The sequence below is a fragment of the Chelmon rostratus genome, chromosome 14 (assembly GCF_017976325.1).
Source record: "Chelmon rostratus isolate fCheRos1 chromosome 14, fCheRos1.pri, whole genome shotgun sequence".
NCBI classification, from domain to species: Eukaryota; Metazoa; Chordata; class Actinopteri; order Chaetodontiformes; family Chaetodontidae; genus Chelmon; species Chelmon rostratus.
In genome coordinates this window covers 20,401,046-20,515,865 of record NC_055671.1, presented here as the reverse complement: position 1 = coordinate 20,515,865, position 114,820 = coordinate 20,401,046, and the positions used below count along the sequence as shown (strand labels likewise).

The 114,820-nt window shown below is 40.5% G+C and overlaps 6 protein-coding genes and 1 long non-coding RNA gene across 11 annotated transcripts; 4 read left to right on the top strand and 3 right to left on the bottom strand.

Moving 5' to 3' along the window:
- The first annotated feature begins 4,525 nt into the window (after positions 1 to 4,525).
- taf9 (TAF9 RNA polymerase II, TATA box binding protein (TBP)-associated factor) lies at positions 4,526 to 12,039 on the top strand. Its single transcript, XM_041951604.1, has 7 exons — positions 4,526 to 4,600; positions 6,017 to 6,098; positions 7,133 to 7,269; positions 7,547 to 7,681; positions 7,766 to 7,847; positions 8,876 to 8,989; positions 10,473 to 12,039. Exons 1-7 carry the CDS (start codon positions 4,565 to 4,567, stop codon positions 10,628 to 10,630), a joined length of 744 nt encoding a protein of 247 aa, XP_041807538.1. The 5' UTR covers positions 4,526 to 4,564; the 3' UTR covers positions 10,631 to 12,039.
- Positions 11,939 to 41,543, bottom strand: arrb2a (arrestin, beta 2a). 2 transcript variants are annotated; one of them, XM_041951598.1, is made up of 16 exons: positions 41,330 to 41,543; positions 28,497 to 28,527; positions 27,753 to 27,813; positions 27,265 to 27,309; positions 25,466 to 25,563; positions 24,837 to 24,935; positions 22,989 to 23,048; positions 22,484 to 22,551; positions 21,345 to 21,480; positions 20,832 to 20,916; positions 19,984 to 20,056; positions 18,881 to 19,018; positions 18,704 to 18,787; positions 17,521 to 17,597; positions 17,224 to 17,278; positions 11,939 to 16,666 (listed from the first exon to the last, which is right to left on the bottom strand). In XM_041951598.1, exons 1-16 carry the CDS (start codon positions 41,350 to 41,352, stop codon positions 16,579 to 16,581), a joined length of 1,221 nt encoding a protein of 406 aa, XP_041807532.1. In that variant the 5' UTR covers positions 41,353 to 41,543; the 3' UTR covers positions 11,939 to 16,578. The 2 variants fall into 2 exon arrangements, with proteins under 2 accessions (XP_041807532.1, XP_041807531.1); XM_041951597.1 differs by having other exon boundaries at positions 11,939 to 16,669; positions 41,330 to 41,542.
- Positions 41,544 to 43,835: 2,292 nt separating this feature from the next.
- Positions 43,836 to 58,941, bottom strand: ap4m1 (adaptor related protein complex 4 subunit mu 1). Of its 4 annotated transcripts, none has more exons than XM_041951587.1 (16): positions 58,646 to 58,941; positions 58,003 to 58,064; positions 57,391 to 57,476; positions 56,923 to 57,029; positions 56,596 to 56,692; positions 56,007 to 56,117; positions 55,014 to 55,091; positions 54,066 to 54,128; positions 53,817 to 53,883; positions 53,481 to 53,534; positions 52,342 to 52,448; positions 50,233 to 50,324; positions 48,966 to 49,010; positions 47,822 to 47,872; positions 45,516 to 45,633; positions 43,836 to 44,733 (listed from the first exon to the last, which is right to left on the bottom strand). In XM_041951587.1, the coding sequence occupies exons 2-16, from the start codon at positions 58,058 to 58,060 to the stop codon at positions 44,542 to 44,544; spliced, it is 1,326 nt and encodes a 441-aa protein (XP_041807521.1). In that variant the 5' UTR covers positions 58,061 to 58,064; positions 58,646 to 58,941; the 3' UTR covers positions 43,836 to 44,541. The 4 variants fall into 4 exon arrangements, with proteins under 4 accessions (XP_041807521.1, XP_041807522.1, XP_041807524.1 ...); XM_041951588.1 differs by having other exon boundaries at positions 58,003 to 58,061; XM_041951590.1 differs by lacking the exons at positions 57,391 to 57,476; positions 58,646 to 58,941 and adding an exon at positions 57,533 to 57,728 and having other exon boundaries at positions 58,003 to 58,032.
- A 284-nt stretch (positions 58,942 to 59,225) lies between these two features.
- rbmx2 (RNA binding motif protein X-linked 2) lies at positions 59,226 to 63,451 on the top strand. The gene is made up of 6 exons (XM_041951599.1): positions 59,226 to 59,287; positions 60,361 to 60,476; positions 60,889 to 60,940; positions 61,078 to 61,207; positions 61,645 to 61,831; positions 62,351 to 63,451. The coding sequence occupies exons 1-6, from the start codon at positions 59,283 to 59,285 to the stop codon at positions 63,010 to 63,012; spliced, it is 1,152 nt and encodes a 383-aa protein (XP_041807533.1). The 5' UTR covers positions 59,226 to 59,282; the 3' UTR covers positions 63,013 to 63,451.
- Positions 63,452 to 63,613: 162 nt separating this feature from the next.
- siah2l (seven in absentia homolog 2 (Drosophila)-like) lies at positions 63,614 to 82,863 on the bottom strand. Its single transcript, XM_041951600.1, has 3 exons — positions 82,347 to 82,863; positions 68,453 to 68,632; positions 63,614 to 68,044 (listed from the first exon to the last, which is right to left on the bottom strand). Exons 1-3 carry the CDS (start codon positions 82,815 to 82,817, stop codon positions 67,673 to 67,675), a joined length of 1,023 nt encoding a protein of 340 aa, XP_041807534.1. The 5' UTR covers positions 82,818 to 82,863; the 3' UTR covers positions 63,614 to 67,672.
- Positions 82,219 to 85,535, top strand: LOC121616819. Its single transcript, XR_006007367.1, has 2 exons — positions 82,219 to 82,275; positions 82,354 to 85,535. It is a non-coding gene; the product is annotated as an uncharacterized LOC121616819 (long non-coding RNA).
- A 3,984-nt stretch (positions 85,536 to 89,519) lies between these two features.
- On the top strand, positions 89,520 to 102,776 carry LOC121616779 (neuronal acetylcholine receptor subunit alpha-9). The gene is made up of 6 exons (XM_041951580.1): positions 89,520 to 89,577; positions 98,882 to 99,027; positions 99,101 to 99,255; positions 99,346 to 99,592; positions 99,677 to 99,962; positions 102,028 to 102,776. Exons 1-6 carry the CDS (start codon positions 89,520 to 89,522, stop codon positions 102,774 to 102,776), a joined length of 1,641 nt encoding a protein of 546 aa, XP_041807514.1.
- Positions 102,777 to 114,820: the final 12,044 nt, after the last annotated feature.

Sequence of the window (114,820 nt, the reverse complement as noted above, 5' to 3'; positions counted from 1 at the left end):
TCCATGTTTAAAAGGTGCTTTACAAATAAATGTGTTTTATTTTTCAAAGTGCAGGAGCATTTAAAACCTCTAAAAAGTTAATGTTTTAGGAAAATCCGTCCCTTTGTCTATATGTTGGTATTTTCTGTTGCTTGCTTGATACCCAAAATTACAGTAATAATGATAATAATGGAAGAAAAAACTTTATTTATAAGGCACTTTAATTATCAGCCAAAATCGCTCAGTCTGTTGTGATCTTCATGTCTAAAAGTAATTATAATTTAAAAAAAAAAGAAATGTTAAACATTGCCATGGTCTGGGATTCTTCTATGTTTAATTTAAAGACATTTTAAGGAAAGAAATAGGTATAAATATTTTATACAATATAAATGGTTTTATGTCATATGTGGTGCACAAATTCCATCTTTATGTGTACTTTAAGAAAAAATATTAAATAAAATAAAGTTTAATCCTTACAGTTTTACAACACAGTTTGTCAAACTTATATATAAAAAAAATATGCGATCCAATGAGGCAAATCAGTCAATTAAAAAATTCCCTGTCAGTCGGCCTGTAATTACAACACACACACACACACACACACACACACACACACACACACAGAGGAAGCAGCGAGGTCACCTGAGGGTCAGCAGCAGCTTCGTCTCCGTTCTGAACTGAAGGTAAAACAGAGGAGGCGTCTGAAGTTATCAGCTCCCTGTTTTTAATTCAATAAAGTAAAACATTCAGGACAGGAAGTGTATGAAAAATTTTAATCTGAAAAGACACTAGTAACTAAAAATATCATACAAATGTAATAGAGTAAAAAAGTAATTGCCTCTGAGATGTGAAACAGAATAATAAAGTAGTGTAAAATTGAAATGAAATAAAAATGAATGTAAAGTACAAGTACTTCAAATTACTACTCAAGTACAGTACTTCCATATTCCACTACTGCTGGAGACTACAAACCATGTTTTGGGGGAGGACTGTGTTATACAGCTCCACTTTGCTCCGCTCGTTGAGAAAGTAACATGAAGTATGAAGTGACAGCAGTGTGTCTGTGTCTCTGATGAACCTCCAGATAATAATCAGCTGAATCTGCAGCTCCCCTCAGCCTAACGGAGCTTTATAATGACTTTCAGCTCATGGTTTATCTCTCCTGGTTCACTCTCAGCGCTAACATCACATCATTTTCAGAGAGAAAGCTGTAAAAAGCCGCTGAACACCTGCTCAGCAGCAACCAGCAGCAAGCACAGTTAGAGACTCGCTGGTGAACATTGTGGCGCATTAATCGGCTGAAGAGCCAGAGATTTCACTCAGGAGTTGTTCGAGACCAAAAAAAAAAAAAAAAAAAAACAGCTAAAAGAGAGTAAATATTTACAGTTATCTTCATCAGGTGACACAAACACGATGAATGATGATGTTGCTCAGTAAAAAGTGGTGAAAGAAGTACACAGATCTTTACAAAAATACAACAGTATAGGACTACTCTTTTACATGTAAAAGTCCTGCATTCAAAATCTTATGTAAGTGAAAGTACAGGTATGAGCATATACTTAAAGTACCTGGAGTTAAAGTACTCATTAGGCAGAATGGCTCATTTTAAAATCATGTATGTATATAACATTTTTGGATTATGATTATTGATGCATTAATTTGTTATTTACTTTAATGTTGCAGCTTGTAAATGTGGAGCTAATTTTAATACCGTTGTATACTGCTGGGTAACTAAAGCTGTCAAATGCAGAGGAGTCCAAGATAATGTAATGAGCACTTATATTTACAGAGCTAAACACTACAATACCCACAAGCCTCAGCTGTTGTTTCTATAGAGAATAATGCCATCATGTCATCATAGTGATTTCATCCCAGAGCCCAAATGTGAAGTGATTACTGATTGCAGAATTTAAACCTCTAGGACTGGATGCTTCTGGCCAAAATGCACCTTGGGAGTTGTAGTTGACTCCTCTCCATCAGTTTTTATGACCAGGTTATGGGCTCCTTGCAGCTTTGACTCTTTAATTAAAACACCTGACATTTTCTAACACTGCTGACTCATCTCTATTTTTTGTACTTCAACCAGGAGAACTTCATGTCCATCCAAGACTTGATGAGAGTGACTGTGAGCTGAATTTCCTTCCAAATGTGGAGCAAATTTTAACAGAATTTGCCGAAGAAAATGCGAATGGTGATTGTTTCCACTGCTGTTGCGAGAATATGAGCTCATTGGTTGATGGCGAGAAACAGCAGGTGGAGATAATTCTCCAGTTGGTGCCTTTAAAAGGACACAACAAGATGACATCATTAAAAGAGCTCCAATCAAAGCTTGAACGATGAAGAACATGATGGGAATCAGACACTTCGGTGAGTTTCATCTGAGGAAGGTTAAATCCTCCTCATCACTCTACACAGATCTGACATTTTCAGCTCTTCGCTGGTGACTTTTAAGTCACATTTTTCATGGACGTCTTAATTTATTCACTGAGTCTGTTTGTGTTTGCTTTCTGTGTTTCCATTCAGATTTTTTAATGTGCAAACAAAGAACACAAAATTCATGTAATATACCACGCATTTATATATTCATATGTAATAGAATATAATGCAGTAAGGCTCTCAGGCAAGCAGTTAGTCAAAATAAAAGCCCTCTGCTACTTTAATGTTTTTATTGAGGCAATAAATGCACATGTTATAAATATTGAGGGGGGTCGGTCCTCTCCATCCATTGCCCCAAGTCTGCACCTATGTGTTGTATAGAAATGCAGCAGTCATCTATAGAGAATAATCAGTCTTCTGCTCTCACCTCACAACTCTGTTTTACCTGCACACTTCTTAAAACCTGCAGTTGTGATATTTGTATCACACACGGTTGCCCAGCTTTGGATTAAATAGATAGATAGATAGATATACTTTATTTATCCCAAGCTGGGAAATTGCAGAAAAAATGACATTAAACAGGTGACGACAGACACAAACAAAAACATTAACATCAACATTAAGTGACATTAATTTTGATGCAGCTCCCGACTGTCTTCCAGTATCTCCAGATCCTCCTACGTGTTCATTTACACAGGCCTACCGTCTTCACATGTGAAGCCACATATGTGGCTGCTGCTTGACGTGCTGTGAGTCAACACTTTTATCAGTAAACTCATCCTGGTCTTTGTCTTTAGACAAAGTCTTTTGGGAACTTTAGTCATCTGGAAACCTGCAGCGGCTCATCTTGTGAAGGTTTCGTTTGCTGAGTTTGCGATAGGACTCGATACTTTTATGACCTCTGAGAAGATTTCTAATCAGCTCAGCTCACAGTTGACTCAATGTGCAGTTTTTTATTTATTTCCCATTGATGTCTTCATCTGCGTTAACTGTTAAAAACACTCTTAACTGTTGCTGGATCTGATCTGATCTGATGAAAAGTGTCACACGAGAATTCCTTAAAAAAAAACCCAACAATAAAAAAGCACTGAATTTTCTGGATATTTGTCCTGTTTTACTTCTTTATGTATAATTATTTGAACTCTTGGTTGAGGACATTTTGTGCAGTCAGGGGCTGTTCAAGGGTCCAGACTTATATAAAGCTATAATGATTCTGAAATGGGCCATTCTGCATAATGAGTACTTTTGGTACTTTAAGTATATTTGATGGTTCAGTAATATTTTGAGTGCAGGACTTGTTACAGAGTATTTCTACACTGTAGTATTTCTACTTTTACTTAAGTAAAAATGGACATGAAATGTTATTCCTGCAGAGTAAGTAAATAAGTTACTTAGCTCATATTGCAATGTATATGTTCTTCACAAAAGAAGTCAGCCAACTGACAGAAGTACACACTTAGGAGGAACAAAAAAACCCTGATCTGAGGACCACTTATATATGATCCAGGGATGCTTTGAAGAGGGAATTACAACTGAGTTAAACAACAAAATAAAAGTGCAAATTGTCATGTCCATCTCAGCTTGAGAAACAATTGAAACACGAACAAATCAAACACTTGTCCAGAGTCAGATGCATTTAACAGAGGTGGAAAGAAAACCCAAGATAAATTACTGGTCTTTGCACTATAGTTGAGTATTTTCTTCTCATGTTACTTTATGCTTCTACTTCACTACATTTTCCACTGAGCAATTAAATATCTCATATTCTTTATTCTTAAAAATCAAAGATCAGAAAAAATTATAAATAAATGAATATTACAAGATGTTAAGGAAAGCGGAAGACCAGAATGAAAGAAAGAAGCTCTCTCACGCAGTTTAATATGTTTTCCTGTAGCGCCCTCTGCAGGCTTTCTGTTGTTAAAGCTTGACATTAAGTGCTTTTTTTGACGATTGACGTTCCTTTCACTAAGGATTCTTTTGTACTTCTGTTTTGAATAGACTTTAAAAATAAGGAATATGAACAGTACCGGTATTTCATATATTATTTTTTTTTTTATTTTCGGTGGTGAGATCTCGGATCTTCTGATAATCTCGCGGTAGTTCACGCCCTGGCCAACAGGCGTCGTTCTACAGCGATCGGTTGTTTTTGAAAGCTGAAACAGTAGAAGAAGACAGAAAGGCGCTTCGAGGAGTAAACGAAAAATTCAAAATGTCTGCTCCCAAAACCATCCCTAAAGATGCTCAGGTAACGTTATTAAATCAGAGTTTTGACAGTTCATTTGTCATTAAGATGCAGTTTGAATTCACCCTGATCGTGGCTTTGTTTAAATGCAACAGTTTGTATATGTTGCTCTGAACCTACAAACGTTAGCTAGCTCGTCAGCTAACATTAGCTCTGGATTACCGTTCACAACACTATCAGTTAGCGTGTTAGCCTAGCCAGTAGCCGGCAGAGAAGTGCTGTTGGGGTGTAAACACGAGTGTCTTCTGCATTTTTTGACAGATTTGCGCAATATGTGTCTCTGACATTGACTAGCCCTTGAATTTATTAACATTAACAACCATGTAAGCTAGCTTTTAGGTAGTGTTTGATACCGAAACACCGTGACCTGACTTAAGAGATAGGACGCTAAATTGTTGGTGTCACGGTAACTGACTCCTCCACATGAGTAATTGCCGCTTTTACTTGTTTTCTCACAGTTTACAGGGTCTTGATATAAAACATGCTGCTGCTCGTCCTGAATTTCATTAAGTGAAGTGTAACACAGTGGTACATACAGGAACGTTACATGGCCAAAAGTATGCGGACTAATTCTGTCTGTCCAGCGCAATGTTACAGCGGTGTATTGGTAAAATCTGGCCACTGTGAGGCTTCTTCCCCTTTCAAAACATCAGTTCTCACACATATATACATTAGTGCTCCTATTTTCGTTATGGATTTATCTGACTATTAGTTCTTTCAATTAATAGCCTAAATGTTTAGTCCATGAAAAGTCAACAGTTAGTGAAAAAAGTCTGAAACCCAAAGATATTTGATGTACAAACATAGAAAAAGAGAATTAATTATTCAATTATCAAGCAAATTGAAATTAAAAACTGACAGTATGACTCACTGAAGTAATGCAGTATTTGTTGGGTTTATAAAATACATAAAACTGCCTGTTACAAGTTCTAACCCTGTAAGGCCCTCTGTTGCAGTTTCTTTCTTTTTTTTTAAAGACCATTTTACATAGTCAATGGGTCCAATTGTTTAACTGTGCAATGCAATATGTTTATAGACCTGGCCATTAGGCCATGAACTCACACAACCTGCAATCTTTGGGGGTATTTGGGCCACACAGGGCCAAAAGCCCATGATGGCATTTGCAAATGGATTGTTTTGTTCAAAACCCTCAAATATTCCATGTACAGTGATATAAATTAGCAGTCCTCACATTTGAGAGGCTGAAACCTGTGAGTGTTTGGCAGTGCTACTTGATAAGCGACTGAAACAAATGATTGAATATCAGAGAATAGCTGCCTTTTAATTTTCCTACCAATCAATCATTTAATCGTTTTTGTTTCATGTGTGAGGACTTATGTTTGATGACGTGAACTCATGTTGTATTTCTTCATCCTATTGTTGTCATGTTGTCTGATGGATCATAACTGTGTGTTGCAGGTGATGATACAGATCCTAAAAGACATGGGCATTACTGAGTATGAGCCCCGAGTCATCAACCAGATGTTAGAGTTCACCTACAGTAAGTTAACAACACTGAATTTATATAATAAACAGATTAACATCATGTTTGTCATGTCTGACTGCTACAGAAGCCTGTAGCGGACTTAAAACTAGATGGCTGCAAATTTAGAGGTAGTACAGTTTTTGTATTCTTAAAGGATCCCTGTTGAGTTTTAGACTTGTACTGGTTTCACATTATTTCACTGATCAACAGGTGGTGTTAACACTTAAAGATACACAGCAATGCACTGACTGCTAGCAAGTAAACATGGATGTAAACAGTATTAATTGTGAAATACTTTGCAAATCTGGTCTGCGGATGTTTTTTGATGCTGGAAATACACTTAACACATTTGTTAGACCTCAAGGAAGTCTTCGTCAAGGTACTGGCATGTATCTGTCATTTAACTCTCTGCAGTTATCGCAGTCCAGCAGTCAATCGTTATGGCCACTTTATCGGCTGAAAGTGGCTGTGCCTCTATCTTGTCTTTCAGTTGTGCAGCTTGTCAACAAGGCTAGTAATTGTACCTGTTGAGGGGATGCGATAGTCTGGTTCAGTGTAATCAGTTCAGTAATTCAGTGTTGGTCCTGTGTTTATGTTGCATTGAAGATGATGTCACAGGAGTTTTATACAGTGTTGACGGTCAGCTATGTTGGGGGGTACAATCTCTTCTTCTCTGCCTTTTTTTTTGTCTTTTTGCCACTTTCCTGCTTATCTAGACGTCTTACCACCATCTGTAGATCAGTGGAACAATGTGAAAGCATGCAAGGGGCAGCATACCTCTATACAAAGATCTGTTTTCACTCTAACATTAAAAGGACTTTTTTTGTTGATGAATGTAAAAAAATGAATCCAGTGTTGTAAAACAAAACAATAAGTCATGAAAACAAAACAGGTCAAATATCTTTAAAAAATCTGTAAAATTCTTTCAAAATATATTAAAAATTTATATAAAAAAAATTTTCATTGTAATAATGAATCAAACACTTATTTTGTTATATGTAAGGATTTTAAGTAGCATCACATAACTCAGCTACTGTTTCTCTCCACAGGATATGTGACAACCATCATCGAGGATGCCAAAATCTACGCCACACACGCCAAGAAGTCCAATGTGGACGCTGATGATATCAAATTGGCCATCCAGTGTCGCATGGACCAGTCGTTCACCTCGCCGCCACCGCGAGACGTAAGCCTTCATGTTACTGTCCTTCTCTCAACTGTTATATGGAGTTGAATCACATCTTTGTATTACGTCCATTCTGACTCATGTCTCTGTTTTTGCCTGAGCAGCTTGTTCTGAAAATGGTTTGTTAACTATTGTTGCTGAAGAACAGACGCGCTCTTTAAACAACAGCACAGATGAATGCTGTGCACATTATTATGCTGTTTGTTTGTTGTTGTTTTTTTTTTTATATATATATTTTCTTTCATAACCTGTATCTCCTGCTCTGCTGTGTGTTCAGTTCCTGTTGGAGGTTGCAAGGCAGAAGAACCAGACTCCTCTGCCACTAATCAAACCATATACCGGACCCCGACTTCCTCCAGACCGCTACTGCCTGACTGCGCCCAACTACAGACTCAAGTCTGTACAGAAGAAGGTAAAACCTTAAACCTTGTCCTCCGGTTTAATTTTCCTTTTAGTCCCCAAAACAACTCTTTGAGGTGTGTATTTGTCCTTCCAGGTGTCGTCATCCGCTGGCAGGATATCGGTGCCTCGCCTCAGTGTCGGCGCTGTCTCCAGCAGACCGAGCACGCCAACCCTTGGTGAGTCTGTCATTTGATGCTACTGTAGAGGACATTACAGACAAGCCCAGGCAGATGGCTAGTGTTACCCAGAATGCATTGCAGCTACAGTGTGTATCCTGACCTTCTCACCTCATTTCATGTCTCGATTCTTACATGTTCGATTAGAGTGCAACAATGCTCAGTACTGTAGTTTGTCAAAAAGGAATTATGGGATGTAGACAATCTAAGGTCACATCAATCATCAACTTAACTTAACTTATTAACTTAAACAATACTGTATTTTTGTGGCCAGTACCATCGAACCATATTTAAGAGTTAAAGTTATTTTTTAAATTGACAGCTGCCTAAATTTTGGATAAGATACCCAAATCTCTTATCGGATCTTTGCTTCATGATTAGAGCAGAATGGAATACAGGGTCCTGTGGTTTCCACAATGCAGAAAACATGGACAGATACATCGAATACGTTGATTGATAGAAAGTTAATCAGCAACTCTAGAAATCCTGCAGGTCAGTCTAGCTGTTAAGCTGAGATTTAAGATGAGCTCAGAGAAAAAAATCCAAAACTCTCAACAACATCACACTAAAGGAACAAGAAAAACACATTTTTGAGTGAAGTGGAACTTAAATTAATGTAAAACCATGAAACACTTGACTTGCAGCTGGTCAGTGTCACATGTCTGTATGTCTCCAATCAACTTTGGATGTGCTCCCTTTTTATATTTTTAAAGAAGTGTCTGTGAAAGTTGTCATGGGAAAGTCACACAATAGAACTATACAACAGTAAAATATCCTGAAAGTAAATATTTAAGACGTTCTCTGTGTTGGGGTCATGATCCGTAGTTTCACTACTACGCCCCTGATTCTGGTTAGACTAGTAGTACTCCAGAAAAACCTCTTTCATATAAACCCGGTGTGTCTCTGTTCATGTCATGGTGTGTTTCTGCTTCACTTAGTCTGAACAGATGTGGCTTTCATCTTTGCTCCCAGTTGGACCAGTTTGTGAGCACTGGCCCAGTGTGTTCTGATCAGTGTTTTCTTCACAGGAACCCCGTCGGTCCAGTCCGTCACCACTAAAGTCGGCGCTCCGGTGTCTCTGACGGGTCAGAGGTTCACCGTGCAGATCCCACCACCCTCTCAGACGGCCACCACCAAAACCAGTAAGGACCTGTTATTTTAAATCTAATGCCAGTTTAATATCAGGGTTCAACCACTGACCAGTAGCAGGTTGTTGACTTCTAGTATGTTACATCTGAAGAAAGCTGATGTTTATTTAATCAGGAATGACTCAGAGATATTAAAAATCTGTCTTTTCTGAAGTGTTTTGGACAAAATCAGCAACAAATACAAAGAGTGACAAAAGACATAAAACACAAAATGTCACAGAAGTAGTAAAAAAAAATCTGAAATAAAAAGGTTCCATCAAAGAAACAACATGTCTAAAACCATAAAAAGACCAGTTTAAAACCAACTGAAGATATTTTAACTATAATAACCTCATCACAGGTTTCTTCTATGTGGCTTTGCTCAGACAACAGTTGGCAATGAAATTATAATTTACTGCAGGCACTTCCCTATTGGAACATAGTATTTATTATTTTGATTTATTGATGTGGCTCTCAAAGATTCCAGTCCTGGTTGATGTGGCGACACCTGTAGTTACTGGTGGGAACATCAGATGTGGTTTAATACTGCAGGCTACAGAATTCTGGGAACAGTGAAACAAACTGTTGACGTATGAATAAACACGTCGGGCAATATTTGGCCTTTCTTGCTGAGAAGTTGTAGGTTTGCAGCTCGTCATCTTACCGCTCACTGTGGCTGCCCGTTCTTCTTCCATTACCCCCTATAACATTTCAAACTTGGCCTTGTTTCACTTTTTTGATGAGCGATAGCAGGAAGTGCTGAGCTCACTGACGAACACACTGCACTTCCTTTGGCCACTTCTTAATAAAAGCCAACTCGTGTTAAATGCTTTTAATGTGAAGCTGCAGCAGAAGGAAATATTCATTTAGTATCAGCAATAACTTGATACAGCATTTTACTGTATTATTTACTGCAATCACATAAATATTGCAATACTTTCATCAGTGGGCCAGATTCAGTCATCATTGTGTTAACACATTCAGTGACTTAACAGACATTTAAATGAAAATATTCTGTAGTCTGTGAACATCTGTAATCAACACACCCAGCACACAAAAAACAACACAAACAGGACCAGACGACCACAATCAACAAACAACTAGTAAAACATCAGATCCTGAAGGTTTAAAACCGCTGAGGAGAATGAACAAATGTCAGGTGGACGAACACACCTGATGTCTGTGCAGATGTTGAACTAAAACAACTAGAGCTTTGAGTCAAATCTTCTTAACAGATTTTAAACTTGATTTTGTCCCCTGCCACAGTATTATGGGGTGTTTTCAGTGTACATATGAGCACGTGAATATTATAAAACAGGCTTAAACAAATGCAAATCTACAGAATCCTGTAAGATTTCACAGCGTGTTTGACAAGAAACTCTGTAAATGAGAACAAAACGGCTGCCAGCCTCCAAAAACATCACGTTCTTCACCTGTTGTGAATATGCACAACAAAACCCGGGAGGTTTAACCCGAGCTGCTCTTCTCGTCCCGACAGCCACGCCGTCCACTCCCGCCGTCTCCAACGTCCTCATCAACCCGTCTCTGATCGGCTCCAAGAACATCCTCATCACCACCAACATGGTGTCGCAGAACTCGGGCGGAGAGTCGCTTAAGAGGAAGCACGAAGACGAAGATGACTATGACGCTTTATGACGGCGCGACTGAAGACGGCTTTTTTTTTTTTTTTAAATCACCTTTTTAATTATCCTTAAAAAATGCAAAAAAAAGACTGTTCTCACCAGAAACTGATCCAGATCACGGCTCATTAAGAACTTGTGATGTTAGTTTTCTAGAATGTTCGTTTAACCAGAGAAGACCCGCTTCACCTTCAGTGATACCCGTTCACGCTGGGAGTCAACCAGTCAGCTGGGTGGTCTCAAATTTGGCTGGTTACAGCTGGACTGCGTGAGGAAACCTGCTGTGATGTTCCGCTGATTTACAATAAACTGCATCAAAATTTAAACTGAGCTGCGTCTGTTCTTAAACTGCTTCGGAGGAATATTCCACCGAACATTTCCACCTCGGAAAATCAACACTAGAACAAGAAAACATTAACGCGCTGTAATTCAGCATATCAGCACTTGAAAGACTAACTTGTATTGATGTACAGGCGCACTCCGGTGCACCGGGACATAACTGTTGAGTGTGGGAAGTACTCAAATCCTTTCATGCTAATACTGCACTGTAAAAATAGTGTTACAAGTAAAATTCCTGCCTTGAAAATGTTCAGTAATAGCATGTAAGCATACATCAGGATGATGTACAAACTATTTAAGAAGTACTCAATGCGGAGAAATGTCCTCTGTGACTGTTATACTACTGTATGTTATTAGAGTATTATTACGCAGACATTGATGTAAAAGCAGGATTTTACTGTCATTCTGACAGCTGTCCTTGTAATTTACTCTTAATTTGCAAAGTAAAAAAAGCTGTTAAATATGAAGTACAAAGTAAAATATTTCTCCCCTCAAATGTTGTGGAGTCGAAGTAACTTCTGCTTTATAAGGTACTCTTTGAAGTCAAGGAGGAAGGAAAGATTTGTCATTATTAGTCTGGAGTGTTGAAACTATGGTGGCCCTGAGAGCTCAACGGATTGCCCCTTTGCAGACACATAAAAGCAAATAACGAAAACTTTAATTAGACAACAGGTGCAGCATTTAGAAAAATATATTTAAAAAAAAGGTTGTGTTTTTATTGTCAATGCACATGTGAACACCCCCTGAGTTACATTTAACCGCTGCTGAACAGCATTTAAGTGACTGCATTTCCACCTGCTGTTGAAATTAGTTGTATTCAACCAGACTTTTGTTTTCCAAAAAAATCTGGTCTAGTTTAACTTTCACCAAATCAATGCTAACTTCAGTTTGACATTTGAGGACAAAAAAAAACAAAAACGTGGCTGAAAAAAATGTCTAAAACATTAATTCATCAACTGCACAAGCACCAGACAGCAGCAGTATCTGTTAGTTCATTTTGCCTTTAATAATAAAAAGAAAACTAAAATAAAAATCTCAAAATAAAAAATACATGGCAAAACAATAGACTCTTAAATGATTATGAGAATAATCATGGTCGCAATGATGATACAGTAGAAGTAATAATAAGTCACCATAATAATAATAATAATAATAATCAGAAGCATAATAATCATAATTCTATCTTTTCTGGTGTTCGTCCCACCAGCAGAAATCACTTCCTGTTTTATAGACATTATGGTAAGCATCGCACAGGCCGGGGCGTGGCACTTGTCAAAATATTTTCACACTTAGCAAAGTTACCCCACATATGCACGACAAAATAAGGACAGAATCACAGCTCGTACGATTCACAGCACTGCTTGGAAAATAAAAATAAAAGTCAAAAAATTAAAAACATGCTGTTTCTTCTTCTTCTTCTTCCCTTCTGGGTGACGGTCGCATCTTCAATGACTGACTGAGCGAAGGGGGAAGGGAGGGTAGTTTTTAGATTTAAAAAAAAAAAAGTTTGTTGATTTGAGTGAAGCCTCGAAACTCAACAAAAAAAAAAACAACAATTTTGAAAAATGGCCAAGCGTCAAAAAAGATCAACATTCTTCTTTTTCTCCCGAAAGAAGCAAAAAAGTAATAACGTCTGCAGTTCTGAGGGTTTGTTTTCCAATGAAAGTGCAGTGCTCTTGTGTCGTGTGAAATGTTGATCTGTGCAGTTTTTGTTTTTTTTTTTTGGGGGGGGGGGGTAAAACTTGTTAAGAGACACATTTTATGGCGACGAACGAACGTTGAAAACTACTTTCAGCCATCTGTTTTTAAGAATGAACACACAGAGAAAAGATCAAGTAGAGGATAATAATACCCGAGCTGCTGAAGTCCTTCACATCATGTCTGAGTCTGAATGAAGAAAACAAAAACGTAAAGAGGGATGATGCTTCAGGAGAAGGGGAGGCAGGAGGGTCATGTGGTGGTTTTGAAGGGAAACACTGGTGCCGTTTGGTTTATTTTAGTCACATCTCTCATGCACTGTTTTCATTGGCTCTGGACGTTTTCATGGCACTTTTCCTCGTGTATGATTTGGTCATTTGTATTTTAACTTTATGTCACACAACATAGACACTGGTGATAAGACTGTAGAATTAGGGCCACGGTGAGAAATAAACTGAGATTTCATTACGATGAAATATTTGAAATGTGTTTTGACAGTTAAGTTATAGTTCTGAGAGCAAAGTCAACTAAAGCCAGTAAAAAGCAGCGGTGTTACGGGAAAGCTGTATTTTTATAAGACAAAAAGTCCTTTAGAGAATAAATTGTAATCTAAGAAATTTTACTCATAATAAAGACTAAATTTTATGAGATTAAAACGTGACGAATGTCAATACAATAATTTATGAAACAAAAAGTCATATTATCGGCATTCAAGTTGTAATTTTACCAGACAAAAAGTCTGAATTTTACAAGAATTTAATTAAACAAAAAACAAGAAACCCTCAACACAAGGTCCAACTTGTTCGTTGTTTCCGAGGCTTTCAAACACATTTCCGTTGCCATGGAGATGGCTTAGTTGTTCTCACATAACCAAAGTATTCCCAATTAGGTCACATGATAACTTCTGCCTGCCAGGCATTATTCAGGGCAGAAAACACGCGAACCGCCTATAATTAGGGACACATTTCAAAGGCAAAATTAATGAATAATTACCACAAAACGATCTCGACATTTGTTTTAAATAGCTAGCATTTAAAAACAGAAGGCTGATGGTAAAACTTGTGCATGTTTTTTTTAATTAAATAGAAGACATTTTTTTCTTGACTAGTCGTTAAAAAAATCCTACAATTAAAATTTAACTCATCAGTAATTAAGACATAAGCACTGTGAATAACGTTATTGCTAACACAAGAACTTACAGCCTATCTATAGGGAACAACGATAGACAATAACAGAGAATCATCGTCCGGACGTACTTATAATTGGCTTTTTTTTTTCTTTTTGTCGACGTACAGTAGGTTCCTTCAATTTACCGAGTAACAAAAGAGTCACAACTGCATCACAGTCTACACTGCAAATTCTGCTTTTAGCCGCAATAATCAAAAAAATAAACAAGGGACTGGCAATAAAAGATATCTTATTGGCAACAGTGAGATCTAGAAGGCACAATGCAGTTTACAGTGGTAACTAAATTACTAAAAGATGCAGCTTGATCCTTCAAAAATAAACACTTAATGTATTTATACATATTTGCTGAAAGTGCATTTGGGTCAATGAGAATTTTAAGCAGAGATGGTGATAAACAAAAGAACAGCAGTATTTCCCTTTAACAAGCTGATGATGACAGTTTGATCCTTTAAGCCAGGTGGGGTCGAGTCACGGACTGTTTCAGCTGACCGCTCTCTCTGATTGGTCTGATTCAGTCTGAATATAAACTCACAGTTTAGCATCGGTTTTAAAGCATTTCACAACTAAAAGAAGTGACGCGAGTGCTGCTCTGTGTTTCAGAAAAGGAAGAGAAGTCCACTTTTACTGTCAGTCAGGTGTAAACAGGACCAAATGAGCAGAAACCAGACCAATTTAAAGCAGATGCAGGTCAAATATCTCAGTCTGCTGAGTGATTCGAGGTCCAACTCAGGCTTAAAGTTTAATCCGAGTTTAAAAAACGATTCCAGCGTGATCAGAGTTTGTGCTCAGTTCGGTTTGGTGTTATTAACAGTTAAACGCTGTTTTTTTTAAAGAGGAGAGGAAGGTGACATCAAAACTGTGTGAGCAAAAAAAAAAAAAGTTTATTTATCTGTAGCCGGTGGACAACTTAAGCTCAAAAACCTGAAACTTCTTCAATAAAGTGAGTGCAAGTGTGCACGATCCTTTGATTCCTTCACAGAAAGATGTGAAAATCACTGAAGAACAAAGAATGAAATATTCTGACGTCTGACTGGAGCTTCTGCTTATCGGTGATCAATTAACTTCCCTGACTGAAGAACAAATCCACAGCTGAACGAGCCGGAGAGGCACCACAACCCCGATTTAAACCTGGTGCAGAAAAGAAAAGTGAAACATATAGAAGTCTGGTGATAGTCTGATAGCTTATTTCTCTGTGCCAAGAAGGTTTATACTGACAAAATGTCCCTTTTAAAAAAAATTTCACACATATTATTACTTCGTTCGGTGAGAAAAGTCACTCGATGGCTTTAGACCCTTCGACCAAAAAATACCTGCATGAAAAGTCTGGTTTAAGAATAAGAATATTTGTGAGCCGTTTTTAAAGATCTTCACTGGGAACCAACAGGTAAAAATCTAAATTTATTCTGGAAATATTTTGAACTTTAATTAATGATTTGTGAGGTTAATAATTTTAACTTGTAAAACATTTTTCTTGAACTTTCTTGACTTTAATGCTCAAATTCAAATGTTATGTTTCCTCACAGTGGTTCTAACGCTCCACATATTACACATCTTCCTGTAAGTCCACTAAAAGCACTATTTCCTCCTCTGTGGGTGAATTTCTTCTTTCAAAAACAAAGTTTGTTTTAGCCTTTTCATGGGATTGCTGACAATAACAAAAATACAGAATAACACCAGACTTATCAGTCTTATTTTATATGCAGGAATTATTTTGGTTAATTTCTATCAAGTCTTGTTCCAAATGGAGAAAAGCTCTTGGCTTTAGATCGCTGCAGCTTCATATACCTGCTTTCAGGTCATTTGTGATTTACACCTTCAGTTGGATCTTTTCATGAAATTTGGTGACAAAAAGCAAAATGCTGAAAACAACCCAACTTATTCTTTAACTTCAGAGTGATGGAAATTGTTCTAAATGAAAGGAAACAACTCCATCAACGCTGGAATGGTTCTTACACAGAAACCGCGAGCGTGACGCGTAACAAATGTTTTACAAAGCGGACGACGGGGTTCAGAGAGTGACGAGAGCAGGAGAGAGTGGATGCTGGTGAAATCGAACTTCAGTCGCCTGTATAAGACTGCTGTGACTGTAACTGTGTGTGTGTGTGTGTGTGTCTCCTCCCCTTGCAGCCACGATGTAAAAAGCATCTACAGTATTTACTTTTAAGAAAAACGGCGATCACCACTCAACACAGATCTCAACTGCTCGTAGAAGATTACTTTTTTCTATGTTTCAAATATATATTCTGTTTGTACAAGACGGTGATCGTCGCCGCGGAAACGGTCGGCATTCAAAGAAAGACTTCAAAGTAAAGGAGGACGAACACTGCGAGTCCTACTACGTATACTTTTTCTGTTTCCGCCGATCAATCATTCCTTCTCATATGTCACCAGCCCCGCCCACACCTGAACGTCCTGACTACACAGAAAGAAACAGCAGATTCAATCCACACCGCCAACATCTGTCCTGCAGCTGCTTAACATTGATAGTTTTTCAACCTTCAGCAAAAAGAGAAACAGAAGACAGATGGAGAAGACGGCGGCAAAAATGGCGGCGGCGTGACAAATGGCTGAAGCAAGAGAGGAAGAACACCACCGATGCCCCTGCGAGGCCTCCGTCCAAACATGCCCTCATCCATCCCCTCCACCGGGGAATGTAACGTGAAGAGTGTAGGAGTGTGTGTGTGTGTGTGTGTTTGTGTGGTGGTTTCGAAGCGAGCGTATGAAGGGATTGGCGAGCTCCTAGCAGTCCTCGTCCTTGTCGTCCACGACGCCTTTGAGCCGCAGGCGGGCGAAGTCCTCGAACACGAAGTCGTCGTCCTGGGAGATGCTGCTGAGAGGACAAAGAGAGACGGTTTATCAATCCATCAAGCTGCTGCAGAGCTACGACCACGACAGACTCGACGTGAAACTGGAACTTCCTGGTTCTGGTCCAAGGTTTTGATCAAGAAACTAAAAAAATAAATATATTTTGATGAAAATACTGGACATATTAAAATGTTGACCTGATGAAGTTATGGGATCATTACAGTTACTACGGTTCATTCTGAGGGAAACAGAAATGTCTGAAAGAAATTTCAAGCCTATTGATTAAAGTTGTTGAGATACTTCAGTCTGGAACAAAGCGACGGACAGTAACGTACTGGTGTCAGTACTGAAACTCAGGTTTCATATTTTCACTGATGTTCACAAGTCCTGCTACTCTAAAACCAAACCCAGTGGATTTAGAACAGATGCTAAATGTTTGTCGGTGAGGACGAGATGTGAACTGTGGCTTTGAAAATCAGGAAAGAAGAACTTTAAGTGTAAAAAAGTAAAATATAAAATTCAAAAAGTTTGCATTTGTCTCCGTTTTAACAAACTCAACAAAAAAGATTTGATACTTACTTTGTGTCGAATTCTATCAAATTGGTATCGATGGGGGGGTCCATCTCTGGCACAGCTGTAACACACACACATACATTAGCATGTCACACCGCTGTTTCCGTGGAAACTGCCTCTTGTCTCCATGGAAATTCAGTGAATGATAAAGGGCAGAGAGCTACATGAAGGCTGAAAAAGCCATGTGTGTTGTCTGATTACACTTCTCTATGGACGATGTGTTTTAGTGACGTAATGTTGTGTATGGCTGAATGTTGGTCACAGATTTGCTGGATATTAAAATGCTGTGTGGTGTGAAGTCACCTGACTGTGGGCGGGACACCGGGGGCTCCACAGGTTTAGGATGCATTAAGATGAAGGGCAGCTCCACCGACACGTCTCTGGAAAAACAACAAACGCGTCAGGAAGTCACACTGATGTCATCAAACACAGAAAGTGAATTCAACACAAATCTGCTGATGTACTGATGAGTTGTTGTGGAAATCTACATTAGATTACATTATCGAGACCCAAACAGGTAAACATGGCAGGAAGTGTTTGTATCGACAGCAGGAGCTGGTCAGAAAACAGGAAAATGTCTTACTAAAATATGATAGAATAGAGCTAAATTTGATTGATCTGATTTAAAGCCAATTTATCTCTTATATTATCAGGTCTCAAGCCAGTTTGAACTGGTTCTTCATTTAAAACCAGTTCAAATTTCTGGTTTAAATCTGTTCAAACAACCCACTTTAATCCAATTTACCTGTAATTTAAAACCATCTGTTGTTATGATCAATAAATAAATTAAACTGCAGGTTTTAAAGCCCTGAACTGGAGCAGATTTGTGTTTTTATGTTTCATGTGTGCTGTTGGCTTCAGATCAGACACATTTACCTCTCCAACATGCCTCGAAGCAGCCTGCAGGGATGAGGGAGGGGGGCAGTGGAGGGGGGAGAGGAGGGGAAGGAGCCACACAAAAAGCCAAGAACACAGAGGGGAGATGACATGAAAAGCAACACGTTCACAACATGTTCACAACCTACAGTGGAAGCAAACACAGTGAGGAGCAGCTACAGCAACAAGCAGACGGTTTCCACGGTAACTGACACTGACAACAGGAAGCAGGAAGCTGAGGCTGAGCTGCACCAACATGGAGACACTGATGGTCAGGATCAGGATTTAGTTAGCCATGAGCTAACAATCAAGTGTGGTGTTATATGATGGGTGGCGTTACCATAGTGCCCTTTATATTACTGCCCATGAGGTCAACATGAGTCGGCAAAAAGATTTTTACCGGAAAAAAAAAAGGATGGACATAAGTATAAAAACACTCCAAACTGCTGTATTGTTAATAAGTGAAGTTAATGTGGGTGCAGCTCAGCCACAAATGATTAGTCAGCTGGAGTCGAGCTCCAGACTCTGCCAACGACATCTACAGGAAACAGTGAGGCTGAGAGGACAGGAAGTGATGTTGTGTGTGTGTGTGTGTGTGTGAGTGTCATACCCTCCACGTGAGACCACCAGCTTGACTTTGACTCTGTAGGACACCAGGATCCCCAGAACCTCCTTGTTGGTGACATCCTTCACACTGAAACACACAACAGAGCGCCGTGGTCACGTGGGTGCACCAACACACCTGTATTACACACCTGTCCTGTGTGTGTGTGTGTGTGTGTGTTACATGGTGGAGGAGGCCAGGTTGGTGTCTTCATGTTTGAGTTTGCCGTCGAGAGCGAGTCCTCTCTTCTCTCTGTTCTTGTCGAGCGTCGGGGTCAGAGTGTACACCTTACAGAAGGTGGAGCTGGATGACACCTGGTCGCTGAGGAGATGACACGCTGCTGTCAATCAAACTGTTCAGGTAAACCCCGCCCACTCACCAGAACTCCACAGCCTGACTTCAGATCAGGAGCATAGTTCTGGATGATAATTTAATGTTTTTAAAAGTTTATCAACTGTAAAATCATATTGTGATGTCGCTGCATCATTGTTTATGTTGCAGCGTACATGAATTTAATTAACCCAGATTATCTCTGATTTAAACCAGTTTATTGCTTAGGCAAAAAGGTTTAAACCAGCATCAGTTGTCATTTAAAAGCAGTTTAAAACATTCTGGTTATGGCCTCTAGTTTAAAACAATGAATTGCTTGTTAAACTGTTTTATACAGTTTAAACCCACTGTGATCCAGCTGATCATTTTACATCAATGTAAACCAGTTTCAATCCACATTAATTCAGTTTTAGTTTATCTCTTGTTTAAACCAGTTTCAAACCAAACAAAACCCACTTTTATCTACATTATCTCTGGTTTAAAGCAATTTGTCTTGAAATACCTACAAACCTGTTTAACAGTGGTTTAAACCAGTTACATCCAGGTTATTTCTGGTTTAAACAAGATTAATTCCATTTAAAACTAACTAATGTCAGGTTTGTCAAATATAATCAAATACAGGAACATAGGGCAGACTGGAAATCAGGCCCGTCTCCATTAAAAGCCTGATTCTCTCTTTAACTCAATTAAATATTAGAGACTGTAGGGTATCTTTTTGTACCAAACTTATTGACAAAGAATCAGAAGAATAATAAAATATACCTGGGGTAACCTTTAAAGAAAAGTTCACTCTTTGTTTAGGTTTTATATGTAGTAGTATTTAGTTTAGCCTTTGTTTTTAATTTCCAAATAATAACTTTGAAGGCAAGCAGGAAGCCAAACTGTCTCTGACCTAAGCTAAAAAATGCCAGAGGAGATTTATACTGGGAGCAGAGAGACATTAAACTGGGACTTACTCTGCCTCCAGCTGAGCCACTGGACATTTATACTGGGCAGTACTGAACAGGCAGATGTCTGCATACTGACGCACTACAGAGAGAGAGAGAGAGAAGGGATGAGAGACAAAGACAGAGAGAAGACAGCAAAATCATCAAGACAAGTTTTGCAACATTGCAACCAAACATCCAGAAATCATCAAGAGAAAACAGAAGCGAGTGCTTGTTTCCATCCACTCCTGATGGAGGTAAACTGCATTCTAATTCTCCAGTCGGTGCCAATAAACCATCGCAGAAGAGCAGGACACAGCGGGACAAAGTCATTAAAAGAGCTCCAGTCAAAGCTCAAACGAAATCAGCATTTCTGTTTCTGTTTCATGTATGAATGTGAGGAAGGTTACAGCCTCCTCATCGCTCCACACAGATCCAGTGTCTTCAGCTCTTCACTGGAAGTGACATTTACAACACATGTTTCATGGATCATGTATCATTTTCTGTTTTTATCCACAGAACATTTACACCTCAGACAAAAGGAAACACTCTGTTACCTCTGCTTTCAAAATAAAAGCACTGACATTGGCATTTTATAACTACCAGATGGATACAAAGAACAGAATGTGGAAAGTGATGAAAGTGATGGGACTTTATAATCAGGCTATTCTGTCCTGTTTGACCTCTGCAAACCATATTTAACAGCATTGTTGTTTGACAAGAGTTTTTAATATGAGACACCTTTCATTTATCTGTCTGTGCATGTATTCACTCCCCTCTCCAGTCTGAACAGCGGATTTATTCTGACCCATGTTTTTGCATCTAAAGTCCAGCAACAACAGATGAGAAAAAGATAAACCCAACAAAGAGAGACGCACCGGAGATCTTGACTCTCTTGACGGTCTTGGTGGAGTTGTTGGTGACGTGAACGTTGACGCTGATGGGCTCTCCGTGGTAATACAGCTGCTCACAATGCACCATGGGAAAAGAAGACGTTTATTGGTGTTGTTGAAGCATCTTGTACAGGATGTGTTTAAAACAGAAAACGTGATCTGAATTCATGTGAGCTGTTTGATGTGTGTGACATTTAATTTCCACACACCAGTGGTGGAAGAAGTACTCAGATTACTTAAGTACAAGTAACAGAATAACTATATAAAATAAAAACTTTTGCATTCAAATACAACTTAAGTTGAAGTACACAATTACTGTCAGCTTCTTGTAGTTAAAGTATAGCAGTGAAAGTACTCGTTCTGCAGTAAAATGCCTCCTGTGACTGATGTGACTGATTGTACTTATTTATTTTCCAACAAAAGAGAAACCAGGCGTCAGGGTGATTTTGTGACGCTGCAGGCAGGTGTGTGTGTATGTGTGTGTGTGTGCGTGCGTACCTCCTTGTCCAGAGAGGCCTCCAGGTGTAGGGATCTGTCAGACATCAGGAAGCTGCGGGTCGTCTCCACCATTGGCTGAGGGCCAGGCTTCTCCGGAGCGTACTGAACCTTCCTGATGACCAGACGCACCGAGTTCCTGCGAACATTTCATACTTCTGTTCAACCTGTCTGACTCCGTCACACGTACAGCACTCAGGATTCTTAACAGCCATGTGTAAAGAAAACACCTCCTGCTCCTGGTATCTTTACCAGCTGTCAGCCTACAAACACATCAGTGTCACTAATCAATGGACATTTAACTCACACATATCTGAAAGCAGTTCTTCATGTACATGTCTACTAAACCAGTCATTTCATTTGTTTAAGCAAATGGCTTTCAGCGAGACACAGAGCTGAGGCAGCCACATGCTCATACCGTCACTGGACTGAGTGACATCCTTCACTAAACATGTGACGATATATTGACAGATTTTTTCTTTACATGAACACATAAAGGAACAATCTTGACACAGATCCATTCGATGCTTATTTTCAAAGCGACATACTGACTGAGCAGGACATTGTGTCAGTGCTCTCTGGTGGACAAACCCTGTAAAGGTGACCTTGTTTCCAAATGAACTCAAACCTAGTTTGTCATTTCTGTACTCAGTTTGTTAAAAAAGTGATGAATGACATTCACAACTGCTCAGACGCCACTGTAATGTCTCCAAATAGCCTGTCTGTTTGACTAACAGTCTAAACCTTAACATATTCAATTTCATTGTCATATTTGAACAAGAAAAACAACAAATTCAGGAGCTGGAACCGGACTGGAACTGAACTGACTGAAGGGATTAATCAATTATGACAATATGTGCCGATTCATGTTCTGTCAATCGCTAATAGTTGCAGCTCTTAACAGAACCTTAAACCTCAGCCAGGATCAGGAAATGGGACAAACATCTTATTTTGTCTACAAAATAAAAGCACTATCCACAATCTGCTGAGGTACTGACTGATCTGAAACCCTCCTGATTGATTTAGAGTCGTTTATGGTCAATCTGAGAATAAAATGAGCGTCATTTCCCTTTACACATTTTAACCCTCTATGGATCCCACAGAAGACCTTCTAAACCTGGTCCCTGCTGGTCTGAACTCACCTCTTGTGAATCTTCTCTTCTATTGACTTGGCACAGAAAGCTCTGATCTCGAAGTCAACACCGCAGGCCTGCAGAGAGACGAGCAGTTCAACGGCACAACCTGCCTTCATTCAGCACAGACCACTAAAGCTGCTTAGATTTAATTCTTCTATTTAAACCTGCTGATATTTGACTTATTCTGCTGAAACACAGAGTCAGGTTTTCTGTTCAGGTGCAGAGTTCAGCACTGCAGAGACACAAAGATACTTTTATAAATCTATGGTTGGAAAGTCCGGCTCTTCAATTATCGCATTCCTCAAATCATGTTTGGATCCATTAGTATGCAAGTGATTTTTAAAAAGTCTTTTATTTAAAGTAAAATCTGCACCAAAAAAAAAAAAAAAAAAAAAAAAACTGAGCTAGAGATTTGGCTCAAAGTGGAAGGAAGTTGCAGTGAGACACAGCACAGTTCATAGTATTTTTGAATGTGTGTGTGTGTGTGTGTGTGCGCGCGCGCGCGCGTTACCTTCCCAGTGTCCTCTGGGCCGGGCTGTAAAGTGACTGAACATGGGAGGTTCTGAGGAATCTGAATCAGCAGAGAAAAACAAAAACAACAGTCAGCGGTTCCACATCTTAATTTGTGAATTTAAAATAAATGTCACAGATTTCATTCATCAGGGTGAACTTTCCCTTCATTTCATGTCTTATGCCACACACAGTGACCACCAGGGGCAGTGTTCACAGAGCCCCCACCTTTACCTTTAAACTCCCATCAGCCACCGGTCATTTGGTAAAACCACACTACAAATATTAAAGAAACCTGTAGCTGTTTGCATTCTCTAATAAAGGCGACGTCTTCTATGAAGCTGTTTCCCCTCCTCACTGTTGGTCTGTAAGTAAAATGTCACTGACCTACGAGAGAACTAATCAACTACAGTCAAGAGATACACATTTACAAATTAAATTGTTTAAAGCTATAAAATATGAAAGAAAAAAAATCTTCCTTTAAAGAGTCAATAACCTGTTTTGTTTTAGTCCATCTGAAGGCAACAGAACAAGCTAAAAACATCTGACACATTACACTCGTTAGCAAACAGTTAAGGAGCAACATGATCGTTCATTGTGGTGTTGGCTGACGTGATCAATGGATCTCTCTTTTAGCTCTGTGTTTGGTCTCTACAGACTCCTGAGGGAAGTTTAAGAAATGTTATATGATGACGCAGCTGTAAAAAAAAGTCCAATGACTCGACTGACCAAGTAAGATTCAGAGCCAGGACTTCTCAACTGATCTGAATCATCTGTGTTTAGAGGACCCCGACTTCCTGAATCTGGTGAAGTCTTGTTTGAAAGGACAGTAGAGATTTAAAGAAGTCTCAGAGGTATGAAGGTAGCGTGACTCTGATTGTTCTACCATCGAGAGGATGACGAGGATTTGGTTTTTCAACCTGCTGCACTCTGCGGTACACAGAGGAGGCATTTTACAGACAATGAAGCTTTCTCCTCCTCTCTACACTACAGCGGATACGACGCTTCTTGAACAGCTTTTTAATCTAATTTTAAGGGGAAAATAATCTTTGGAGGATTTACTCTCTTCACACTGAGCATGGGGAAGCGTTGGGAAAACAGATCCTTCAGGTCCTTTAGAGTTTATAGACGTTTACTTCCAGGACATAAACGTCTGAAAGTCCCTTTGTGCAACCTCCTGTTTGCATCCCACCACGGGAGGAAACAACAACACAGTCATGTGTGGTTGTTTGCATTTACTTCTGAACAACTGAGTTTGAATAAATGCAAAGGAGACAATCTGCTCAGTGTTTGATGGTTATTTAGTGACCACTTTTGACCCAAGAGCAAATGTGCTTCATCACCCCCACGTTAAAAAAAAAAAAAAAAAAAAGCATCCATTCAGGCACAGCTCAGCCCTCGCTGTGGAGACTCGGATGTTTGAGGCCAAATAATGAAAGAATGAAGAGACTGAAGGTCCAGATCACCTCTCTCTATAATCCAGAATCTGCTTTTAGAGCGTAACCATCATGAAACCATAAGAAAACACATCATCAAAGAAAAAACACCCTCTGAACTACAGTACTCAATTACAATGTAGTTCATGTTTCCTCCAATCAAAACGCAGGTTTAGTTCCTGAGTTTCTGTGGTGGAAAAGCCTTCTAATTCTGCTTTAGTATGAAACCACATCGAATCGAACAGGAAATAGAGGTTTATTTCTCTCTATCCACCAACTCCCGTTCACACATGGTCTCTCCTTAATCGCTCTTCCTATTGTTTGGGAGCCGACCGCAGTCAGAAATATCCTCCTCACACCTGGAGAACCTTCTGAAGAGGAAGCAGACATGTTGAACATCGGCAGCCACTCACAGTGAAGTAGAAGGGGTGTGCATGCTGGCCGAGCTTCTTCAGCAGCCGCTCCTGCAGCCGGCTGTTCGGTTTCCGCTCCTCAGGCACCGGAGGGAAGGCCTGAGAGACAGACAGAGACAGACAGAGAGATACACAGACAGACAGACAGACAGAGAGACAGACAGAGAGACATAGAGAGAGAGAGAGAGACAGACAGAGAGAGACAGACAGACAGACAGACAGACAGAGAGAGAGACAGACAGAGAGACATAGAGAGAGAGAGAGAGAGAGACACAGAGAGAGAGAAACAGACAGAGAGACAGAGATACATAGAGAGAGAGACAGACACAGAGAGACAGACAGACAGACAGACACAGAGACAGAGAGAGACAGACAGAGAGAGAGAGACCAAAGTGACACCTTCATTATGTTTGTTTAGTCCAGCAAATACAAAAAACAAATTATTAAAAATACATTGAAATTATTTCAACAATTCTTGAGTCGACTAACCCACTAATTGATTAATTGACTAATCATCTTTGGGCAATTTAAATGATAAAAAAAACATCATATTCTGTAAACGCTGTCTATGTTTTGTAGGTAGAAATCTTCATTTGTGAGTGCAGGTAGGTTGGGGGTGCAGCTCTAACCTGGAAGGTGGAGATGTACAGATCCTTCCTGAAAGACAGACCCAGCACGTCCAGGTCCTCACGACCATATCGGAACGCACAGGTCAGTGTGACGAAGACTACAAGGAGGAGGAGGAGGAGGAGGAGAAACTGGTGAGTAAACTATTGGTTCAAAATGCTACCTGTTATCTTTCGGGAATTCTATTTTAAAATTGGTCACACTTTAAATTTAGGTACACATATTAGTCACTATAGAACACTTGTTAATGCCTTATTCTGTGGGTTCAGTTATCAAGATGGTAATTCATGTCCATTACTTTCTGTCAATAAGCAGTAATTAGGAGGTTATTGAGGGAACGCTCATAATTAATGGCCTCGTAGTTGTAGGATATGGTCATGCAATAATGCAATAAGGCATTAATAAGTGCTTTATAATGACTTATAAAGAGCCAATATGCTACTAATGTGCAGGCTAATAAGCAGCTACTTAATGTTGAATATGTGGACCTTAATATGTTTGCAAAAACTGCTTTGTTCTGCTTTAGCTTCTCTTCTGCCTTTTTTCTTTACTGAACTTACAGCTTATTGCTGCGTTATAACTATTTCTGATCTATAATTTTCACTCATTTGTACTTTATTATGTTTTTTTCTTTTGATCTCAGTTTAGTATATGCTTCGTGGTTGCCTCTGTGCTTTTAAAAAGGTGCTGTATTAATAAAGTTGCCTCGCACGGAGCTGAATGTAAGAACTGAAATCTGTTTTCTCTGATGCACCTGGACTGAATCAAATCCTGATAAATATAAAATGCTGCAGAGACTGGCTGAGTCCAGATGTGCCGACACTGAACACTGGCTGGCTTTAATAAGCAATGCATCATGGGAGAGATTATTATTAAAAGACAATTTGAATTACATGAGAAATGTTGGATAAATTTAAGTTAGACGTGATAAATCTGCATCGTTTAATCGACTGTATAGCATAAGAGATTAGGGCTAATGAATTATTATGTGTTATTTTATCATTATGACAGAGCCAAAAGAAATGTTATTACTTATTTCTCAGCAAACATCATCGGTTTGTTTGTCTAAGTCAATGTTATTCAGGTACAGAAAGACTACGAACATGGTTTAATTGAATCTGAAACCTTTTGAATCCCTTCCTGAATCTTTGTAGGTAGTTTATTTAGTTAAGGGACAAACATACTGTTTTCATTTCCCTCAGTATCAAACCCAAACCACAGAGGTTGGACTGTGCTGAGAGGCTGAAGTCTCTCCTCTGTGTGTTCACTGGCTCATTCTTCATTTCGCTGCTTCACTGGAGGGCTGAGCTACAGCTGCTGAAGTATAAACAACACTGTGGAAACAATATTCATTCTGCCCCAACATTCAGCAAATATTAACCAAATAAACCGCTGATTTCTCTGTTCTCCACGTTAGCTCAGTGTGAAATGGCTGTGGCTTTGCTGCAGGTCAGCGACAGCAACGCAGGCAGCGACGGCTGAGACCAAACAAAGCATTTCTAATGTTTATTTTACAAACACATTAAAATCCACCCTGATATCATCTTTGACTACAGAAAGGGATTAAATGTGATGTCAGGTGACATCTTCAGTGTCAGCGTGTCAGACTGAGGTTAAAGAGACGACATGAGAGAAGCTCTGAATGAAAGATTCAATGCTGGATTCGTTGGCAGCGGTGCTTATTCTGACAACCTGGAGCTGGATCCAAAGTGGAACTGGCTGTCAGACCCCATCCTAGACCTCACAATGACCCTTTTTAAAAACGCTTTGATGTTGAGAGTTCAGGAGGAAGCTGTCCTACCTTTCCTGTCCTTCAGATACTCGGGGTCAACGAGGATCACTCCATCTGTCAGCAGGGAGGAAGGAAGACAAACCGCTGCGTCATCACAAAGTTCATCTGTTTCTGGGTTTTAAAGATCTGATCCTCGAACCACAAACTGTGCAGACGCATTAGCGCCACATGCTAAAGCCTCTCTGACACATCTCTAAATCTCACATCAGCTCGTTTCTACATCATTTTGTAAAACTCCCACTCATGCAGAAGTGAACACATTACTTTCCATGCATAACGCAACCTGTCTGAATGCTACAACATTTACAAAACAGTTCCTGTAAGATGGATTGTTTGAGTTCATTAATATGAAAACAACTGTGTCGTTTATTTCTTAGGTAACATATCAAAGTCCTGGAAAGCAAATGTTGTATTTCCATGACCTTTTCTAGGACTTTCAGAACTTGAAACCTCTTGATAAAAGATTAACATACAAACCTCCAGATGTGCTGACTCACCTACTGGATCCACGTGGTCCAGGTGATCCACAAAGTCTCTCTTTCCCAGGTAAACTGTCACCTGCGAAGACCAACCACAGCATCAGTGTTTATTCATTTATCATCTCCTGTTTTTTTTAATGTGAAAAAGGTCTGTTTGTCAGGATTAAAAAATGACACACGTGACTTTTACTTCTAACCGAGTATTTTCACAGAGCTGCATCTCTACATTTATTTAACCCTCTGAACCCCAAACTTTTTTTTTTTTTACTCACTCTGGCCTCATTTTACACTCCTATAGATAAGTACAGCACAATCCTGGCTAGAAGGAGAAGCTACATTTGGTTATTTTTTGGGACAGAGGCCGTTCGTAGCACCTTATTCATTCAGGAACCATCCAACAGTAATTTCTGTGGTTAAAGTTTCTGACTATGATAAATGGTGTAACGGGCCTTGCATACCCGCTGGCGGGCTGTGCAGTTCAGAGGGTTAAAAGATACGAATACTCCCACCACTGATAATGTCATATATTACCACCACTATCCCTGCATAATGAGCATTTTCACCTTGGATATTTTCAGTACATTTTTCTAACAATACTTCTGTACTTTCACTTCTAATCAAAGCCCTTTTTCATTGCGGTATCACTACTTTTTTTTTTTTTAAGTAAGAGATCTGACTACTGGTCTTTATATTTCAGCACCATTTCCCCGGCTGTGTGTTACAGCATCGGTTGTTGCAGAATAAATAAACCGTCTGACTCACCTTACAATTGGGGCTCGACTTCTTGAAAACTCTGAAGTTGGGAAAGAGGAAGAAGAGGGAGGGAAGACAGAGGAAGAAACACTCATGTTAGTCTTTCATGTTTTTTTTTTTGATCAATCAACAAATAACCAGTTAGAAACACGATGAAGATGTTTCACATCGTTGACAAGTGAAAACATCAATAAAAGTGATCGTGAACTTTCTGTGTGGGTGAGAATATTTTGTCAAAATAATCCGAGGAAACGTCTTTTGTTTCAAACAAGGCCACTGTTTATTTCGGCACAGCAGGAAACTGAGGAGGGAAGTGGTTTGAGAGAAAAACTCAGTCTATATGACCTGGGTTATTATGGGATGTCACCACAGAGCTTTAATGGGGCCAGGTGGAAAGAAATCTGACACCCACCACAAGTGTTTAGGCTGTTTTAGTTGACCAAAAACTACTCAGGACACACTATAAATACTGCAGAAAGTTTTAGGTTCTTGTTTGATGTTGAATCATGTGAAGCTGTGAACAGGTGCTGCGCCCATGCAGCCCTGATCCAGACACCATCACTGAAACTTTTAATAACTTATTGTTAGTAAATGTTCCGCTGTGAGGAAAACATTGGCTGCTAGTCGTAAACCTTTCAAACACTTGATTTTACCCAGACATCTTTACTTTACAGACCCCAGCAGGGTTTTCTTTTTTTTAACTTTTATACTTGTTGTAGCCGCTGTTTGTTAATGGAAACACCGAATCAGTCGATGCATGAAGCTGTTCATCCAAATGTGGCACCAATGCTAAGCAAATTCCAAAAAACTGCCAGAAGAAAATGCAAATTGCTGCTCTTTTCCATTCACTACTGCTGTGTGAATATGAGTTCATCGGCTGATGGTGATAAACAGTAGGCAGAGCTAATTCTGCAGTCGGTGCCATCAAATAACTGGAGGACACAACGAGAGCCAAAGCTCAAATGCTGCAAAACTACGTGGAAAACATGGTGGAAATCACACGACTGTAATAACAGACTACATTTATAGAGCACTTTATCATGATACCTAAAGTGCTTCAGTGAAGGGGGCTTATCATTGCACTGAACTGCATTATGACCAGAAGGAAGACTGCCCCCTACTGGCCCACAACACCACTTCTAGCAGCAACTTAGTTTTTCACGCCAGGGTCTCCCATCCACATACTAGCAAAGCCCATTCCGACTTAGCTTCAGTCATTCCGCAGAACATGTTGGTTTGACTGCTGATGTATTAATGTGAAGAGGGTTACAGTCTCCTCATCGCTCCATGCAGATGTGATGTTTTCAGCTCTTCACTGGAACTGACCCTTCACGGACGTCATCATGTATTCAGCGAGTGCGTTTCTGTTTTTGATCAACGAAACGTTGAAACCTCAAACAACAGGAAACACTTGTCGGGACATTAACAGTTGGTTTTTGCCGTTTCCACTGTTTTTTTTTGTTTTTTAATTGAAATTATGCGTAAAACAGGTGAATGAAAACGTGCTTACTGAGAGAGATCAAAGGGGAGGGACCAAGCTCGTTAAAGACGAGACAAGTACAGCTGGAGCTTTCAATCTCATCTCATGGTCTTCATTACCATACGTACTGTGTTGTTCCTTAAGGTCAAGAATTAACACCCATGCAGCCTACTGAAGAACTGCTGCTGTCAATAAAAAAATCTAAATTCAATTAAAACCCCAGACATTTGATTGTGAAAACTAATATTTCATTGTGTGACGGGGGGTCACACAACGTCAGCTCATCGGTAGAAAGTGAAATGTAGGGCAAGCTGAGATGAGCGGATGAGTTACAACTGTGTGGTAATGAAGCCACAGAGTTCACGACCCAACTCGGCCTCAGAGAGAGTGATCTGCACTGCGAGCAACCAAAATAGTCCCGTTTGGAGATACTTTAGATTTTGGTCCATACACGCCACCAGTGTGAATATTACACAACCTGTATAAAAATTAGGCTATCGAATAACATCAACTATGAATCATTCATTTGCTCTTGCAGCAAATGCTGTAGTTGTCACTCTACCACCAACCTAAATCACTAAGACTTGAACACAGCGTTGATCAAAATAATCAGGATTATTACTTTAGTCACAATCATACGGCCCTGATCAGGTCGATCAGGAGTGCAGTGCAGTGCAAACAAGCCGGAACCTTTGAGGTTCACAGCTTTTGTGTGAAATGGTCACTTCCTCCAACAACCACCATAACACACAAACAGGAAGTAACAAATACAGCGGTTTCTCCTCGTAACATCTCCCGTTCGAAGATGAAGCAGTTAAAAATCATCCGGGGCGTTCGGCAGAAACTCAAACATCTGAGATCCGCTGGAACGAACCGACGCAGACGAACAAGAGCTGGAAACGCTGGCATCTGAGCTGCTGCTGCCGCCGCCGTCACCGTTTTAGCTGCCAGTAAACTGTTTACAACAGAGCAGCAGCTCCAGCTGATGGCTGCTTCCTGTCACAGACGCTGATCCTTTCCACACCGCGGTTATATTTAGATCACTTCAAAGCGCAAATTAAAACTGATTTACAAGTTTTTGTGGCTCCAGTTTTGGCACTGAAGGCTTGTTTACTCCAAATAACACAAAAACACTGTGTAATGAGCTGCAGGACTCGGAGATACACGACATTTAATTCTCCTCTTTTAAAGGATTTCAGATTTGGTCTTGGCTCATTTTCATGGTTGATGAATTTAGATAATTTTCTTGATTGGCTAGTCTGTAAAAAACAAGACAGGAAAATATGTCAGTTTCACAGAGGTGACGTCTTCAAATGTCTTGTTTTGTTTGTTCAGCAGTCCAAAGCCCAAAACAAGTCAGGTTATTGTGATATAAAACAAACAAAAGCAGCAAATCCTCACACTGTAAGTTCACTGTAATTCAATTATTAAAACTGCTGCAAATATTTTTTTTCAGACCATCAACTAATCGACTGATTATCTAAACTCTAATGTCAATGAATTTAGTCGAAAGTGCCGTCATGTTTTTCTTTTTAATGTGACCGTTTCTGAGTCAAGCAGGTTAATGTTCCACTCTGTGACCCTTTACTTATTCATGAAATCCTGATTAACAATTAGTGGATTCACAGAAAATTAACCTGCGACAACTTTCAACTGTTGGTCAGACAAAAGACATTTGAAGATGTAACTTTTTTAGACATTTTATAAACCAAATAAACAACCAGTAATAAAAATATGTGCCAGTTGCAGCCCTAAACTTGATGACTAACATCGGGGAAGCTCAGCTTCTTCCTCCTGACATTTGCAGAAACTAATTTTCAGCCGAGGCGACGGTGTGGCTGTCGGCATCTAACAGAAGCTTTCGAAGATCCATCTGCTGCAGATCAACTACGAAGATGTTTGAAAATGTTCTGCTAAGAATTTCCCATGTTTTTTGTCGATTCTCATTTCTCATTCTGTGGTGGCAGGATCTGGAAACAGCCTGATGTTCAGCAGTAAATCAGGACAATGAGTTACACAGCAGTGTTGTGAGCATCTGCTGCTGGAAATGACACACATGCTGCTGCTGCAATGAAGTGAAACATTCCCAAATACTTGGCTGCACATCATACATCTCCAGTAAACTCAATTGTGTTTGTGTTTAAGGGACACAGAGTGCAGACAGTAATTTCATTTTGTCTTTTTGAGGCCACGGGTCCTATTGTGCACTCGTACTGGTTGTCATTACCTCTTCTGACCAGTGTGACCATTCAAACAAGCATCGTTATGATCATAATACCAGTTGACGAGCATCAAGGCTGCAACTGCCGAACTGCAGCTACTTTGAACGTTTGCTGAAGTTCTCAGACTCACAAACTGCATTTGACTGAAAGAGTGAACAGTTCACAGTGACTGACTGGTTAAACACAAACTTTGCGAGAATGTCAAAAAACAACATTTCTGATTAAGTTTTGCCCTTTGCCTCCGTTTTCGTGCCAGATTGTTCAGTTTTAACGTTTTGACGTCATGTCAGCAGAGACAGTCCAAGATATGCTTGAAGTCATATAGAAACCATGTCTACATTAGAGTTTGTCCACCAGACAAACACTGTCAAATGTCCCACTCAGTCCACGTCTCAATCACTGTTCCTCAAAAACACAACAAAAAAACTTATGTTAAATAATTATGTAAAAAAAAAAAAACAACTACAAGGTTTTAAAAAAATCTGAATGAGTCAGACAGTAGACATAAGCCAATCTTGGAAAAGGGCAACACCCACAACAACATTTCATAGCACCTTACAGCTTGAGTCACAATTACATACTGTCATTATCAATTTACCTGCCAGTTATTGTCTTGTCACAACCCAAAGATTTTCAGTTTAGTGATATTAAATGGAGAAAATCCTTTTTTTTTTTTAATCTTGTCAACTGATTAACAGATAAATAAACTAATCATTTCAGATGCAGCTGCAAATTAAGATGTTAATGTAAAATCCAACACAGCGTAAACTAAAAAAGAGATCAAACTTCACCAGACCTGAGCCAAGAAGACTCGGGATGTGAACCTGTGAGCCTGGTCCAAACAGACCAGGCTGAAACGTGACGTTCTGTTTTCAATCTCTCACTCCTGCGTGAGCGTCAGATGTTTATCTCTGCAGACAAACTGCCTCCGTTACATCCAATTTCCCCTACGTGAGTGTGATGTGAGGTTGAACCGGCTGCCGTGGGAATAAACTCTGTAAGAAAACAGCCGGCTGCATGTAAACACACTTTAATGTTCGGCTGACTGCTTCCAAAACTTTCCGGCTGATCCACCTGCAGCAGGCCGGTCTGCAGGGACGGGAGCTCAGATAAACAGGCTGAGGAGACTCCCGTCCCCCTGTGACTGCAGACTGCATCACCTGAACATGAAGCGATGCTTCATGCCTGGACAAGAACTGGGAGTTTAAATGGGATCCTTTTAACTGCTGTATATGCAGCTGTGGACTCTGTGTGTGGTGATGAATGGTGATCTGTATGTGGTAACGAGTTGGTTTTCTACAAATAATTCTTTGTTCATTCATTCAGCCCTTTATTCTTCAAATGGTTTGAATAGTTTGGGGTTCAGTGGTGAGATTTATTGTCCCATAATGGCATGAAGCGGTTTCAAAAAATGTTCCAGAGGTTGGAGCAAACAAATAATTGGATTTCTGTTGGTACAAAAATAGCAGCTTTAAAAGACGATCACTAACTGAAAGGAGTGTGTAATGAATTTAGAATTTTCAAATAGTCATTAAACTAGCTTAAACAAAAACAGTTTATGCGACTATCGTCTTGTCCTACAAAATAGACTTCCCTCGTTTTTAAGTTGTGAGTGTGAAGAATACCTGCATGTTACTGCAGCCACCGTGAAGCACATGCTACAGGCAGTGAGTTAACAGTCAGTGTGAAAGTTCAGGCTGCAGCCTAATAGTGTTGGAAGGTTGTGTGTTCACTGTTGCAGAGGAAATAAAGTTCCTGTTTACAAACACCACAACTTCTTGTTACCAGCTACAAGCCTGAATAAATTAGTCTAAAGAAACCAGAACGTTCCCAACTAAGGTAAAACAAGTAAAGCCAGCTGCAAGTCACCAACAACTATGCATTGCCATGTCAATTGAGACTGTGTCTTCGAAGAATGGGCGAAAAGTCCCCAGCGAATACTGAATGATATTTTCGCTTGAAATGCCCATCAGTACTAATTAACTATAATTAGCTGTAATCTCTGCAACCTAAAACCTTCTACATCGTTCGGTTCCTATTTCCATTGTTATGAATGACAATGTGATTTTAAATGAGGTTTTCTTAATTCTGGTTCAAAAACCTGGAAGTTCTCTAACACAAAAAACAGACGCCAACTGCATCTTTTAGTTCTTTTAGTGTAAAACGAGATACCAATGAACGTTTGTAGTGGATCATTCAACATCGGGGAACTTTATATCTTCAGTCACAAACTGGAGCTGAAAGACCAAACGATGGATCCTATACTGAACATAAACCGTGCAGACTGCCTGTATACTACCAGCAGATCAAAGGACAGGAAGTGTCCTCTGAACACTGAGGAAACTGTCTTTCCTCTGGTTCAGAGTTCAACGAGTTGCTCAGACACATTTCAGCAGGACAGTTCATCATGCTGATTCAGGTGGTTCAAGACCAAACTAACCTAAAAACACAGCTGTTCATTAGCCAAACAACAACCACAGTGAGCTTCACACTCTGTGACTCAGAGAAACACAGGCTCTCTGACGCTCGCTTTATTTCCTGAGTCTGAATTCTAGTTGAAGGCACTTCCTCATCATCACTGGACTGGTTCCTCACTACACTTCCTCTGCACGAACACACTGCAGCACCCATCGTCACACTTCAGTCTGCTGAGTTGCTGCATACAAACACTTGTCACCCACTCTTCTATTCTAGGTGTGCCTTTAAGCGCTATCATTAATAGTTAAACAGTTAAAACACACTGTCAGCTAACACGTCCGAAGTTCCTTCTCTGCAATTCAAATGCAACAAAAGTGGAAAAATGGAAACTTTATCCATTTAACGCAGACCAGAAAATTCCATTTCCTCATAACACAGGTCTTATTTTGGTCGTTCTGCCCATCCTTCCTGTCCGTACTGATGACATTTAACTCACTTGCTTATGTTTAAAGATACGCAGACATAATGACACAGGGCATTGCAACAGAAGTTTCAACAACATGAACTTAACCACTCATGTGGAGGATAGAACAAAGGTGAATGTATTACTTTTTGGTTACAACCATCTGTCACGTTACAAACCTGCTGATCTGAAACAGGAAGCTGCTCTGCAATATTTCAACTGTTGTTGCCAATGTACTCATCAACTACAGGCCAATATTCATCAGTAAGATATAGGAAAAGATAGTTTCAGTGCTGGTTAACTCTTTTCTTAAAGATAATAACATCCTGGAGCACTTTGAGTCAGACCTCAGACTAAATTCTGATGAGAATAAGGTCTCAGTTCCTGTTTGACCTCAATGCAGCATTTGATAGGAGTGACCATGACATCTTGATCTGCTGTATTGAAAAGGTGGTTGGTTATTCTGACTGTGTGTAAACTGGTGTAAAACATACCCCAAAGGGAGAAAGTTTTACGTCAGTCTTAGAGATCTTGCATCTGAAAAACATGACATCTGTTTTGGGGTTGCACAAGGGAGCTGCATTGGTCCACCACTGTTCTCATTATATATGCTGTCAGCATGCCATTAGTGGCAACACTATATCTATACCATATCCATAGATATGAAACACACACTACTTGCCTTCAAGAACTGCTGCTGGTCTATTGGAGGTTTGCAGCAACAGCCAAAAGAAAATCCGGTATGCAGCCTTTGTCAATTACGCCCCAAAGCTCTGGAACACACTACCTATAGATAACAAAGCTCACTGAATAATTTAAAGAAAATAATAAAAACAAATATCTTATTTTATCCTCTAGCTAGCGATTATTTTCTTTGAACATTGTGTCCCACTGCTGTACTTCCTTTAAAATGTTGTCTTTACTTGATTTTATGCATTCTATGTACTCTGTTTTAACTGTATTTTATAACTATTTTTCAGGGAGTTTTATTTTCAAACTTGCATTATGCATTCCCTTTATAAAAAACTGTGGTGTGTGTGTTTTTTAACCCCCACGGCAGGACAACAGGGTGTATTTTTCCGGGGCAGCTTTGGGCTCTGCCCAACAGATAATACCCACAGTGAGGTTAAACCTGTGGAAAACCCTGAGGTAAGCTGAAACAGGCTTATTTCAGTTAATAATTACTGATGGTGAATCTGTCCGGTGGGAAATTGGGAGGCTCTGTTATGCTTGTTTAAACCAGAGGTGCCAATTGGTGTGGAGATGTTTGATGCATGTATTTCATCCTTATTTTAATCTTATTTTTACTGTTATTATCAAGTAGGCTTTATTCTCCATCTTATTTTACATAGACTTCCAGTGTAATTTCTTTGTTGTAAAGCACTTTAAGCTGCATTTGTATGAAAGGTGCAATACAAATAGTGTTATTTTTATTATTATTAGTAGTAGTATTGGTATTATTACTATTATTATTAGTAGTAGTAGTAGTTGTTGTTGTAGTATTATCAAAAGGAACACCCTTTTTCTACTCATTCAATTTCGAATCGATTAGAGACATTCCCAAACATTCAAACCCCAAGTAGCAACTAGGAGTGAGCAATATGGCTAAAATCCTCTATCATGGCCTATGTCATTTTATAATCACATTAATGACATATATCACCATACAGTAATTGTTATGAAAAATTAATCGAGAAATGATTTAACATAAAGGTACCATTCTTCATCATATTTGATTATTTTCTCTAATTTTCTGGTTTAGGCGATAGGTGGCACCTGGCTACAACACGCAGGAGGACTCATGATCACTGCTTTGGGGTCGATATCAGCACTAAATGTATTTGAATGTATCTCTAAAGTCAACAAAAGCATAGAAAGCAATTTACAGGCAAGCAAAAGAGAGTATGAAGCAGCTATACACCGTGCAATGTCATCAACGCCCACTCGCTCGCTGTGTAGCAGGGTAACACTGAATAAACAGTGATTGACAGTGTGCAAAATACGGCTTAAAAAATAGCTCCCATGGTGGAAACTGTATTGCCAAACACATTTCTACCTCACACGGGATACCGTCATACTGCCAAGCCCAAGTAGAAACTCCTCTACAACTTGTGACACTGTTCTTCCATATAACCTGAACTTTTAAGAACCTGAGGCTTTGCTGCAAGGTTCTTTGTGTCTCCACTGTACACAAAGGACTTTTCAGATAGACATTAATATTAAAAACATGACTACGTCAACGTAATGGTCTCCAGCTGTGGGAAAAAATGTTTACACGTAAATTAACAGTACACAGCTGGGGCAGGTGTTGTGTCTGTTTCCTCTTGCATTAACCTTAATCCTTCACTGAGCTGAAACTGACTGAGCTTTAATCATACTTATATTAGAAAGAAAAACACAAATCAAGCTAATGTGGTGTGATTCTCTCGTTCTCATAAGATCTGAGGTATGTCTAAATTTGAAGTCTATGATCTGATACAAAAAATAAGCAAATACATTGGTAATGATATGATGAGTGCCAAACCCCAGAGTGTAATCTCCACCAACTTTGATGGGGGCCTAAACATGGTGGTCCAACAAAGATATGAGTTTTGTACACCCCAAGCTGTCATCATCACATTACTTGTTTTATCTGACCAACAGTGAACGGAAACCAAAAATACTCAGTTTAAAGTCACTTAAGAGAAAAAAAAAAAAACAGCTAGTCCTCACAACTGAGAAGCTGGAACTCGGCAATGACCTAGGCCCTTTCCCTCGGGTTAGGGTTAGAATGGCTGCATATATTTTTCTGTGGATCAGCTAATCAATTAGCCGATTTATCATTTCATCTCTACCAACAATGTGTTGTGATGTCATAATCGGCTGCACTGTCACCACTCGACAGTACCTGGACCATCCTGAGCAAAACCCAAATGTAGCGCCAGAACTTCGTCCACAAAGTGGGCAGACAGCAGTGGAAACAGGAGTAGATCCCATCATAACTGACAGACGTTATATTATGTTAAGGTTAAAACTGCAAAAACTGTTTTTTAGCCACTTGGGGGCAGCAGAAACAAGCTGTACACAACTTTGACATACTACCACCTTTTAAGTTTTTACAGTGTTATTTACCCAGCCAGCAGACAGAGGGCAACACTAGCGCTTATCAAAGTCTCCCTTTAAACAGTGTTTTTGGTTTCCACCACATCCTAGAATTTTTCAAGCAAATATGGCAAACATTTGAATGGACCCAGGACTTCAAATGTGAAAATGTGTTTCTTTTCCTGCTCTTACCTTACATTTCTTTTTAACAAGACAAGACATACAGCATGACAACACTTTGCCTAGTTTACAATGATAAACTCAAGATCAAAATCAAATCAAAATCAAGAAAATAAACAGATTGTGACAATAATTAAAATAAACATCTATCTGCTTAATTCCACAGCTAGTGTCTAACTGCGTCTGTCTGCTGTTTGTGATTGAGCAGATAGTTTACAGTGGATTTTTACAGCTTTTTCTCTGAAAATGATGCCACGAGAGCATTCGGAGTGAACCTGAACTAGGGCCTAATGAAATCCATTTTAATTCTTCCAGATTCCCTTTGACTTTTTCCCCAATTTGCTTTTTGTTTGTTGAGGCGATGAGTGATCAACTAAGTAAAGTGATGATGGCAACCCTCTTATGATGACATCAATAAACATGATGACAGACATTCAAAGGTTTATTCGAAAACCTCAAAAAAGCAAAAACAAAACATTTGGTAGTCATAGAATTTCCCTCAGAAATTTGGTGTCGTACACGTGAAAATCTGCATTAAATGGAACTCAACTGAAGTAAAGTAACTGCTGATAGTTGTTGTTTTAACAGTGAGACGTGGTGCGTTATGAGTTCGTTCAGTCAGGGTGACAGATAATCACCAAACTGTCAAAGCAGTTACACTCAAAATTCAGCCTGACAGCAGCAGGTCAACATTCTTATAATCCACAGCTGAGTGTGAAGCAACACAGTTCCTGTATGATAATGCGTATATATGCTGAGGAGAGATATCAGCCGTCACTTTAACAGACGTCACTGTTAATGTTAGTCTTTCCTCCTGCCCGTTTCCTCCCCTCCCAGTTTCCCACCTGTTTCCTAACAGGAAGTGACTGGGAGTTGAGTGCAGAGAGAGTGGCAGGAAAGTTAACAGAGAAGTGGGCAGAGCTGGGATTAAATGTATGCGACTGTTACAGATGAAGAGGCCCGATCATACATTTAAAGCAAAAAGCCAATCCTAAAAAATTAAAGAAGAGGAAAGATGTTCAGTGTTTCATAAAAAGCAGCTACAGATGCAACATGTGCACAAAATGAGCGAACAACAGTCGCATTTCACTGTAGGCACCTTCCCCAGTGTTACGGCCCCTGCCGTAAATAGTTTGATTGTTTTTCTGTGGCAGAGTGACTATGAACCTTTGGTGGGACTCAATGAAATATCCACCGCAGGGGACAGGGTCTCAATTGAGTTCTGGGGACCACATAGTCCCTGTTTGGGGGGTTATTAGTTTCAAAATGGACCAGACTCTTGGGGGAGAATATTTCTCATTGGTCGAGTACTAGTAGCACCATTCTTTAAAATCTGCAGCTGCAAAACCAGTTTGTTTTTGTTCATTGTGTTTCAATACATCAACATGGAGTTTCAGAAGAAAGCAAAAAACAGACAGACATTCCCTCGAAAAATGACATGTAAAAACAGCTGTTGGTTTTGCATACTCCTTCAGAATAATTTGCCTTATCTTAGTGGGTGCTTAGACGGCAGTGGTATCTAATAGTTGCAGATACATTGGGTGGAAGGGCAGCTATAAAGGAATTTATGCATATATGAGCTGTAAAATGACCAATCTTTTGTCTATACAACAAACATGCAGGATATAAACACCCTCAGATTAAGATGAGAGTCAGCACTTAACCCTCGCAGTCATCATTTAAGTAAAATCTCTGTGCAGGAGTACTAACACATCTGTAAACCACTGTTGAAAAAGCAGGTGAAAAAGCAGCTTTTCAGCTGCAATAAACATAAAAGGATATGTGAACAATGTCTGAGTTTAACAGAAATTAAAGCAAGATTTGAAAACCTCGTGTTTGTTTTTCGGTGTTGTAGATTTAAAATCGGTGATCTGAAAGCAGGAGCTCTAATACTTCTCAAATTCTGCAGATACTCTGGATTAAGAGTAAAGACAAAACGCATAACTGTGCTAACACAATTAACAGAAAGTCTACAGAAAAGAAAAAGTATCTTGGTTCGTAAAGAAGGCTCAATATTAGCAGTCGGGATGCACATATTCAAGAGCGTCAATACAGCATCTTCAGCTGTCAATAACAAACCGAGCTAGAGGCGTTTCCACTGTTTACCTGCTCACTTTGGCTATTATGCAGTATCTAAAGCAAATGTCGTTCATTCTCATGAGTAAACATGAACTACATCTCATAGAGAAGTCTTCAAACTCGGCATAAAACATTTAAAGCTAATTAGCATAAGCCTGCGGTACCCTCATACCTGAAATTAGCTTCTATTAGTAGCAGGCTAACCCAGATAGCCTATCAGTATGCGCGACCGAACCAAACTCCATTCGAAAATATTTTAATTTCATACGTTCCTTGTGTAGTCAATGGAATAAAACACACCTCTGCGTGCTATGCATCATTTCAGTCTTCCGTTAAAATCGGCATTGGCATCATCCACCAAGCAGCCCTTTAATTCAGTAAACTCTTGCATTTATCTATTACATTTCTATTGGTCGATTCCGCCCACTACGGCCGTATTTTGTTAGAAAAGCACCGTGGGAATTCCTTTCTACAACACTAAAATCCACTTCATATTTAACCAAGTGCTGCAGCATGTGTTACGTGTGCACTGGATTAAACAGTCGGTGTGAATGATTTGTCAGTTGTTTGGATTTTTATTTAATACGTACGTTAGCGAGATATTGAGATTTGACAGATTTCTGATCGGCGGCTGGAACACCGTCCTGTCCACTGGAGACGTATCACGGCTAGCTAACCCCACCCTGCTGTGCTAACTTCGCCTCCTACGAACGAGGTCATCGTACTAGAGGTTCAAACACGAATCAGTGGAAAGCTCAGTGATATTTGTCCCCGTTTTTCTTATAAAGCAGGGAAATCTCTGCTGCATGGGCTCGGAAAAACTACCCCGCTCGGGCCAGCAGCAGCTCGGCTAACGTTAGCAAAGTGCGTGAGAACGGATGCTAACTAGCTGATAGCCGTTGTAGCTTAGCCGTCCTACCTGGTGCCCGCCTTGTCCCCCATCTCCTCGGCAGGCGGACGGCAGCAAGATCCCAACAAAATGAGCCCGGAATCGGCGGTGTCTTGATTTTAGAAGATGTGTATTTCTTCAGGAAGCTCCGTTCACCCGTCCATCCACATCGGCGCAGAGCTAACTAGTTAGTATGCTAATTTGATTTAGCGCCGCCTCGGCTTCTCTGGCTTCCGCAAAAGCAGGATCTCCGTGTGTGCGTGTGTGTGACTGTGTGTGTGTGTGTTGTGCAGAGGCTGCAGATCACGTTGCGCAACGCAGAAATATGACAACAAGAAGCATTAGGCCGAAATGTTAAAAAGACAAAGGATGATTAATTGTTGAGGAAGAGTGACTCTGGATCTGACATGCTGATGGTTCATTGCAACCAAACATGACCGCTTCAGACCGCGCACACGTCTGTTTTACACCTGTCTTTGAAAACAATCAACTTTTACAGTTTAATTTGGAAATATAATGACTTTCTCCCACCTCATGCAATCATGCACATAAATACGTGTTATATTTCACAGATTTCCCCTGAAGTTCAGTTATTGCAACTCATGTTACCTGCATGATTGTATTATTATTACTATTTTTACTGTTATTATTAGACTTTCATCCTGTTTTATGTTTTAAGTTAAATTATGTACGTCATCCTGTTTTTTCCTTTTTGCCTGACCCGGTATTTTATCTCTAAAGTCACTATCCAGTGTTTTGTTTTTGCCCCAAACATAAGAACAACAAAGAATATTGAGATAATATTTGCAGCCCTATCTATATAATTCACCAGCTAGTCTATGTGTCTCTCTGCAGCAGAGCAAGTGTGAGGACTGACCTCACTCTTAGGTCTGTATGCAAATAGCTTAGCATAAAGACTGGAAACAGGGAGAAACAGCTAGCCTGTCTCTGTCCAAAAAAAAAATAATAATAATAATACAGAATCCACCTACCAACAGCTCTAAACATGTGATATCTCCTGTTTGCTTAATCCGTACAGAAATATTTGCATACAAATGACAATATTTGCTGAGAATTATGTAATAGATTATTTATTGTCAGTGATGGGAAGTACATTTACTCAAGTACTGTAGTAAAGTGCAATGTTGAGGTACTTGTACTTGTTTGCACTCAAGTATTTCCATGTTCTGCTACTTAATACTTCTACTCCACTACATTAGTAACTTCACTTTCCAGATTCAGATTAATACAAAATATAAATAGGATGAATTATGATATTATTATATCAGTAAGACGTTAATGATCCCCAGGGGGGAATTCACAAGCAGTATAGAAAGTAATATATTTGTGGTGTGTGTGTTTGTATATCCACTTGGAGCGATGGAAGAAGTACTCAGATCATATTCTTAAATAAAAGTACTAATACTACACCACAGCATAGATAAACTCCATTACGAGTAAGTCCTGCATTCAAAACTTACAAAGTACAAAAGCATCAGCATCAAAATATACTTTAAGTACCAAGAGCAAAAGTACTCATTATTCAAAATGGTCCATCTCAGAATAATATATTATTGCATTATAATTATTGTTGCACTAATGTGTTCATCGTTTTAATGCTGTATCTGGTGAATGTGGCGCTCATTTTAATTACTTTATATACTGCTGGCTTGCGACACCCAACCCCCCACCCATCTCATCTTAATCTATAATATTACATCAGAATTTATTTGGTGATTGTGCAACAAGTCAACCACATCCAACAAATGCACCATTTCCTCTCATTCGATAAAAACTACAGTGAGCAGCTATTTTACAATATAACTGAGTCTTCTTTTTTTTTAAATTTGTTTTTGAGGTTTTCCGTCTTCAGTAGGAACCAAAGGGCTTGGAGTTCAGAGCCACAGACTATTCAAAGTAGTTTGAATTGAATCCAAAATACCGTGACTGAGCATTTCTAAACAGTGTATGCAGGGCTGACCAGACTCCTGTCAGGGGTGTAGTGTGTTTGTATAACGTCTTGATTCTCTTCCAGGATATTTTCCTTTTGCTGCATCCTGTCACTGCAAACTGCTGCAGACTCGCATCAGCTCCCTCGCAGGGATCAGGAAAAGGTTCATCTTCACTCTCTCCCATCAGAGGACAAGAAGGTTCACGGTTTTCAAAATCATTTTACTACATGTTCTTTTACTTGACCTATATTGCTTTTAAAAAAGGTCAAAAGGTGCTTTACAAAGGTTAAAAACCACACAATGAACCACAGAGAGTGAAGATTTACCAGACAGAAGTCTAAAAACAGAAGTGAAACGGGTCACTGGGCAAAAATCATTGTATTCAATTAGCAAAATCCAAATCTTCTCACCAGCTTCTAAGGTGAATTTCTGCTTTTGAAACTTCCTGTTGATTCAACTGATTATGTTTGATACTTCCGCACGGAAGGTGTGGGACAATAAATGTTCAAGCTCAGCTTTTAAAAATAGAACTGAACCCTGAGTAAAAACACAAACACACTGAATACAAGGTCGTATATGGATGAAACACGACTTCACATTTATTTACGGACAGTGTGCGTGCATGAGGAGATACAGAAGAACATGTATGACTAATGTGTCTTATGATTAGCGGTAGAGCTGTGTTGGATAACGTTTTAGGATTTCTGAATTTAAAGAGTATTTTCTCAGTACACCTCAAGTGTCATTCATTACACTCTTAAATGATTATGATGACAGTTTTTCTTATTATCAACAAATCTCATGTTCAGACTCAAACCAACAGTGAATGTATCCTGTGTGTGTCAGAACCTGATATATGCTCTCTCTCTGTGCTGTTGAGCTCCATTGTTGGGTTTGGAACTACACATGAGATTTGTAGAAATTAAGAGAATTACAGAATATCACAGACTGATCAATTCACTAAAAGTAAAAACAGCAACAGTACACTGACACTGGCTGTATCTTGTCGAACACTTCTTCACTCTACATTGATTTGAATTAAAGTCCAGTTTTTAAAACAGGAATAAATATGTAACTGACTGAAAAATTGAAAAAATAATATACAACACAGATTAAATCTTCTGACGCCAACATACAGTATACGCATTTTATTTTGAAAAAACAAAACAAAAAAACTTTGTTTAATTTAACTTGTCCAGGAAGTTTCATCAGTCTAATCATCTTGCTGCATCATCATGAAACTGATGATGGTGATTAATCAGGCTGTAAGCAGAAATACTGTAAGTGAGTTCAAATCCGGATGGTGTAGGAGTCAGAGTGGGTGACGTATCGTACCCAGCGCTGCGACGGGCCGGGCTGGACGGGCGACAGGCGGAGGAAGCGGATCTGCAGCCCTGTGATGGTGAGCTTAGGAAGCTCGAAGCTAAGGCCAACTGGACCAACCTCCAGCATGGAGGCCGAGCTGAGGCCGGGGACCTCCAGCTGAAAGCAGGGGCACACAGGAAGAGGGTTTGGATTACATCTTAGAAATCAATAATTACAAGTTTATGTTTACTCTGTGCGGTTTACACACAACTGACTGGTGTTGTACAGAGAACAATCTGCTTCACCAGGAACAACTCAACCTGCTCCATCATGATTAACATTAACAAGACAGCTGCATGTTTTTGTTTCCTTTGTTTTCCAAACTGCCCTGTTTGTGAAAGATTGTGATTTATCGTTGCAGCTATAAAACATATTTATATTGTATTGTAATATGTACATAGTTGAATATACATGATACTAAAACAAAATGCTGTTGAATTAAAGCAAGACTAGGACCCTCCAGTCAGGATGACAGCTCTGTGAGACTGCACTTAGACACAGTGGTGCTTTGAGCTAAATGCTAACATCAGCATGCTGGATGCTAAGCAACGTTCACCATCTTTGTATAGCGTGTTAGCATGCTAACATTAGCTAATTAGCAGTAAACAGAAAGTACAGCTGAGGCTGATGGGTGTGTATGGTTAGGTTTCGGGTTAGTTTTTTTTTAACCCTAACCCTAAACCAAAGTATTCAACTTCAAATGTTGACCTGATGATGGCGCTAGATGTTATTACTATTCACCCTGAGGGAAACATGATTGATGTATGAACCACATTTCATCACAATCCATCCAAAAGTTGTTGCCATGTTTCTGTCTGGACCAAAGTGGTGGACAGGCTGACTGACCGCTGCTAGCATGGCTAAATATGGACTTCTTGTTTTGGTGTGTGTGTGGTCACCTTGAACAGAGCAGAGAGTTGTGTTCCTCCAGGGAAACGAGGGATCAGCCAGTCGACAGCTCTGCTCTGCAGCTTCAGCTCTGCGCTCTGATCCGGACTGCTGAGCTCCTGTGACAAACTGAACCCCCAACACACACAACAGTTCACCTGTTTCATTTCTCCACATAACACCGTCACGGTGAAACTTCATTTTCATCAACATTAGGAACTACAGGTGACCCCTGAGAAGGTCAGAGGTCACTGAGGTTCAGGTGATGCTGCAGTGGTGGGCTGGAGGTAAAGCAGCGAGGCAGAAAAGGCTTTCAGAGGTGATTTGATGGATAATCCTGCCAAATGCTTTCAGATGATGTAACTTTGTCATTTTCCACAACACTGGTCCGATCCACAACAAAAATGAGCTAGAGAGGGGTTTTCAGTCAGGATTGGATGGCGCATTCATGTGCAACACAGTTTAATACCTGTTGCTAAAGTCTGTTGCAGCAGCTGTGCGTGAACGCAGCGTCGTCGGATGAAAAACTTGAATCCGCCTCAACTTCTTTGCAACGTCGTCTGGCAAGATGCCACATTCCTGGTAGATGACTTTGTAATGAGAACGCTGTCTTTCTACCGGTAACCTCACGATCAAGTCGATTAAAGATAAAACAATTGCCCCCTTGATAACTCTCCAGTGTTGTGTAGTCTTGTCTCTCAGTATCACAAACCTGTTCTTCAGTTACTCAACCTGGACTTCCTGGATTGTATATCATTGTCTCACCACACATTAAGTGACACCAGCACAGTTGTAACAGAGATATGCAAATAGCAGCTCACAGGCTAAATCTGGCCTTCCAACAAAATATCTGGCCCCCTGATGAAAGATGAAGTCTTAACTTTTCATGGTTTATACCAAAGCTTCAATATGATTCTTCATATATCTACAATGTTCATACAAAGCTCATGTAAATCCCCCTAACTGATCTTGAAACTGTATTCTGTATACATTACTTACATTTTACACCGTGTCCCAACTGTTTTGGAATCGGGTTATACAATAAGCTGTAATTAACTGGAAGTACAATTATGTCTAAGCTCCATTCAAACTGTGTTTCTGTCTGTAGCGGAGATGGGAGGTGACTTTCACATTGTCCGCTCTGGTCAGTGATTTTAATCCTGTCCGGAGCTCTTATGTGGGTCAGTTTTTACCCCAGTAATAATTACTGACACAATGAGCTCCTGTTTCCCTGTGAACTGGATGCTCCTCGTCATTTAAATCCCATCCTTGTATATTAAAGTGGATTTTTTTTCAGTTTGTCCCTCTACTATATTTGTTTTCTAACCTGCTCGGTGTGAAAATGAACTTTTGTATGAAAATAGAGGAAATGTTTTTGCTTATCTGATAGATGGAAACTAACAGGAACATATAGGCCAATACAGGAAGCAACACGACAGCAGAAAAAATGAAGGCCATCGAAAACAAAGCTGTCACAGAGGCTGTAAACGTAAGTCAAACTTGTGATGGATCATTTTAAATGTTGTCATACTGTAGTCAAACATGCAGCCATTAACCTGGATTTATTGTGATTACATCAGATGACATTACGACAGTAAAATAACAACTTTGTCGGCCGGCTGTCAACAACAACGTCTGTTCAATGTTGTTGCCGTTCTGTATAAAATGCATGAGCGTGGAATTGGGGGGGCACTATGGTCTGAAGGTCTTCTGAACTGAACTGCCTCACGGGCCTCACTGAGCAGCTCATATCATCATTTCAGATTTCTAACCTCTGAACAACATTTTGAAAAGTAGTTTTTGGACAAAACAGGGTTACGGTTCTTAAATTCAGCTAAATTAATGTGGCTGTGCTCTAACTTAGATCTCAAATTAGTCTACTGCTGCAACAATATTAAAGCTACAGCACCTGGCCACCCACCCATTATTGATTTACATTTTCATAACTTTAAATAACAAATCAGGAGACCTTCCTTATGCTCATCTGTGATGCTTCCTACTTTGTTAATGTTGTTCCCTATTTAAAAACAAAGCTAACCACAGACACAGTTTTAAACATTTGATTTCTTCACACAGATGAAGAAATCTGCAGATTTCTTGTGTCTGGACTGAACTTTTCTCTGTTTGTTCTCAGGCTAGACTGAATCACAAACACAAAGAAACAACAATAACAACACAGGAGTCATATTCAAATACAGACTAAACAGACTGTGAGAGCGCGTCAGGCTGCACCTGCAGGTTTTCTGACATCCAGAATCATTTCCATAACAAACATCAGTTTTGGGAGCACAGCTACATTTGAATGGGAGCGTCTCACCTCACAGAGCCTTTAGGAACAGGGATGGTGGCGCAGACGTTGATGGCAGCACTGCAAAAACAATGACATCATCATCATCATCATCATATACTAATCCTCAATATGTTTATTATCTTCGCCGGGCGTAAGCCAGGAGGGGATCATGCGTTTGATCGTGTGTGTGTGTGTGTAGGGTTTAATCCCAGGAGACAGGAAAAACTTCTTTTTTTCATATTTAGAGTACCGGTATATTGGAATATATTTAGAAAACTTAAAACATATGCAACATCAGTGTGTGTTGTAATTAACGTATTTAACAGTATGGAAGGAGTATAGAAGGAGCAGCCTATGAACACTAACAGAATATGGAATCTTTGAAAATGCCAAATTCCTCGCTTTAACAAATTTTGTTTATGCAATGAAGAATTGTCAGATATCACTTCCATTGGGCTGTTTTACCAGACAGATCACATTTCATTTTCCTTGCAGCTAGAGTGAAGTTTGAGCTGCATGTGAGTTTATATTACATTCATTCTAATGTTAACAGAAATGGCATCCTTTTGCCTTAATAATTTCAAATAAAAAATTACACTAAAGTGCTCAGGTTGGGAGCACACAGGTTTATGCTTATATTTCTCCTTGTTACATTTGGCGTTGCTTAAAATGACCGATGCGTTGTGACTGTAGCTGAAATACTTTAAAAACAAGTGCAGTTCACAGGATTCCCACAATAGAAAATGTTTTATTTGGGGAAAAATATAAATCCATAGTGTGTGTCTACTGCTTGTACTTTAAGTACATGAAGCTGAAACTACTTGTGCATTTTTTCTGCTGGTACTGTAACTACACAATGCTGATACTGCTCCTTTAAAACAAGGTAAAGCTGCTCTGTGAACAGATACAGTTGTCCTTCCTCTTCTTCTTCTTCTGTTGGATTTCTGACAGAATAGCTGCTCAAGGCATGTTTGTCCATGTTATTGCCAACAGAACTCAGGGACCTGAATTATTAAAGCACACCTGCTTTAATAATTTACCATCTCTTGGTTGATCGAAAGACATGTTTGTCTTTTCTAAATCATTTACAGTTGGATAGTAGAGGGGATTGATGTTTGGTTTATGCAGCTCGTTGAGATACTTTAATATGGAGAATGAAATAAAAACTGACCTCTTTGGCGGCAGATCACAGCGGAGCTTCAGGTACATCAGCAGCCTGCCGAGGAAAAACATCAAGTGTGAGTTTTCACCTCGATTTAAGAACAAAACACGTATGTCTCTAAGCCACAATCAGAGTGAGGAGACACACACACACAGAATTAAGATCCTTTACTTGTGTAAAAGTAGTGTGGAAATACATCATTACAAGTATAGTTGGCAAAGTACACTTAAAGTACAGTATTAAAACTAAATTAGCAAGTATTTTGTTATGGAAACAAACAGCCCCTGTGATTGTTATATTAGTAAATTATATTACTGGATTATTGTTACTGGTGAACTAATGTGGAAGTTGTATTTTAATGTTGTCGTAGCTGCTTGTATAGAAAGCATGTATTTTAAAACTATTTAGTTTATAGTAAATTCATATTAAACACATATCAATATATCCATTGGGGAAATGTAACCAAATACATTTACCCAAGTACTTTACTGAAGTACAGTTTTGAAGTACTTTTACTTAAAAACTTACTAAAAACTAAGACGCTCACCGTTTAACATGTTATACCTCAATAGTTTAATCTGTACAAAAAGTGCAAAAATGAGGCAATATTTGTCTGACTATTTCTTGATCAGGACCAGGAATCTCCACTGGTTGCCTAGCAACTGGCAGGGGCCAAGAAATAATAACCCCATCAAATCGGCAAATCAGTGAACTTTAGAGCTGCTGCTTTGAATTGAGCTAGGCTAGCCGTTCCCCTCTGTTTCTAGTCTTTATGCTAAGCTAACTGGCCGCTATGTGTAGCTTTATACATATTTAATGGGCAGATATGAGTGGTATCAACCTTCTCATCTAAAGCTGTGCAAGAAGTGAGTACAGTAAGTGTATTTCCCAAAATGTCAAACTATTGTTAGAACTACAAAAATAACACCCAGGTTGTGATAAACTGATATTAAATGATGTGTTAAGGAGGCGTGGGTTGTCAAGTGTTGAAGCTGTCGTGTTTCCTGTTTTCTAGCAGGTTTCTCCCTCTGTGACTGTTAAATACCAGTTTTAAAATAGCTCTCGACAAATCACTCCTGGATTCTGAAGAACTCACGACAAAATTTGATGTCCACTTGTTGCTGTTTTAAAACGCTGACACATTTTCACAGCACATCATCTGTGTTTGGCCAGTTGTGCAAAAGAAGAAAAGCACACAGAAAGGAGGAGTGTGTGGCCAGCAGCTGTCGACATACTGGACTGTGGGAACTGTGGGACTGGGCTGAGGGATTCTTACCTTCCTCCGCTGTCTCTCTCGATGGTTGGGAAGAGACGGAAAGGAGGAGCTGAGGGCAGATCATCGCTCAGCTGGTACTGCATCACTGTTTGCTGCAACAGGAGGAAGATCAAGAGATTAAGAAGATGAAGAGGAGAAGAGAGAACCATTGATCTGTGAGCAGACAGCAGATAAAATAATAAAAGAAAAGAAAAAAACAGAGGAATGAAAGAAAGCTGGATTTTAGTTTAGTGGTAAAATAGTTGATAATGAATAGTGAGTGTGTCTGCCAGTCTTTTAATGTTGTAGGTTTTGTATCTAAAGAATCTACAACAGGGTTCAGAGAAGCAGCTGAAGAGGTTCTTAAAGACCATCCAGAAAAATAAATTAGCAAAACAGACTTCCTTTGATTTTTTTAATCTATCTTTAATCTCTTTAATAGAGATTGTTATTATTTCATGTCAATTAATTAGAATGCTGTAATTTGAAATGATAATCTTGTAACTTTACTGTTTTCTGTGCGAAGTTAAGTGCAAACATCACAGATGATATCATTTTATTTCGATGTGGACTCCAGAAAGACACCATGTTCGTGTTAGCTCCTTTTCAAGTCTAATGCACTCTGAACAGGTCGCCAGTTCACCACAGGGCCGACACAGAGACAAACAGACATTCACGCTCACATTCACACCTACAGGCAATTCATAGTCACCAATAACCTGCATATCTTTGCACTGCGGGAGGAAGCCTGAGCAACCGGAGGAAACCCACAAAGACACGGTTGGTTCTGAGCCACAACCTATAATACTTTTAGATTTATTATTTTATTTATTTATCTTTCACTTTCTACGGGATACTTTTGTTACTGCTTTTCATGTCCTTTCTTAAAGCACTTTTATTATATATATTAACTATGTTAAGAAAACGGTATGAAGATAAAGTTTTTTTTATGATTGATATCCATACTTATCCATGTATTATTCTTAATCCCACCTACAAAATTCTGATAGGCCGTCAATGAGCACAACACTGACCGCTCAACAAATTATAGAAGTTGGCAGTGACATAAAACCAGGCTATGACAGTCTAGCTGTTTGGTATTTAGTCACATGGAGGGTGAGGCCTTTGACTGTGAACTGTTTGCCTTGTTGTCATATTTCTCTGACTGATTAATGTGACAACAAACTGGCAACGTGGAAGTATAACCAGCCCGTCATGCCTCTGGGGACAATAAAGATTTATTGAATTGATGACCTGACATTAACCGTGAACACAACACACTGTAGCCTTCTTCTCTTTGACATGTGAGATCTGACAGAGTGTCCCTGACACACCAACAAGGAGAGTTTGACTGCAGCAAAATAACTTGTTCACTGTGATGGATGTGTTGTAAGTCCATTTTCACACAAATAAAATGTACAAATATCTAACAGGAAGGAAAGTAATCAGTCCAAACTGAATGGGATTATGTTTATTTGTGTAAGTGATTTGTAATTAATGAGCTGAAACATTTTGAGCGTGCATTATGCTGCTTTAAGGCAGGAAGCTGTACAAGAGGCTTAAATATTTAAGCTCTGCAGCAGGAAAACAAAATATATAGTTATGTAAGCTGTTTACTGTTGAGCATTTTATTTTGTAAGATTTGTGACTTTAGACACCCCAGGGTCATTCACACTTGATTTATTAGGTATAACTAGCTAAAACTAATGTAGTCTAATACAACAATGTGTTTCTAATATTTTGTCCACCCTCATTGATTTAAATAAGGCTACAAACAATCCTTGTATCTGCATTTTGACTGAACATAAAGTCTACTACAAGTTAGTCTGACAGGTTAAATCCAGATGTGGACATCAGTGGAGGCTGGACTATGACTGGACTTCATAATTACACGCTCCTCAAACTTCTGGCAACATCACATCTCTTTAACTTGTAACTTACAACCACATAATTTTACACTTCTTTTTCTTTTTAATTTAAACTTACGTTTTCACTTTTCTTTCTTTCTTTGTACCACGTGGGTTGTTTGTGTCTATTTATCTAATTAGCGAAAGCTTTAACGAGTTAAAAACAGCAGTCCAAACCAATAAACATACAGCCAATGACATATGAGTAGAGTATAGAGCGCACCTCTCCCTGGCTGGGACAGAGTCGGAGGATCCGGTGGCTGTCGAACTCGTCCAGTCGGACCGCCTGGTGGAAGCTGCACTCATCAACGCGAACAGCAGCTCCGTAACCTGAAGACGCAAAAACGCTGCTGGTCAGAAACTCATTTCCATTACAACCTCCCAATAAAAACAGACTCCAGAACAGAAACAGGTGCATCATGTGAAACTTAACATGACTGCTCTATACACATCACAACAACACACACTGAACACAAAATATTTCAAAAATAAATCAGTTATAAAGGTAATAAAACCATCATCCATGATCGTGGTCATTAGTCTACAGAGTACGTGCAGCCAAGAATAATAAGACTTTTAAATTCACCCTGACATAATGTAATGAAACACCAAAATAAAGCCACAAAGTGACTGTTTGTCGCTGATGTGACAGAGCTGTCAACTGCCATGAATAACAACAGGAGGAAATTAAATATTGGAGGAAATGAAGTCCACCTGTTTTTAATAAAGCTGAGGAGATGAAAGAAAAAAAGCAGTGTTTGTGTTACTTTCTGACTCCATTTTCGTTTAATACATCTGGATAAAAAGCAAACTTTAACCAGGTCACAGGTTTAAGCTTCTTGTGCAATTGACTGGGGGGTGCCCTGGAAGGAAACTGTCACGTCCCTGCTTCGACCTCTGCTGCAAAAAAATTATTTTCATCATGGAAATATTCTGTCTCATTAATCAGCAACAAATCTTTTGTTTGGATGTGTAAGCCCAGCAGCATGTAACTGCTGTATAGAATAACCTACACATCATGTCCCAGGAGATCTGCAACAGCGGAAATTAAAGGATGTAAGCATAAACATAACATATAAATATAATATAATATATACCAGTTCATGTAAGTTTAAACAGTGATTTAGTTCATAAAACAAATAGTGTGTAATGCAACAGCACACACATGTTCACTGTGGCTGAAAATTCAATAATAACCTCAAAATATAATTTTTTTTTTTATGCTTGGCTGAGGTGAAGTTGGTGTGTGAATAAAATGATGACGTACATGAAGCATTTGACCTTAATGGATGGAGGCAGGAAGTTTGACCTAAATCTGACTCTGACTGTGTGTGTGTCTGTGTGCTCGTGTGTGTGTTTTACCTCTGAGCTGTGACTTGCCGATGCTGAATTCTTCATTCAGACCGATCCGCATTTCTGTTAAACAAAGACAGCATGTTAGATTTCAGACACTTATAAACGTAAAAAATTCACAAATGTGACGTAAAGCATAAAGTTCATAGAATTCAGACACTCAAACAAGATGGCAAAGAGTAAATGTTGTGCACTTTGTGGTAAATAGTCTGACAATCTCTGACTGGACATTTCTTGTTTCTTCTGTCAGCTCAGTGTCTCAATGTTTCTGCGGATGATTCAACACGGACAGTTTCATGGCCACTTGCATCCTCGAGTGTTGACCCCTTTTAAGCTGAAACTCACCTGAGCAGCTCGGCATGTAGCACTTGACTCTGATCTCTCCCTCGACGTCGGCCTTCATCAAAACTCCCTGGAGCATAAAGCATCATCATCACCCAGCAGAGAGAATCCAGGTTACTGAGTTTAAACCGGTTTAGGCAGCAGGACGGTATAAAAACCCTCAAGACATTTTAATACTTTTAAGGAGTGTGGATTTTGATGATTATGTTTTAGACTGACTACTGCTGCTGTTCCACTGATACTGTTACTCACGTTGGAGCCGATGACGACCGACATCCTCTCAATCACGTCCACAAATATCTCACTCTTCCCTCCCTGCAAAAACACACACATGTATGGGAAATGTGAGGTCTGTTCAGTTAGTTTCAGAAGGTCTCCAGTCGAGCTGGGACCCGACTATTTACTGGACCACGTCATTCACATTCAGGCTGAAATCTTCCAACATTTTGTTTTCTCAAACTTGCAGATCTCCAGGTTTGTGTTTTGTCATTCCTTCTTTGGTTTGAATTGATGGGATTATTATATCCTGTTTGCTCTTCTCTCTGTTCTACAAACGTCTAGAATAATGTCTGAAGTGCCATAATGATTGCACATTTCAACAGATTAAAAACAATATTCTTGAATATAAAGTCCTACAACTTCTCCATTTTCTACATTTACTTCCAAACAGTTCAACGGCCTTAAACAGCTTCTGTCTCTGGTTTATTCATATTCATGTGTATGTTTCTAAAAGACAAAATTATACTCTTGGAAAATGACCAACAACTAACAATGCCAGAAATTCAGACTTCCTCACAGACTTGATGGACTTCCCTGTCTGAAAAATGCCAACATGTTTCCTGAGGAACTCTTGTGCTGCTATTTAAAAAGTAGAGTGAGTTGGAAAATAAAGATTTAAAGGACCAGTGTTTTGGATTCAGGGAACATAATATTCATAGTTATGTTCCAATTAGTGCATAATCACCTAAAAATAGTAATGGTTGGGTTTTTGCAACCTTAGAATGAACTCACATTTTCATATCTACAGAGATAGCAGGTCCTCTTCCACAGAGTTAGCCGCCTCGCTACTTGATGCCACTAAATCCTCCACACTAGATCTTTAACTGTATGACAGCGGTGGGTTTTCCACTGCTCTGTCTGTACTGTGTGTCACAGTCTCATCATGTTCAGCTTCAGGACTACAGCTGTGATGTTATGTACCTGCTCTCTGCTGGACTGGATGGGTCTAGTTGCTGCAGAACTTGGAGCCACTTTACTCTGTTGTGTCTCCGCTCCAAACTGCAGCAAAATAACAACAGAGACAGACATTTAATCAAACACATTCAAATCAATTTTATTTACATTATCTTGCACATTTTAACAATATTTGGTAACACTTAACTTTAGGTCCCCCTATGTAGCATTTCCAAGCATTATAAATCACTGATTAAAGGATAACTTTCGTTTTTTACAACCTGGACCTTCTTTGTAGCATTAAATACTACAGCTAAACTAGCAGATTATGCGTAATATAGAGGCTGCGCATGGATGCCCCGAGTACTCGCATTACACGGATATACGCGCCGCTCCTCTGGGGCTAATTTCTTCAAAGCGACTCCAAATGCCACCAAAGTTGTCTGGGTGAGTAAATGGGCGTATTTAATGCTACAAAAAAGGTCCAGGTTGGAAAAAACGAAAGTCATCCTTTAAATCGATGTTAATAAGAGCTGAACAATGGATTGAAATATTAGCAAAATTACAATATGGCCAAGTGCAATGTCCAAATTGTGCAAGCAGCTATTTATTGATAAAGGTATCATCATGCATGTGGACACCCAGAGGTAGAAGCCCACAGGATAATGAATGATATTATAGTCAAACATAGCAGTAATAACACAAAATATGTTTTATAGTTATAATTTTTGACAAATGCATTACATCACAAGCATTTTAAATATCCTAATGGCTGCATAAAACTACAAATGCTTTGACTGTTTATAGAGTCTGTGATGTAGGTTGGCACTGAAAACAAGCAGAAATCGTAGGAAAAGAGTTTTCTCCTTATGAAGCCAGAAAGAAACTCACAAAACTTATTTCAGATTTGTTTCTCATCAAAGAGATCAAACTCTTGTGCTTCAAAAGTCCGGCCAATCAAACCTCAGCAACCTCTGACCTCAAGTCTAATGGTGTGACGTGTTGTTGGCGTTAACATACCAAGCCAACGTTACTGAGGTCAAACAGGCTGAACGGTCTGGAGGAGACAGCTTCAGTCTGGATGAAGTTTTTCAAGACGTCAGAGGACGTCGTCTGGATGTAACCATAGTCCTGGCAGACAGATAAAGAGACAGGCAGACAGACAGACAGAGGGAGAGTAATTTTCTGGTTTATAGGGTTATTCCTTCTCAACTTTCATGGGTGTAAAATTACAATTACAAACTATACATAGCTGTTAAAGCTCACTTACACTTTCTGCATTTCTGCACTATTATCTGCATTTTGAATTTTACCACTGTTAATAGATCAAACCACAACTGTGAGAAAACTGAAACACATCATTATAATTCCTACTTTGAGGTTTGGTAAAACAGAAATATCACACTCTGTTCGAAGAGTCGTCCTTCGTGCTGAAAGTCACTGTTTGATGCTTAATTAGTTAATTAGCTATCAGTGTCTTTACTCCTTAATTCACTTTCAGCATGAATCTGAGATGTTTGATGAACACAGGCACAGATGGTGGTTCGGGGCTGCACATTAAGCCCCACTCTAGCTTGCAAGGAGCAGCCCTCAAGGGAAGGAGACTCACCACGACCTCATCCAGCAGCTCATAGATGAGCGCAAAGTTCATCTGCACCGACTTCTCTGACAGGCTGCCACAGTAATCTTTAACCAGAGCTGTTAACCTGAGAACAGACAGACACGCACACAAATGCAGTTGTGATCAGGACTTTCTTCTTTAAAAAGTATTTTTAACCTTGTGTTGTCTCTTTTTAATTCAAATAGTTTTATACTTTCATTTATCTAAATGTTTGCATTCCAGCTTTCTTACAACTTCCAATAAGTCATGTGGTTAATGCTGTTATTGGAGACCTATTGTAAAAAAAAAACAAACCAACAAAAAAAACCCACATACCTGTTGAGGAACTCGATGATGGTGAAGGGGGAAGCAGCAGCTGTTGTCGTGGCGACCCAGTACAGGCCTCCTTGTCTGACATGGACAAAGTGAAGATCTTTGTGACTCTGCAGAACAAAAAATACAGAATTGATGTTGCATTTAATGTCCACAATGGAAAATATCTCCTGACACTGTTGATGATCATGCTGTTTATTATTATCATTTTTATTATTAATGTGAAGAGTTGCTTCAGTTCTCTGTGTGAATGGTTTGCCTTCAAATCAGTCCAGATTTTGTGAAAAAATTATACATTTTTTTATTTTTATTTTTCAAATAAAAGATGGACACATGATCCTAACATAAGGAACATGTTTGTAAAGGTTTGAGAGTGAAGCTGCAGGTGGAGTGGAGGCCTCAAAATCAAATACTGTCCCTTTAAAAGGCCTCACAACACTTTAAAAAGCATACAGACAGGCACAATGTTACCATGACGACTGGAGGCTGGTCTCCGGTCAGTGCTGTGACCTTCTCGTAGAAAATACTGACAACGTCACTTCCTGCTTCTCCGCGGACTGACAACGAGGTTAAGGACAAAACAAACACAGCAAACAGAAAGTAGAACAAGTACCTTCATTACTGATTCATGCATGTTGCTCAGCTGCCACCTCCACACAAGCTGATGCAATGCAGGATTTCTTCCACGCAGCATGACTGATTTTGGTATCGATGTCGTTTTGCCAAACAATGTCAGCATGAGAACTGGAGCAACTGTTCACGATATTCATAATCAGACTGTTATGTAGGAGTGGTTTCACCTTTCTTGGCTTTCTTGGCTCAGGATATAATATCAGGTGAAATGTAGTAACATAGTATGACATATCTAGTATAGTGCAGCAATATATAATATATCATACAGACTAGTTTGAATATAGCATAACATAAAATACATATGAAATGTAGTATAATATATAATAAAATATGATAAATAGTATATGTAGCTGGCATAAAAGGGAAAGGAAGGTACCAATCTGGAGGCAAAAACAAATACACATTTTTCATTTGGCCTCAGTTATTTTAGTTGCGGGACAAGAAGGATACAGTCTTTGTAGATGAGGTGGTCGCCCTTTGAGGACAGGATGAAGACCTGAGAGATCATACTGCTGAGAGACAGACAGACGGAGATAGAACTAAATCAACTACTGCTCAGACTTATCAGTATGGTTATTTTCTTCAATACACAACATCAAAAATACTTAACATTATCAACATCAAAAATACATTAGCTCCCTCTGCCGGTAGTATTTGATTTGATATTAATTTGGCAAAACATTAGTTTGCCTTCTTATTAAATGTCTATAATGCGCACCTTCACTGTGGACTTGTGCTGTGCACTGTGTGCCTGAGAAGTTAGCTAAAACCAGTCAGTAACACAGGCATGTACCGTTTGTTTGGGGGAATAGCTCTCACCAAACTCCACTTAATATTCGACCAATTTAAACTAATTATGTCAAGCAAAGTCTGATTTATCTTATAGCGAATTTATCATAAATACGAAAATGAGAGGAATTATGTAACTTGTTTCTAACATGTACATGAGGTTTGATAACAAGTAACTTAAAAGTTGGCGTTGAATTAACTGAAATTGTTAGCTTGGTGAGTCCATTTCAAAACTACAAGCATGCGAAAAGTTGCCATTGACACAGCTCTGAGTAGCTATAACTCCAGATACCGATTTACTTACCCCGCAGCAGGCTCGTGGTGAAACACAGGTAAAAAAGAAGAAAATTACAGAATACTTGAACTATCTGTTACTAAGCCATGACTGGCTATGAAAGCAAATTTACTTGCTACTGCTAACGGTAGACCGACAACCGGCTATCGCAGCATACTTAAACTTCTAATAATTCGTATGAGAGGAGTCCATGATAAAATGCTCAGCGCTGATGTATTCCCACAGATAAAACTGCTAAGAGCATAAAAGGCTCGACTGGAATCTAACTTAAACGTGGTTAGTTATGTTATTAGCTGCCTGCATCTTAACTGACAGACTACTGTTTACAAACCGGGTCAGAAGATGTCGAATAGCGTCACAGCGCTACCTGCTGTACGGGCGGGAAATGTTAATATTTAACAGAATAAACGCTGAGTCCAATCATAAATTTTCGTATAAATAACTATGTTGGACTTCTGATAATATGCAGTTTTACAAACCGTCTGAACGATAATGTTTTAAGTATTTAACCACACAAACATAGCTTGTAGTCAAGTCATCCAAACAACAGGTGGCAGCATAGTCGGGAAATCATCCGGAAGTGGCTCAAGTCAGCAAAGTAGATTTCTTCAACCAAATCATTAGTGTCTGTCCTGTCGACTTCACCATGAAGTGAGTACAAATTTGATATTACAACAGTTATTTGCGTTTTTACTGTTACCTTAATTCATACTGCCGCGGCAGCTATCCTCTGATGTACACTAACCCGCTAGCCAGTGCTAACAGCTATCTAACTATCACAAGCTTAGAAACATCACCCATACATTGTATTTGCTGCTAAAAATCTAATAAACTAACGATTTCCCTTTAATTTGTCTGTGAACACACTTAATCAAGCAACATCTAGCGTCATAATAAACCACGTTAAGCAGTTTTTGGATTCGGCACAAACCAAGCACATTCGTATTTCAGTTGAATCATAGTTTTGTTGTGTGTTTCGCGTCTGCTGTTATGGCGCCCCACGGCCAGGTTTGGAGCATCGTTTTTCTTTCAATTACTAGAGGTCGCTTGATTTGCCGAGTTCAAGAGTGGAGCCCAAACTTTCACGTTATGTCTTCATTTATCTCTCACACACGTATTTTGCTGTTAGGTGAGAAACAGAAAATTGAATGTAGTTTGAATGGAGTCTGGCGTGAAGCTTTCCCCATACATAGAATAACTAGAGGCTTCCCATCACTTGGTTGTGTGTTGAGAGTGCACATTGGGCACAAAAGTAAGCACATTGCCGTCACACATCACGTATAGACACACAACTATGCAGTTATTGTGTTGTGGCTCAGCCCGTGAAGGTTTAGACTTCTGTCCTGTCCAGGATGAACCTGGTCCACCTCCCTAAATGATCGTAAATCGAGCCTCACAGCAAGAACTGGTGTGTACCAGCTTCTCATCAGTTTGAACAATTCAGAGTTTATCACCAGGCACCTGGCTTCAAATGACAGATAAAAGTGGTGAATTTAAGTGGTGATCAGGGACAAGTTTCATGAAACCTGAGAATGCAGTCGGTGACATGACATTTCACGTCAACACATGATGAACAGATGGCAGACAGTATTTCATGTTAATGGAAAATACCAAATAATAACTTCCACATTACACCTGGTGTTAAATAACAGCTGATAACATGTTTTAAACAGCTCTGAAACACAACAGTTGTATTTAGAAGTAATTTTTTTCTCTGTTTTCAGTCCACTAACGAAGGTGAAGTTGATCAATGAACTGAACGAACGTGAGGCCGACCTCGGGGTGAATGAGTCTGTTTCCTGGCACACTGAGTACAAAGATAGCGCCTGGATATTTATCGGTAAGATGTAACCTCACATCTGGATCCTGCGTGTTGTCTTTGTCTGAGCTCCAGCTCTCAGATCTGTAGTCACTGAGTGCTTGAATACAGGGGTTGGTTGCATGATTTCTACTGATCGTCATCAAAATTGGAATTATATATCTTAGAGTTCTAACGGGGGACACTGAGATAAACGAGTAAATAGATGTGATGTTTGATTACAATTATAATTTGTAACTTTTACCCTCAGAAATTTGAGAATGAAAAATATTTTACTGGAAATCAACATGTCTCTTTCATACCTGAGGAAGAAGTGCACCCACTGGATGATAATATTTTCCATTATTAATATTAGGTAGAAAGGAAGGTTTATATAGAGAGAATGAACAGTGCTGTGCTTCTGCCTGATCAGCTGGTGTTTTGTTTCCTGCAGGAGGGTTTCCATACGAGCTGACTGAAGGGGACATCATCTGCGTCTTCTCTCAGTACGTTTCCTGCAGCCTTTATTTCAGTCAACTAGCACACACCTGCAATGTTACGGCCTTTTTCTCCTCCCTCGCTAAAACAGCCATGGTCAGAGAATGTGCAAATTCACTTTCCTTTTCTCCCAAAAACCTGTCAGGTATGGAGAGATCGTTAACATCAACCTGGTGCGTGACAAGAAGACAGGGAAGTCCAAAGGTTTCTGCTTCATCTGCTACGAGGACCAGAGGAGCACCATCCTGGCTGTGGACAACTTCAATGGCATCAAGGTGGCACAGCTATTACATTAACATGCTCCATCTTGTTTAACCTGTAGAGCTTTGGTTAGCCTGGACAGAGCCAGGTTAGCTGTTTCCCCCATTTCCAGTCTTTATGCTCAGCTAAGCAGCTGCTGGCTGCAGTTTCATATTTAGTGTACAGGCATCAGAGTGGAATCAAGCTGAACATCTAACTCTCAAGAAAGCAAATGATTGGCTCTTCTAGCTCGTTCAGTGTTGAACCGTAACAGTTAGTCCTGAGGACGAAGAGCAGAGCAGTTTACACATTTAGCTGGATGTATTTCTATAAATAAAGTTATTCTAATGAAAGAAGGGCTTTCAGCTCGTTAACCCACGGGGGGTTAAAGAGGTTCAGACAGGAGCAGCGATGTCTGTCTGTGTTGTTGCTCTCATCGGCTAAATTGAGTCTGTGCTGTGCTTGCTGTCAGATTAAAGGTCGGACCCTTCGCGTGGATCACGTTAAAGACTACCGCCCCCCCAAAGACACAGAAGACATTGATGATGTAACCAAACAACTGAGGGAGGATGGCTGCGCTCCCAAAGTCCAGGAGCCCTCTTCCTCCTCCTCAGAGGAAGACGAGCAGTACACAATCCCTGTGAAGAAGGCCAAAAAAGGTGAGGTCACTTCCTGTTGTCTTAAATTTAATCCTTCTGCTCTGCCCTCTATAGGCAGACTGCAGTAACTACAGCAGCAGTGAATTCCCTAGTGAGTGCTCAATGTCAAACTGTAAAACCGATCGAAATGTGGAAGGACTTCATTTGATGTTTTTTTAAGCAAATTATTGCATAATTGCAAATGCATATCATTACTATTCAGATAAACTGCAGTATCACCACATGAACACCAGCATGTGTTCTGTCAGCTAAAGTACACAGCCAAAGTACAGATACTGTGTTTTCCGCTTTGTTTTGTAGTTACTGCAAATTTAAAAAGCTGTTTTCACTGAAATTGCACATTTATATAATGTAATATTTTTTCTATGGTAGCATGGATGTCAAAGTCATATCCCTGTTAAAATTCAATTGTTAACAAATATATAGTTACTGCATTTTGTCTTTGTTGCCATTTCTGTGTCAATTACATGAGTCGTTTGGCAAAGATTTCATTTCTCGTTTTGCTGCTTCCTGCCTCAGACAAGAAAGAGAAAAAGAAAAAGAAGAAAGAGAAGAAGGAGAAGAAGAAGGCTGAGAAAGAGAAAGAGAGGGGGAGCAGGGCACTGCACTCGTCCTCTTCCTCACCTCCCTTTCTTCCTCCTGCCATGAGAGTCAAAGAGGAAAAGGAGGACTCAGCCTATGAAAAGTACAACCAGAGGGTGGCGCCACCAGGAGAACAGAACGGGCAGAGAGCAAGGGAGAACGAGAGACTCCGTGGGGAAGAGGAGAGGAGAAGGGAGACAGACAGGGAGAGAGAGGAAGATAGGAGGAGGAATCGTGAGAGAGAAGGGGACAGGAGGAGAGAGCCTGAATTTGATAGAAAAAGAGAGTTTGATCGGGACAGAGACAGTGATAGAAGAAGAGAGACGGACAGGGAGAGAGACAGTGATAGAAGAAGAGAGACGGACAGGGAGAGAGATGGTGAGAGAAGACGAGAAACTGACCGGGACAGAGACAACGATAGAAGAAGAGAGACAGACAGAGACAATGATAGAAGAAGAGAGACAGACAGGGAGAGAGACAATGATAGGAGGAGAGAGACAGACAGAGATAGAGATGGTGAGAGAAGAAGAGAAACTGACCGTGACAGAGACAACGATAGAAGAAGAGACACAGACAGAGAACGTCCCCGTAAACACTGAAACCATCTGCGGTAATCTGATGATAAAGCTGTTGGATGATGTAAAAACATGTAAATGTAAAACGCGTTGCATCATTTTCCAGAGTGTTTGTTTATGACAGAGCATTGAAAGTCTAAAGTCATGCTGGCGCCATCTAGAGGCTGCAGTCTTCATTACACAATACACTGAGCAGCACTGGGTGAAAGGCTCCAGAGAGTCCAGTTCTCAGATGTAAAACGTAACATTGCTGGATTCATAAAGCTGGTAAAGTGATGCCTTCTCTCATTCAGACTTTCATGTTCCCTGCGGCTTCATTCACAGATCGCCGGGTTTCTTCAGTTCACCTAGTTCAGTAGAAAAGTGTCAATCAAATTGAGCAGGAAATCACCTAAATACCACGTTCCCATCCTCCTTAAATGTATTGTTTGAATGATTTTTGTAATAAAACAAAGAAATGTCTTCACCTGTGGTATCTGTTTTGTTTTTGTTTTCACTGGAAACAGCCGGTTAGCTTAGCATGAATACCCAAAACAGCTTGAACATCCAGCAATCAGCACCTCTACAGTTGACTGATTAACACTTAGGAAAAGAAGTAAACCTCAGGATGACACAGGGAAACAAACTGCACCCATTTATTATAGAAACATCACAGAATTGAGCAGAACACTGAGAACAAAGAGAGGTTGAATCAAAACAACATCCTCATTTCACAGTCAGATGATGGAAAGATGATACCAGTCGCTATTTAACTCTTAATTTCAGCAGATTTGTCCTTATTGTCCTGCTGCCGTGACAGAAACTCCCATAACAGAGCTGGTGATCTTCACATATTAATTAGGAAAAACAATTAGATTTTTTTAAGCCAACATCTCAGTGCTTTTATACATAAAATTTGGTATCACTGTATTTTACAGGGTTTTTTTTTCTTTCAGCTTGGTGGACAGCTCTAAATCCTACAGTGCCCATGAGCTTCAGATGCAGTTGCTATGAAGATATTAGCCACTAAATTAATCCAAACTGCCGAATGTACTATCAGGTTTCTACAATGTGTAACTTTTAGCTTCGGCTCACAGTTTGCAGCACATTTAACAGAATGTGACGCTCTGCGGTTGGATTTTGTTGCTTAAATGCACTCTGGGAGCTGTGGTAAACTTCTCTCCTTCAGTTTTTATGTCCACAGGCTTCTTGTACCTTTGAGTTTTTGATCAAAGAACGTGATATTTTCTCTCACACCTCTTACTTCACTACTCTATGAACAAGTATTCCTCCAGTTTTTGGAAAAGGGAACAGTGGCACATGCTCTCAGTCCCTGGTTTTCTTTTCTTGTCTCTCTTGTATCAGTATATGTTGAGGTGTGACAGTTCAGTGAACTACAGCAGCAGAACAGGAGAATCAGGAACAAATGTCAGAAACAGCTTAGAAAAGTTACTTTCAAAATCTCTGCACAGCTGAACAAACGCTAACACAAATACATCAAAATTAGCACGAGGAATAAATGCAGCAGTCTTTTGTTTTTAGAAAATATATTGTCATTATAACTTCATTTACAATATTTTCAAACATTTCGTAGAAAGTCAGCGGGTTGTAAAGTGGAAGTGATTATCAGAGAGCAGCGTTTCCTCTGTGTTTATTATTCAGTGGTGAAGCTAACAGTGTGTGTTCACACTGCCGTAACGAAACTCCACCAATCAGATTTCGGTACACCTTTTTCCACAAGACAATGTTTACATCCAAAAACACCCTGAAAATGAAAATAAAGCATTTCAGATCATGAAGAAACGTACTTTAATTAATCATGAAATAAAAATGTAGCTTAAAGTTTTCTGATGCAGCAAAAAGTCCTCCCCCACAGTTCACAACAGCAGTATTAAATCAGAGAAAGTTATCAATAAAGACTAGTGAATAAGTTAATTTTTGTCATGTGAAAATTGTTCCATGATGGTAAAAGCTGTTTTCATTAATATTATGTTGCTTGTTAACGATCTAGCTAGCTAATTAACATCTTGGCTAAGATACATCAGCTTGGTAGATAATGTTTGTTTTCCAGCTAAATAATTAGCATATTGGCTAACGTACATTAGCTAGCTAGATAATGTTTGCTTTCTACATAACTGACTAACATCATGGGTAAGACACATTAGCTTGCAAGATAACGTTCACTTTCTAGCTAACTAATAAGCTTCTTAGCTAAGAAATATTAGCTTGCTAGATAATGTTTGTTTTCTAGCTTAACCAAATTAAAATCTTGGTTACGATACATTTGCTTGTTAGAGAATATTTGTTTTTGAGCTATCTAACTAGCATCTTGGCTAGGCTGCATTAGCTTGCTAGATAACCAGGGCTGCCAACTTTTTAATTTAGTTTGGTCAGATTCAGATTCATCACTTAAGCCATCATAAGCCATCTGCGACATTACTCACCACAGGACTCAACTTACTAAATATAATTAAGGCTTAAAAAATAGAAAAGTGAGTTATATAACAATCCCCCTCACGCAGCTGTCATGAACAGGGAAATTAGTTAGAGACCAAAACCTTTTTTTTTTTGTACCAGGCTGTCAACATGTTTATTTCTACAGTAAAGTTGGACATTTTATGGGGGTCTGTGGGGACTGACTGGCTTTTGGCTCCAGCCTGAAGTGGTCATTTGAGGGACTGCAGTTTTTGACACTTCCCTGCTGGCTTTGTTTTTCAGCCCTGGAGGTTGCTGCCGGACTGTGCTGCTGCCAGAAGAGCCGCTGACTGAGACACTCCGAGCTCTTTTCTCTTTCCATCTGATGGGCTGAATAACTCGCTGCTGCACGATGCTGCTGTCAGTGTCTTTTTTTTGCGACGTTATCAGTTATGAATTTGTTTTTCACAGCGTGTGAAAAGTGTCAGTTGTTAAGTCTCACAGTCTGACCGCTGGCAGCCCCGTAGAGAACGTCTCTTGTCTTGCTTACTAATTAACATCTTGGCTACGGTTAATTAGCTTGCTAGTTTATGTTGACAACAGGGGGAAGCAAAAGAAAATGTTTGTTTCCATCAACTATAGAAATATTCTCAGAATTATATAATCTACCTGCTCCATATGGTACCGTTTACTTTTCTCTAACAATGAAGACCCACTGGATGAGAACAAATCAACTCGGCCACTTTGACAACATCTCCAAGCAAGTGAGCAGTTTGCTCGTTAGCAAACTTTGTGTAAAGAAGTAAAATACATGTACGACTATTTCCAACAATTTACACAACTTTAAGCCAAGCAGCTTTCAGTTTTTGTATCTTTAATCTTGGAGCTGTCGATGCCTTTTTGAAATGGATCTGATTTTTTGTCATTTAAACTTCATGTCGTCTCCATCAGGGGCGGAGGAGGTTTTTTCTCACCAAACAAAAACAGAGGAAACGCTACCGAGGTCTGAGGGGTTTGCGGTTCAGTTACAGACGTGTCTGTGGTCAGAGGTATCTGGTGAAGTTGGTTTCTTCCTGGTCAGGTGCTACAAAGATTTAAAGACAAGGAATGTTGAGAATTTTTTTCTTTTTTTTTTACCCACAGTGTCACATGAGCTTTGAGCTAAATAAAGATAATAACGTCTGACCATCGCATCACTGTGGCTTCAAACAAGCAGTTTTTTGAAAATACGTTTTTCTTGTATCAGTTCTGCAAAACAGTCTTGGTTGCATTTCCCTGGGCAGGTTTTCAGTGAAAAAATATCAGGTGAAGCACATCAGCACCACGACTCCCTCAGAAAGAGCTTGAGCAGGAAGAAGAGGTTGGCGGTAGAAAAGTAAGGCGCTGGCGGCTAAACAGACTGCAGGAAGAGGGATCGGAGGATTATTCCTCCATTTCACTGCTTTTATCTGAGATTAAAGAAGGTCTGAGGATTAACTGGATTCCACAGCTCAGCCAGTTCCCACAGAGGTCGTGCACTGACCTCAAAAATGTCTGCAGTGAACTGAAGTGCGCAGTCACAACCCTGCTAGATGCAGTCAGTCACTGTCCATAGATAAACTGCTGCAGGGATTTGAACCAGCAACCTTCCACTTAGACTCACACAGCCCACTGCTCCGTTCATTAAAGCACAAAGTTATTGAACAGGTGCATCATATATATCACAATATTGTGAACACGTCGGGCCGACAGGAGGTCTGATGAACCTGACAGAGGCTCGTGGGGCTGCTTTGGTAAGGAATTAGTTTCCTCACATGAGACCAGAATCCTTCCTGCTTAGGAAGGACTCATAAACTCAAGACAGCTCTGTCTCTGTCCAGTCCAGATGGACAGGCTGCGGCCGGAGCAGCAGGTCCGGTGAAGATCCTCTTCACTGGTGGAGATTCTTCCACTTTTCCTCTGGCACCCAATCGAGGGACAGAGGGACGACCTCATCAAATTTCAAACACAGACATCACACAGGTGGAGCTGGCCTTCTGTTGCTGCTGTTGAGTTGTATGAGAAGTTGTATCTCAGCATTTAAAACTGCTTAAAATGTTGTGTTTTTCCTCACAAAGGACTCCAGCGGCTCAGCCAGATGTACCACCAACACCGCAGGACATTTACAGCGCAGGAGTCCCTGTAACCACAGAACAGACAGAAGGTGAACTCAACACCTCTCTGGCTCCCAAACTGATCCTACATTGTGTCTCTGTGGTGATGTCCATCTTCTGTGTAGGACTGTGACTGCCGTTCACGCTGCTCCGCTCCCTCAGCACATGGAGATGGTGACGTTGATCCCCAGGTTGCCGTTGTCTGCAAACAGATGGGCGATGGAGGTGTCGAACACCAGGCAGTCGCTGTTCATGATGGCGGCCGCCACCCCGTCGTGGATGGAACGCGGCGTGGCCTCCCAGGTGAGCCGTCGTCGGTTACCATTGAGTTCCAGTCGATAGGCGAAGTTCTCGGCCTGCTTGCGGGTGCCGATGAGCAGTACAACAGCAAAGAACTGCTGGTGGCCTTCATACTTCTCCTGCTTTTCCAGGACCAGCATGAAGTGGTGGCTAAAACACGACTGCATCATCACCCAGTCCACGGCGCCTGGCAGGTTGATGTCTGTCGCCAGGAAGACGATGTCCTCCCCCTGCAGAGAAAGAAGAGATATTACAGCTTATACATTCCTGACCTCTTCCAAAGAAATCCTCAGCTCTCGTTTTCTGTGCGTCTTAGCTGGCTTGGTGCAACAGTTTGAACCCCTCATGTATGTTTACAATCAATATGAGAAAAATATCTCCATGAATATCATGATTTCAACCCATCACCCAGACCTGCACATAACCAAACATTTGGTTTCTACAACAACAATTCCTTTATGTGGTGAGCTGTAATTTTGGCATAAATGCATTAGTCATATAGAGCTATTAAAATAAGCTATGATAGCAGCTCTGTGAGGCTGTACTTTGATCTAATGCTAACATAAGCATGCTAATATGCTCACAATGACAATACAACTGATCACCCAGTGATGTAAACTGAAGGTTCTGGTGCTGACCTGCAGCGTGGTGATGGACTTGTGTGCGTGCATCAGGTGAGGCATGACGGCCTCCAGCGAGCCGTGCCATTTGCAGGTGGCGCCGGGACACGGACAGGTGTACGGCCTGAACTCGCACACCTCCTCGTGATCGGGCTTCTCGCTGTGGTGAAGAGTCAGCAGACAGCCGGCCGACGAGTACTGTGGGGAGGACACAGATTTGGGACTGCGCATTAGAGACATGTTCCGCTGAAAAACCTTCCTGCTGAATGGCAGCAGAGAACTGACACATTTTAAAACAACTAAACCGTAATTTATTCATTCTGACTGCATAATAAACAGAATGCTACGTGTTAATCCTTCAAAAATATTTTTTTTTCCAAAAATCAAAGATCCATAATTTTGCTTCTGGTAGCAGTTATTTGTCAGCATGAAAGCAGAAACATGAAGCTGGATGAATAATAACAAGACATCTGGTAAATTTGTCATTCTGAACAAATTAACATATTACTAATGAAGGCTTTATTTAATGAACTCCTTCCGTTTGGATAAAACATTCAAGAAAAGAAAAGCATCTGAACTCTCTAATCTATGCAATAATCATTTACTGATGTGAGCTTTCAGTCAGGGATTACCTTCAAGCATCAACAGGAAACAAGTAAAACAGAAAAAAGAAACAGACAGGGCCGGGCGATGATGTATCAATATTATAGACAATGATTTCCCAATTATTACACGCACACACACTGAACCAAACCTCAGAATGTCCACAAAGTCCTTATATGGTGATGTCTATTGGAAGATCGTTAATAAATGCATGAATAATAAAAAAATATATATGAAAATAAGACTGTGAATCTACAACCAAGCAGCTCTGTGAGGCTGCACATTAACCCAGCAGTGCTTTGATCTACATGCTTACAATGACCATGCTAACATGATGTTTAACAGGGTTAATGTTTACCATGTTGACCATCTTAGTTTAGCGTGTTAGCATGCTAACAATTGCCAATTAGAACCAAACAAAGCACAGCTGAGGCTGATGGGAATGCCATTCGTTTTGCAGGTATTTAAACCAAAGTATTGGACACATTACAATGTTGACCTGATGATGGCGCTCGATGAATGAAGTCAGGACGATCACTGAATTTATTACAATTCATCCTGAAGGGAACAGGAATAGCTGAACCACAGTCCATCCAGTAGTTGATGAGCTATTTCAGCCTGGACCAAAGTGCTGGAACACCTGGCTGATACAACCATGAATAGAGCCAGATGCTAGCATGGCTAACAATATGCAACAACATGAATGCCTGAATTTCCTAATAACTTGAGGATGCAGTCAGTTCAACTTCTTTAACGCTCTTCCGATGATGTTCTAGTTGTTGGGTATTACTCAGACACTGCAGGTCTGACTGAGGAGTGAACCTGTTCTGCATCTGTGTGGAGGCGGACGGGTGTGTGAGGATGGGAGGAAGATCAAGACGACAGGAAATCAACGACACCAGCTTGGAATAGTTCTAATCACAAAAACAAAAACCATCTGTCCTGCTACAGTGACAGACTCCAGAGAAACATAAACTCTGTCCATCTTGTACTTTACGTTATTTTTCTTTCTGAATATTTCTTTCGAAAGTCTCCAGCAGCAGAGCACGATTATTTCCTCCCAATATTTAGCAGATTCTTTGACCTTGTCACAGCAGATATTTTGACTGACCATGGCAGGAAAAACACAAGCAGAACAAACAACAACGGCTCCGTTGCAGCAGTTAATGTTATTAGCAGCACTTGTGTTTGACAAGTCAAAATGGCCCTCCCTCCATTTTGAAACCCCTTAAACCATCCATGAGATAAAATTCTAGGTTTTTTTTTTTTTTATGGCCATCCAATGTTCTGTTTGTGGGAACAATTATTTATGTTTTTCCACAAATGACACATTAGATCCACATTTTCAAAATATACCCTTTTACATACAAACTGATTCAGTCCACTGCGCTCTGTACGCGCTCTGTACGAGCTGCTGCCTGCAGCTATGAGGAATGACAGCCTGTGTGTTAAATTTAGTCCTCATTTAAATGATCCAGATGGGGCTGCCATATAAATAAAGCCTCAGAGTGTTTCTATTCTGGTCATTCAGGAGCAGATTACAATGCGCTCGCTGCAGCTTTCTCCTCAAATTTTCTGAGATCCTGAAGGTCACAGTGATGGGATTCTCCCTCCCTCCCTCCCCCCCTCCCTCCTCTTTCATCTCGAACAACACAGCACCTATAGATAGACCAGGAGCCTATAGCAGCGTATGGGGGGGGGGGGGGGGCACTGATGAGGACGGTAAACGAGGTATGAAATCAGCGAGACGACGAGGAGCTCAGGAAGAGAGAGGGGGACTCTGGGGAGGCAGGCGGCGCCGTTAGTGATGCTGTTTGAACATCTGAACACGATTCAGCGCACAGAGAGAGCATCCATAAACATGAGGGGGGGGGGGGGGGGGGGGGGGGGGCAGAGAGAGAGAGAGAGAGAGAGAGAGAGAGAGAGAGAGAGAGAGAGAGAGAATACATGTCGAAATCTCGGTTTCACTTTAGCTGCTGTATTAAGTCTTCGGCAGACAACATCAGCGTGTCCACTGATTGGTCACTAGACGGTAAATTTTCTCTGCAGACTGACTGTGATTGGACCAGAGAGTAAAACAATAAAACTGAAATCATCATCAAAATATAAAGAACAAAAAAAAAAATCCCAAACAGAAACTATTCTTGACAAAGTGTTGATAATATTTTATCCTTTAACATTATATTACATTTATTTTAAGGCTGCGACTCACAAACGTTTTTATTATTTATCTGCAATTATTATCTTTATTATTGGTCAATTGTTTGGAATTTGCACCATTTGTTGTTGTTTCTGATGTTTCATAAACCAGTTTCCCGAGTCCAAGGCAACGTCTTTAATTTTAGGTCCAAAAGCCAATTCCACTGCAAACTCTATGATGGAAAGCTCCAACACAGCTACTTAATGAAGGGTGGGCTTTTGTAAATGTAAACATTCAGTTTACAACGCAAATCCTCATGTTTTGGACATTTCTGATCCAAAAATTACGTCAACCGATGAAGTGGATGCTGGAGTTCACACCACAGCTTCAACAGTGGCGAGCAATATCACTCACAGAGCAGTTTCATGAATGATTGACAACCTGACAGCCAATCAAAATCCATCTGAATTTACAGGGCTTCACACACTGGAGAGACTCATTACTCAGGTTCAAAGAAAAGGGCATCCCTGTTTGGGATTATTATTAGGGGCTATTTCCACAACTGATTCACCTAACAATTGCTTTCTTACACTTCTGTCTAAAAAATGTCAGAAAACATTGAAAAATGTCTGTCATGGTTGACATCTTGATGGCACAGGTGACACGTGAAAACCCCAAATTGATCAAATTACTGTCACATGAGATTAAGTGAAAATTACAAGAAAACTCAAAATAATTGTGTGTCGGTCGACTCAAACATTTTATCTGTAAATCTTAACTCTGCAGACACACAGTCCTGCCTCCACACAGGTGAAACTCTCTGAATGTGAACACGCTCGGTTAATAAAAAAGGATTTAACAGCATTTGGCTGAGGCTCAATCAGGAGAGTCGCAGTGACAGACAGTCGGTCGCTGTTCCTGTTGCTCTGCTGGGTGTTGAACGTCTCAAACGGTGAGACAAGTGGACTCACTTCAGGAGGGTGAAGTGCAGGATTTGGCCTTGTGTTTCGTGGATAAAACGCCTCCACGTGTGCAGGATGAAACGGGAACAGGCAGTGGGAGGATGATGGATGGCGGACGCTTCCATCTATTCATGAATATATAATTCTAACCTCTTTCTCTGGTTTTGTTTGGTGGTGACACATTTCTTATTTACAGCAGCAGAGCGGCTGCCCCAGAATCTGTCGGCAGAAGAGAAAACAGCAACACGACCTGGTGCGAGGGCAGGAAACCTGACATGAAGCCAGACCAGATCCAGACAATATCAGAGATGCACACATTAACGTACAGTTGAAATCCCAACTATTCAACACCCTGCAAGATTTCCACTGATGTGAATTAAACTGACATAAAAACATAAACTAGGCATTGTTGAATAGTAAGCTCGAATCTGTCCTGTATTATATCGTAATGAAGTTTCTGTGCTGCCTCACTTTCTTTAAATTTCACCAAATATTTCCAATGGAATCCATTCAAGGACTTTCCAGGTACGTTTCCTGAAGCAATGTTTGCTGGACTTGGACGTTTGCTCGGGATCACTGTCTTGCTGGGAAGTCCAAGTGATTACCAACCTTCAGTTTAAACACTGAGGGCATGACATTCTTCTTCAACATGGCCTCCATGATGCAACTCATCCGGAAAAAAAAAAACCTCACAACAGACAACTCTCGAGGTTTCCATGTATGAAGTCTTTGCTTTCAGTGTTCAGTGATATTTCAGTTCCTGCAGGTCTTCTGATTCCCCTCTGCGACATTTTGTTCGCTGGGCTCATAAATAAAACAACTCAGAGATGTGGCACAGAGGCAGACTAAAACTCCTTCATAAAAAATGCTTTTATAATAACATTTAAGAAGTACTGTAGTATTATACCTGGTGTGTTCATGCTGACATCATTGCACTGCTTTGATCTATTGATAACTGGAGTAATGATTAGAATAATCTATTTGTCATGTGCTAAAAACAGAGGAAAGTGACACAGCAGGCGGTTCGGTGTTCGTCTCATTAAATATTCATCATCTGCAGGTCAGAACGCAGCGGCAGCTTCCTGAAAACAGCTGCAGGCTGGAAAACAGACGGATTCATTTCGACCAAAGTGCTGCTTGTTTTCTCGGTTTAAAGCGATGACAGAAAAACTCTTTCCCCAGTGAAAAAGATTTTTTTTTTTTAAATGACACTCATTCAATAAAATGAACCCTAACTGTTGAAGCTAAATAGAAAATGAGGAGAAAAAAGAGTGAGAATTTCAGTCACGGTTCCTAATTAAACATCTGTTTTATCCGTGTTAAACAACTATAAGCCAAAAAAATGTCTAATTCATCTTCACACCAACAAACGGAGAGCAGAACATCATCTTTAGAAGATAAATACTCTTTTGTTTACACATTTTTTAAAGATGGTTGCCACTGTTATTAGTCTTAAAGTCAAACCAGGTAAATGGAATTTTACCTAAAATCAGCTTTGTTTTTTTTTAAATGTTCAAATGCAAAGCCTGCTACAGCGCTACAAACCACACACACACACACACACGTAAAGAGCTGTAGTTACATTTTGTTAATTTCATTATTAGGACACTCATAAGTGAGCTAAGAGCACACTTTCTAATGGTATGAGCTGGACTGCACCCTCACTGGTGGAGCAGTGAATCGTATATAAATTCACTTAATGGTAGGTGAGGACTGGTCTAGGTGACTAGGTGTGTGAGACCTTGACAGTTAGGACATTTTTCCAGTCATCAATTCCTCAAAGCATGTTTTGGGTTTAGCATTTAGGGTTAGAATTACAGTTTAACCGATTATAAATTCATATAAATAATGAATTGAGTGACTCACCCAGAGATTATCACTAACTATTTTTACCCTCTTTTAGCTCCTAGTTTTGGTTTAGCAGGACATTTCCTGTCTGCTTCAGTCTCAGCAGTTTTCATCAAGCAAGCTGTGCAGTTCCGGCTCAGCAGCAATGTTCTGTTTGTCTGTTTTCTCCACAAAGACATTTCAGTGTCAAACTGTGATGAAGAATGTAAATGGCATTTCATCACAGCTGCTTGTCTATGTGAACATGTCAATGAGGTTCCTCACCTGTGAAGAACTGAAGGCGTGTGAAGCTGTTTAAACCATCAATTAATCAAAAAAATAAGATGAAGAATAAATTTGTTTTTTATAGAACAGTGACCTAGATGCATATTAAGTGAGGTATTTAAGTGTAAAAATAAACTTGTCAATCCTCTCTGTAATGGAGACGCTGTTTCTAAATAACCTCAAACACACATGTGGCCAAGTGGTCGGAATACACTCACATTAACTGATCCACTACATCCTCCTCCATTAAAAACAATAGTAAGCACATGCAGTAACTTTAACCAAAGGTGGAACAGCTGCACGACGGATGACAAATCCCAAACACCTTTAACCAGCGTGAAATATGAAATACTGTATGAATTATCAAACTGAGCCACATTCTCCCCCTCAGTCCTCCTGATTCTGTACCCATCAGTTCCACCTCAGCTGAAAAACCAACACAGCAAGAAAAACACGCTGCAGAGCCTCAGCCTGCATCACCTCGATCAATACCAATCAGGCTAAAAGCACTGTGTGTGTGTGTGTGTGTGTGTGTGTGGTGAGACAGGTTGGTAAATGGGTTAGGGGTAAAAAGATTCCCTGCATCAAGCTTCAATTCAGGGCAGTTTAGGGCATTTCACTGGCAGGAAATCAGTCTAGTCAGTTAGTTTTGGATCAATAATGAAATCAGATTAATTTAAAACAGATGAAGTCAGCTCATCGATACGTAACAGGACAAACAGTGCTTGCTAATGTCCCCGAGAGCCTGCAGTGTTTATTGTGTGTGAAAATAAACAAAATGTGGTGATTTAGCTGCTCTTATGAGACATTTGGACAGAAAATATCTGCTGCAGGGGCTGCGTGCTGCTTCAGGTCCCACTGAGACATGAAATAGGCACCAGAACCAGATCAGAACTGAAATAAGTGGATTGGCACATCCCTGCTGGGAAGTACAGCTTGCATGACAGAGCCGTGAATTTTAAGGTTTATTAAATGCCAAAACACTGCACAGAGCTTTCTAATGCTCTGAGACAGAATGATACGAGTCTGGAAAATCAATTATTTTACCTTTTGTTGCAACAACTGGAGGTAACAAGTAGGAATACAGCATTAATGTTACACCAACCAGGAGCGTGTGCTCTATTTGGATTATTACACACTGCAGCGGCATCCAGCACTTTTCAGACTGCTGCATATCTCTTCAGTGAACATCAGGTTTGGTGTCAGTGTTCAGAGTAAAAGAGGAACAGCCTCTCTCGTGAGCTGCCATTTCAAACTGACGTAGTTTACTAACTCAATGACAAATTCATCAAAGAACCACAGAGACCAGCAGCTACAGGACAGGCTGATGTTTCCAGGACGGATCTCCATTTGGTCCAGGACTCACCTGACTACCAGGCAGTGGTTTGGTGCGGCCAACGGGTCGACTGGCCCTGCCCCTGACCTCTGACCCCTGCTGCTGCTGTTGTCCAGTGTTAGCAGTTAGCCCTGTGGCGCTAGTCGAACCAACTCCATGGTGGCGGTGCCAGCCCAGCAGGCAGCGCCACTGAGCCAGCTCCCTGAGGAGAGGCAAGCAGGAGGCCGGACACAGCATCGAACACACACGCAGGCACACAGCTGACACACACCCACACACACACACAAACACACCTTGATTACTTTTAGACAGCAGTTACCAAACTTTCAGCCCAACAGTCCAGAAACCTCAGCCAGCAGATAACAGATATCCCTGCCAGATAAAACAGAACAACCAGCAAACTCTTCACACTCCCACAGAGCAGCAGAGAAGGCAACAGATCCCACACAAAGACCCTGATCCAGAATCCTGGAACGAGACCGAAATCTTCGGAAATCTTGTTTGGATTTTGTAATTAATGTTTAAAACAACACTTAGATTTAAGGTTTGGGCACAACATCCTAAAGCCCACAGCATGCTTTCAAATGTCTCATTTTGTCACCTGGGTGCATGATTATTTTTATCATCAATACTCAAAAAGGAGAGGAGCCATCAAAGCAGCTTCTTCTGCTGTTCAGAGGAAGAGTACCAGCCTTGAAGTCGACTAACACCCAAAGCAGCTGCTGCAGTCTGTATTAAAAGGTGCAACATTTAATTTGAACAATAAAATGTCTCTATAAAGTTTATGGACTCAAGAATACACGTCTTTTCATTTTCTCTCACTGTAAAACAGGCAAAATTATACATCTTGGTTCAAAGTCCAAACAGCCAGAGCTACATGTTGGTTAGCAGGTAGCGTATTCAGTCCTTCATTGCTTCACTGTCCTAAAGTTAGAGGCTCGGAATTTAAAGTTACATTTCTGAAGTTATTTGTCCCTCCCCGCTCGCTGTACTTTAACCAGACAGACAGCAGCCGGTCGGCAGCTGTTCAGACAGACTGCACAGCCACGTGGAGATCATATAGCAGAGAGATTAAAACGACTGGCTGCACGTTGGACCAGGTTTGGTTTCTGCAAGAACACACGAAAATCAGAGGATTCACCTCAGAAACAAATCCTTTATTTACACTCAGACGGTTCATGACGTCCAAGGCTGAGTTTAGTCTGAGCTGTCAGATCAAATCAGGATCAAAACTAGACCTGGGCCCTATAGTTCTGAAGTACCTCTAAATAAATGTTGCAAATTAAAATAGGACTTTAAGCAACTTGCCTCAGCTGCATGAAATATCTGATCAGCATGTCGAACCACATTGGTTCACTGTGCTGCATCTTGCATATAATGTGTATGTTTATGTGCATAATCTGTAGGCTGTGAAAATGGTGTCTTCTACTTTATGACCCCTACAGGCGTACAAATAAATAGAGATATTCTGGATCTGACCACACACTCATGTCAGGTTTCAGTACTTTACAAAACACATTTCAGTCGGCACCATAACAGTGTTAAGGTTCATCATTCAGCCCTAACAAAGCTGTAGTACTGTTAACTGGAGCTTAATGATAAACTGAACTATTAGTTTATCTTCTGAAGAGGCATCAGCAACAATTTTGATTTATCGAGAAAAACAGCAGCTGTTCTCTACTTCTATTGAGGATTTGGTGCCTGTCTCTGTTTGGACAGAACGAGATGTGAAGGCATCACCTTGGACTCTTGGGAAAACACTTTGGTTGTCATTTCCTGACATTTTTGAGACTAAAATTAATCAATTTGTCAAAAGTAACCATGATCTCTCCAGCGATGAAAATACTACTTGCGGCCCCAATTCATTAATCCAGAAAATAACTGGCAGATTAATCAATAAAGATGATCACTGTAAATTATCAGAGCCATCAATTCTATCAATTCACAAAAAATAAATCAACAATTATAATAATCAATTGTTTCAGTCCAGTCAAGATACCACAATATCAGCTGGCTGCAGTTTGGTCCAACAACAACTGAACAATTAATCAAAACTAGAGCCAATTGATGATCAATCAGCACAGGAATTCTTAGTTAAACACACACACACACACACACACGTACCAGATTCTGTTGGTGAATCTAAACAGACGCAGCAGTAATGCAGCTGAACCTCGCTCGCCCGCTCTCTCTCCTACTGCAGCAGAAGAAGAAAAAAAACAACTGTTTTCTTCTTCTGTGGTGAAAAAGTGAGGCTCTGAAAACACCCAAACACCCACAGTGACTGTCACACAGGCGCAGAGCCAAAACACAAATGCCGATACACACACACACACACTCAGCTGTGTGGCGTTTGTCCGTCCATCGACCGGCAGTGAATACCAGCGGCACACACACACACACAGACACTCTCCCTCTTTATGCTTATAGTAAATGTCTCTCGACCTCTCTCTTCCTCTCAGACTGAGCGGCAGAGAAACATTCACCCTCCAACCGACCACACAGCACCGTCACGAGACACAGAGACACACACACACACAGAGACACACACACACAGAGACACACAGAGACACACACACACAGAGACACACACAGTGGGGGCGGGGAGAAAGAAAGCTGAGAGAGAGAGAATAAAAGGAGAGTATCGCTCAGCAGAGTGCGATCCTCCTCCTCCTCCTCCTCCTCCTCCCAGCATCTGTCAACACCACCCCCCAACACACACACACACACACACACACACACACACACACACACACACACACACACACACACACACACACACACACACACACACACACACACACACACATATATACATTCTCCTCCTTCCTTTCAACTCTGCAGTGTGTTTCCATCACATGTTGTACCTGTAGGTAAATGTGTGATTGGGTTTCAGTCACACTCGCTTTTTAAAAATTTCTCCTCTTGCCCCAGAATTCCCTGCTCCTCTGACCTTTCTCCTCTTCTTCTTCTATAATAACACACTCTGAGGTCACGTCATGTTAATGTGGCGACACTGAAAAACATGTTCTTCTGTTCCCTCCGCTGAAACTGAGCTTTTTAAGAACGTGTCATGTGAAAACCACATGATGACCTGTGGTGTGATTTACACCCAACGTCTATTGATTTATTAATGAACTGGTTAGATCATCTGGAACAGTTCACATTAACAAACCAGACTGATGTTTGTTCTGTATCTAATTTTCGGATAGATTAAAAAACTACGCTATTATTCTGATTCTAGATAATGTTATGCCTGGGCTGAAGACAGGACAAGACACAAAACCTGAGTCTGTAAAAAACCTGCAGCCTCTCTAAGAGTCCAAAGGCTTTAAGCAACTATCAATTGGTCTAGTTTAACAGTATGTGAAGTTATTCTAATGACTTTTGTAGTCTGTATATGCTGGTCAATAGAGAGGAGGTCTCGCTGTAATGTTGTATTGGTGAATCTCTAGCGATATTTATATGATGATACAATAAATATTCTGATTTAGAGTCTGTGAATCTAATATTACTGTAACTCGGTCCTGCTTACTCATGTGCAACACTGTCCACAAAAGTCTGACACAGCCACAGACAGATACAAATCATCTCATGGTCATCATATGTCATCATATTACCAGACAGTAAAAGCTTTCACCAAATCTGGTGAATCTCTGCCCCAAGGCCACGGTGTGAAAAACAAAACAGATCCCCGCCCACACTGTTTGACAGGTGCAGAACTCCAGAGATTAGCTCTTAGCAACAAAGATGAAGAAAAAAATAACAGGAAATGCCAACTGTTCACTGTCTACAGAAGCTCAGAGCCAGCTCTCAGACACCTGTCCTGTAGCTGCAATGCATTCTGGTCTACTGAGGCTACTGCTCCTCACTCTGGTCTCAAACCTGCTCATATGATTATAGAAACTGTTCAGCTGATATAATGTACAGTCAAATGGAGGTAAACAGCAGGTGGAGCAAATTCTCCAGTTGGCGGCAGACGTTATTAAAAGAGCTTCAGTCAAAGCTGAACTGATGGAAAACATGATGGAAATCAGATATTTCTGTTAGTCTCAGGTATTAATGTGAGGAAGGTTACAGTCTCCTCATCACTCCGCTGAAATAGACGTTTTGTGGATGTCGTAATTTACTGTATTCACTCAGAATATCAAAAATATGAAACATTCTCTTGTTCCAGCTTCTCTAATTTGAGGATTTGTGGCTTTCCTTTGTATTTACTAACACAGTAAACTGAAAATCTTTGTGTTTTGGACATTGAAAAGAATGATAAGCTATGTTTCTAATAATGATTCGAGAATTTGAAATTATGGGATACTATATCATAATTACAAGTTAAGTCTCGTTGCTTTCGTGAATGGGACTTTTCCCACGAAAGACAGTAGGTGTTAGAGTTGAAAAACAGATTTAACCTTACATTTAACCAATGAGCCACCATGAAGCTGTAGCGGTCTAACAATGATAAAGATGGCGGAAAGCAGCTAACCCAAAATCCAGCCTTCATAAAGTCCTTCCAACAACATCAGAGCATGATGTCACTGCTTCTAGCTCGCCTAGCATCGCCTGCGTTTGGCCTGACAGAAAACAAAAACAGATCAAATAGCTGAATGGAGTAAAGGCAGAGGATCAGGAGGGAAGACAGCCACTCTAAGGAACGGCCTGTTTCATTCAATTACACGCTGATGGAGAATTTAGCAAGCACTCAAGAGTCAGATTTATCACATCAATGGCCGACATGATGGAGAGTGTAGGGCTGAAATCAATATCAGGATATTAAAAGGAACAACTTTCTAGTATCGGAAAATATCACAGTATTGCAAACGTGCACAAAACAAAAAAAAACATCAAACTACAGCTGCAACGATTTTAACGATTAGTCTGCCCACAGAAAAATCAACTGGAAGTATTTTCATAACTGATGAATCTGTAGCCAGGTTCATCCATTAGTAAACAAACACACACACAGCTGCAGGTAGGCGGTGAATGTGTGCATGAATGCAGATGAGATTCTCCGGGTTTGAAATGGAAATGAAGTAAAGGAAGAGCAGCTCATCTCTATCGACAACATGTTAATGGTGGTAGTCTTTAATATAAAGTCAGAAACAAACAATGTGAAGTCAAACAGAAACTGAAGCACAATCTGATCCGGTTTTCTCTAAAAACTCCAGAATGTCGTCGTCTTGATTTAATGTGAAAAAATTATTTTACATCACTAATGGGGTCACGTTTTGTTCAGGTTTGTCAAAACAAACAGTGGGGTTTCACTGCACACCTGAACCTGCATGACATCTGAGTACAGCTGAAATTTCAACAAACATCAAAAGAAAAGTGCTGCATCACACAACAATAAGATGACTTTAACAAAACAATCCCATAAATTCTTCAAATTCTTCAGCAAGTCTCAAGTCTCCGAGCTGATTTTCTTAAAAATAAAATGATATTTATATCATAATTTGTGTATAAACCAAACACGTAGGAACAGTATTAAGGGATTAAATTAAATATGCTATAACTGATGTACAAACATTAGTTTCAGCACCCTGCTCTGTATTTTTCTTTCAGTCCTCCTCCTCCTCAGCTTTCAGTTGACCTCAGTAAGGCAATTCAACTTTAATGCGTCTGATATGGAATCAGAGCTGATTGTGACAGCCAGCTGCATCACTGCACCTCCAACTGCCCGACTACCTGTTTACCTGTTTGCCTGTCAGCTGGACGCGATGACGGACACGGACAAAAGTATGTGGACACCTGAACATTACAGCAATTGTGATAGTTGAACATGTCTTTCCAAACCTGTTCTGTGAGCCACTTTTGATCCACATGACATGATGTTTGCATGGAAGATAACCAGCTTGTCCATCTATTCATACTGATGATGGTTATGCATCAAACTCTCAACTAATTATAAGATGGATTTATTTAACAATGCAATCCAGCATTAAGAACTTGTGTCTGACATTAAAAATATGCACTTCACGTCTTTGGTAGCCCTCCAGCTGCCATAGGAAACTGCCTTAAAAAGGCCCTGAACCATACAGTCGCAGCTGGTAAGACACCAGTACAAGTCTCTGTGTTATTGGTAACCATGAACAGTTCAGTCTCACAGAAAAACCAACATGCACACCTTCCAAATGCCAGCAAAGTGCTTCAAGGAAACTAATTGGGTAATCCAAACCAGATCAGGAGGAAGGTCTTAGAAAAAAAACCAAAACACCTGTAGACTCAAAAAACCATTAACATTTAAAAGACATGTGAGTGTTTGCTTACATGAGGCCTGGAGAGCCATGTTCCAGCCTTAACTGTGTCTGTGTGATCAGACAGAGAGAGCTTCCACAGACTAACACAAGTTATTTTTCTCTGCTTAACATTATGCCCCTCGCACTTACATCAACAGCTAAAAAACGCCACCTAAAAAACACCACCTCAGTTTGGATGAAGCCTGTGACCGTCAGGAAGAAACGCGTGTGCAGCGTCTCTGTGCGCAGCAGCAGAGCATGCTCGTTGGAGACACTTATTCTCCAACGAGCTCTTATTAGACTCTTATTAGACGCAGCAGCGGCGCGGCAGCGGAGCCAAACTCAGGATTTGTTTTGGTTCTGGTGGCGCCCCCGTGACGTCACAGGACACGCGCACACCCTGCGCCAGTTAGCAGTTTGCGGAATGAGGAAGTTGTGTGGAAAAGTGGACAGAAGTGAGTACTTAGGTTGAGTTTGTGACGGCCAACTGTTAGCAGGTGACCAGGTGTGTCCGTGTGTCTTTTACCTTGCAGGGGAACGGCAGTGTGGAGGCCACCTTCTCCATGGCCAGGTTCCGGATGCTGGGGGTGAGAGGGCCTCGGCAGGTCGGACAGCAGCTCAGCTTTTGGCGGCACGGGTTGCAGACCAGGTGACCCGCCTGGCACTGCAGGATGGGCGGCAGGACATAGTCGAAGCATACCGGGCACTCGAACAGCGCCGTGAGCTCCGGGGACTGCCCAGGCAGACCGGCCGAGGCTAGGGACACAGCGGTGGAAGGGGTAGCAGACCCCGACCCGACCACGGAGCACACGCCGGCGGCTGCTGCCGCAGCCGCGGCCGCCGCAGCGGCAGCGGCACCTCCCGATCCACCGTGCTTTCCTCCGCCAGCTTTACCGGCCCCGAGTCCTCCACCTCCGGCTCCAGCTGAGGACGGACGGCTCATGGCTTCCAGCTGCGGTCCGTTTCCTGTGAACTGCCTAGCGAGCGGTAACGTCATCTACTGTTTACTACAGGACGTCGCTCCAGGCCCCCGGAGACACAACATGGCGGCTGCCAATTTGTATCGCCTGCCGGCCGCTATCATTGGGCGCAGCACGATGACTGACAGGGCGCTCAGCCAATCAGAGAGTTGAGTCGTGTCATTATGTAATGTTTGGCAGCAAAGTGAAAGAGAGGTAAAAAATAAAATAAAAAAACGACGTTCGGTCAGCAGCACGAGAAGAAGACAGCAACGCTTCAGTAATTATGAATGAATATTTATACTTTTGCAAATATTCAGAATTTTGCACACACAAAAACAACCGTCTCAAATACCGGTAGTGTTACTGCTTTTGGCACAATCTACACACCATGTACTACACAGAATATGGAGAGTATAAAGTAACACTCTGAGGTACTTTTACCTCTCTTTAATTTTGCATTTTGTGCTACTTTATGCTTACACTTCACTTTATTACAGAGGGAATTTTTCACTTTTTATTTCATCAAGTTTTTTTTTGGTTTAACCAGTTACTATGTAGATTCTGATTTTGTATACAGAGCTTACAAGCAACTGTTCACATGACGCATCCTAATGGGTGAAAACTATAACATGAAATAGCTGCATATACATAGATAATAATCCAATATGTACCTACAGTAGCACACTGACAGGGAACATCCTGCATAATGGTACCCTTACTTACTACGAGAAAATGTAGTATATCTCTGGCGCCCCTCAGTGGAGATCCCGGTGTAATTGCACTCTGCTCTCCTCCTCGTATCCACTTTGTGTCTGTGTACTACCTTCAGTCATCAACCTCTCTAAGTGTGTGTAACTTTAACTCACGTTTTTCTCAATTGTCATTAATTCTGTCCTCCCTACAACCTGATCACTCTAATGCTTCTGGTTCTTCAGTTCCAGGGAGATATTAATGAGTACATAAAATATGAAAGGGCTCCTAAACGAGTTAGGCACACCATTCAGACAGAAAACACAAAAAACAAAGAAAATAAACATGAAATGTTTTTTTTTCTATTCAAGTTCCTGACATAAGTGTTGCACTCACTACAGTAAAAACTGACCTCATGAGGGAGGAATGATTTCAGTCCGAGTCTGAGAACATTTGGGCTGCAGGCTGCGTTCATTTCAAGGTCAGCCAGATTCAAATACAGTCTGTTAGTCTGTAGTCCTTCCTGAGCTGCATTACCTTTATTAGAGAGCTGTAAATGTTAGGACAGAATGTGAGTTTGATAAAGCTAAATCTGTATTTCATAATCATTTCAAAATGTGCTTTTAGTTTGGAACTATATTTGTCTGGTAGTTGAGTTTCAAGCTCAAACTGAGGTGGCAGGTTCAGTCCTTCAGGTTCAAAGTTTTAAAATCTGAAAAACGGCAACAAAATCAGAGACTAACCAAAGACATTGTGACATGACATGTCGTGAACACTCCAACACATTTTAGGTCTCTGTGCAGATGTTTGGTCCATAGTGGCTGCCGAAATGAATCCCACCAAGGAGGAAAACCAGCCAGATTCAGTGTTTTCAGATGGTCTTGGTCTGGTTCTGTAGTCCACACCAGAGTCAAACTGGCAGCTTTCACATCAGCCTAAACGAACTGAACCTAACTGGCACACAGATGAGGTGTGAGAGCGAGCTTACATGCATCTGCTCCCAGTATCAGTGTGTACTGTTAAAGTTTGGCTCCAGAGCTGGTTTCTGTTGGCTGGTTCAGTCCAGCCTTGGCCCCCAGCCTGCCTGAGAGGCTCTTACTTTTATTTCCAGGAGGACTTAAAGAATTGGCTGACAGCAGCGCCCCAGCTCAATTAACCTTCAGATGCCTTCAAGTGCACTCAACAAAGGCTGTTAGAAAAGGGGAAAAAGATGAATAAAGCCAGCGGGGGAGTCTGAAGAGCTGTGCTGATGTGTTTAAGCGGATCACATCAGTCCAGTTCTCAGATCTTTGCACTGACTTCCTGTTTGTCAAAAATAGACTTTTAAAATACTCCTGTTGGCTTTTGTCTGATCTGCTGCTCTGGCATGATCTGCCCAGATGGTCTGGGATCAGGTCTGCTCACTGTCCGCAGAGTCCAAACTAAACCTGCAGAAGCAACGTGAAACAAACTACCAGAAAACTGCACATCTGCTCCAGCTCTCAGTTATTTTAAATTAATTAAAACCTTTCTGTTTACTGCTGTCTGTATCTCACTGTACTGTAACTTTTCCTTCTTTTTATTCAATTCTATCTTCTTTTTATTTGTATTTATTATTTTTTAATGCTATTCTTACATCTCTTTATATTATCTTGTGTTTCTTAATGCCTTTTTATTTATCATTTACTTTATTTTTCTATTATTGCTGCATTGTGAACGCTCAACCATCTGGAAACCAACAAAAACAGCCTTCTTTTTGTTGCCTTTTTTGTCTGTTTTATTTAAACAAAAATGGATCCTTGTGTTATATTCAGACTTTAAAGGTGAACCTTAGGTCAAATTTATTTTCTTATTAACACTATAATCCTATTCTGTCATGTGTTTTTTGTGCTTATAATTAAACCTGAAATCAACGTTTAAAGCAAGCCAGTTTTCCTTTCTGTTTTTTTTCACAAACTTGAAGTTCTGTAGTTTAGAAAATCGTCATCTCATCATTGAAATCGTACACTCACATTTATATTTGTAAAAAAAATGTATTTAAATTCCATTAAAAGAAAATAAAGAGGCTTGTGTTTTGGTTTTGACTCTTTGACTTCATCACCACTGTGTGTGTCAGCCAATTTATTTCTTGCTAATCCGCTAATCTCCTCTTAATGTCCTCAACGTCACCCTCAAACTTTATTTTTTATTATTTATTAATCCGACTGTCTGATTGTCAGATGTTCTCAGCGAGTGTGTCGCATTTCGTTCGCAGCGTCGGCAACAGAGGGCGGAGGTCAGGAAGAGAACATTTAGAGATGTCTTGTCTCGTTCTCTCACAGGCTGAGATGTTTCAGATGGATATCAGTTTAATCTGTGTGTCCAGTGCAGATGTCTGCTGTGGAATTGGACGCCACACATTTCATTTAAAGGGGTTCTTGTAGTTTTATGTTGTTGTCGATGAATAGATTTTGAACAGAGGGCCGATGAATGAATCCCTTTTATAGCAACACTGCACACAACACTCTCATGTGGACTTTTGTGGTGCGACGAGCCAGTTTACTAAAGCAGAACTTCAACGAAAGGCGACTTGTCTTCATCAGATCTGCTCATCAGATGGTTGAAAACCTTTAGAAACCCCCTCCCTCAACACTTTGTGTGACAACTTTGGTAACAATCTAACATTTAGGCAATTTTCATGCAGTGACCGATCAGCAGTATGGAGGTGAGAAAGGTCTGAACTCAGTTTTCCCTGTGAACAACTGAACACACTGTCAGTGTCCTCCAGGGGCAACTGTCTGAAAATGTTCTCCATCTTCCCCCGACGACGAGCGACTCAGCTGTGGCCATGTGGAACAAATTTGTGCTCCAACGTGATCAGACACATGTATACAAACTAGTTCCTGTCAAGTATAATCCATAGAGTCTACAGCCATGCTAGCAGCTGTGTGAGGTTGCAATGAGGCTGTAAAGCCAAATGCTAACATCAGCACGCTAACATGCGCTTAAGAACAATGCTAACATGCTCATATTTAGCAGGTTTAATGTGATCATCTGATAGCTGTTGAGATAGAGCCATACCTCTGTAGCTAAAAATGTTATATAACATTTTATCCACATTAATTTCAGATTGTTGCTGAATAGCGAAGCGTTGGCGTTGGATCATTTGGGCGAGAAGTTGGACAAACAAAAAGCAACAATGAGTTAATCCATCTCTCAGTACTGTCTGTGGCTATTCAGCTCCAAGCCTACTCATTCCTTCTGACTATCTAAATCTTCAATCACAATTTCATTTTCTCGAAAGGCTCAGTAATTTCCAATAACAGCTGGACACTGTAGTTTTGGCAAATGGAACTCAAACATGAGTTTTCTGCCCTCCCTGAACGTTTGTGTCTAGAGAGGCTAAACAGTTACTTGTGAAATGGAGACTGTTTTTTCTTGATTTGGTCGTTTATTTATGACCTCATACACAAAGGCGCTGTAAAACTGTAAAAACAAAGATAAATATGACTTGGTCTTGCATTTTAAAGGGACGTATAACACATATAAACAAAGTTAACAGAAAGTCCGCTAGCTTAATGGTAGCATATCACAAACTCCACTGACTGCTAATTGTAAAACAACAACAACAACAACAACAACAACAGGAAGCTGGAGACAGAAATTTGAATAGTGGTAGTAGTTCTGGACAACTATGACTTTATTATGGACAGATCGGCCTTGTTATGTCTACTCTGACAAGTAGCTCAGTGGTTAACACAACTATCAGACTCAACGGTGAGATTACAATTGAAATATCAAACAAACAACAGCATATGCTTGGATACTCATAGGCATATATTTCCGTCACTCTTAGAAATGACTTCAAACTACAACTTATAAGAAACCAGCTCACTACACTTCTGTGTGACTACTTATTGCTGACTGAACTATGGTAACCTGAAAAGGTCAAAACACTCAAGCTCAAAGTCAAAGCCAATTAACCATTGATGGTACAAAACTTGCCTATAGAGGGCAGCATAATGAGTAAATAGTTCACTTATTGGAAGTAATTTCTATTCATATTAATATGTATTAATACGGAAATGAGTTTTATGTAATGGCAGTTAGGTGGTATGGTATTGTTGGTTTTGGTCTTTTCATGGGATTAGTTAAACAAAAGAGAAAGGAAGTTTATGCTCTTGATCATTTTTAAATTAAGTTCAATTTGGTTCCTTTTGTTGCTAATTTCCCCAGTATTATTGTTGCTGGTATTGTTCTACAGACATTTCATGCTGTTACAGAGTCATCACAAACTCCACTTTCTTCATGTGTATCTGCTGTGTGTGACTGTCTTCATAATTCATGGACGCATTTGCTGAAATTGAAAACAACAACAGGTGATGGGTTCGGGGTGAGGGGTGTGCTGGTCGACGGGGGATGTCAGTATTTGTCACCTGATGTGTTCGAGGTACAAGCAGCTTTTGGTTCCTGTTACAAAGGAATCAGACGAGTGGTCGCACCGGCCCCTTTAATTATTCACTCGCTGAACAAGCTCGCTGATGTATTTTTAAAAACCCTGTTGATGGACACGAAAGATCCGAAAGATTGACAGCCAACACATGAAACAAAAAATAATAATTTTAATTTTATCCAGCACTTTTGTTTATTACACTTCGTAGGGAGTGAGAACGGTATTTTTATTTTGCATTTAATTGCCCTTAATTTGATTTAAAGTCACATTTATTAAATAGGTGCTGTGGTGATATTAACAACATATATTTTTAACATTATTCTAACATTATTAGGTTGCTACGAAAGTGTTGAGAATGAACCAAAACAGTAAAGTTGTGGGATTCATTGTGCAGATTCAGCTGATGATCCTCCGTCGGTTCATCACGACCAGAGACACCAACGCCCTGTCATTTCATAAACTGTAATTATAAAATACCAATTATAACTGCTGTAGCTCTAGTTAAACACAGGCTTTTCCCATCAACGTCTTCTTAGTCTACAGCAGCGGTGGAACGTGCTGCAGTGTTGACAGAAAGCTTAGAGAAGAGAGCTTACCACCAGAAGGTTGTCGGTTCAACCCCCCAGGACTGGGAGGATAAATCTGGGTCATTACCACGACTGAGGTGCCCTTAAACAAGGCTCCGGCTGAGGAGAGAGCTCAATGAACGGCAGATCAGACTGAGGCTGCACTGAGTGGCTTCCAGGTGTGAATGTCCAACTGTGTGAATGTGATCAGGGCGTTCCTGAAAAACAGGGCATTGTTCTCACTGACCCTCCCCTGAATAAATAATTTTTTTTTTTTAAAGGTGCATTTGAGGTTTTATGCAACTCTATTCCTCTGCATCACTGCATCTCAGAGGTAAACACCATACTTTTTACTCCACTGCATTTGTCTAACAGCTTTAGTTATTTTTCAGATTAAAAAATTTCATACCCTTGCTGTCCAGTGAAAACCATGTATCTCCCAATGATTTTGAATGTTTGTGATAAACTGAAGGATTATGTGTTTCTTTATGATCTGAGAAAATGCTCCTACTTCTACTAAAAAACTAAAAAAAAAAAAGTATTTAAAAACGCCCATTGGATCAAACGCATCTCAACAAAGCTGAAAACACGCTGTTTTTCTGAGCTCATGAAACATTTTGGAGATAGGGACAATACAAACATATGACAATTTTATAGAATATGATGCATCGCTGTAGATTAAACTCACCAACAGAATATAAAGTAGTTAAGTTAGTAGTTACAGCAGTTAAATGCAACATCCACATTAATGCAGCGGTGATCTTAATCCACAAACATCAGATATAATAGAAAACACTGACAGGGAACATCACTTTTACTCAATTAATGCATCTGAATACCTCTTTCAGCACTGTCGTCCAGCCTGTGTGTGGCACTAATGACCCCTCATACATGAGCGACCACCGCACCACAGCAGACACGCACTGCCCCGCATCTCTCTCTCTCTCTCTCTCTCTCTCTCTCTCTCAGTGTGTTGTATCCCCTCTGCTCGGCGGTCGGACGGTGACTGATCTGTCATCACAGTATTGCTATCGATCGTTATTTTGTCAGATCAATAACATCGGAGCGGGATGAAGCTTCTCTGCAGCGGATCGATCTCGTCTCTCCTGCTTCTCTTCCATCTTCCAGGTGAGAAAAGTCTCCGCTTCACTTATGCTACTTTCATGGTAGAAAAAAACAAAAACATATCAATTGATTGTCAGCGTGGTAAATTAAACCAGTGACGGTACTTTGGCGGGAATACAGGACAGTTTATGTCATGATTACAAAATTAGAGCGCGCTTAAAAAAAAAAAAACAAACTAAACTCATGTACATTTTCTCAGATATTTTAAATGAAAAGGTTATGTTTTTTTCATGATGGTATCAGGCTCGAGTGTGTTTGGTTACAGATGTGCTCACAGCTTCCTGACAGATAAAACCCCAGGTTTAAACTGGGGAATGATTGGCAGCTGTCAGTGATGAAGAGCAGGATGCAGACTGAGGATTAAACTCATCGATCTGTGTGTTGCTTTGAAGCGTCTGATCTCTGAAACGTGTGGCGAACATTTCATCTGCATCACTTTCATGAACCAGTTTTGTTGATACCCTTAAATCTCTTTGTCTGAACAAGACATTCAGTTTACCATCAAAGCAGACAATCTGCACAATTTAGAACCTGGAATTAGAGAGTGTTTAAAGCAACTGTGCTTGAAAAATGTTGATCATTTTCTGTCGACCAACAAACGGATGAACCGAATAATCATCTCAGCTCAAAACTCCAAACACAGTAAATCTCGTCTGACAGCCTTTATCAGTCACCTTCATGTGTTGATTCTTTTTGCTGCATTCACTGAACGGTGAAGTGAACGGGGGCGTTCAGGTTCATGTGCTTCTGAGTGATAAGGACAGAAGAACAAAAAAAAAAAAAAAAAAAAAAAAGAAGAGTTTACAGCCATGAGGTGGAGGAACAGATCTGAAGCTGAGGTGGTGGTTTAGAGGCCTGATCCAAACTCAACTCGTCATGCTTTTATTATGGTGGAATATTTAAATTAGGGGCTTTATGGACCCTTTGGAAATCTAAAAAGTCTGCTTTATATTTTTAAGAGTTGACTGGGGCTCTGATGTTTAAGAATTTTGATATTTCAGGGATTTTATTGTCCCAACAGCAAAATTTCATTTAAATATAAAACTAAACAAGTCCTTCCTTTCTTCTCTGTCTAAACATCAAGAGTTGTTTAAGCGTGTAAATGCCAATATAAACTCTATAAACTCTCCTTTTCTAACCTTAACTGAGCAGCTTGGTGCATAGGCTGAACCAAACCTCCACCACACATTGCGAGGATTAAAGCTGTCAATCATGCTGTCCATAAGCTGTCAATCATGCTGTCCATCCAGATAAGAGGAGTGACCACCAGAGGTCAAACAGCAGAGATAATCCAAACACACTTCAGACAGACCCTGACACACTCATCTTCACTGTGAAGATCCTGTCTCCTGTAAACACTCCGACGGTGATCAGAGATGATCAGATGATCATCATTCAGAGTGTTATACATCTATTCAGATTTCTTTTGTGCAAGCATACATTTTTACAGATTCATCCTCTGGGGATCGTGAACATTCACACTAGTTGTTGAGATGTTAGATTGTGAAACATTTCAGTGCCACATTCACAAGTAGAAGGAAGAAGTGTTGGACTGGATGCGAGGAGCTACTAGTTCAGGAAGTGCTTTTCTACATTCTCCATTCCCCGTTCAGATGTTTCCTCTCTGTCTTTCTGCTGCTATGCTATGATTAGGAGCCGGTTCATTGAGGTAAGCAGGAGGTGCTGCCAGTGGAAAACCATTTTATCACTGCAGAAGAAGAGGGCACAACAAGATGACATTAAAAGAGCGCCGGTCAAACCCTAAACAAGTGAAAAAATGTAGAAAACATGATGGAAATATGACATTTGTATGTTTTCTGTATTAATGTGAGGAAGGTTCAGATCGGATCAGTGTGGAGCGATGAGGAAATGCTTTAGTCTGTGGAAACAGCTTCCTCCTCCTCTTCCTCTTCTTCTTCTTTTATTCTTCGTCTCTCAGAGCAGAAACACAGTCATGTGAGTTTAATGTTTCCTGCATCAGAACTTATTCGGAAAAAGTGTTTCCATCTCTCATTAAGTACAGTAGCTCTTTTACAAAAAAGGCAAAAACCACCTCAAACGAGCGTGAAAACCTTTTTGCGAAATTGAGAACTTTTTTTCAAATTCAACCTTTTGTTGATGGAGACCCAGTTAGTGTTGCTGAACATAGAAACTCAGGATGGTTTTCTCCATCATTTTAGCAAACAGCTCTAAATATTATAAACCCCATGAGCCTTGTCCCCTGGTGCCTTAGAGAAGCAGCCGATTTGAGTCGCTGCAGATTATATTTTCAGTTTTCTTCACAACCTAAACGCTTGATCTGCTGTTAGGGGCAAACATGACACAATTTGAAGTTCTGTGATTGGATGTTTCTTGCCACAACACACCTTGTGGCGTCATAGTAATCTTCTCTCCTGAAATTGGCTTACACCTTTGACTTTTTATCAAGGACTCAGAAATGTTCTACCATAGGTGTTCTTCCTTTGTATGATTCATGCTGATCTCTACGTTAAAAGCCCTCCAAATCTAAGTCAGTTAAATTAACTGTGTGTAATTTCTGACACAAGGGGCCTCTAAATGAAATCAATAAAATGAAGTAGTTTGATGACATCATGTAGTAGAGTGGGATCATGGGAGTTGTTGTCTTCATTGTTATTTGACCGCCATTGCTGATGTTTCCTGTCTTCCCTGAGGGAGTAAAGGGGATATGATGTCAATGACAGGCGACCAAGTGAAACGCACAATACCTTGAATAATACTATGGATTTCTCTGGATTTAAACACGCTGGAAACATTTGACATAATGTAAGCAGCCAACTCAACAAAATATATAACATAGGTCTAGTCGATTTTAGACATCTTGTATTGTATTGTAACTTAAAATCTGGAAGCACCTGAAAAACATCCTTTAACATCATAACTGCACTGTACAATATTATCTACAGACAAAAAAGGATGATTTCATGCTAACAAAAACTAGGTTCCTTTTCACACCTGTACCTCATTATGAAATAATTCTGGCAATATAATGTGTCAGTCTCATGTCTGAATAAAGGTAAAGAAAACAGCGGGATCAGAACAGCACTATGAAGTCTCTGTCGACATACAGCATGTGAGCAAACACAAATATAAAGAGAGTCCCAACCTGACATCTTATTGATAGACATGGTAATGAGTACATTTAATGATTTATATTACATTGTCCCAACAATATGACTGTGTCCCCGCAACATGAGTAATGCATGTTCACACACACATGCACACAGTTCAGGCCATATTGACTTAACATGATTCTGGCCATCTGTGCACTTCTAATGTATGGTCTTGCTCATTACCATGATAATGATGGTATGATGGGGATTTTGATGGTGCTGATGAAAGAGATGAAGATGATGATAAATATGTGCTGCAGTGCGTGCGTGCGTGTGTGTGTGTGTGTGTGTGTGCGTGCGTGTGTGTGTGTGTGCCAGCTGGCACGCTCTCAGAGCTGTTAGCACTCACACTTTAACTCCTCAGGGAGTCGATGCTGTCTCACAAACTGCTGACTCATCTGCTCATTGGACCATGAAGACATCTGAACAATGAACAGAGACAATAAGAGGCAAAGCTGCAGGTCGTTTACCTCAGAGATGCAATGAACTCACCTCACACGAAGGCAGCACAAAGTCATTTTAAGTGGATGGTCAATCTGAGCGTATTTCAGTGGATCTGAACTGATGGTGTCTTTACTGTGTTTTGTCAGCCTCAGTGTGCTAGTGTAGCACAGTGTAGCTTAATTTCAGGTAACAGCTTCTCATTTTAGCCTAATTTCTCATTTTTCTGTTTCACCAGTGCAAGTCTCCATGTCAGCAGATCAGACATGGGCCAAACTAAAAAAATCCAAGTACACGTCAAATACATTTTTCCCAAAAATGGTCTTTGTCATTTTAGATTCTTCTTATCATGTTGATGTATGTTCAGCTGCTTTTTTCATTCATCTTTATGTGCATTCATTGGTCTGAACTCAACCAAAGACTGTTTGTGTTGAAGCTCCACTCTCTAACACCACTGTACAATCAGAGTCGACAGTGGTGGAGGAAGTACTCAGATCTCTTGCTTAAGTAAAAATAGCTATACCACAATGCAGATATATTCTACTATTAGTAAAAATCCTGCATTAAAAATTTTTGCTTAAAGGACCAGTGTGTAGGATTTAGTGGCATCTAGTGGTGAGGCTGAAGGTTGCAAGGATCCATGATAGTGACTTAGCCATAGCTGCGAGCCAGGGACTTCAGTATGTGGATTAAGCAGGTTGGCAATGCCATACTCTCCATCATGAGGGCCCTTTTTGCAGGTTCTAGTGGTCACAGAGGACTGAGGATTCAAGGAGTCCATTATGAGGGTTTAGTTGCTCGTGATGAGGTCCTGTAGAGGTCATTGTGGCCATAAAGGACGTTCTAGAGCTCCTTTAGGTGGTTACAGTTTGTGTTTAGGGGATTCAAGTGGTCATTGAGGAGGTTCTGGGATGTAGGGGGCCTTAAAGATGTTCTAAGGGTTCTTTAGCATGTTGAACACCTGTGGGAGATTTTGGAGCAACAGTGCTCTCCACCATCATCATCAAAACACCAAATAAGGGAATATCCTTTGAAAGAATGGTGTTCATCCCTCCAGTTGAGATCCACGTCTCTGACAAGGAACACTGAAGCTGTTCTTAACACCTTACTAAGACACTTTGTGTTGGGTTTTACTTTCATTTGTCACCAGTCCGTATATACAGTGTCAAATTTAATGGAAATCTGGCCTGTAGTTGTCGGATATCTTGCCCAGAGTGAAAGTGTTGGACACAGAGTGGGGTTGCCAACTTTCTCACAACCAAATAAGGGACGAAAGGTGGCATGCCACAGTGATGTGTTAATGATGTTGCATGAATATACAGTGTATATACTGCTAATCTTACAGTCAAAGTAAAGATCATTTCTCAACTGTCAGGCCCCTGGCAATACAGGTTTTAATGTAGATTGTGTTACTTTACAACAGGTACCTTAAACACAGTGCCTTATTTGGAACCATTAGCCTAATACAGCTTTTCATCTACAACCCCTTCCCTGTCTAAACACTTGTGACTGTTCCTAATCATGTTCAATTGGAAAGGCAAAAAAATGTGTATTTACCATTTAGTCTATAGATTTATGTGTACATGTTTAAGTGCAAAAAATAAAATAAAGGGTCAAATAAAACACAATTTGGATCTTTAAAACAAAGAACAAAAAACATAAAAACATTGCAAATGCAACAGAGGAAAAGACGGACATGACTCCTAAAGTCAATTTTTCAATGGATATTTTTTGAGCCGGCCAGATTTGCAGGAGAGCCCCAGACCCTCTGCTACCTGAGCGAAATACAACTTAAAATCATAAACATACTCTTTTTTAAAACTTTATGTTGTCCCTCTGGTTTGTCTGAGCATCCTACATAAAATATGATTTAAAGCATGAATATTTTTGCCTCACATGTGCTTTTGTTATGGTAAAAGTGGTGAAATTTGATATTTTTGTACTATCAAAGCCTGATATATCCTCTTCCTATGTACCATAGAGCTCCATTGTTACAATTAAAATTAAATTCTCACTAGAGCACCAAATGTGTATTAATCCACAGCTGAAAATAGTCCCCAACAAATGCATTATTTCCTCCTGCTTTTCTGATAAAAACAACAGCGAGCAGCTGTTTTAGGAAATTACTGAAAAAGAAAAAAGAAACTATAATTGTGAGCTGCTAAAGATGAAGTCTTGGAGCTGAGAGCCACAGATGGACTCACTTGTTGTTGGTTTTGATCCCTTGGTGAGATTTGTGGACAGTAAAAAATATTAGAATAAGGCCAGAATGATGTTTTAAAGACACGTACGTGCATGATGTAGAAATATGGGTTTGGATAATCAGCCTGAAAAACAGGCAAACAGAGCTGAGGAGAATGTCATCTAGTTTTTCATGTCAGACAGATTCAGAGCTTCACTTCCACACTTCCATTTTTGTACAAAGGATGTTAACACTCAACCCCCACCCAGCCCCCGCGTGTGTGTCTCTCTGCAGTCGTGTTGAGGTTTAGTAATATATTATTTTTTTTGTTATCTGAAGGTCATTGAACTGACTGCGGTCTTGTGTGCTTCCTTTTTTGTTCAAGACATGTTGTTAAACCTCTGCGTGTGTGTGTGTGAGTGATCAGGACAGTTTATTTTTGTCCTTATTGTCTTTTGCAGTTATGAATGTCACTGTCCTTGTTGTTGTTGAGCGCTCAAAGCAGCAAACAGAAGCTTTTCCTGTTGGACCATTGTTGTGTTTCTCACACAATCAAACATGGAGGAACATAATATTTTTATATGATATTCTCAGTCAGTGGTTCCCAACCTACAGGCTGGGGCCCAAGATAAATCTACAGGGTTATAGAATAGAAAACAAATACATATGTTGCACAAAAATATGTTTATTGTTTTCTAACTTTTCTATAATTTGCGCTTTTGTTTTGTCATGCAATGGATGAGTAGAACAGACAGTCAGTTCTGGGGGAGGGGATTTGTATTTGAGCTGCAGCACATCGGTGCTGCTGCAGAAGTGGATGCAGAGCGGAAATGTGATAACATGTCATGATGCAGTTGCCAATGTTCTGCTTTACTTCTGCACTGCAGCTGTGTTTAACGCTAATATTTGTACTCGGCGCTACGTATCCGCCTGCTGCACCTGCTGCACATGTTCATACTGTTAACAATGTTCATACTGTATATCAGTGTATCTCTATCTACCTCTTACTTTGCACCAGATGCTTAACTACATTTTGTTGTCTCAGTAGTTTCCCACACTGGCCTGAATATAAAAATCCTGATAATAAGTGTGATACTTTTGTAGGAGCCAGTGCTCCATTCAAAAATTATTTTGGGATTACGTCATTGTTCAAACCTTGAATATAATACTGTCCACATTTATCAAAATCAATTTCCTGACAAAAAACATAAAATTCCAGCCAATATATGATAAATAAAATCACGTATCAAGAACTCATTTTTACATCCTTTTTCTCTTGTATATTTATCTTACAGTAATTCTCTTAAATAAGTCAGTAAAACATTGCATGACATTTCCCTGCGTAAATCCTATAGCTAAAAACTCCGCAGAAGGCACTGCGAAGCACACAGATGCACACGTGTTGCAGGTTGTGGTGAAGACGCAACAGCCAACAAAATATTTCAGTGTGACCGGCCAGGATTTTTCTTTGGCGGGTAAACTTCATTCCACGGCTGTCGACTGACTGCAGCCGATAGCGAAGTCTTTGTCGTTATTAGATTTTATAAACAATTTACACAGCTGAAGTGTCGGCTGTTTGAGGGTTTCACTATTTACTTATATGGTTACAGGACTAAAGATGCAGCTTTATCTGCTCTGACTTACAGCACGTTTATCTGATATGGACTTTGGAGCACATGAAATGTAATTCTGCAGATGTCATATTATCATTCTTTATCCAAAGGTTTTTTGTCCGTCTCCTTCCAGCGTTCCTCTGACCCGATCAGACTTTTTATGGATGCTGAACCTCACCAGAAGCTTTTGTCATCATTTGCCAAATCCAAACACTCCTCAACACTTAATGTGTGTTTGTGTTTTGACTGTCAGGGTTTTATTGGGGGTTTAAGTTAAATTAGTGACGGTGGTTTCTTTGTTTAGTGAAGACTGATGTAACTTTGTTTCTGTACTTTGTCTTGTTCTAACGCTACTCAATAGGTTCATAAACCAATTCCTCTACTTTAAAGGTGTGACAAGTCACAGTTCATCACCTTGTCTTTTGTCTGCATTGCACTCTGGTCTTTTTAGCTTTACTGTGGCTGTATTTATTCAGATTCATTCAGTGACAGCTCTGGTGTAGGCACAATGCTGGGATATATATGGAAGCTTTTTGCCAATTTTGAGGGACATCTGTCTTTTAAGTCTGGGCATGCTTAAAATGGACAAGTCTGTATAAAGTGTCATCCCTAACACTTAAGGCTGAAGTGTTTATTCCTCTTCTGATTGGCCACATTTGAAGGCTGGGTGAAAAATGAGACAGGGTGAATTGTATAAATGGTGATAATTGTGCACAATTTCAAGAAAGACTCTCATGAGCTCAGAATCTGCCAACTTTCTGACACACCTGACTTCATCTTAAGTGATTCAGGCTGGGAACATTTGTTACCTTTGTCATCTCTCTCTCTCTGTCTCTGGATGTTGCACTTATCATTGACTCTGAACATAATCAGCATTTTTAGAATCATATATAGGAAACAATGCACTGATCCTTTACACCTCGTCTTGTCTACATCTAGAAAATGTAGATCACGTTTTTTATAGTGGTGGACTTGTTACCTGACTTTATTATAGGTTGGGTTTCTCTTGACATGGAGGAGAAATTTTGCAGACCCACATCATCATCATCAGGATTTAAAGGATTTGTCAGTCTGCTGCTGCTCTGCAGACTCTGATTAGTGTGTTAAACCTGAGTTGATGACCAGGTTAATTGATCTGGGAAATGTGGTTTCCGTGTGTGTGTTGTGGTAGCTGTGTGTTCAGAGTGTTCAGAGTCTATGGGAGGGACTGACTGCAAGATGTACTGTTGGAAATATGAGACATTTCAGGGTAAAGAGTCAACACAGATTGGAAAGCAGCAGAAAAAAAGGTTTAACACACATTTCCAACCTCATAACATTAAAAATAATATGCACGAATCAGGACTCAGGTTAACATTTGACATGTGAATAGTTACATCAAAGTTTGTCGAATAGTGGAGGATAAAATTTGCTTAATAAAGCTAATGTTGCCAAACAAACTTTGAAACAGGAACATGATTTCTCAACTTTATCATACACAGATGTCAAATAATGAATGAAATTGCTAGTACGATTTTCCACATCCAGCCACAATTAACTTGGCTAATATATTAATTTTATTATTGTTATTATTATTTGTCAATATAAAAGCTAGCCCTGGAAAGCTAGCCCTAGTAGCTGATATGTAGAACAGATCAACCAGCACTAATGATTTAGCCATTGTAAGACTCTCACCAGCAGTGGAGGCAGAAATGTCAAGGTTGCTCTGATGGTGGCGCTAGAGGAAAAGTCATAGGGTCATTACCAACTAATTCTTCTGAGGAGCAGAAATGGCATCACAACATTTAATAGAAATCTGACCGGTAGTTGTCAACACATCTGCTTACATCAGAACGACATTCGTCCTCATGTCCTGCTGCTTGCTTTAAAAAATAAGTGTTAATATAAACAACCACCTGGTTTAATAAAGATGTCTCTCTCTCTCTCTTTCTATTCCCCAGTCTACTTGGCTGCTCACGGCCGCTTCGCTCAGAAGCTGATGACTGACTTGTTCTCCAACTACACCAGCGCTCTGCGGCCGGTGGAGGACACCGACCACATCATCAACGTCACATTGCAGATCACCCTCTCCCAAATCATCGACATGGTATCATATCCCGACTGTCCAGGTGTCCATATGTGTGTATTAATGTGCTGATATGTATATGTCCTCTCACCAGGATGAGCGGAACCAGATCCTGACCACTTACCTGTGGGTAAGGCAGGTATGGATGGACGCCTACCTCACCTGGAAGAAGGAGGACTATGACGGCCTCGACACCATCCGCATACCCAGCAACTACGTATGGAGACCTGATATCGTCCTGTATAACAGGTAGGTGCGGCCTCCTGCTCCTGACTGCAAAACCCAGGCAGGGAGTCTTACTCCTCTTCTCTTTCCCCAACTCCACTTTCTCCACCACAGTGCAGACGATGAGTTCTCCAGCTCAATGGAGACCAACGTGGTTATTCGTAACGATGGTCAGGTCATGTGGGACCAGCCGGCCATCACTAAAAGCTCCTGCTCCGTGGACGTGGCCTTCTTCCCCTTTGACGTGCAGGAGTGTCATCTAACTTTTGGTTCCTGGACTCACAACGGCAACCAGATGGACTTGTTCAATGCCTTGGACAGCGCTGACCTGTCTGACTTCGTCCCCAATGTGGAGTGGGAGGTGAGCAGTGGACCTTGTTCACGAACTCAGAATAGGACCTCATTCTAGAGTCTAATTCTTTGACGAAATCCCTTTTCCAACCAGGTTCTGGGCATGCCAGCCAAGAAGAATGTCATCCTGTATGGCTGTTGTTCGGATCCGTACCCGGACATCACGTTCACCCTCCACCTAAAGAGACGCGCCTCCTTCTACATCTTCAACCTCCTCATCCCCTGCATGATGATCTCCTTTCTGGCTCCTCTGGGATTCTACCTGCCGGCCGACTCGGGCGAAAAAGTCTCTCTGGGTGTCACAGTGCTGCTGGCCCTCACCGTGTTTCAGCTGCTGGTGGCTGAGAGCATGCCGCCCTCCGAGAGCGTCCCACTGATAGGTGAGAAGACTGAGGACTCCTTGATTGTCAAGTCTTGTTACAGTTGAAAATTACTTTCAGTGACTTTCTACGTCAAGTAGGTGGTGGTTCTAATACATGTAAGAGACAGTGGTAAGTAGTTCTGCTCCAAGCTCTTTTAAATCGGATCTATCTGTGAGTGCATATGTGAATATGTAAGAAGGATTGGATTTTGGCTGAAATACAGAGAAGCAGACAGATCAATAATCAATGAATGAAATCTGCATTCTGTCTTTTATGATACAGTTGAAATAAATCAAAGCAAATCAAAAAACTAGGTTCGGCGTATGTCAGATTACAATCATGTAAACAGCCGTCAGAAAGGCGACGCAAGTAGCCAGGGCGGAGTTAGTTGTCTGGGGTCCTCTCCCGGTCCATGACGGTGTTACACTACCTCTGGTTGATGCAACGTGACATCCAGGTCGCTTGTTGGTAATCATTGTGACCAGTCCAGTCGAAAACCTGCTTATTGTGACGGTCAGATTCGCACGCAAGATATCTGTTTATGCTTGTTTTGTTGCAGTCTGTTTGTAATCATGACCAAGTCATGGAACACAGAATACTGAACAAGAACGTGGAAAAGTGTGATTTAAGCCTTGAAGGGACACGAGGTGAATGCTTTCACACAAAAGGGTAGATACAAAAGTTAAAAGATGAATAAAAATAATGCAGGGTGCAGATAACTGGTGAAATTAAATAGTTAACTGATTATGATCATGGTTTTTGAAATATCCTGCTCATGGGTTCTGTATGTAAACATCATGTTATGGTTTCAGAAACCTGGATATGCCACCAGGAGTACTCTGATAGTCACCAGGATGAGACACTGCCAGGATACTGTACACAGAGACATGAATAATCAGGTTTATCATGTTCCATGTAAACTTCTTGTCTGAAATGACACCAGAAACAGGATAAATACACTCAGTAAGTAACACATTTTGACTGGAGGGAGACTTTAAAACCTTTTAAGATCCATAATGAATACGGACTTCACCTTATTTAACGCAGGTATGAATACCACATTGAGCCATCATCAATATCTTCAGTTAAAAAATTTACAACATAAAACGTCTGACATCCAATCACTAAATTAGTCATCCATCATAATAAATCCATGCTGCTTCGAAAAATTCTGCTTCACTCTGAGACGTGTTGTTGGTTAAGAGATAAGAAGTGAAAGTTATCCCCTGTAATAATCCACTGCATCTTCTTTCTTCCCCCCTTTAGTGTGAGGGCCTCGTATCAGAAGAGACCATCAGCGGAAGAACAATGAATTTGAATTTAAATGAATGTTCAATATGCAGAGAAACAGTTGACTGCTATAAAGAGGAAAGTTGCTAGACAAGCAGATCTACAGTCATTAAAGACTTTGGTGAAGAGTTTTAGTAAACACCCTGTTTATGTTTGCTGGCTAACAGCATTGTAATGAACAAGAGGCCAGCGGGTCGATAAGGCCTGTCAGCGGTTATTTAAAATCACAGCTGAGGAATCAATAATCTCTCAGCCATCAGAGCAGCACCTCAATCTGCAAGTCTCAATGTCGCCAGCTGAAGTTTGACCATTAAATCTTCAAATTTCAGCTGAGAGCTTTCTGTTACAAAGCTCTGAGCCCTTTTCTGATTTCACCAGGAAAAATAAAAATTTCCAGAATTGACAACATGTTCACCGGCATTGACGTGATTGGCTGGCCACAGGCGTGGCAGACACAGGTTGCCTGGAGCAATGTGCATTGATTTGATTGGACTCAAAATATGAGTGCATACTGCCCAATGAATGGAGCCTGTCTGGATGTAGACCTGTAAGCCATCCTGCTCTTGATGGTGTTGCATTCAAATTTGTCCCTTTGGCCTTGCTGAGCTGCGTTGTCAGGAAATATGCGAAAAGATGCAGAGCAACAGAATAAATGTTCTACCACTTCATGCATTCTCCACCAAATCTCCACCCATCAACTGATGACAGAGAAGCAAAGCTGGCGTTTGTCTTTGAGACTTTTAAGATTTAACTGTATGTGGACTTTGAATCATGGCTTTCTTTTTTTCAACAGGAAAGTACTACATTGCCACCATGACGATGGTCACTGCATCGACAGCCCTCACCATATTCATCATGAACATCCACCACTGCGGTTCTGAGGCTCGCCCCGTCCCACAGTGGGCCGAACATTTCATCCTTAACTACCTCGCTCGCATCTGTTTCGTCTACGAGGTCGGTGAGAACTGCCTCAGCGGGGCCTCATCCAAGAAACAACCTTTTTCGCAGCAGGAGTCTGAAGCCCGATCGGCCAATGGTGGCAACACCAAAGGGACAAACTGGGATGTGAATGGGCAGGCGTGGGGAGGGAGGGTGGAGGAGGATGGGGCCGAGGAGTCTCTGAAGCTGGGGCGGGATTCGACCATCCAGACGGACTGGAAGGAGGATCTGTTTGTGACCATCGATCACTCAGAGGGGGAGGGAGCTGCTGGACGACAGGAAGCGGAGCAGGAGGAGTCAAACAGTGCCTGTGGAGGAGGAGAAGAGCGTGTGGAGGAAAAGAAAGGCGTAGGAGGTGAAGGGGGAGGCGGCGCTGGGGAGAACAGGAGGGAGATCTTGGTGAGAACCCAGTGTGTGTGCCAGCACCAGGGACTGCGAAGGGATGTTGAGTACATTGCCAACTCATACCAGGACCAGCGAGCCGCACAGCTGCGCATTGGGGAGTGGAGGAAGGTCGCCAAGGTCATGGATCGCTTCTTCATGTGGCTCTTCTTCATCATGGTCTTCCTGATGAGCATCCTCATCCTGGGAAAAGCCATCTGACGGAGATCAGGCTTCGAAGAATCACGTAGGAGGGTGATGGAAGCGAGTCGGTGCACCAAGTCTGAAGTCAAACTTAATTTGAAGTGAAAAATGGCGGTTTTGTTCCAACAGTAATTGATTTTCAGATGAGCTCAGTTCACCTTTTGTGTGCAGCACACCACACTCTGTGGTTTGAATGATGATTTCCACCAGAAGGTTTTAAAGACGTTATGTTTGCCACACTTTTTTTTAGAAGAATGTATTTTGAGTGTTAAATTTTTAAAGGAGTTTGAAAATGCATGCAGGATTTTTTTTAATTATCAGTCACATTGAAATTGATGATATCTGCGTCTGCAACTTAGCTTAATTGTCGTTTTTCTATTATCAATTTATCTTTTATTACAGCATATAAACTGTAAAATAACTCCCATATTCCCATCTCAAGTCTTCAAACTGGAGAAGCCTGAATCACCTGAAGTTTGTAGATCAGATCTGACAAATTACATCAATATCCCAGTAATCATCTTTTGTATCGATCAACTTATTGTTACCTCCACAAGCCATGAATGAAATGGAATGTGTCAGTTGGGAATTCTACTTGTCATTCACAACTTTTAGTCAAATATAATAGAGGTTGTGTGTAAGAAACTGGGGGTCGAAGGATGGAAGAAAGAACAGAAGTACCTGATTCTGGATGCCAACAAAGCCGAACCAAAGCTGTTCTGTTTTGCCAACGAGAGCCGACGTTCTGCTCAAATCAACACCCAAAGCCTGTGGTCGTATTTGGGCAGCAGTCAGCTCACAGATGGTCCTCTGAGCACAGCTGAATGTGTCCACACAACTAGCTCGACTCCTCTGGACACCTGGGGAATGCTCTATTAAAAAAAGGCCTTTCCTCCGATGGACTGATAACACAATCGTAATTTGAAAAGTTCTGTGGTGCAGCAGAGCAGATCATCCCTGAGGTCGCTGTCACAGTTTCATGATGATGCCGAGAAAATCCTGCACAGCTTCTCTCTCACATTATCAGTTTTCAGCCACAGATGAGTTTACTTTAGTGTGACTCACTGCATGATGGAGCCGTGCACCATATCTGCATATAAAACAACTGTAACTGTTATCATGCTGAATGAGTGATAATCATGGTGATAATGTCATTAAATCATGAAGATAATTCAGAGTTATTCACTGCAAGAAATGAACTTTCTCTGTACAATTGTGGGAGGATTGGTTGAAATGACATCGTCTCGGTTCAGGCAGCTTATCTGCTTTCACAACACTTAAAAATGTGGGATATGTTGTCTGTTTAAAAAGGGGTAACAACAAAAATCTTAAAAACAGTATTTATTTTTACAATGTAAAATGTTGTGATCGGCACATATCCAGATCACAATCATTCCAGGATTGAGATTAAGCAAGTGAAGTGAAAACAAAAGATCAATTAAATGAAACTTTATACGCCTGAATCCAAAATAAAGTCACTCACTTTCTCATCTTTGCAGTGTTTGTAGTCTGATGTAAAATAAAAAAAGCCAAATTTATCACTGTAACTACTTGTTATATATCCTGTGTGTGTGGTGTTCAGCATTTATCAAAAAACATATTTACACATGACACACTGTTTACGCCATGAAATACATTAAAGATTTCTTATGAAAACAACTTTGTGCACTGACGTTTGTGGACACTTTTTTCTGATGCATGAGTGTCATTTGATATTTTATTAATGCAATCTAACCTACCTACTCAACTCTTGACATTATTATTATCATTACTATTATTGGACAGAAGGGGGCTTTTGAGGGAACAGATGTGAATGAGGTGAAAAACCATGAAACAGTTCCTTCTCTGTTGTTTCTCTATGATTTTCCACATGTTGCATAGTTGTGCAAATATAGACAACTTCATTATGTCCAGAGATTTACATTGGAGTTTGACAACAAAACATTAGTAGCTAATAATATGTATCACAGGACAACAACAGTGCAATAGCCCAGAATTAGCAGCAGATGGCGCTAAAGATCTGTAAAATGAAACCTGAACATCAGTGTCTCTGCACACAGCCTCTGCATTCACAATCATCACAAACACACTTCCATTTCACAGGCATCATTCAGTCCTTTTAATGAGTACCATGTGTTATTTTGTATGTGCTCTGTCTATTTGATGCATAAAGCACATGAACAAACATTCCTGTTCATGTTTAGTGTATAATTGTTGGTGTCACCAAATGTCAATGCTTGTGCTGAACCCTCTGAAAGTTATGGGGGGAATTTATTCTTGGAACCGCGTCAGTTTCACATTCGCTCTGATCCATAGAGGAAGGCGGAGGAATTGCCTTTGTGCTGTTTTCAGTTGAGCAGATGAATGAATGAACTAGCAAATTATCACATTGTGTTTTGTTTGTGTTTTACACAGCGTCCCAACTTTTTTGTGATCAGGGATGTATCATTGCAGCTAGATAGATAATTAGTGGAGCAGGTAAAAACACACACTGTGTCAACCGGCTGATTGACTGTCGTTGTGATTATTGCTTAAGCCATGAGATGACAGAGCATCACTGTTGCTCTGGCTGGGCTTTGTTTTTTTTTAGCCTGGCTATGTTGCATTTATTTACAGTGGGGTTAACACTAACTACATGTTGGGTTATTCACATGGTTATGTTGGATGAGCTTTGTGCTGAAGCTATTTCTGAACTCCTGTAGCGTATTGGTAAAAGCAGTCACAGTACAGACACCACAGCCACATAAACGTAGGACTGGATTTCTTGTACTAGTATGGAGCTACGGCCAAGAAGAAGGAAAGAAGGAAAGAAACAGGACGAATGAGTCGGGGGGGTTTCTTTCTTGTTTTTGTGGCAACAAAAGAAAAATATGTTAAAATTTCAACAGTAAGATTGTTTATGTGAAAATAACTAAACTACCAAAAACTAAACTAAAACTAAACTAAAAACTGATCAGCTGAATTGAAAGTGGTGTGTTCACTATACCTGATGTGGTTTATCTGGCCTTGCTGGTGCACACCGTTCATCTACGCCCCCTCAATCAAGATTTGGTCCCATTTGGTTGACAAACATCATCATTCTTTATTTGTATGTGTCAGAATACCTGAACAATAAACAAGATTATATTTCTGATTGTTCTAGAAACCAGCCCTAACATATAATGTCTTCCTGTGCACTCTTGAATATTTAGTTTTTAATTGTAAAACTTTGTTGTGAACAGCAAACAAAAACAACTATAAACTGTTGCATGTTGGGAGCTCGGGGACTACACTGCCCCCTGATGGTCCACCAGTTTCATCACTGTGTGTTCCTGTTGCCACAGCAGCCAGTAATGAGTGTTAATGTTTCAGAAGCCGACCCGCCCAGGGTGTCCCCTGCCTTCGCCCGAGAGACGGCTGGGATAGGCTCCAGCCCCCCCCGTGACCCTGCAAAGGATTCAGCGGTGTATAGATAATGGATGGATGGATGTTTCAGAAGCAAAGGTGATCATTAATGAGGTCCACTGTGGGCTGCTTCCTAACAAAACACTTATCAACAGTTTCTGATGGTAATCGGCCCTCTGGGAGCAAAGAGAGAAGGCCACTAATAGATGTTTGTCAGAGATCAGAGGATAACACTGACTACAGGAGGCAGTAATGAAAGCTCCTGGGATCTGCAGGGACTCACATCACTGTCAATGCATGATGAACCTTTGGATGCTGATTTTCCAGCTACTATGCTTATATCACACTGTAGCAGAAAGGTCAGTGAGCACACACAAACTTTTGATTTTAATGACTCCATGACTTTTCCACTAGAAAACACATGGCCTTTTTGTTCAGGTTTCTTCTAACTTTGTGTCAGTTTGGGTAAAACCATCTCCTGTTTCAACATGACAATACGCCCATGCACGACTATGTGGTCTTTAAGAAATGGTTTTCCCAGTGCGGTGTGGGAGCACTGGACTGTCCTGCACAAAGCCACAACCTCAACCCTGTCCAACACCTTTTGAATGAACTGGACTGCTGACTGTCAGCCAGGCTGCAAAATCTGGTGGACAGCCTTTCTGTCACACACATGTCTGCAGATCCAGAGACAGTTGATGGATGGAGTGAGAAGGCAAAGCGAGAGAGGCCCGGTCTGCAGGCTGGAGTGTCTTCAGAGAGAGAGCTCCCTGTCCGTCGCCCCCTGAACGCCTCACTGCAGCTTTTAATTCTATTAAACTGCTGGTCAATGAGACACCTGGGAGCTAAGAGGCCTCCAGGACACTCATTACAGTACAGTAATAACACAGGTATACAGGAACCAACCCAACCCTAACCACTACTTGCCCGACCCTGTTCCTGTTCTCTTGAGTCCAAAATGTGTCATTCATGCACATACACGAGGAGAAGTCTGGAGGAAATAAGGGAAACAAGTGATTTTCACTCACTCTTGTGTTACGTCCATTTACTGCAACACATTTTTTGCAAAAATAAAGCTGGATGCACGAAGCTGGAAGCTTTATTCTAATCTGTTTTATTTTTCTTTTCGGGCTCATCATTTTGAGTTGAACAAGCTGTGATAAATTGTTGATATGGCTATGGCGATATGTTTTAACTGGTGCTCACCTCAGTTAGGCATAGCAGCAGGCTCTACAAGACCGCTGGGTTACAGTAAATATATACCTGCCACCAGTGCCTGTCTGAAGACTAGGGATGAGTTTTAGTTAGCTCGATGATTTTACTGGTCAGTTTAGGATGGGGAGGCGCCGTTCTTTGTTTGCCATTTTTGCATAGCACGTTCTGTTTGAGTTTACCTCATTTTGATTATCTAGGTTTCTAGATCTGGCTGGTTATGGCTAGCGTTGTGGAGGAGCTTCTTCAGCATCCCTCTGACGACTTGCTGGAACAGTGAACCAAGGGGCAGCTGATTAAGATTGCTCAACATTTCTCTGTTGAAGTGGAGCCCAAACGCACAAAGGACAACCTGAAGGGTATCATCAAGGCTAACTTGTAGGAATGTGGTGTGCTGATGGATGGAGGGGGTGAGACTGGTATAAGTATTTCTTATTTCTTCAGGTTTAAACTTTGACATCTTCCTCAGCAAAGCTAACGTTCTTCGTGTGAATAGAGACAGTGAGTGACCTCAGCAGAGGAGGAGGAGAAGGATAATACTGCTATCATGCTTATAAAACTGGATTTACTTTAATTCAGCTGTGTCAAAATATTTTTTAGGTGACACACCAACCATGACCCTCATTTCCTGGTATCTCTCCACTGTCAAGCAGACACAGTAACTTTATCATGAAGGTGCAGCGTTCTGATTTGAGAAGAGAGAAGCAGTTGATGTTGTTGTTTCTATGATAACGCCGACTGTGGGCAGGGATCAGCGTTGTTGATGGACACTCAGAGCACAAAGTAAAATCATTAAAAGTGAACGCACTCTCCTCGACAAGCCAGAGCATCGTCAGTGCTCTGACGAGAAGACAGGAGGGTGGAACAGGGCTCTTCAGGCTTCCCACAAGAACCTTGTACCATTAAACGTTCCCTTTTGGTGTTTTCTTTCATGAAATGAAATGAAATATTGAATTACTGACTGTTCGTTAAGTGCCAGGTGCGTGTTTTACTGTAGGTAACCCTGTGATTTCATTTATTTTTCACTTTTAGTTTTTATTTCAGAATTACAAAGACAAATATCACTCTGAGCTCTGGTTTTGTTCACATTTCTGCATTTAACAACCCTTTACTGGAGTTTATAGTAACATGTGGTTAAAAATTTTAAATGGCTGACGAGGGTTTTGTTATGCTCGTCTTTTGCAGAACTGTGCTGCTCTGGATGGAGAACATAACAGTGGTAGCTCCTCTCAAACAGCCAATCGTGTTTGAGCTGGAGGGCTTCCACGTTCCGCCAGGCTACGGCTCTTTCCTGTTCATCCTGGCCCTGTTGAACTACATGGTGACGCTGCTGGGGAACGGCGTGGTGGCGTGCATCATTGTCATAGACAAGAACCTGCACAAACCCATGTTCGTCATGGTTTGTAACCTGGTGGTCTGCGATCTACTGGGCTCCACGGCCGTGCTGCCTCGCCTCATGATGCACTTCTTGACGGGGCAGAAGAAGATCGCCTACATCCCGGCCATCGCTCAGGCCTTCTCTGTGCACACGTACGGTGTCGCCGTGCAGACTATTCTGGGTGCGATGGCCTATGACAGGTATTGAAATGCGTCGGCACATGAAGAGAGTTAGTCACACATTCAAGCTGCTCTTTCACTGTTATACATAAATGGACACTCGGATGAAACATCTATTTTTACTGTTTTAAAAGGGGATTTCAGCTCCTCACTGTCACGTCAGACTGCATGTGTTTCTGTGTTATTGTTTTATTCTTAAAGTGTCTTGAAGTGTTATGAAATATTATTAATGGGTTGTGGAAGGACCTTCAGGTCACCCCCTTGCTATCTTTCCAAGTCTTGAGTCCAGGTAGGTTGTTTTTATAGAAACCTTGAGTTGAAAGAGAATCAGTTCAAATGATCTCTTAGGGAGCATCTTTATTAATGAGTTGTGTCTTTTATCCTAAAGAATTCCTTAATGCTTTGCACAAAATACACAAAAAATAGTCAATATGCCACTGATGACCTTATCGTATAACACCCTCCTCCAGTGGTTGGGCCAGTGGAGGATGGTATTGATTTTGCAGCCATAAATTATAATTGGGTTTTATTTGTTTGTGTATGAAAAAAAAAACCTAAATAAGAGCAACTTTAGGATATTTTTACAGAAACAGATGCAAGCAGTTTCAGATGCTGAGATCTTTTAAAAATCTATATTTAACTGAACAGAGCTAAGGATGTTATTTCATGTCTTTAACCCTCTCTGCAGGTACGTTGCCGTGTGCGAACCCCTCAGGTATCCAGCCATCATGACGACGGCTCGGCTGCACTTCTGCTGCGCCCTGGCCTGGTTCGTCGCTCTGCTGTGCATCACTGTGCTCTTCGCCTTACACGCGAACGTCTCGCTGTGTGGGAACACCATCAGACATGTCTACTGCAGCAACCGTAGTATCCTGAGCCTGGCCTGCACTCCCACCGCCATTAATAACATATACGGTCAGCTTCAGTATGTTGCTGAACATTTAAACAGATTCACAGTGTTGTCTTCGTATGTTATTAAGTAGAGTCAGATTATATATAATAGAATGCCCTTTTTTAATTTGAATAATTTAAATGATAGATCTTTGCAGCAATCACTCTTGCCAGAGGGCAAAATAAAGAAAATGATATTTACCTGAAAGGATAATTGTGATTTTTACATGTTTTCTAGGTCTGTCCATGTCCTGGTCTGTGAGCACAGGCATCTTCCTCATCATTGCGTTTTCCTACTTCAGAATCCTGAATGCTTCTGTAAAACAAGGCAGAGGCGAGAGCATCATCCACAGCAAGGCCTTTCAAACATGTGCGCCGCACCTTGTGGTGTATGTGCTCTATGAAATAGCCTCAGTGGTCATCATTTTGAGTCTGAGGTTCCCCTCGGTCTCCCAGAATATCAAGAAGTTCTTCAGCATCCTTGTCATCATCATTCCGCCAGCCATCAACCCCGTTATCTACGGACTGGTCAGCAAAGAGCTACGTGCGAGCATCAGCAAGCGTTTTAGTGTACAAGTCCATCACAAAAAATAAGAGGGGTTTAGCGTCCTCACATCATTGTGTTCCCCATCATTTCCTGAGGAGCTGTAGCACGTCCCAGTATCAAACATTATTTTGATATTTTAGGCTTTACCTGTGGACTTCATTTTCTCAGGTGCAAACCATATAATCACAATGGTTATAATGGTTCCTTGGTTCAGGCCCAGGAACTTTGCTGCATGTCATCCACCCTTATTCTTTCCACATGTCTTCTGTCTGTATCTATTTCAACTATAAAATATGCTGTATGACATCTTTGTTTTTATTTCCCAGCCTAAGCACTGGCCATTTCAACCTATTAGATCTTCTTAGAATAATTAACAAAGCTGGAATTATAGTTATAATTAGTTATATTTGAAAAATAAAATGGCAACATGTTTTTCTAGAAGTTTTACTCTCTAAATAAAATATCAAAACTTTAGTTATTGTTGTTGTTTCAGTTAAATACAACTGTTTTATATGTTATTGTGACACATGTGAAATCAATAAATGAATCCCTTTACAAGAGAGCTGAATTGTTCATTTTATTGTGTTATCATGTGGGTAAAAAAGCAGGTAAAAACACACACTGTGTCAACCGGCTGATTGACTGTCGTTGTGATTATTGCTTAAGCCATGAGATGACAGAGCATCACTGTTGCTCTGGCTGGGCTTTGTTTTTTTTTAGCCTGGCTATGTTGCATTTATTTACAGTGGGGTTAACACTAACTACATGTTGGGTTATTCACATGGTTATGTTGGATGAGCTTTGTGCTGAAGCTATTTCTGAACTCCTGTAGCGTATTGGTAAAAGCAGTCACAGTACAGACACCACAGCCACATAAACGTAGGACTGGATTTCTTGTACTAGTATGGAGCTACGGCCAAGAAGAAGGAAAGAAGGAAAGAAACAGGACGAATGAGTCGGGGGGGTTTCTTTCTTGTTTTTGTGGCAACAAAAGAAAAATATGTTAAAATTTCAACAGTAAGATTGCTTATGTGAAAATAACTAAACTACCAAAAACTAAACTAAAACTAAACTAAAAACTGATCAGCTGAATTGAAAGTGGTGTGTTCACTATACCTGATGTGGTTTATCTGGCCTTGCTGGTGCACACCGTTCATCTACGCCCCCTCAATCAAGATTTGGTCCCATTTGGTTGACAAACATCATCATTCTTTATTTGTATGTGTCAGAATACCTGAACAATAAACAAGATTATATTTCTGATTGTTCTAGAAACCAGCCCTAACATATAATGTCTTCCTGTGCACTCTTGAATATTTAGTTTTTAATTGTAAAACTTTGTTGTGAACAGCAAACAAAAACAACTATAAACTGTTGCATGTTGGGAGCTCGGGGACTACACTGCCCCCTGATGGTCCACCAGTTTCATCACTGTGTGTTCCTGTTGCCACAGCAGCCAGTAATGAGTGTTAATGTTTCAGAAGCCGACCCGCCCAGGGTGTCCCCTGCCTTCGCCCGAGAGACGGCTGGGATAGGCTCCAGCCCCCCCCCCGTGACCCTGCAAAGGATTCAGCGGTGTATAGATAATGGATGGATGGATGTTTCAGAAGCAAAGGTGATCATTAATGAGGTCCACTGTGGGCTGCTTCCTAACAAAACACTTATCAACAGTTTCTGATGGTAATCGGCCCTCTGGGAGCAAAGAGAGAAGGCCACTAATAGATGTTTGTCAGAGATCAGAGGATAACACTGACTACAGGAGGCGGTAATGAAAGCTCCTGGGATCTGCAGGGACTCACATCACTGTCAATGCATGATGAACCTTTGGATGCTGATTTTCCAGCTACTATGCTTATATCACACTGTAGCAGAAAGGTCAGTGAGCACACACAAACCTTTGATTTTAATGACTCCATGACTTTTCCACTAGAAAACACATGGCCTTTTTGTTCAGGTTTCTTCTAACTTTGTGTCAGTTTGGGTAAAACCATCTCCTGTTTCAACATGACAATACGCCCATGCACGACTATGTGGTCTTTAAGAAATGGTTTTCCCAGTGCGGTGTGGGAGAACTGGACGGTCCTGCACAAAGCCACAACCTCAACCCATTCCAACACCTTTTGAATGAACTCGACTGCTGACTGTCAGCCAGGCTGCAAAATCTGGTGGAAAGCCTTCATGTTTTACACATGTCTGCAGGTCCAGAGACAGCTGATGGATAGATTGAGAAGGCAAAGCGAGAGAGACCCGGTCTGCAGGCTGGAGTGTCTTCAGAGAGAGAGCTCCCTGTCCGTCGCCCCCTGAACGCCTCACTGCAGCTTTTAATTCTATTAAAGTGCTGGTCAATGAGACACCTGGGAGCTCAGAGGCCTCCAGGACACTCATTACAGCACAGTAATAACACAGGTATACAGGAACCAACCCAACCCTAACCACTACTTGCCTGACCCTGTTCCTGTTCTCTTGAGTCCAAAATGTGTCCCGGTTTGACTCCACTTCATGATCATGCACATGCACGAGGAGAAGTCTGGAGGAAATAAGTGATTTTCACTCACTCTTATGCTACGTCCATTTACTGCAAAACATTTTTGCAAAAATAAAGCTGGATGCACGAAGCTGGAAGCTTTATTCTAATCTGTTTATTTTTTTCTTTTGGGGCTCATCATTTTGAGGTGAACAAGCTGTGATAAACTGTTTGATATGGCAATATTTTAACTGGTGCTCACCTCAGTTAGGCATAGCAGCAGGCTCTACAAGACCGCTGGGTTACAGTAAATATATACCTGCCACCAGTGCCTGTCTGAAGACTAGGGATGAGTTTTAGTTAGCTCGATGATTTTACTGGTCAGTTTAGTATGGGGAGGCGCCGTTCTTTGTTTGCCATTTTTGCATAGCACGTTCTGTTTGAGTTTACCTCATTTTGATTATCTAGGTTTCTAGATCTGGCTGGTTATGGCTAGCATTGTGGAGGAGCTTCTTCAGCATCCCTCTGACGACTTGCTGGAACAGTGAACCAAGGAGCAGCTGATTAAGATTGCTCAACATTTCTCTGTTGAAGTGGAGCCCAAACGCACAAAGGACAACCTGAAGGGTATCATCAAGGCTAACTTGTAGGAATGTGGTGTGCTGATGGATGGAGAGGGTGAGACTGGTATAAGTATTTCTTATACCAGGCTTGACATTTGAACAGCAGAAAGAATTACTGCTCTTGAAACTGGATCATGACAAAGAATGGGAAAAAATGAAATACAAAAAGGAACAGATGAAATTTGATTGGCACTACAAAAATTGGCATTATGACGTATGACGTAGAAACGTTCTGTTTAACCAAGTTGCCAATTCCAGATCTTGTCCTGATGAGGAATGAACCTTCAGAGGACTGTAAAGATGACAGACTTGTGAGCTAGTTCCCGAGGCCCATCGTCAGCGCTTTAAGAGCTGGCGAAAGTCTGGTAAACAGACACATGTGGAGTTTGCATGGGATTTGCTCATACATCTCAATTGCTGGTGCTCTTCATCTGGGATAAACACAGTTTGAAAATACAAGCATTACCTGATCCATCCACTTAGCAGGGGTTATTGCATTTCTTGGGGATGGCGGGTTATTATCGAGGGTTTTGTGCACTTTTGCCTCTCCATTGACTGAGTTGTTTGTAAGTAAGTATATTTGGTCTCCTCTTTGTCAGCAGGCATCTGACCAAGTGAAGTGTCTGTTGTCATCTGCTCGTGTGCTCGCAGCTCCTCGGCTGGACCAGCCTTTCCAGCTGCAAGTTGATGCACATGGGACTGAGGCAGTTTTGTTACAGATGAAAAAAAAAAAGCCTATTTGTCCAATTTTTCTGTACTCTTAAAAGTGCTTCCTCCGGATCCAAGGTTGCTGGGTCATGCAAATTGGGGGTTGGGGATGAATTGTGAGGTAATGGGAAATTTTCATTGGTTGTTGGTATATAACAGATTAGACAGGTGTTTGGTAAATGAAATTTAATGTTCGTCTTTTCATTGCAGGGTCGGAGGTGGGACATCGCCCTTGTGGAGGGGGATGCGACGGCCTCATGGCCTCTAAATTCTGATTGGTTGCCGGGATCTTGGAAGTGGCTCATCATGAGAGACGGTCAACACGAATTGGTGTGACTACTCCGTTATAAATAGAGCTCTGAACATTCACTCTCTCTTTCCTGTTTGAGTTGCTGGGTTCGTTTCACGTACATGTACACGTATATGTACATGTTACATTACAAACATTACTGATGAACTGACATACATAGTTAATTTAGTTTAATTAAATGAATTTATGTTTTCTAGTTTAAAGTCATGTGTGGTCTCCATCTTTTATCCGTCCTCTGAGCCAGGTTGTGACAACAGTGTATGTTATGGATATGACTGTGGTATTGGTTATATATTATACAGCAATAAAAGCATAAACCACATCATTATGTTATTAATGGATGATTTGAAGGAGTGACTGATGGAA

What these genes read in the sequence shown, in the direction of transcription:
- arrb2a (XM_041951597.1), bottom strand. Translation starts at nt 41,352, where the DNA reads ATGGGGGACAAGGCGGGCACCAG. An exon ending in GTATCTGAAGGACAGGAAAG is followed by an intron (nt 25,564 to 27,264) that starts GTAGGACAGCTT and finishes TCCTCCTTGTAG; the next exon opens with TCTTCGTCACACTGACCTGT. An exon ending in GGTGTCCCGCCCACAGTCAG is followed by an intron (nt 17,279 to 17,520) that starts GTGACTTCACAC and finishes TGTGTGTTACAG; the next exon opens with CTGTGCCAGAGATGGACCCC.
- rbmx2 (XM_041951599.1), top strand. An exon ending in ATCATCTGCGTCTTCTCTCA is followed by an intron (nt 60,941 to 61,077) that starts GTACGTTTCCTG and finishes AAAACCTGTCAG; the next exon opens with GTATGGAGAGATCGTTAACA. An exon ending in TGTGAAGAAGGCCAAAAAAG is followed by an intron (nt 61,832 to 62,350) that starts GTGAGGTCACTT and finishes TTCCTGCCTCAG; the next exon opens with ACAAGAAAGAGAAAAAGAAA.
- taf9 (XM_041951604.1), top strand. Translation starts at nt 4,565, where the DNA reads ATGTCTGCTCCCAAAACCATCCCTAAAGATGCTCAG. An exon ending in TCAAGTCTGTACAGAAGAAG is followed by an intron (nt 7,682 to 7,765) that starts GTAAAACCTTAA and finishes TTGTCCTTCCAG; the next exon opens with GTGTCGTCATCCGCTGGCAG. An exon ending in ACCGAGCACGCCAACCCTTG is followed by an intron (nt 7,848 to 8,875) that starts GTGAGTCTGTCA and finishes TTTTCTTCACAG; the next exon opens with GAACCCCGTCGGTCCAGTCC.
- LOC121616779 (XM_041951580.1), top strand. Translation starts at nt 89,520, where the DNA reads ATGAAGCTTCTCTGCAGCGGATCGATCTCGTCTCTCCTGCTTCTCTTC. An exon ending in TCCCCAATGTGGAGTGGGAG is followed by an intron (nt 99,593 to 99,676) that starts GTGAGCAGTGGA and finishes TTTTCCAACCAG; the next exon opens with GTTCTGGGCATGCCAGCCAA. An exon ending in CGAGAGCGTCCCACTGATAG is followed by an intron (nt 99,963 to 102,027) that starts GTGAGAAGACTG and finishes TTTTTTCAACAG; the next exon opens with GAAAGTACTACATTGCCACC.
- siah2l (XM_041951600.1), bottom strand. Translation starts at nt 82,817, where the DNA reads ATGACGTTACCGCTCGCTAGGCAGTTCACAGGAAACGGACCGCAGCTG. An exon ending in CACTGCCGTTCCCCTGCAAG is followed by an intron (nt 68,633 to 82,346) that starts GTAAAAGACACA and finishes TCCTCCCCACAG; the next exon opens with TACTCGTCGGCCGGCTGTCT. An exon ending in AGTCCATCACCACGCTGCAG is followed by an intron (nt 68,045 to 68,452) that starts GTCAGCACCAGA and finishes CTTTCTCTGCAG; the next exon opens with GGGGAGGACATCGTCTTCCT.
- ap4m1 (XM_041951587.1), bottom strand. Translation starts at nt 58,060, where the DNA reads ATGATCTCTCAGGTCTTCATCCTGTCCTCAAAGGGCGACCACCTCATC. An exon ending in CGGTCGTCATCGGCTCCAAC is followed by an intron (nt 53,884 to 54,065) that starts GTGAGTAACAGT and finishes TTTATGCTCCAG; the next exon opens with GGAGTTTTGATGAAGGCCGA. An exon ending in GAGAGAGACAGCGGAGGAAG is followed by an intron (nt 49,011 to 50,232) that starts GTAAGAATCCCT and finishes TTTCCTCGGCAG; the next exon opens with GCTGCTGATGTACCTGAAGC.